At 39.2% G+C, this 144,179-nt stretch overlaps 1 pseudogene; it reads left to right on the top strand.

The window, feature by feature from the left end:
- Nucleotides 1–29,310: 29,310 nt before the first annotated feature.
- LOC132426318 (ATP synthase F(0) complex subunit C1, mitochondrial pseudogene) lies at nt 29,311–94,225 on the top strand (annotated as a pseudogene).
- The last annotated feature ends 49,954 nt before the right edge of the window (nt 94,226–144,179 follow it).

Here is a 144,179-nt window from a genome sequence, read left to right as displayed (position 1 = left end):
TCGCCTCAACTAGAGAAAGCCCGCACACAGCAATAAAGACCCAACGCAGTCAAATATAATAAATAAATAAATAAATAAATAATAAAATAAAAATAAAAAAGAATAATAGTTAACTGGACATGGCCAAAAGAGAAAACAGCACAGGGATATTCTACAACATAGTCACTAGGATACAAAGGGACTATGGAGAGGAAGGAAAAACAAAAAACTAGGAATCAGTAGACCTTGATTCAAGACCGGGCTCTGCTACTAGTCAGTTGTGTGCCATCGGCCAAGTTGCCTCTGTGAGTCTCAATTAATATCCTCTATAAAAGAGTTAAAAACACCAACTCCCAGGGCTATGGTGAAAAGCACTTAAGATTACCTAGGAAAAGTACCTGGAACATGATAAGATCTCAAAAAATTAGACATTTAGTTATTCTTTGGAACAGTTTCTCTTACATTTTACATGATTTTTCTACTGCAAATGAAAATGAGTTCTTAGAGGAATTAAACAGCCTTTGGACAGGCACCTAACATTCAGAGCCAACAGAAATTTATACCAATAATTCCAGCTGTAATCTTAATTCTTCAGAGTTATAGAATTGGGAATTATTTACAAAAATGAATCCATTACATAATGCATTTCTTGAAGGCCACACAATATCCTAAAGCCCGACTATCAACTCATTGTAGGTGGTCTTACCATGTAGGTTGAAGTGGGAAAACCACATCACATTCTTGGATACATATTTTTACTTTAAAATCTGGGACTTCAAAGACTGAGGAACCAAGTTTCAAGACATCTTGAGGGAACAGGAAAGGAAATCCCAGAGCAGCAAGGTAAAATGAAGCTCTTTTCCTTTCTCCCAATGTGAAAGAAAACTATTTGGCAAGGATACTATGTTTGTATCTCCTTGTACTATGTTTAAAAGAAGAAGAAGAGGTGAGAAAGAATGGAGGGGGTGTGAATGTATTATAAACCACTAAATATTATTAGTTTAACATTTCCTAAGCCTATTTGTTTATTTCATCTTTTAAGTAGTCTTCCTTCATAGCATGGCTTGGCTAGATAGTCATGAGGCAAGATGCTAAAGAATTATGTGTTTTCACCTAACAGGCTATAAAAAAAGAAATCAATTTAAAATGGCACTCAACTAAGAAAACATCACAGTCCCACAGACCTCTGGAACCCTGAATCCTTGAAAAATGTAGATTTATCCAGCACTGGGTATCACTATATTGTGGGGCGATTGTGTTTCCTTAAACTCAAATAATTCATGGAATTACAGAACTCATGCAATTACTCCCTATGGATTTAGTAATTCCCTAACAGCTGGGATGTGAAATAAAGACCATAAACTCAGTTCTTTTCAAGGATAAATTAAAACATAAACCTATTTTATCATGACATGCTTTACTAATAAAGAAAGTATCATGGTGTACTTTCATTTCTCACATTAATTTTGTAAAGTAGAAATAATTGGTCATTTTTAAAAAGGAAAAAAAAGAACAAAATCAGGAACCCAGCAAAAAATGGGGGAAAAAGGAAAGATCTTTAAAAAATAATGATATCCTGAAAACCTACAGTATGACATCTAAAATACAATTGAGATAAGTGTTTATTCTATTCTATTCAGTGTAGCTCTGCAGAATTATGGGCTCCACTGCACCTAGAAGAATGAAAATAGGCCATGTAGAGCGTACATCTCTAAACGTGCATAATAGCCTGTATGTCGTACTCTATTATAGAAGCAACATCATGCATCACTCACCCCAAAGAGAAAAGTCAATATCTCCCATAAAAGAGATGATTAATAGTAGCCATAGTGTTTCAGTGAATTTAAAGTTAATCTTTTTGAATGAGAACGTCAAGAGAAATAGCACTCATAGAATTCAGGAACTGTAACAGAAATAGTTTCTATTTAACAAGCTTAAAAAAGCTGGAAAATTTTGTTATTTTAAGGAAACCTGCATAAATTGAGATTTTAAGGAGAGGAGAAATGTCATTTACAGGAGAGTTAGGAATTGCAATTCACATTTTTGTGACACCACTTGATGTATGTTAGTTGATAAATCTGTATCAGTCAAAGGGACCAAATATAATGTGGGGTTTATGCCCTGATTTCTTTTCTGCATCACTATTAACAAGCCTTCCAGAAAACCCACCAGAGTCAATAAGGTTCAGTGTACTGGGGTCAGCATTCTGAATCATCCCCTTCTTTGTTTGGCTATCCTGACATGATACTTGTTGGTACCACAACAAGGACAGCTGACAACTGCTTTTCCTATTTGAAAAGACTTTGCCATTCAACTTGAACCAAAAACATTTGTCATGTTGTAGGCAGTGGATTAACTATAATCGGACCAAGCCAGTGGTAGTGCCAGTGCCAGGTTGAAAGAATCTTGGGGAACAAAGCCTGGATTTATCTCTTTGAGCATTGTTAGTTTGTTTCTTTTTGGGGGGGTGGAAGGGTGAAAGGTTAGAAAACAGGCAGAACTCCCCTTTCTGTAAAGTAGAAAGAAAATATCAAAATTAAAATTATTTAGAGCTGTTTACCTTGCTAAAGTTTTCCCCAAAAAATACGTTTTGATATTGAGTATTTATCTTAATTATATTTTAAAATGTAAACATCTGTTTATTTTCAGAATGCAAAAAAAAAATCTTCCTTGTGTATTTTTTTTTTGTATTTTTATTTGAAAAAAGTAATTTTCCAAAATATCAATTTATCCTGACTGTGAACTACTCTCTTTAACTTTCTGGAATTAATTTTTCATCACCTCTAGTGATTAGATGAATCTCTAGGGTCCATTTTGGCTTGGGAATGTGATGACACTAAACATTCTGTTAACCACCATGTTTTATATAACTAGCAATTCCCCATCAACTGATTATTTTTAACTTGTGAGTCGTTATCAAAGGGAGCATAAAATTACTGTCAGTATGATATGTATAAATAGCAAATAAAATCTTCAGCTGAAACCATCTTGAAAGAAACTAACAAATAAAGGAAAAGACTACTTATCTTAATTTTTGTTAAAATATAGATTTTAGTTAATAGGACTTACATGCAACTATCATTTCTGAGAAAAATTATTTGGAAACTCTGAAGGCTTTTCTTGATACACTTAACTGATTTAAAATAAATTATCATGAAATGCTAAAATGTGTACCATATTTACCAAAGTTTGGACAAATACCAGTCGATGTAAGAAATTTAATAAATATTTATTGAGCATTTACGATGTGACACAAATTGTTGAAAATACTGGGGATACAAACAAAGTCTCTATTCTCAAGGAGCTTACATTCTAGTGGAGAAGATAGACATAAATAAATTTATATTCAACGTTCTAGGATAAAAACAATAAGCAATTACTTTTCCCATTAATACAAAGGGAATGAAGACTAATCACTTTAGCCTACTAATTTTTGGAAAACTCTACGAAAACTCATGATTCATGATAACATTGAGGAAGATTTTCCACTCATACACATATGTACCTAAGTAAACACAAAAATTTCAGAAAGTAAATATTTTTAAAATGGGAAAAAAGAACAGAACACATACATCTTTTACTCATATATTCAAAAATAATTTTTGAGTGCTTACTATATGACTTTAGTGGGTAAATACATTAGTGACTAAAAAGATAAGGAAATACAATCTCTGATTTCAACCAAGAAAATAAAATATGCATGGAGGTAACTATAATATACTATAATATAATATAATATAATTAGGTACCATGGAAGAGGCATAAATCAGTGAGAAGTCAAAAGAGAAATAAATTATTTCAAGTTGGAGGAATTCAGGGAAGCTTCTTGAAATTTTCCTACCATTTAAATAGAATCTTGAAGGATGTATTAAATATTAACTTTAAAAATGGGAAAAGGCACTACAGGTTTTTTTGTGGGATGGCAATATCTGGGTCATCCCAGGTACACATTCTATTGACTGCATTTATTTCTTGATCATGGGTCTCATTCGGCTTTCCCACATGACCAGTAATTTCTTTTCAATGTCTAGTGAACACTGTTGGTGATAAATTGTAGGAAGTCTGGATTATGTCATCTTCCTGTAAAGTATGTTGAGCTTTTTTCTGGAAGGCAGTTAAATTACTCAGACACTTTTAGTCCCATCAGAATCAGTTTTGCATTCTTTGTTAGGGCAAGTCTACTTTGAACTTAAACTTAAGGCATAGCTCTTATCCCTACTCCACACACTCGCTGAAGTGTGGTCTTTAGGGAATCTCAACTGAACACTTAAGGTGCCCAATGTGGTGTCTCCATTCTTGCTGGACCAGAACTTGAACATCTCCCAGCATAGTACAAGCTCTGTATCACATTCACCTCTCAACCCTACACCAGGCAATTTCTGCTGGGCCTCCTGGAGCCTTGCCTTATATATATATATGCAGGTCTGCCTTTGGCCAAGGATGAACAGTAAGTCCCCAAGAAGACTTCCATGACTCTCCTCTTCTCCAGGGCCCTGCCCTACAAAGCCCAGCTACTTCAGCAGGCTCAAACTCTGATCCCGGCCTCCTCAGCCCAATGAGACTGTGCTTCATTTGGGCTCCACCTCCATGTGTCATGGCAGGAAAGTGTTCCCAGGAAGAAGTTAGGGCCACCTCGTCCCTATCTCTTTAGATATCCAAAATATATTATCTCAGGAAAAACTAAATGCCTTAACTCAGTAAGGGATACATGAATACCAATACAGACAGAAAGCTTTATTGTTACTGTTGTTAGTTTTTTAATAAAGCGGAGACTTGAGCATGATTATGAACACGGAGGGAAGTCAATGGAGAAAGATTAAATAAAGATGGAGAAATAAAAGGATATTTGAGACCAAAGACCCAAATCAAAATGCTTTCAAACTTAATGAAAGAATAATAAATATTGTATTTTGATAGCAAACATGTCAATCTATTAAGTATTTATCCTTCTATGTGCTCAGTACTATGCTGAGGGGAATTAGAGGGAGGATAATACATGATCTCTGATCCTAGAAATTATACTCAAAAGAATCAAAGCTCACGGATCTGGAATAATAAAGGACTAATTCACACTAATCATAGGAAAGAGAGCGAAGGTACTTAAAAGAATTTGAAAGCAAGGGAGGTACCTGAGAGAAGCTGGGAAAGTTATGAGGAAAGGCAGAGGAATTAAGCTAATTCTGGATTAGAAGACACAAAGAAGCTATTCCAGGCAATAAAAAATGTGAGCAAAAGAATGTGTCAGCAAATATGAATACAACGTGTTTCTGTTTTACTGAAACATCCTGATTAGGTCATGAAAAGGCAACGTTGGATAACTTGAATGAGGGATAGATCAGGGGTTGGCACACGAGGGTCCAAGGGCCAAGTCCAGCCTACCATGTGTTTTTTTCAACAGTCTGTGGGCTAAAAATGGTTTTTATATTTTTAAATGGTTGGGGGAGAATCTGAAGGAGAATAACATATCATGACATGTGAAAATTATATGAAATCCAGATTTCAGTGCCCATAAAGTTTTATTGGAGCACAACCACACTGACTCATTTACATGTTGTCTACGGCTGCTTTGGGTACAAGAGTAGAATTGAGTAGTAACCATATAATCCACAAAGCCAAAAATATTTACTATCTGGTCCTTTACCAGAAAAGTTGCAACCCCCGATCTACAAAAATGAAACTCCTAATTTATTCTATTACCCACAGACCAACAAGTTTAATAATTTAAGTCAAAATAGGTCAGTTCTTTTCATTTTTGTGATAAGACAACTAGAGAGAATTTTAAAGATTACAAATTTATATTGTTGTCGATCACTGTTTCTAAAACGAAATTCGTTTTCCTATAATTACTTACCAAAAGTACTGATGAGTCTAAGTCACATTTTCATTGTCACTCAGGGGAATTTATGAAATGAGACCAAATTTGGTTGAACCATTACTGAATCTTTTTTTTTTTAAATCTCTATTGAAAATCACTCACAGTGTTAAGTCCACTCTCTTATCTCCTTATCTAGAGCAAATCAGGTCCAGGTGTTGACTGATAAGTTGAAAAAGTTAGAACGGAGAATTAGTTTAAAAGATGTATACGTAACTTAAATATTTTATTTTAACTTAATTAAAAGTGCATTTAGGGCTTCCCTGGTGGCGCAGTGGTTGAGAGTCCGCCTGCCGATGCAGAGGACATGGGTTCGTGCCCCGGTCCGGGAAGATCCCACATGCCGCGGAGCGGCTGGGCCCGTGAGCCATGGCAGCTGAGCCTGCGCGTCCAGAGCCGGTGCTCCACAACGGGAGAGGCCACAACAGTGAGAGGCCCGTGTACCGCAAAAAAAAAAAAAAAAAAAGTGCATTTATTCACCATTTATTGCAAAGGGACAAAAACCCTTGTTTAATTTCATATCTACAATACGGAGTTCCAAGTCTTCTTCCTTGCAATTAAACCACATCCTCAGTGGATATTCTCCACTTCAAATTTCAGTTTCTTTAAGTGGAGGGAAAATGTCAAGCCAAATGTGAGGCAATCTGAATATAGACCCTTCATGATTTATATTTATATAAAAGGAAATTCTCTCTAATCTTTTACAGTTTTCTGGCCCACCTTGACTCACTTTTGTGGTTTTTTTTTTTTTTTTTTTTTGCTGTACGTGGGCCTCTCACTGTTGTGGCCTCTCCCGTTGCGGAGCACAGGCTCCGGACGCGCAGGCTCGGCGGCCATGGCTCACGGGCCCAGCCGCTCTGCGGCATGTGGGATCTTCCCGGACCGGGGCACAAACCCCTGTCCCCTGCATCGGCAGGCGGACTCTCAACCACTGCGCCACCAGGGAAGCCCTTGACTCACTTTTATCATCTTTCCAAAGCATTCCATTTTTCATACAAATAACATTTATTTCAAATATGTTTCATCTACAATGTAACATTTAATCAGTTTGCATAACTATAATAACAAATACAAAGAGACAGAAACACAAGGGACTATGGGTACGCACACAACTCCCAGGCAAACCAGAAAGTCGTCACTCGCCACATGCATTCAGCACATCACGGCCAAATTCAGCATATTCTCCAGGGGAAAGGAGTATATAGGTTAATCCAGCTTGATGACTTTGTGAACACTTACTGTATTCTGTTAAAAGCTAATAAAGTTTTGTATCCTTTGTACAAGACTTATTTTCATGGAATTTGTCTAGAAATATTTTTCATATTCTCAGAATTCCTAAAAAAATTAAGTATTTTCTGCTTATATTAAGTGATGAAATCAACAGAACCTAGGGATTTTTGCTTTGTTTTGTTTTTTAATCTTTCAATTATTGATGCATTAGAGCTGGTATTCTTGCTTAATGCTAATTTGGATAATTCCATGTTGCTTACATAAATTTTCCCAAAGTTTCAATTAGATACAGCATCCTTTGATTCTGATCCTAAACCAACATTCTTATTGTTCTGAACCATCGATCAGCTGCCAGATTCCATTTCCCAGATCAGGTTTCCAACCATTTCAATTAGTAAACATCATTCAGAATTTGAGATGGAAAATACATTTTAAACTACTAATGAATATTTCAGCAACTTAAAAAAAATTAATATTTTCTTCTTTTCTAACTGAGCTGGCAATATTGACCCTAACATTGCTGGCAATTACTTCTGTATATTTTTCCCTACATGTGGGACTATAAAAACAATTCAAGGGTCAAAAGCTTAGAGAAAAAAATATCTTTATTCACAGCAGCTGATATATTCAAACTTCATTAAATAACAGTATATGTTAGCTATTTTAAATTGTGCTATAGAACATATTTGATAACATAATAATTCACGATACAGTAAGTAAATAACACTTAAAATGTGTGGTATATTTTCATTGTTATAAAGAAGAATGAGAATTCTGTTTATACTAAAATATAAAAGTTAATAAAACTGTAATTGGGGCTTCTCTGGTGGCACAGTGGTTGAGAATCTGCCTGCCAATGCAGGGGACACGGGTTCGAGTTCTGGTCTGGGAGGATCCCGCATGCCACGGAGCAACTGGGCCCGTGAGCCACAATTACTGAGCCTGCGCGTCTGGAGCCTGTGCTCCACAACAAGAGAGGCCGCGATAGTGAGAGGCCCACGCACCGCGATGAAGAGTGGCCCTCACTTGCCACAACTAGAGAAAGCCCTCACACAGAAACGAAGACCCAACACAGCCATAAATAAATAAATAAATAAATAAATAAACAAAGCAAACTGTCAACAAGTAAAAATAAATAAACACTATTAAAAAAACTGTAATTGTAAAAAACTACATATATGTAGTTATTTCTATATGTTAGGCATAGTCATAACTTTTACTTTCTTTTTTTAGCTTATCTGTACATCTGATTTGAGGCTATTCTCCAAGAAACAAACAATTGGAGCTATTCTCCAGAAAAAGACTGTATTAATTCATGAATTCTAATCTGATCCTAATTCATCAATCTCTTTGAGGAATTTATAGGGAAGTTACCAACCTCTGGTCTAATCAAATACAGAAAAGAGAAGAAGGAAAGAGGATCAGAGGATACAGATAGGGGATGCTCTGATCAAATTTTTATGTGATAATTAAATGGAAACAGCAAGTTTTGTTTTTCTTCTACCTCAATCAAAAACTACAAATCTCTTTCAACCTATAAAGCTAACTTTTCTAATTACAGTCAGAAGCTAGTTTCCTGGAGGAAGATGATGCTTTGCTGTTGGCATTTCACACTCTGCTCAATGGTGTAAACTTACTATATCTCAACCGATCTGGCAAACAGATCTCTAAAACCCAAGAGCCATCTCATCACAACTGTCAATAGATAGAATTGTTTCCCTGCACTATTAGGTTCCAATGCTCACTGACCTTGTAAACAACTAGTATATTAACTACAACAAAATAAAATGGGGTATTCTTTACCAGACTTACACAAGCACTTTCCAATAGAACTTTCTGTAATGATGGAAATGTTCTATAATTTGCCCAAAGAAGTATAATTTGTACAAAGTAGTTTGGAGAAGAAGGAGGTGACGTGAGAGGAAGAGGTTTGGAGGAAACTTTTAAGCATAATGGATATTCACTATCTTGACTGTGGTGATGTTTTCAAATTTATGTTAAATTTATCAAAGTGTATGCTTTCAATATGTACAGCTTATTATATTTTAATTATACCTCTATAAAGTTGTGTGTGTGTGTGTCCCACTGTGCTAGTAATATGTAGGGGATATCACTTTTGTTAAAGAGCTGCTTTAGGGTATACAGCTGGAGCTTCAATTCAAGAAGCTGATCTTTGTTGATCCTGGAATTCCAAAATGTCAGAACATAGATGAAAGTCCAGGGGAACCAGCACTAAGTATCTCCTGGCTGGAGACGCTGAAGAGGGAAGTGGAACCAGATCACATAGACTGGGTAAGTGCAAGGAATTCGAAATGTAATGAGAAACCATTGGGGGATTTAGGGAGGAATTTAATTTTCAGAGCTCCCTTTGTAGTTGCCCTTGCTGTGTTTGTTTATACATATAATACACTCCCATGGTTCAAGAGTTCAATACCTATAAAAATGTATACAACAAAAAGCCTTCTGCATTAGTTTTCTATCGCCATGTAACAAATTACTCTCAAACTTAATAGCTTAGAACAATAAACATTTATTATTTCACAGTTCCTGTGGCTCAGGGATTTGAGAGTGGCTTGGCTGGGTGGTTCCGTCTCAGGGTCCCTCACAAAATTGCGTCAAAACTCAGGCCAGGACTCCAAGGATCTGAAGGTTTGCCTGGGGAAGAGGATCTGCCTCCAAGAAAAGACACACATATGGCTGTTGTCCGGAGGCCTCAGTGCCTCAACAGATGAACCCCTCTACAGGTGTGGAGCTGTTTGAGTGCCCTACACCAAGGCAGGTGGCTTGCTCTATAGGTACTGATCCAACAGAACAAGATAGAAGCTGCATATCTTTTTCTTTTTAAGAATTTTATTTACTTATTTATTTTTATTTTTATTTTTATAAAAGATATGTGGCTTGGGACTTCCCTGGTGGTCCAGTGGTTAAGGCAAAAACCTCAATTTAAAAATGAGTACATCTCTCCAAAGAAGACTAAAAATAACCAATAAGCATATGAAAAGATGTTCAACCTCACAAACACAATGAGTTACCACTTCATACCCACTAGGGCAGCTCTAATCAAAAAGTCCTGGGACTTCCCTGGTGGTCCAGTGGTTAAGAATCCGCCTTCCAATGCAGGGGATGTGGGTTTGATCCCTGGTCAGGGAACTAAGGTCCCACATGCTGTGGGGCAACTAAGCCCGAGGCACACCACAACTACTGAGCCCGCACGTTCTGGACCCTACACGCCACAACTAGAGAAGCCCAAACACCACAACTAGAGAAGCCCACACACCACAACAAAGATCCCGCATGCCGCAACCAAGAACCGATGCAGTCAAATAATAAAATTTTTAAAGTCCAATAATAACAAGAGTTAATGAAGATATAGAAAAATCAAAACCCTCATACTCTGCCAGTGAAAATGCAGTCTCTTTGGAAAACAATCTTGCAATCTCTCAAATGATTAAACCTAGAGTTACCATGTGGCCTAGCAATTCCACTCCTAGGTAGAACCAACAGAAATGAAAACATATCCATGTGAAAACTTGTACATGAATGTTTATAGTAGCATTATTAATAATAGCGAAAAAGTGGAAACAATCCAAATATGTGTCAACTGATGAATGAATAAACAAAGTGTGGTGTATGTATACAGTAGAATATTACTCAGCCATAAAAAGGAATGGAGGACTGATACATGACAACATGGATGAATCTTGTAAGCATTATTCTAAGTGAAGCCAGACACAAAAGGTCATATAATATACTGGGTTGGCCAAAAAGTTCCTTCAGTTTTTAAGTAAAAATAAAAGACACATTTTTTTATTTTCACCAAGAACTTTATTGAACAATGTTTCACCATTTTGTTCTACTACCTTCTGACATTTTTCAGGCAACTTCATATTTCCATCTTCCCAAAACATTTTATCTCTGAGCAAAGAACTGTTCCAGATACCTTTTACAGTCTTCCAGGGAATTGAAATCTTTTCCATCAAGAGAATTTTGTAAAGACTGAAATAAATGTAAATCCAAAGGTGCATTGTCTGGTGAATATCGTAGATGAATCAGAACTTCCCAGTCAAGCTATAACAGTTTTTGCCTGGTCATCAAAGAAACACGGGGTCTTGCATTAACCTGATGGAAGATTATGCATTTTCTGTTGACTAATTCCGGATGCTTTTCATCGGGTGCTGCTTTGTTGGTCTAACTGGGAGCAGTACTTGTTGGAATTAATTGTTTGGTTTTCCGGAAGGAACTCATAATAGGGGACTCCCTTTCAATCCCACCATATACACAACATCATCTTCTTTGGATGAAGTCCGGCCTTTGGTGGTTGGTGGTGGTTCATTTCTCTTGCCCCAGGATTTCTTCCATTCCACATTATTGTACAGTATCCACTTTTCATCACCCGTTACAATTTGTTTTAAAAACGGAACGTTTTCGTTATGTTTCAGTGGAGAATCGCATGCAGAAATATGGTCAAAAAGGTTTTTTTCACTTAACTTAGGTGGAATCCAAACATCAAAGCGACTAACATAACCAAGCTGGTGCAAATTATTTTCAACGCTTGATTTGGATATTTTGAGTATGTCAGCTATCTTCCGTGTGGAATAACGTTGACTGTTCTCAATTTATGCCTCGATTTCATCATTATCAATTTCAACTGGTCTACCCAACCGTGGAGCATCATCCAGCTTGAGAAATCTCCAGCATGAAACTTGGCAAACCACTTTTGACACATTCAATCAGTCACAGCACCTTCTCCATACAATGCACAAAGCTTTTTTTGCATTTCAGTTGTGCTTTTACCTTTCTTGAAATAATAGAGCATAACATGCTGAAAAATGTGGCTTTTTTCTTCCAACATTAAAATGGCTATACAAAAATTCACCAGTTTTGATGAATTTTTTTTAAATGCATGTTGATATGACACCTGCCACAGTACAATCTAACAAAATTGTTTCGAATCAAGTTAAAGACAACTAAGCGCTACTAGAGCCATCTTATGGGAAAAAAATGAACGAACCTTTTGGCCAATATGATTCCATTTATATAAAACATCCAGAATAAGCAAACCCACAGACACAGAAAGTTTATTAGTGGTTGCCAGGGACTGGGGGGAAGTGGGAATGGGGAGTGACTGCTAACAGGTACAGAGTTTCTTTTTGGGGTGATGAAAATATTATGGAATTAAATAGTGGTGTTAGTTGCACAACTGTGAATATGCTAAAAAAAACCACTGAATTGTAGCCTATACAATGGTGAATTTTATGGTATATGTATCATACCTCAATTTTTTTAAATAGTATTTATACAAAAAAATGCAAAACTGAAGAAAAACAGAAGAAATAAATAACAAATTAAGAGTATTCACCTGAAAAATGCTCCCAAAGACACATAAAATTTAATCAAGTATATATTAATACTATTTTTCTTAAACTTTTAAAAGTAATTACCTTTATAAAATAAGAGCACAAAGTAGAAATACAAGTACTTAGGGAAGATAGGGAAATACTTTCAAAGGAGATAAAACATGAACTGGTAGAGTTCAGAAAAAAAATGGAAGAAAAAAATTAAAAGACCTCAGGAGTTCCCTGGTGGCCTGTGGTTAGGATTCCAGGCTTTCACTGCCAGGTCCCAGGTTCAATCCCTGGTTGAGGAACTGAGAGACCGCAAGCCATGTGGCATGCCCCCCCCCCCCAACACACACAATTAAAAGCCCTCAAAAAACGAAGTTATTATGAAAGCAGAAAAGAAGTACATTACAAACAAAAGATCTTTTGGAGTATATTAAAGGAGAACTTAGAAATCCAGTATAGCATGAATCTAGAAAATAGCTAGATCTATAGAAATACAAATAATTTTTTAGTGTATGAAAAGTAAATTTGAATTGCAGAAACTTAGATTTATTTACAATTTATGTAATTTTAGTTACAAGGAAGTAACTATTCTGACATAGACCAAGACTGATAAACCACCACAAAAGATTATCAGCAGACAATGTAGAATTGCGAGGGAAAAAGAAAAGACTATAGTTTTCCTTTAGATATATTTAACTTTTAAGAAAAAGTTAAGAATTTAACATTGGGACCACAGCACAAAGCTCCCATCTCTTTAAAAAATAATAATAAACATGAGGAAAAACACATTAAAAGTTTACACCAGTGTTAACATCAAAAATTAACTGTTGGGGCTTCCCAGGTGGCGCAGTGGTTGAGAGTCCGCCTGCCGATGCAGAGGACACGGGTTCAGGCCCCCGGTCCGGGAAGATCCCACATGCCACGGAGCGGCTGGGCCCGTGAGCCATGGCCGCTGAGTCTGCACGTCCGGAGCCTGTGCTCCGCAACGGGAGAGGCCACGACAGTGAGAGGCCCGCGTACCACAAAAAAATATAGAAAAGAAAATAACAGGGTACTTAATTGCTTTAAAACTTCGAGCAACAACTTTTTTTTGGAATTAATATGTAAGAAACCTAGTAGACTATTCCTACCAATAATAGATTTTTTTTTTTTTTTTTTTTGCACAGGCTCCGGACGCGCAGGCCCAGCGGCCATGGCTCACAGGCCCAGCCGCTCCGCGGTATGCGCGATCCTCCCAGACTGGGCACGAACCCGAGTCCCCTGCATCGGCAGGCACACTCCCAACCACTGTGCCACCAGGGAAGCCCCAATAATAGATCTTTTTAAAGGTGCAAGGAAATTTGTGAAACTCATCCATCTTCAGTGTTTCAAGTATATATGTCAGGAAATAAATCTTAGGTAAATGACAATATATTTTTTAAGGTTATGGTGTAAAATTAAATTAGATTCCTTGTAGTATTTTCTATGAATTCTAACTGCAGCAAAAATTCGTTCAAGTAACTCATGTTTCCCATCTCCATATCCCCACACCACATTTTGTTTTGTCCTCACCACTCTGTAAGTAGTTTATTCATCTATTTTTCATGGGTGAAACTGGCAGTGGAGTGAGATTACTGCAGCAAAGTACATCCTTTTTACGTGGCACAGAAATGCTTTTCATATACCCAGAAATCTTTTAAAAAGTGATTTTTAAACCATTTTTTAAATTGAAGTATAGTTAATTTACAACACTGTGTTAGCTTCAGGTATACAGCAAAGTGATTCAGTTTTTTTATATATATATATATATATATATATATATATATATATATCCCTTTGCAGATTCTAAAAAGATTTTTGTTTTTAACATGAGTTAAAAACAATACACAAGCATTCTCAGTGAGACCTTCTACAGTTGTGAGTTTGGTATAAACCAAAATTCATTGTAACTACAAGTAACAGAGCTTTCAAAAAGTTTTGAGAAAATGAAAGATGGGAAGGTTAATTTCTTTACTGCAATTTTTAAACTCTCCACATTAAGTTTCAAGACTGTATACAGTCCTTTGGGGAGATTATGACTTAAAATGCTGAGCCAGAGTTCTCCCCATTACTTTGGCAGCAGCTGAAGTAACCTGTACCATTGGGTGGATCAGTCATCATAATGCACAGGTCTTAGCTAATGCCATTTCTAAGGCTAACGAATCCCTAGTTTCTACTTCTAACTGTCACCAAAATTAAAGTGCCACCAGCATAGCACCTAGTTGTTTTTATATGGTTTCAAACTACAGCATTAGTTCATCACTTTTGACAAAGTAAACATTAAAGAAAAAATATCTTGGAGGTGTGGGCTCAAACCCTAATAAAAGATATTGCCTGTTTTTTGTTTTTGTTTTGTTTTTTGTTTTGTTTTTTGTATTACAGGCAGTATATAATGTCAACAGTCACAAGTAAGAAATCTGATCTCCTCAAAGAATTAACATATAAAATCAGTCCATAGTGCAAAGTCATCTTAAAGAGGCAGAGTAGCAGAAGTTAAAATAAAGGGAATGTCATACCTGCCACTCCCCTGCCCTGATCAGCGCCTGCTACACAATAAGGATCTCAACAAATATTCATTGAATGAATGAATGGCAGTCTCTGATATCATTAACACTCTGAGATCTCATTTACTATATGAACATATCCAAAGTAAGAATGTACTATTTCGAATTAGAATTCATCAGTAGCAGAGGAACACAAAAGGAAAGTCGTCAATGCAGATGTTGGCAATGTCCATCTAAAAAAAAAAATTTTTTTTAATTCTTATCAATGTGTTAATTAACTAGATGGGGGGTGGGATTCCTTTCACAATGTATACATATATCAGATCACCAAGATGTACATTTTAAACATCTTACAATTTTGTATGTCAATTGTACCTCAATAAAGCCTAAGTTTTAAAAAAAATCCCTACCATTTAATGAAAATGTTACTGGTCCTTCCCAAAATGTCACAATGATGAGATGGCACTGAGAATCAGTGATATATCTGGTTAAGGGATATCTTGATCCCACCTGGAACAAAATCTTTGTTGAATGCTAAATGAATGTTAATATTCATTTATTAACCAGAACCCTTATTTTAGTCCTTCCCTATTATTTTGAATCTGTTTTCTTCCTTCTACAAGTAATTTTTGGCTCTTCTCCATAATACCCTATCTAATCCCTGTTTCTTCTTCTCATGACCTCTACATTTAGATAGTTTTTCTGGTTGCATGTATACCTACATAAATGTAAGGCCCTTGGGGACCCCTGAGTATACTGTCATTTACCTTTTATTAATTCCTTTAATAACAGTATTTTATCATATAATATTTGACCTTCCTTTGTTTACGAATATTTTATTATTTTCCTTGTAATATTACAAGATGGAGTTGCTCAGTTATAGTCATCACCAAATCAAATACATATAAAGATACTCTAAAGTTAGATATTTTCCCCAAAATTACATAGGAGTAAAAAATAAAAAACAGGGGCTTCCCTGGTGGTGCAGTGATTGAGAGTCCACCTGCCAATGCAGAGGACACAGGTTCGTGCCCCGGTCTGGGAAGATTCCCACATGCCGCGGAGCGGCTGGGCCCGTGAGCCATGGCTGCTGAGCCTGTGCGTCCAAAGCCTGTGCTCCACACAGTGAGAGGCCCGCATACCACAAAAATAAATAAATAAAATAAAAAACAAGATTTTTAAAAATTTATTTACTTTATTTATTTTTGGCTGCATTGGGTCTTCATTGCTGCACACAGGCTTTCTCTAGTTGCGGCAAGCGGGGGCTACTCTCTTCATTGCAGTGCACGGGCTTCTCACTGCAGTGGCTTCTCTTGTTGTGGAGCACAGGCTCTAGGCATGCAGCCTTCAGTAGTTGTGGCACGTGGGCTCAGTAGTTGTGGCTCACACGCTCTACAGTGCAGGCTCAGTAGTTGTGGCACACAGGCTTAGCTGCTCTGCGGCATGTGGGATCTTCCGGGACCAGGGCTCGAACCCGTGTGCCATGCATTGGCAGGCAGATTCTTAACCACTGCACCACCAGGGAAGCCCAAAACAAGATTTTTTTAACCTTTAAGATAATGCTGAAAGCTCAGGCTATTGAATTTATTACATCTTACATAAAATTAGAAATTATGACTTTTTAATTTGGGAGTAATATATGATCATTCATTTTTTTTAATGAGACTATTTGAAAGATAAAAACTCTAAATCACCAATGTTTCCACTACCCACACATAGACACTCTTCCTCCTAGCCTTTTTCTCTATTGAAAGACACCTTGGATTTTTTTTTTTTTTTTTTTGCGGTACGCAGGCCTCTCACTGCTGTGGCCTCTCCCGCTGCGGAGCACAGGCTCCGGACGCGCAGGCCCAGCGGCCACGGCTCACGGGCCCAGCCGCTCCGCGGCACGTGGGATCTTCCCGGACCTGGGCACGAACCCGCGTCCCCTGCATCGGCAGGCGGACTCTCAACCACTGCACCACCAGGGAAGCCCCGACCCCTTGGATTTTTATAGTTAATCACACTAACTATGTATAAATTAATATCCCTTAAAATCATTTTTTTAATGAAATAGCATATTTGGTGGGGGAACATAGCTTACTAACCTTTTGTTCTAGGGAAAAAAACATAAACATGGATTAGAAGAAATTATAAAATGGCAAGGCATTTAATAAATTCCAAAATCTTTACTTCATCACTAAAGGTACATGTGATCATTTATGTATACAAACTGTATTTACAGGAAAATTCAAATTCTGGAATTGCCTGCATCCTCTAGAGTAAATGGTTTTCATTTAATTTTTTATTCATAGGAAAAACATTTATCTCATGCCTTAAGAATGTTTTCCAAATCAAATATGTAAAATAACTGAAAAGAAAACAACTAGTTAATCAAACAATACGATTAGGTCATAAGACTTCACATTTGAGTATTTGACTGACTAATTTCATTGCCTTCTAATTGGAGGAGAAATAACCCTTCTCAATGGAATTAGACTCAAATCAGAGTCCATAAACATTTCCTCCACTAGTTTTGTTTCTGAGCTTTTTTTAAAATCCCATAAAAAACCACTGGGACTCTGGAATACAGCTGCCCTTGTTAGCATTCCAAAAATTAAAGCTCTCATGTGCCTCGGCCAGGAACACTCCAGAAATAATGAAGCCCAGCTTTCACATGGAAGATAAGCATGTTTAAAAATGTAGCTTAGAAGTGCTCTCATGGAAGAAACCATCTCTATCTCTTTATGAAATCAAAAAGTAATAATTGGATGCTAAAAATAATGAGATGAATTTATTCCAAGAGGAAGCATCATTCCTTAAGCCTGTCAAATACCACCATATAAAATCTCTTTGTTCCTATTTTTGATATTGAGTGCTCAGCAGTTTAATGCCAGTGGTGGAAGTAACGATGATCCTTAACTTCTACTAGGTGTTGGGCAAATGCCAGATATTTTCTTTCCATTCTTTATTTCCTTTCATCTTCACAACCACCCCCAGTGAAACCAGGACCCCCTAAAACTGAGCTCCTCTGGTGAGTTTATGATCAACCTCTCCACCCAAAACTTAATTCCCTTTCTTGTCCCACACCTGTTCCCCCTCAAAATTGAGGAGTATCAAAGAAAATGGGGACTGAAACTGAGCAGGTTTCTTTGAGGTCTTCCCAGGTACAAACGCCCCTATGTGCCCCCCTCTTTCTTGTTTGTAGCAAAAAAAAGAAAAAAGGCTTTAGTCTCCTAGGCCTCCCCTGAGTTCCAAAGAGCAGGCTTAAGCAGTTAATAGTTAGGACAATAAAGTCACAGGACTTAGTTCCTCCTGAAGGGATATACATCTGATGATGAGTTGTTCTACAGAAACTGAGACTCCCACCCAGGTGGAGGACGGTGACTACATGCTAACCACAAACACTAGACCCCAGACTGGTTGGAGCCAGAAGGTTGAGATTCTAGAAACTTCACCCTGTTACCTCAACACCTACCAGTCAGAAGAAGGTCCATGAGCCGATCATACAACCTATGACCCTCTCCCTTAACACTATCGTTGAAAACCCTCACCTGAAAGCCAGAAAGTTTGGATCTTTGAGCATGAGCTGCCCATTCTCCTTGCTTGGCCCTGCAATAAATCTTTCTCTGCTCCAAACTCCGATGTTTCAGTTTGTTTAACCTCACTGTTCATCAGGAACCTGACCTTGGGTTTGACAACACTAACTATTTTAGATGAGGAAATTGAAGCAGAGAAGCTAAATAACTTGCCCCAGTCACTTAGTAAGTGGCACACTCTAGATCAGAATCTAGATTTGAACTCAGTGCCAAGTTCTTGATGCTCTTATATTATAGAATAAGGAAAATTTTTCTTTATGTTCTCCACATAACTCTGAATACCACCCCCTATTCTTCCCCCGTTTTCTCTCACCACCTTTTGTTTGCTTGTTTTTAACAAAGAATTATCTCAATGCACATTTATGATAAAATGTTGCACCCTGAAAGAGCTACATTTTAAAACATCATACCAAGTAAGGATTAGAAGCACTATCAGGTCCCTTGGGACACAGACCATGTCATTAAATTTTATTTAATCCTCTCAATAACGCTTTACATATCCCATTTTATACAAAAACTCAAGTAATTCAAGTAACTCCCCTCAAAGCAAATAGCTATTTATAAAGCTGAAATTTTTGTACAGCCAAATTTGAAACCCACATATTGTTTACTCCAGAGACCATGCTCTTTAATAGGCTAAAATATGTGCACTGCCATGCCTGCAATAAACAGGGTATTTAAACAACCCTCAGTAAATCAGAGTAACCACATGTTTAGTTTGGGTCTCAATCTAAATCCTCGTTAGTCAAATATGATCAGCCTTTGGGAGAATCCTAAATTCCTCAGAAATGGATTTAGAAGTTCCAAATTTCAAGGAATTCCAACTTATTTAGTAGTCCATATGCAATTTCAACCTTTCCTTTCCCTAAGAAGACAAAGCGTGTAGCCCAGCTAATTAGGTCTTTGTCAAACAATAGTTCTTTTCTTTAAATCTGTGGCTTCTCACCCAGATGATAAAAAGCTATTTCAGCTCAAGACTCTTACTTAATTGGTTTGCACCCTACCAGGGACCTCCTGGGCTCCTGCATATCCCCACATCAGAGTGCAGGGAGAATTCTCTGCCTGCCAGCAAAGCACAGTTCTAAGATTTATGCCTGGCTTTCATGTTCACCCAATGAATTAACTGGAAAGGCTTTGCTCCTATTGCTGCAACTACGTTCCCTAAGGAAAGCACTGCTTCGGAAGCTTGTGCATGTCAAAGGAAGTTTGTTTACCATTAGAAAAGTCCACCAGAATTAACAGTGAAGCGATTCTTTTGCAGCCTTTGGCAGCCCACATAGCTAAGGACCCCAAATCCCAGTGGCCTCAGTCACCCAAGCTTGGAAAGCAAAACTCACATCCAAAAACTAGCCATTATAAAATCTTTCCACTTTAAAATGCTAACTTTTTAAATATCCTACTGGTACTTTTTAAACCCACATATTTAAACAAGCTCCTAATTTAGCAAGTATTGCCTTATGTTGTAACTATATGGTGATACAAGTTTAGACCTAAAGATACCAGTAATCGTTTTTTCTAACCACTTCATTTTTCCAGATACTTAAGGACCAGAGGGTTCAAATATCTTTTCCAGTTAGTAGCAAGGGGTGGGGGGTGGTCCAGAACCCAGATCTTCTCAATTATTTCTTAGTGTTCAAATAAAAACTTTTTTTTAAAAAAAAAAGGAAGAAAAAAACCTCTGTTAAAAACTTGGGTCACAATACATGGTAAATTTGACTCCAAGAGACTGTGGGAGGAGAGAGTGACTGGGAAAGGAAGCACAGTCAATGGCACTTAATCAAATAAATGTTTTATTCTCTGAGTGATAGGATGCTGTAATAATGAAACACTGACATGAATCTTCCTTTCACTACAGCTATTTTCCCCCACAGAATGGATCAGATTTGCTGGGATATACCACCCACCCAATGTAGAGAATGGTATTCTGTATTCTGTAGAGAATGGCTGTTCCATGATTGGCAGATCAGCCAGTGAATTCACATCTGTTAGGGAGCAAACAAACATCATGGAAACCAGGGCAAATTTAGTAAGCAACTAAAATTTCATCTTTTCATTATTATTTTTTTTCAAGCAATGAAGGTTATCAGTTCAGGAGAGTGCTAGCTCTCTTAACCATCTAACCGGAAGTCAGTCAGGTGAGAGGGAGCCCCAGAAAGGGCTTGTGGCCAGGCAGGGTGGTCACAGATGAGCAGGGATGCAGCTGCCCCCATGCCGATTGCACACACACTTGCTGCTCAGCAGAGACTTTATGAAGGAGACTTCAGGCAGCAGAACAAAAATCTCTGGCTTCCTGCCATATATGCTGGCAGCAAATAAGAGACAACAGAAGAGCACAAGCTTAGGCACAGCACCGCTGAGGGTTGGAGCCTTCCTGGATGTGGGGAGGAGGAACCTGCTGAGGCCAGACAACTCAGGAAGACTGACATCTATCTGGGCCCACCAGCACTTACCCTTTCCCAAATGCAGAAAGCACAAAAGAAGAGTACCAGGAGTCTAAAAGGCATGGTATTTTAATGTAGATATTGAAACAAATGATCATAATTACCTTATTTAAAACTATAGCCCTTTGAGAGAGTATGGCTAAGAAAACCCCCAAGTTCTCTCTTTTTGCTTTGCCCAGGAACTATTTAGCCCAGTGACTACATAGCCCTTGGCCCAGACATACTTGTCTGTCATTTACTTCAAAGACTTCAGGGTAGGCAGCGGGATAATGTGGTTGTACACGGATTTTAATCCACACTCTGAGGGCAGCTAAATCACGTTTCCTAGGGGGTGGTTTTTGGCACTGGACAAACCCTCACCAAGAGTCCAAATTCCCAAGGTTGCTTGGGCAAACACTTCAGTCATCTCCCTCTGAATCTGTGCAAGAGGGGTCATTAATGAACACAAGGGCCTTAGATATAATCTATTAATGGTGAACTGAGTGGTGCTCAGGCAATGGGGACTGGCTGGAAATGATGGATGGAAAGCTCTGCCCTGCAGGGTCGAGCACCTGTCCAGCCCAGCAGCATAACAATTTTAAGACAGCTCTTATGACAAAAACTTCATTTGTTCCTGTGTCTGTCACATAACAGAAAATTCTGCCACCTGATCCAAATACAGTTAGGAACCCTGCTGCCAGACTATCATAACATTGCCTCAGATGGACCTCCCATATGTTGGTGATTTCAGGAAAGTATGAAAGGGTGGAGACCAGAAGTTGCATTCCAGGTTGTATGACTGCTTTTGTGCTAGCTCGCTATTAAATGTATGTTCATGGAACACAATTTGGTCCAACACGTGCTTTTATTGTATTATGTCACATGGTAGTTAGGTTGTAGATGGGAGAGAAGATGACTCTCACTCACTTCCTCTACTCATAGCACCTACTATGTGCACGAAAAGAACCTGAGAACTGTGAATGCCCACACTCTGAAGAGAGACCAGTGGTGGGCGCCACTCATCCCACCACTACCCACCTCTGCTTGTGTTCTTCCTGAACAAAGAGGGAATTAAAAGGGAAATTTCCCACACGTAAGTCCCCCTCTAGAACAAGGTATTACTATAAAAGTTGTGAAGTTACATTTACTTCTATAATCTCCAAGTTTGTTAGCAAAATGATAAAACAGTACAGACAAGAATGCTATATATACGGGTGACGTGTGAGGTTGGTGGCTGAACTTTGATTGATCCCACTAACTGCTGACAAGATGAGCACTGTGGGATTCTAGGATGACTAGAGGCACGGCCTCTGAAGGTTAAGTAAGCTGTGAAATGCAGGTCCATTTCAGTAAATAGGATCAGTCAGGCCCTTTGCTTTGGGTTTTGTTTTTAAACGTTGTCAGATTATATATCAAGTTTTTTTAAAAAATATATACAGCAGGTTCTTATTAGTTATCCATTTTATACATATTAGCTTATATGTCAAGTTTTGTTGTTTTTCACCAAAAATTATGCAGCGGACTTTGCTGCCAGCGTAGCAATTTACTGAAAATACCTGTGTGTGTGTGTTAATTCATTGATTAGCATTTGTAGTATATAATCATGAATCAATACTCCAGGTCAAGAAAAGAGAAACTTTCATGGAAGACAATAAGAGGGTAAATATTCTCTAAATCATCTTTGTCCTCAAAGATATTACATACAGCCATAGTCCTAAAGAAAATCATTAAGCCAAGCTGGTCTTTTTTTCTAATTTTCCCTTTGTTTCAGTCAATACAAGAACTAAGATAGAGTGTAAAGAATAGAATCCTCCTGGAAAAATAAGAGACCTTGACATCATTCCCGTTACCAACCCCAAAATTGCTCTTATAGATCAGAAACAACTTAAAAGTCAAGCAGGGCTTCTCTGGTGGTGCAGTGGTTAAGAATCCACCTGCCAATGCAGGGGACACGGGTTCGAGCCCTGGTCCGGGAAGATCCCACATGCCGTGGAGCAACTAAGCCGTGCGCCACAACTACTGAGCCTGTGCTCTAAAGCCCGTGAGCCACAACTACTGAAGCCCACATGCCACAACTACCGAAGCCCACATGCCACAACTACCAAAGCCCACGTGCCTAGAGCCCGTGCTCTGCAGCAAAGAGAAGCCGCAGCAATGAGAAGCCCACCCACTGCAACGAAGGGTAGCCCCGCTCGCCGCAACTAGAGAAAGCCCACGCGCAGCAACAAAGACCCAATGCAGCCAAAAATAAATAAATAAAATAAATTTAAAAAAAAAAGTCTAGCAGATCTAAGTTCAAATTTCCCTTCTTTCATTGCAGATACCTAACTTCTCTGAACTATGATTTCTTCATCCATCAACAAAACATATTTAATAATATCTACTTTGCAATGTTGTTGTAAGGACTAATACAGATAACAGAAAAAGAGCACCTGAAAGAATGCCTAACACATAATCTGTGCTCAATATATGACAGTGTTATTATTTTTCTTACTGACCTTATTTCTGTGAGTAATAATATTGTCATTCATTAGCAGCTTGCCTAGAATGAAGGAAGCAGTAATATCTATAAATAATTCATGACATTCCATGAAATAACAGTCATCTTCATTGCCTGGAAGCAATAAATAAATTAAAATTCTGATTTTCTTCATGATGTGACAAGAATGTGAATGGGATCAAAATATCTGCCCCCAAATATGCCACTTTGGCATAAAAATTGTTTTGACCTGAAGGCAATTAAAAAGCAGCGAATGTAGAATGTAGAAAGAGATCTCTGCTCTCACCCTATCTGCCTAAAAGTGAAACATAAATTTCCCTTTTTGAAGTTGTTCTCCCTTTCCTCTCCAAAACCAGGAAAAGGAAAACAACCATTATTACTGGAGACAGAAAGATGACACCAAAATCAGTCTGCACAAACAAACCTTACTAAAATAAATTTTATCTTTCATAACTTTCCCCCATATACTTACTTTCCCCCAATATACTTTCCCTAGGAGCCCAAACCCTTTTTCCTTTGTCTAATCACTTCTCCACAATTTATCACTCTTTGTTTAAACGGTATATGAGATCTCAAGGCTAACTGCTTCTTTAGATCTTCGTTTCCTTTCTATGAAGGGCTCTGTACCCTAAAATTAAACTATTAACGTCAAATAAAATGTGTGTGCCTTTTCTCCTGTTAACCTTTTTGTCAGTTCCAGTCTAATTTGAACATCTCAATAACAGAAGGTAAACGGTAGATTAAAAGTTTTTTTTTCTTCCCCTACAAATTTGTATATGTTTTGAAACTAAGAACTACTCATCTTAATTTTAGGGGAGACAAGTAAATAAACAGTTTGAAAGAGCACTTAGTGCTATTCCTTTTGAGTTAGATCTTTGCTACACATCCAAGGACCGGCAGAATCAGCATCACCTGGGAGCTTTATAGAAATGCAAAATTTGAAGGCCTATCCCAGACCTACGGAATCAGAACCTGCATCTTAACAACCTCCAGGGGATTTGTATGCACTTTAAAGTTTGAGGAACACTGGACCCTTACTGTCCATATTCCTCCACTTGCCAGCCAACTCAGAGTGGTGACATTCTATTATTCTGTTTCTAATCAGTAGGAGGTGACTAAGTAAATTATTACAGCATAGAAACTTGTTATTTCTTTTTTAAAAACCCAGCTAGAGCCTTGTACAATGTGTAAAAGGCTCGGAATACCCATGGTGCCAAATTCTGGACAAATACATTCTTGTGAATTTAAACATGGTGGAAGAATATTTCCTAATGATTTTTCAAGCTGCCTAAGCCTAACCATGAGCACCTGCCCTTTGTGCTATGGCCAGTGTAGCACAGATACATTTTACATAATATGTTATGGTGAGCTCAAAAAGCAGACTGTCTTACATACACTGCTGATTTGATATTTCCTGACTTTTTGAAATACGAATGCTCAGTAAGTCTGAGGAATACCTTCCTCCATTTCTTAGAAGACTAATTTCATCCACATCACATGTCTATTGTTCACAGTCTCTTAAAAATATTTTCTTTTTTTTTTTGCTCTAATTGACAAAGACTCGCTTTACCAAAATTTAGTTAGGTTCCTTTGAGCCCTCAACTAAGCCTCAATCTTGACCCCCATCCTTGCTGGGACTGGAGAGCCCAACTTTAGCAAGAATCCTGTTAAGTCAGTTTAGAAAGAATCTCCCACCCAGGATATCTGAGCAAATTCTTCATCTCCCATTCTTGATATCTAGTCACCCTGGCTTGCCTTCAGCAAGAATCCTAAGTCAGTTCAGCAAGAATCCTCCTCCTCTGGATGCCTCCTCTTATTATTTTCCATCCACTGGCCCCCTCACTCTGCTCACTAGTTCTAAATCCCCAGCTCTCTTCGCTATATTGAGAGTTGAGCCTGATCTCTCACTTCTATTACTGTAGTCTTGACATCTTCCATAATAGTTCCAAGTAGTCTTCCTTACCATTTTAACAAGTGTCAGAATAATTTTGTCTTTAACAATACCCTTTTTAAAACTTCTTATTAAGAAGCAGCCAGGAAAAAAAAAGCGACAGCCAGAGCACAGAAACATTGGCAAGAACTGTAGCTTACTCCCTGAGAACTGTAAAGCACTGGGAACAGTGTGTTTGAACCAAGTTTATTTTATTAAAAGTATATTTGAGACTATTTAGCTCAAAACAAAACAAGTTAAGTTATTCAAGGCTGTGATTTTACCCAGAATGCTAGATAGAGATAGTCTAAATAAAATCAAACATCTAAACGATGGTCCAAAGATGTGAAGCCCCCAAATATTAATGATCTATTTCTGTTGGGAGTATAAATAGAAATGAGCCAGCTGAACAGAGGTCCAGTGATCCCGCATTAACTTACCTCTTGGGCAAGTACCCACATCTAAGTTTCACTCATACTACTCAATTGAAGTCCCAGAAACGAGACAACAGGAGACTCTTCTCACATCCCTCCAAAGGCCATCAAAATGACAACAGGGTGGTCAATTTCCAAAGGTCCGGGCACTCTACATAATACTGCCCCCATCACATCAAGCATTCCCACTGGGGATAATTTTTATTTTTAAAAAAATATTTATTTATGTATTTATTTAGGCTGTGCCAGGTCTTAGTTGTAGCATGCAGGATCTTTAATTATGGCATGCGGGTCCTTTATTTTATTCTACTTTTATAGTTGCAGCATGTGGACTCTTAGTTGCAGCATGCATGTGGGATCTAGTTCCCCAACCAGGGATCAAACCCAGGCCCCCTGCATTGGGAGCACGGAGTCTTACCCACTGGACCACCAGGGAAGTCCCCCACAGGGGATATTTTTTAAAAGACCTCTAAATACTCTCAAGTCTAAAAATTAACAAAATAGGTCAAAGTAGATGTAGTTACTAAAATGTGGATAGACGATAAGACAATTTCAGGCCACTTTTACAGGCATCTCCTTGGTTGAGTGCTTCATTATCCATACCTGTGTTTCCCAAGGCTGCGTTCTATAGAACACTAGCCGATGAGATGTTTTCAAAAAAAAAAAAAAGGTTCCTTGATCAAATTAACTTGGAAAAGAATGAATGCTCTATCCTCCCTGAAAAGAATCATATGTTCATTAGCATACAAAAGATTCTAAATCATATTAGCATGTAAGGTTCTGAAAAGTTCCGAAGGAAAGGAGCCTGTATAACTTTCTTTAATCCAGGGTCTTCCCAAATGCAATTGCCACAGAACTTTTTTTTTTAAATCCCACACTGTGTGGGAATTCCCTGGTGGTCCCGTGGTTAGGAGTCGGCGCTTTCACTGCTGAGGGCCTGGGTTCAGTCCCTGGTCGGATCTGCAAGCCGCGTGGCCCAGCCAAAAAATAAAAAGTTTATTTTAAAAATCTCACAATGTGAATTACTCACTGAAAATCGCTGAACCTTATGGTGAGGACTTCATCTTCTTGGGGAAAGAAAAGGAGGAGGGGATGGGAGGGACAGGTGTCTTATATTATCAGTGAAGCTTATTTTACAAAAAAGGATTAAGGTATGGCATTCACAATACTCGCAGACACACAAATACACTACCATCATTACTTCTCATCTCTCCCAAAGTATAGAATAATGGGGAAATTTTGCTTTTCCTTTAAAGGTGGAGAGCCTAGAGGTAGAGTGCAGTCATCCAGAAGAACCCCTACTGGTAACAGAGTTAGAAAGTGAGGACAGGCATGGAGGGTGAGAGGCGTTCTGTATGGGGCTGGGACGAGACACCTGCACCTGACAAATCATTCCCATTTATTCAGAAAGATGAAACACAATCACTGAGGGCACTAGAAGACTGGGAGGAGGGCTGGAGAAAGCAAAGAATGAGGAGGGTAACAGAGGGATCGCTGCACCCATTGTTATTCACCATTTGCTGTTTCCTTGAAGAGATGGGTAACTTGGTGGTCAAGCTCAGGGACTCTGAGTCTGAACCCTGGCTCTGTCACTCTCCAGGTGTGAGGTGTCGGATAAGTCACTTAACCTTCCTGTGCCTCTAGTTTTCTTGCATATAATCATACTTACCTCATAGGGTCGTTGTGAAGTTAGTATGTGTAATTCGATTATGGCAATGCCTGGCACACAGTAAGTACTAGAGACATATTAGCTATAATCGTTACAGGTATTTCTGCTATAGCTTGATGTATACATCCTGAAAAAAAATTCTATATTCTACAAAACTGTGCTCTAAAAACACAGTCTATGGAGGGCAAAAGAGGAATAGAGGTACTTCTTAAAACCTATGCAACCTGTCATCAGGGCACTACCAAAAACTATAACTGGTATTGCTTGGACTTCCTGGCCAGGCAACTTAGCTGAAAGTTGCCTCAGCAGGTGTTCAAAATGCACAAAGACAATCGAGTAGAAATGTGGACAATACTTCAGTCTGAGCAGGCTGGTAGGTACCAAGAGAATGCAGATGGACACAGGACTCTGGGCCAGAGGGGCTGGCACCGAGGAGATCCCAGGAGGGCAATGCAACCCACCAGGAGTCGTAAGAGGCGTGCAGCCAGGGGTGTGTCCATCTGGGAAGGTAGCCCTTGGTCCAGACACTCGTTTTTAATTTTCACAAAATCCAGCAGAAAGTATCCCTGGTAACAGTGCAATTTATCTATTCCAGGGTCTCCACTGAGAGAAAGAGACAATTAGGAAGCTCACTGTTCCCACACATCTAAGCCACATCCTTTCACCCAGCTTTTTCAGTACTACAGTTAGTTGTTTGCTGTCTGTTTGCCTGAATCCTTTGTCATTCTCAGTTAATTTTCAAGTCATGGAGAAAAGAGGAGTAATTATATATTAGCCCCCTGCTTAATACATTTTCCCATTTTAAGATGAGGAAACTGAGGAAAAAAATCATTAACTTGCCCAACGTCAGGCAGCCGTGCAGAGAGCAAGTTCACGGGCTATGCCCAGAGCGTGGGTAGCCTGTCTTATTCAATGTATTTGTGGGATTAAGAAACTGAACTGCAAAAACAACACTTGTGTCATTCGGAGCTTAATGTTTAGAAACAAACTAAAATCTTTTTTGAGGTTTGTCTATATACCTTCAACCTAACTCTTCAACACCCAATCAGAAACACAAGTAATATTATACAAAGACGCAAATAATCAAAATCAAGCCAGAGCACCTCACCCCCCATGCTACCCCATTCCTCCCACACCGAGCCCCTTCTCAGCACCCGGGCCTCCCATTCTTTTTCCTCACCCGAGCCCCCACCTCTGCACAATTGGTCCTAAACTGAATCCTCCATCACAAGCTCATTATGAACCCATTATCCATCTCTATCAGGTGTTGCTCCTGAATCCACTCTTCCACCTGTAACTCCAATCTTGGTCAATCATTTCTCACTCTCTCTTAGGCTAGAACTCTTCAGCACCTTCTTGAAATACTACTTCCAGACAGCTGAACTGCTGAATCATGTGGATCTAACCTCTCATTCCTACAGTACTGGCCCTTATCGTCTGTCCCCTGGAGTCTACAACACGCTCCCAACTATCTCCTGCCTCCCTGCCACCACTTATGGGGTCTTCTACCAATGTGACCGTGCGGGAGCACAACGCTACCCCGCCACCACAGCACGGCAGGCCATACATCATCTGGACAGCCAGTGGACAGGCCGTCCACTGTCTACGGGTTCCTCTCCTACCGCGTGCCTTAAAATTCCTTAAACATGCCAGATTGGCTCTTAAATTTTTGGTCCTTCAATCATGTGTTTCTGCCTGAAAGACCCCTCCTCGACTCCCAGGCCCCACCTCCTCCAGTTCTACAATCTATATAACCTACTTCCTACTAAACGCCCCCCCACCCCAAGTTTATAAGACTCCATTTAAGAATCATTTCCAGAGGAGTTTCAAGATGGCGGAAGGGTAAGACGCGGAGATCACCTTCCTCCCCACAAATACATCAGAAATACAGCTACATGTGGAACAACTCCTACAGAACACCTACTGAACACTGGCAGAAAACCTCAGACCTCCCAAAAGGCAAGAAACTCCCCACGTACCTGGAGACAAAAGAATAGGGACGGGACCTGCACCAGTGGGAGGGAGCCGTGAAGGAGGAAACGTTTCCACACACTAGGAAGCCCCTTCGCTGCGGAGACTGCGGGTGGCGGAGGGGGGAAGCTTCGGAGCCGCGGAGGAGAGCGCAGCCACAGGGGTGCGGAGGGCAAAGCAGAGAGATTCCCGCACAGAGGACCGGTTCCGACCAGCACTCACCAGCCCGAGGGGCTTGTCTGCTCACCGCCGGGGTGGGCGGGGCTGGGAGCAGGCTCGGGCTTCCGGTGGAGCGCGGGGAGAGGACTGGCAGCGTGAACATAGCCTGAAGGGGTTAGTGCGCCACGGCTGGCCGGGAGGGATTCGGGGGGAAAAGCCTGAACCTGCCGAAGAGGCAAGAGACGTTTTCTTCCCTCTTTGTTTCTTGGTGCGCGAGGAGACGGGATTAAGAGCGCTGCTTAAAGGAGCTCCAGAGACGGTCGCGAGACGCGGCTAATAGGGCGGACCCCAGAGACGGGAATGAGACGCTAAGGCCGCTGCTGCCGCCACCAACAAGCCTGTGTGCGAGCACAGGTCACTATCCACAACCCCCTTACAGGGACCCTGTGCAGCCCGCCGCTGCCAGGGTCCCGGGATCCAGGGACAACTTCCCCGGGAGAACGCACGGCGCGCCTCAGGCTGGTGCAACGTCACGCCGGCCTCTGCCACCGCAGGCTTGCCCCGCATCCGTGCCCCTCCCTCCCCGCAGCCTGAGTGAGCCAGAGCCCCCGGATCAGCTGCTCCTTTAGCCCTGTCCAGTCTGGGCGGGAACAGACACCGTCAGGCGACCTACATGCAAAGACAGGTCCAAATCCAAATCTGAACCCGAGGAGCTGTGAGAACAAAGAAAAGAAAGGGAAATCTCTCCCAGCAGCCTCAGGAGCAGTGGATTAAAGCTCCACAATCAACTTGATGGACCCTGCATCTGTGGAATACTTGAATAGACAACGAAATCATCCCAAATTGAGGAGATGTACTTTGGGAGCAAAGATACATTTTTTTCCCTTTTTCTCTTTTTGTGAGTGTGTATGTGTATGCTTCTGTGTGTGATTTCGTCTGTATAGCTTTGCTTTGACCGTTTGTCCTAGGGTTCTGCCTGTCCATATATATATATATATATATATATATATATATATATATATATATTTTAGTATAGTTTTTAGCACTTGTTATCATTGGTGGATTTGTTTTTTGGTTTGGTTGCTCTTTTCTTTCTTTCTTTCTTTTTTTCTCCCTTTTATTCGGAACCATGTGGATGACAGGGTCTTGGTGCTCTGGATGGGTGTCAGGGCTGTGACTCTGAGGTGGGAGAGCCAACTTCAGGACACTGGTCCACCAAAGACTTCCCAGCTCCATGTAATATCAAACAGCGAAAATCTCCCAGAGATCTCCATCTCAAAACGAAGACCCAGCTCCACTCCATGACCAGCAAGCTACAGTGCTGGACACCCTATGCCAAACAACTAGCAAGACAGTAACACAACACCACCCATTACCAGAGAGGCTGCCTAAAATCATAATAAGGTCACAGACACCCCAAAACACAACACCACACGCGGTCCTGCCCACCAGAAAGACAAGATCCAGCCTCATCCACCAGAACACAGGCACCAGTCCCCTCCACCAGGAAGCCTACACAACCCACTGAACCAATATTAGCCACTGGGGAAAGACACCAAAAACAACAGGAACTACAAACCAGCAGCCTGCGAAAAGGAGACCCCAAACACAGTAAGTTAAGCAAAATGAGAAGACAGAGAAACACACAGCAGATGAAGGAGCAAGGTAAAAACCCACCAGAACTAACAAACAAAGAGGAAATAGGCAGTCTACCTGAAAAAGAATTCAGAATAATGATAGTAAAGATGATACAAAATCTTGAAAATAGAATGGAGAAAATACAAGAAATGTTTAACAAGAACTAAAGAGCAAACAAACAACAATGAACAACACAATAAATGAAATTTAAAATTCTCTAGAAGGAATCAATAGCAGAATAACTGAGGCAGAAGAACGGATAAGTGACCTGGAAGATAAAATAGTGGATATAACTACTGCAGAGCAGAATAAAGAAAAAACTGAAAAGAGTTGAGGACAGTCTCAGAGACCTCTGGGACAACATTAAATGCACCAACATTCGAGTCATAGGGGTCCAGAAGAAGAAGAGAAAAACAAAGGGACTGAGAAAATATTTGAAGACATTATAGTTGAAAACTTCCCTAATATGGGAAAGGAAATAGTTAATCAAGTGCAGGAAGGGCAGAGAGTTCCATACAGGATAAATCAAAGGAGAAACATGCCAAGACACATATTAATCAAACCATCAAAAATTAGATACAAAAAAAAATATTAAAAGCAGCAAGGGAAAAACAATAAAAAACATACAAGGGAATCCCCATAAGGTTAACAGCTGATCTTTCAGCAGAAACTCTGCAAGCCAGAAGGGAGTGGCAGGACACATTTAAAGTGATGTAAGGAAAAAACCTACAACCAAGATTACTCTATCCAGCAAGGATCTCATTCAGATTTGACAGAGAAATTAAAATTTTTCCAGACAAGCAAAAGCTAAGAGAATTCAGCAACACCAAACCAGCTTTACAACAAATGCTAAAGAAACTCCTCTAGGCAAGAAACACAAGAGAAGGAAAAGCCCTACAAAAACAAACCCAAAACAATTAACAAAATGGTGATAGGAAAATACATATCGATAATTACCTTAAATATAAATGGATTAAATGCTCCAACCAAAAGACACAGACTGGCTGAATGCATACAAAAACAAGACCCGTGCATAGGCTGTCTAAAAGAAACCCACTTCAGAGCTAGGAACACATAAGACTGAAAGTGAGGGGATGGAAAAAGATATTCCATGTAAAAGGAAATCAAAAGAAGGCTGGAGTAGCAATTCTCATATCAGACAAAATAGAATTTAAAATAAAGACTATTACACAAAGAAGGACACTACATAATGATCAAGGGATCAATCCAAGAAGAAGATATAACAATTGTAAATATTTATGAGCCAAAAACAGGAGCACCTCAATACGTAAAGCAAATGCTAACAGCCATAAAAGGGGAAATCAACAGTAACATAATCATAGTAGGGGACTTTAACACCCCATTTCACCAATGGACAGATCATCCAACATGAAAATAAATAAGGAAACACAAGCTTTAAATGATACATTAAACAAGATGGACTTAACTGATATTTATAGGACATTCCATCCAAAAACAACAGAATACACTTTCTTCTCAAGTGCTCATGGAATATTCTGCAGGATAGATCATATATTGGGTCACATATAAAGCTTTGGTAAATTTAAGAAAATTGAAATCGTATCAAGTATCTTTTTCGACCGCAACGCTATGAGACTAGGCATCAATTATAGGAAAAAAAATCTGTAAAAAATACAAATACATGGAGGCTAAACAATACACTACTTAATAACCAGGAGATCACTGAGGAAATCAAAAAATACCTAGAAACAAATGACAATGAAAACACAATGACCCAAAACCTACAGGATGCAGCAAAAGCAGTTCTAAGAGGGAAGTTTATAGCAATACAAAAAAATCCTACCTTAAGAAACAAGAAACATCTCAAATAAACAACCTAACCTTACACCTAAAGCAATTAGAGAAAGAAGAACCTTACACCTAAAGCAATTAGAGAAAGAAGAACACAAAATTAGCAGAAGGAAAGAAATCATAAAGATCAGATCAGAAATAAATGAAGAAAAATGAAGGAAACAATAGCAAAGAAAAATAAAACTAAAAGCTGGTTCTTTGAGATGACAAACAAAATTGATAAACCACTAGCCAGACTCATCCAGAAAAAAAGGGAGAAGACTCAAATCAATAGAATTAGAAATGAAAAAGGAGAAGTAACAACTGACACTGTAGAAATACAAAGAATCATGAGACATTACTACAAGCAACTATATGCCAATAAAATGCACAGCCTGGAAAAAATGGACAATTCTAAGAAAAGCACAAGCTTCCGAGACTGAACCGGGAAGAAACAGAAAATATAAACAGACCAATCACAAGCACTGAAATTGAAACTGTGATTAAAAATCTTCCAACAAACAAAAGCCCAGGACCAGATGGCTTCACAGGTGAATTCTATCAAACATTTAGAGACGAGCTAACACCTATCCTTCTCAAACTCTTCCAAAATATAGGGGAGGGAGGAATACTCTCAAACTCATTCTATGAGGCCACCATCACCCTGATACCAAAACCAGACAAAGATGTCACAAAGAAAGAAAACTACAGACCAATACCACTGATGAACACAGATGCAAAAATCCTCAACAAAATACTAGCAAACAGAATCCAACAGCACATTAAAAGGATCATAACACCACGATCAAGTGGGGTTTATCCCAGGAATACTATGATTCTTTAATATAGGCAAATCAATCAATGTGATACACCATATTAACAAACTGAAGAATAAAAACCATATGATCATCTCAATAGATGCAGAAAAAGCTTTTGATCATCTCAATAGATGCAGAAAAAGCTTTTGACAAAATTCAACACCAATTTATGGTAAAAACCCTCCAGAAAGTAGACAGAGAGGGAACTTACCTCAACATAATAAATGCCATATATGACAAACCCACAGCCAACATCGTTCTTAATGGTGAAATACTGAAAGCATTTCCACTAAGATCAGGCACAAGACAAGGTTGCCCACTCTCACCACTGTTACTCAACATTGTTTTGGAAGTTTTAGCCACAACAATCAGAGAAGAAAAAGAAATAAAGGAATCCAAACCAGAAAAGAAGTAAACCTGTCACTGTTTGCAGATGACATGATACAATACATAGAGAATCCTAAAGATGCTACCAGAAAACTACTAGAGCTAATCAATGAATTTGGTAAAGTAGCAGGATACAAAATCAATGCACAGAAATCTCTTGCATTCCTATACACTAATGATGAAAAATCTGAAATTGAAATTAAGGAAACACTCCCATTTACCATTGCAACAAAAAGAATAAAATGCCTAGGAATAAACCTACCTAAGGAGACAAAAGACCTGTATGCAGGAAACTGTAAGACACTGATGAAAGAAATTAAAGATGATACAAACAGATGGAGAGATATACCATGTTCTTGGATTGGAAGAATCAACATTGTGAAAACGACTCTACTACCCAAAGCAATCTACAGATTCAATGCAATCCCTATCAAACTAACACTGGCATTTTTCACAGAACTAGAACAAAAAATTTCACAATTTGTATGGAAACACAAAAGACCCCAAATAGCCAAAGCAATCTTGAGGAAGAAAAACGGAGCTGGAGGAATCAGGCTCCCTGACTTCAGACTATACTACAAAGCTACAGTAATCAAGACAGCATGGTACTAGCACAAAAACAGAAATATAGATCAATGGAACCGGATAGAAAGCCCAGAGATAAACCCACCCAATTATGGTCATCTTATCTTTGATAAAGGAGGCAAGAATATACAGTGGAGAAAAGACAGCCTCTTCAATAAGTGGTGCTGGGAAAACTGAACAGCTACATGTAAAAGAATGAAATTAGAACACTCCCTAACACTATACACAAAAATAAACTCAAAATGGATTAAAGACCTAAATGTAAGGCCAGACACTATCACATTCTTAGAGGAAAACACAGGCAGAACACTCTATGACATAAATCACAGCAAGATCCTTTTTGACCCACCTCCTAGAGAAATGGAAATAAAAATAAACAAATGAGACCTAATGAAACTCAAAAGCAAAGGAAACCATAAAGAAGATGAAAAGACAACCCTCAGAATGGGAGAAAACATTTGCAAATGAAGCAACTGACAAAGGATTAAATGCCAAAATTTACAAGTAGCTCATGCAGCTCAATATCAATAAAACAAACAACCCAATCCAAAAATGGGCAGAAGACCTAAACAGACATTTCTCCAAAGAAGATATACAGATTGCCAACAAACACATGAAAGAATGCTCAACATCATTAATCATTAGAGAACTGCATATCAAAACTACAATGAGATATCATCTCACACTGGTCAGAATGGCCATCATCAAAAAATCTACAAACAATAAATGCTGGAGAGGGTGTGGAGAAAAGGGAACCCTCTTGCACTGTTGGTGGGAATGTAAATTGATACAGCCACTATGGAGAACAGTATGGAGGTTCCTTAAAAAACTAAAAATAGATCTACCATACAACCCAGCAATCCCATTTCTGGGCATACACCCTGAGAAAACCATAATTCTAAAAGAGTCATGCATGTATACACTACCAAACGTAAAACAGATAGCTAGTGGAAAGCAGCCACGTAGCACAGGGAGATCAGCTCGGTGCTTTGTGACCACCTAGAGGGATGAGATAGGGAGGGTGGGAGGGAGGGAGATGCAAGAGGGAGGGGTTATGGGGACATATGTGTATGTATAACTGATTCACTTGTTATAAAGCAGAAACTAACACACCATTGTAAAACAATTATACTCCAATAACGATGTTTAAAAAACAACAACAGGGCTTTCCTGGTGGCGCAGTGGTTGAGAGTCCGCCTGCCGATGCAGGGGACACAGGTTCGTGCTCCGCTCCAGGAGGATCCCACGTGCCGCGGAGCGGCTGGGCCTGTGAGCCATGGCCACTGAGCCTGCGCGTCCAGAGCCCGTGCTCCGCAATGGGAGAGGCCACAACAGTGAGAGGCCCGCGTACCGCAAAAAATAAAAAAAAAAAAAGAGTCATGTACCACAATGTTCACTGCAGCTCTATTTACAAGAGCCAGGACATGGAAGCAACCTAAGTGTCCATTAAGAGCTGAATGAATAAAGAAGATGTGGCACATACATACAATGGAATATTACTCAGCCATAAATAGAAACGAAACTGAGTTATTTGGAGTGAGGTGGATGGACCTAGACTCTATCATACAGAGTGAAGTAAGTCAGAAAGAGAAAAACAAATACTGTATGCTAACACATGTATATAGAATCTTAAAAAAAAAAAAAAGTCATGAAGAATGTAGAGGCAGGACGGGAATAAGGACGCAGACCTATTAGAGAATGGACTTGGGGACATGGGGAGGGGGAAGGGTAAGCTGGGACAAAGTGAGAGAGCGGCATGGACATATATACACTACCAAATGTAAAATAGCTAGCTAGTGGGAAGCAGCCGCATAGCACAGGGAGATCAGCTTGGTGCTTTGTGACCACCTAGAAGGGTGGGATAGGGTGGGAGGGAGGGAGACGCAAGAGGGAAGAGATATGGGAACATATGTATAACTGATTCACTTTGTTATAAAGCAGAAACTAACACACCATTGTAAAGCAATTATACTCCAATAAAGATGTTTAAAAAAAAATCATTTCCATTGTTGTGCCTTTACAAACCCACATTCCCTCCTCCATCCCCGAACTTCTGTAAAAGTGTCCATCCCTTCTTTTTGGTCCCCATTTTTTGTCATATAAAGTTCCACCTTAGTCCTTATAACACTCTTATTGCCCTTATTTCCTTACAGGTACATCTTGGTCTGCTACACTCTAGGCTCCTTGAGGACACGTACTGTATCTAAATTGTTTCAGTTTCTCTGGTGCCTAACATTATTCCTGGCATGTAGCTGTGGACTATTAAATGCTTGTTTACTGAATGAATGAATGACACGTATGTTTAAGGTATTTATTTCTACACCACTTTGTGGACATTCCTAGACATGGCACCTTCTCCAGGATCCTGAAATCCTGTGAATTAAGAAACATTCCCAATTTCTCCAAGATTTCCTCCTATTCTTAACAGTTCAAAATATTCATAAAAGATGGAAGACTCAATTGATTAGCTAACTTGTAATAGTTGTTCTACTGTTAAAAGGAAGACTTTTTTAACAAATGAAAGTCAAGAACAATAAAAGCTCAAAGAGTCAACCTCTCAAATTGTTCTGTATTTATTAGAAAAAACAACTATGTGGATGTAAGTAAGACAAAACTTCTGCTTTTAATATTTTCCTTTAGTAAATTAAGTTCCAGTAGATACTTCTAGAGCATCCTTTGGCCTTTCCATCACATATTTTATGCTGTTGTACAAAGTCAATTCAAATTTACCACTATACATCAGAGAGAAACCAGAGTCATTATAAATAAATAACTTATTTTCTAAGATGAAGGGTCCAGAAAGTGGCTTTAAATATTAAATGTACCCAAATGTTTTCTTTTAAAATCAATAAGCCCAGATGACAACATGTCTTTTCTCCAAATTCCTGCTTAATTCCTTCTGATGCTTTCTTGATTGAGGCCATGTGTTATCTTGAGAGCTTTTTTTTTTCCTGTCAGTATTCCATTCCAATACTCTCACTTAGGATTCAGCAAAGAAAAGGGTCTTATATTCCAACAAGGAATGCATCAGAAGAACTCTAAATTGGATACTTATAAATGCCATGTCATTTACAGAAGTTCTTAACTAGGAAATGGAGAAATTTTTTGTTGTTTAATATGTAAAGACTCACATCTTAGCCTGGAAATTTAACCTCAAACATATTAAATAACTCATGTTATTCTAACTTTCTTGACTAATCAGTTCCACTGATTTTTATGTTGTGTTTATCCCATACTAGACATGTAGGGAAAGGGAGGGCAGACATAAGAAGTAAAGGAAATCTTCTTGACCTCAATAAAATTAGTTGAAAAAATAAAACAAAAAATAAATAAGTTGAGAATTATAAAATAATAATTTTTAAGTACAATAGCAGAGATGCCAACTAGAGGTACACAAAAAGCCATCTAGGAGAGGTGGACAGTGAATTGGAAATTTAAGAATATAAAGGGTTAAGGGGCTGTCCTTCAAGCAGAAATGTCCACTTGGGCAAAGATGCAATAGGAATGAGCATGGAATGTTCCGAGAACATTATCTTTCTAAAGTGCTGTTTGTAAGCTGGAGTATGTTGTAAAAGAATGTCATGCATTAGGGCAATGAAGAGACACTCGAATGCCAATGTGCATCTAATCCAAAATACCTTGGATTTATAAACATTCTTCTTTAGGAAGCAAACCAGAAGTGAAGGAGAACACTTACAGATTGGACAAATCCATTCGAGGGTGCTAAGGGTCCGTCCTAAGTTAATGGTAGCGATACTGGAGAATGATCAAATTACCGAAGCATTTTAAAGAAAAGGAATGTTACTAAAATACTCAACTTTGTGGCATATGAGAGAAGTCAAGTTAAAGGTGGTGAAAAGTTCTAGTGTAACAAGAGCAGTCGGGGAGGAGAGCTGTCTTTGAGGGGAATATGATGAACATGGATGCAGGATGAGAGTGGGAGAGCAGGAAGGAGACTTGTGTGTCAGGGGAGGAGGAGAAATGTTCCTCCCACTCCCAATGTTTCCTCCATGTGGACAGATGTCCAGTAGTGCAACCCCCTCGGCCTTGCTCCATCTCCTCACTCACTTCTCCCCACAGGAGGCTGACTGAGGACCTTGAGAGCAAAAGCTGGACATGTACAGCATCTCTCCTTTTTCTCTTTATCTTTGGGCAGCAATCGCCAGTAGGAAGTGCATCCTGCTGTACACTACCTGTTTAAGTTTTAAAGTGGACTAATTTTAGGTCCAGCATTAGGAACTCTATTTCTCCCAAGTATAAGCCACCTTCTCCAGTTGCAACTTTGTTAATAATAAAGATGGTATTTTGGTTTCATTTGTCTTACTCCTAGTCTATCCCTTAACTGGCTCATATCTTGGGTGTGGAGGATGAGTGCTAGTCATTGGTCCCCTAAAACCTCAGTAACATCCTTGAGGCAATGAGATCATACACAGCGATGCTAACTTAAGAAATATCAACCTATAGGTCAAGGTTAAAGATGAATTCCCTAGGAGCAAGTATAGAGAAATAAGAGCGGAAGATGGCAGACAGAGAGATGAATGACCAAACGAGGGTCACCAGCACATGCTAATGCATTCCAAGTTAAAAGACCAGCACGGGCAAAGTCAGGAAACTATGGGGCAACACAAGGAAAAGGCGATTCACCTTGTTTAACTAAACTATAAAGTCTGTGTAGGGAATGGGAGAAAGGAACAAAGGATAGGCTGTAAAGGTAAGTCAGAGCCAGATTTTAGAAAAATTTAGACACTTCTGCACAGCAATGGGGAAACTTTAAGTATTCTAAACAGATCTATAACTAGACATATGCTTCTTTAAGAAGCATAAACTGGAGGCAGTATATTGACAAGCCTGGAAAGGGGAGAGATGTCATATAAAGAGGAGAGAGAAATCCATACAGGAGTGATAAACCATGTGTGCAGTGGAATGGAGACAGAGAGAGAGAATGGATATAAGAACTATTACCGAATTGAGTGGTCTTAGGCAACTCTTCATTATAGGGGACTAGAAAGAGATATTTCAAGACTTCAGAGCTGTATAACACAAAGACCGGTAATGTCATTGAAAGAAATAAAAAAGTTGGGTAGGACACCAAAACTACAGGCAACAAAAGCAAAAATAAGTGGGACTACATCACACTTAAAATCTTCTGCACATCAAAGGAAACAATCAATAGTGTGAAAAAGCAATCTACATAACGGAAGAAAAAAATTGCAAAGCATATATCTGATAAGGGGTTAATATCCAAAATACATAAGGAAATTTCACAACTCAGCAACAACAAGGACAAGAGCAACATCCAATATTTTAAAAATGGGCAAAGGACTTGAACAGACATTTCTCCAAAGAAGATATTCAACATCACTAATCATTAGGGAAATGCAAATCAAAATCATATGAGATGGGCTTCCCTGGTGGCGCAGTGGTTGAGAGTCCGCCTGGCGATGCAGGAGACACGGGTTCGTGCCCCAGTCCGGGAAGATCCCACATGCCGCGGAGCGGCTGGGCCCGTGAGCCATGGCCGCTGAGCCTGCGCATCCGGAGCCTGTGCTCCGCAACGGGAGAGGCCACAACAGTGAGAGGCCCGCGTACCGCAAAAACAAAAAACAAAAAACCATATGAGATAGCACCTCACTCTAATCAGGATGGCCACTATCAAAAAAATGGAAAATAACAGGGATGGTGAGAATGGAGAGAAATTGAAATGCTTGTGCACTGCTGGTGGGAGTGTAAAATGGTACAGCCATTACGGAAAAGAACATGGAGATTCCTTAAAAGATGAAAAATAGAATTACCATATTATCCACCCATCCTACTTCTGGGTATTTATCCAAAAGATTTCAAAAGAGAATCTCAAAGATATCTGCACACCCATGTTCATCACAGCATTAACACAATAGCCAAAAGATGGAAATAATCCAAATGTCCACTGACAGATGAATGGATAAAGAAAATGTGGAATATAAAAATAACAGAATGTTATGAAGCCTTAAAAAGAAGGAAATCTTGTCATGTGCTACCACATGGATGAACCTGAAGAACATTATAAGTGAAATAAGCCAGTGACGAAAGGACAAATGCTCTATGATTCCACTCATGTTAAGTATTTCAAGTACTCAAAATCAGAAATAGAAAGTAAAAGGGTGGTGCCCAGGGCAGGGAGAAGGCAAGAGGAAGAATTAGTGTTCAGTGGGTGCAGAATTTCACTGTAACAAGATGAAAAAGTCCTAGAGATCTGTTGCACAATAATGTTAATATACACTACTAAATTATACACTTAAGAATGGTTATTATGGTAAATTTTATTATGTTTTTTACCACATTAAAATAAAAAGAAATAGAGAAGTAAAGAAGAGGAACTTGTTTATTTGTTTGGTAGGGGGGAGTTGATATTAAGCCTGATTTTGTCACATATATATACACCCTGCACCTAGTGCCAAAATTTCCTCTATAAAAATAGCAGATTATGTTGTCAACTCTGCATGCTTGAACACATCAATTTGTTTTACATGTCACTTTTTTGGGACTGTGCCCCACTTCAACTTTGGCCTCCATACAGATGCTCCTGTAAATCCCTTACATGGTTCAATAAACATGGACTATGAAACAACATTCTACCCTACTGATGCCAAAACAAAACACTCCAGGATAAATGCAATTTTGCAAATTGTTTCACAGTCCAGCAGTTGCTATTTCATGTTCAGAATCAGAAGTCTGCTCCTTTTTATTGCAAAACAGCATATGCACATCCGTCAAACTCTTGTTCCATTCCTTATGAGAAGGGTAAGTCAGAGCCAGAAAAACTGATTGACCTTTTTTTTTTTCTACTACAACTCCATTTCAATACAGTTCAATGCACTTCAGTTTAAAAGACATTTATTTTATGTCTATTTTTGCCTGGCACCAAAGATCAAAGGTGAGTCAGTCAAGACTCCTATCTTCAAAGAGCTCAAAATCCAACAGGTGAGACAACTACATACATAAATAAATATAATAATAAAAGTTCTCTTACAGAAGCATTATCAAATGCTATAAAAACAGATTGGGGAAACCAACTTCTTCCTGCAGTATTCACACACACACACACACACACACACACACACACACACACAAAATACGGAAGTGACATTTAAGAAGGAGAGAGAAGGAAAGGAAGTGGCATTTTGAGGTTCTCCTATGGACTGGGTACTTTACATACATTCTCTTATTAAACCCATGCAATGAGGAAACCAAGGCTCAGATGAGGCTCTTCAGAGGCTCTCCAAGTCTGCCTAGCTCCAAAGCTCATGCCCTTTCAGGTGAGTAACGGTGTGGCCAGCGTACAACAAGGAGGCACCGCTCAGGACTGAAGGAACGGGAGCAAACACAGACCCACAAGGGCCTGAAGTGTGTGAGAGGGGTGATGAATGCCATGCGACTAGAGCAGAGAAGATGATGGAAATACTGGCTAGAGGTAAGTTTGGGAAGGTCAGCTGGGCCTCAATTGTGAGGGTCTTCTATTTACCAGCAAGTAATCTGAATTAAAATCCTAAGGCCAGTAATTTTCAAATGACACTCTAAGGACAATGCCCATATAAGAAGTTCTGAATATTTTTTTATATGGGGAATTTGGGGTAGGATTTATTTTAAGAAAAAAAAAAGTGTTCTATTTCTAAAAATCATATTTAAAGAAAACCCACAGGAGCAAATGGAGGGTCACTACAGACTTTTAATCATCCATATGTACTTTAGAAAGATAAATATGGTGGCTGTGTGGGGAGGACAGTCATCTAAGGAAACAACTTTTGGACTGGAGACCAGTCAGGGGGCTTCAGAAATAATATAAGATAAAGCTTTTTAGGGCCTGGATAGACACAGACAGTGGTAGAAGGATGGATTCAATAATTAAAATATATAGAACTTGGTGGCAAATTTGCTGTGGGGAATAAAAAAATCAAGAATGACTAAGTTTTCTAGTTCAAACAACATAGTAATAACCACTAACTAAGACTGAGAAAGTTTGGTAAGAGGAGTCAACTTGGAGAAAACAATTAGTTCACGCTTGTTTCGTTTTGACATGTTGAGTTTGAGGTGTCTTTAGGACATGCAGAAGAAGACATCACATGTGTGAATTAATTAAATGGGGAAATTCTTTCACAGTGTATATCAAACCACCACAATGTACACTTTAAATATCTTATAATTTTATATGTCAATTATACCTCAATGAAGCTGAAATTTTTTTAAAAGAACTAATGAACCATAAAAAAAAAAGCATCACAAAGTAGACAGATCTGTGAATGTGGAACATGAGAGAATGGGGCTGACCCACTCATTTAGCAGGGACCACTCATTTTGCCTTCTCCCCTTCTTCCTCATAGTTATTAAACTCACCGTTTTCACAGAGCACATGGCCACTCATTTCCCAGCCCCTCTTTTTTTTTTTTAATATCTTTATTGGAGTATAATTGCTTTACAATGGTGTGTTAGTTTCTGCTTTACAACAAAATGAATCAGTTATATATATACATATGTTCCCATATCTCTTCCCTCTTGCGTCTCCCTCCCTCCCACCCTCCCTATCCCACCCCTCCAGGCGGTCACAAAGCACTGAACTGATCTCCCTGTGCTATGCGGCTGCTTCCTACTAGCTATCTACGTTTGGTAGTGTATATATGTCCATGCCTCTCTCTCTCGCTTTGTCACAGCTTACCCTTCCCCCTCCCAGCCCCTCTTGACGCTACAGGTGGTCAGGAGACTATAACCTCATCAATGCAATTTCAGCAGAAACACTGTGTACAATTTCTTTATCACTTCCTTTGGAAATTCTTGACCTTCACTTCCTGGGTGTTGGAACATAGACATGGTGCCACTGGGCTACTGCAGATGTTGCAGATAAAGACAGCACCTTAGGGGATGGTGGAGCAACAAGAGATAAGAAAACTGAGATCCTGGGTGACCAGATGGAGCATAATCACGCACCTACCTCTTTGTTACAGCAGCTTAGCCTCACTCTGACTAATGCATGGGGCATCAGCATATAGTTCAAACCTCAGGATGAATGAGATCACCAGAAAAAAAGAGAGAAAACTTAAAGGAACACAAAGATGAACAACAATCTCTAAAAAGTGAAGAAAGGCCCTTTTACAAGACCAAAAAAACAGCCACAGGGGTAGGAGAAGGTCAAGAGAGAGGAGGGTACTTCGGACAGGAAGAAGACTGGTTTAGAGATATACAATGGGGAGAGGAAAACTAAGATGGAGATTTAAAAGAGGCTAATCAATTTGGTGAAGAACAAAATTGATCTTTGTTCTTTGCCAGAACAAAGTCAGTGAAGCAGTAGGGGTGGTGGCCTATTAAAAGTTAATAGGAAGGACGGAAGCAGCTAGAGTTGCGGAAGACTACTGTTTCAAGAAGTAAAGAGGGGGCTTCCCTGGTGGCGCAGTAGTTAAGAATCCGCCTGCCAATTCAGGGGACACGGGTTTGAGCCCTGGTCCGGGAAGATCCCACATGCCGCGGAGCAACTAAGCCCGTGTGCCACAACTACTGAGCCTGCCTGTCACAACTACTGAAGCCCGCATGCCTAGAGCCCGTGCTCCACAACAAGAGAAGCCACCGCAATGAGAAGCCTGCGCACCACAACGAAGAGTAGCCCCTGCTCGCCACAACGAGAGAAAGCCCGTGCGCAGCAATGAAGACCCAACGCAGCCAAATATAAATAAATAAATAAATATTTTTAAAAAAAAAAAAAAGGAAAGGGAAGAGAGATGGAAAAAAGTATTTTGACGGTCATTTTATATAGGCTTAAAACTCCTAAATGTATGGTGACTCAAAGGAATTAGAAACCAAATAAGAAGGCTTATTTTCTATTCTATCGATAGATCTGATGGGTTCCCCTTGCCAGTACCAACGCTGTAAGTCAGAAGTAAGGGAGGAGGCCAGGGTAAGGTTTTATCCTAACCTTAGAACTTCCAGTAGTTAGACAACATCCCAAGAAAATCTCTAAGACTTAACAATAACTTTTGGAAATTCACAGTTTCGTAAACTCTTCAGTAAATTTTTGCATGTTGACAAATATCTCCAAACTGCCATTGGTGGTGCCTCTGTTACAAGATGGCAACATAAAATCCACACGGGTGCATGTGGAAGCTAGACGGGAAGCTAGTGATGGTTAATTTCCCAAAAGACATGCTATTTCCATCTATCACATCCCTGCAGTTACAACACTCCCATCCAACTTTCCCATCACCAAGAGAGGGCTCCAGGTGCATGCTCTTCTTTAATCGGTTTCTCCTCTCACCTTCCTTTTAAGTCATCATTTTCTGGGATAATTGGTATCTGTGAATTCTCACTAGAGTCTGTTTCCTTCTACTGAAAAGGAACTTAAATTACAACCTAAGGAAGAAATATATTCTGTGTTTAACTGAATTTTCCCTGTTGTTTAACAACTAGTTCCATTTGCTGCATTCTGTAGTTATACATAGAGAGAAAAGTTAAAAACAAAAGAGTAAATTATGTTCATCAATATTTGAGCCCCATCTTCAGATAAGTGATTCTATTAATTGATTTCAATTTTATTCTAATAACTAGGCAATAGATTTTACATTATTCCACATTTGCTTCTGCTAAGGAAATTTTATATGTACATTAATTGCTAAGTACAGGTTTTGCAAAAACTCTTTGAAAGCTATCTTGCAGTTTCCTTTGAATCACAGGATTTCATGAACCACTGTTTATCCCTTTCAAAAGCTGTACTGTTCATATAGGTTATGGTGGGGATGCTATCAGTATAAACCAAGGGTAATATAAGAAATTTCTCTTTGAAATGCATCGCTGTGTTTAAAGATAAGCTGAATACATTATTCTTTATATTACACAGTAAACTCCTTCTGTTATACCATAGGAAGAGTTTCTCTCTGGTCCTAATTCCAGGAATAACTGTTTCATGTGAGCAACTGACGTCATAATTTTCTAGATATTGAAAATCAAATAACCAACTGCTTCTTTCATAGGCTTCCAGTAAGCTTAGCACCAAATTACTATTCTCCCCTTACAAATGCATAAGATTTTGTGGTATATATTTTTCAGAACTAGGCTCAGTCCTAAATCCATTTTACTTTCCAGCCCTTATCTTTCCTTTGCTTTAATTGTCTTACCTAATTTTAATTTAGCTTTTTCCTTATTCTCTCTCTATATATTTGGGAGTTTCCTCAAATTTTAAGTAGGGAAGGATATAAATGGGGATCAACTGATGGATTATTGACATACACACTTGATATTGCTAGGATTTCCATCCTAAATTAATGCATTCATTCATTCATTGAGCCATTCATTTGACAAACACTGGTCCAGTTCCTGCTAAGGGAAAAGCATTGAAACAGGCACACAACAGATATATTGATGGCTCCTACCCTCAGGAACTTTACTGTGTGCAGGCAAGCCATAATATACAACTAATAATATATGATTAAAAAGTGATTGGTGTCATAAGAAAGTGCAATGAAAGTCTTATCTGACAAAGATCGCATTGCCAACCTATGCTAAGGACCATCTTTCCATGAACCCAGAAGAGGAAGCTAAAGCTCTCTTCACACCACTGTTGGAAGCTTCAGGTGAATCAACCTAAGTTATCAGTTACCGTTCTGGACTCCTTCAGAGGAACTGTCTTCTCAAAATAGGGAAAAGATTAATATAATTTTTAAACGAATGGATTCCAGTCCAGCGATTCAGAAATAGTATTCACAGTAGTAAATTTTTCTACATGCCTTGAAAAACATCAAGACATTATCTTGCTTTTCAAAACAATTTTGTTTGTGTTGTCATAGTCACAAAATGTTTTATGCATGTAATATTATTCTAAATATTTATTAACAGAAACTTAAGTTATTCTTAATATCAGGTTTTTAATTTAAATTATGAAAGTTGGTTGCTTTACAGTCTAAATAAACTAAGTTCCACATAAGTAGTAGAGACAGAATTAAATAGGAAAAATGTCATTTAGGAGATATTTAGAGTCAGCTCCACTATGCCCTTTTTATTTTATTTATCTTTTCAGGGCAATATAGTTAGTTAACTTTTAGAATGAAAGACCGCATTAAGAACAACAGTTCCTGAACATGATACACTGGTATCCCTGAGAAGGTCATTAATGAGCATTCTTTTTAAATATATATATATATAAAGAGAAAAAATATTTCATTGTAAAATACATTTGGAATCACAGACAACAGCAAGAATTCTCAGTAGCTTTCCCATGTGCTAATGTGTATTAAAGAGGAAGGTGAGTGGGAATGTATAATAGATAGCTAGTGGGAAGCAGCCACATAGCACAGGGAGATCAGCTCGGTGCTTTGTGACCACCTAGAGGGGTGGGATAGGGAGGGTGGGAGGGACGGAGACGCAAGAGGGAAGAGATATGGGAACATATATATATGTATAACTGATTCACTTTGTTATAAAGCAGAAACTAACACACCATTGTAAAGCAATTATACTCCAATAAAGATGTTAAAAAAAAAACAAAAACAAGAGGAAGCTGAGTGGGTAAGAGCACACAATGTATTGAATATTTCAAGCTTATTTGACTCAGAACACTTTTTTTTTTTTTTTTTTTTTGGCTGCATCAAGTAGCTTGCAGGATCTTAGTTCCCAGACTAGGGATGGAACGGAACCTCGGGCCACGGCAGTGAAAGCACGGAGTTGTAACCACCGGACCTCCAGGGAACTCCCTCAGAACACTTTTTAACGCAGAACATCTTTAACATTTCATGGGCCACTAGAGCGCCAGTTTGGTAAATGTTGCTCTAGGGCCCACTTCACATCACTGTCAGGTGTTCTCAGATAAATCAAATGTGAGACCTTAATGGAGCTTCTGGTATTTGGATGAAAACAGAAAGAAGAGTTGAGGGAGAAGTGCTAATTTAATATGAGTTTCTCCCACACAAAATCCCTGAGCAAATCAGTCATATGTCTCTGTGGTAGCTAAGTAAGGCCTCCACCACAAGATGTCCACGCCCTAATCCCTATAACCTGTGAGTGTCACCACAGATGGCAAAAGGGACCTTGCAGGTGGGATGAAGCTAGGGATTTTGAGATGAGAGATTATCCAGATGGACCCAGTGTAACCCCAAGGATCCTTATGAGGGAGGCAAGTGGATCAACAAGGGAGAAGGTGATGTGATGACAGAACCGGAGGCTGGAGTGATGTTTTTTGAATATGGAGGATGGGGTCAGGAGCCAAGAAATGCAGGCAGCCTCTAGAATGGGGACAAGGCAGGGAAACAGATTCTCCCCTAGAGCCTTCAGAGGAATCACAGCCCTGCCAACACCTTGGTTTCAACCCAGTGAAACCCACTTGGGACGGCTGATCTCCAGACTATAAGGTAATACATTTGTGTTGTTTTAAGCCAGTAAATTTGTGGAAATTTATTACAGCAGCAATAGGAAATTAATATAGTCTCTTAGTAGTCAAAAATTTAAAAATAACTCTTATGAATCATAACTCTAGCTTTCAGCGGTTTAAACTATTGTTTTCTTTGGTGGAAAAATGGTTTTAAGAGAAGCACCAGATATCTTTGAACCCTGAAAATAATTGGGGGTTGAGGGTCACTCACCTTTTGCTTTAAATATTTCTTCTATTGAATTTTTTATAAGAAACACTTATTGGGACGTCTCTGGTGGCGCAGTGGTTAAGAATCCGCCTGCCAATGCAGGGGTCACGGGTTCGAGCCCTGGTCCAGGAAGATCCCACATGCCGCGGAGCAACTAAGCCCGTGTGCCACAACTGCTGAGCCCGCGCTCTAGAGCCTGCAAGCCACAACTACTGAGCCCGTGTGCCACAACTACTGAAGCCTGTGTGCCTAGAGCCCGTGCTCCGCAACAAGAGAAGCCACCGCAGTGAGAAGCCCGCGCACCGCAACGAAGAGTAGCCCCCGCTCGCCGCAACTACAGGAAGCCCATGTGCAGCAAAAAAAGACCCAACGCAGCCAAATAAATAAATAAATAAAAGAAGCACTTATTATTTTAATGGAAAACAATTAGTTGAAATTAATAAAATAATTTGGGTTTGGATATTCAGTGGGGTCTATCAGAAGTTCATGCATCTTTTCATAGTCAGAAATAACCATGCCCTTCTGTAAAGCTGCAAGAGCTGACCCAGTTAGGCAAGGGTATTGATGAGTGCAGGAATAAGTGTTTATGCAGCAAACCTACACCTAAGAATGATTGGGTCAGTGTTAGATAATGTTTTGTTGGTGTAATTCTTCCAGCAAGGAGGCCAGGAAGGTGTCTACGTTGCCAGACTACTGGGCAAAATTTCCAAGAAACGGCAGGCCTCTTGCTCCTACTCCTACAGAGAGAAAGAGAGCCACTCAATTCACCAGTTTCCTTCTGATTCAAGATAACTCCAGATCTGTTTGTAAGCCAGGTCTCTGTCAGCTGGCACAATATGTAAAAATGTTAAATAGCTCCTGAGTAAGAACTCAGGTCAAATAACTCTCCATGTCAGAAGCTCAGAGTTCAAAAGTGTTTTTCCTTGTTAACATGTTTTAAACTTGTTAATAATTAGCCATGTTACTGAACACACAACATGAAAGCTTTTAGATACTCAATCTGATATTAAAATCAAATAAAAGAAGCTAAAAAAAATAAGAGAAACTGAAAGGTTGTTCAGCCTTCTAAACATGCACTGTGAGTTTGGGGGTGTTTTGTTTGGTTGGTTTTGTTTTGTTTTGTATCACACACTTGCTTAAAGACTAAGATGTTGGGGCCTTAATCTCTAAAAAGAGTGCATCCAGTCTTCACTCAGGCAGTGAAGTGAAGGACCACATCTTCTGTAACAGGGATTTTCACTGCATCTAGATTGTAAAGTAACAACAAAAAGAAGCATGTAATTTCTTCTCTAAAACCGAAGCCAGTCCTAAAGGCGTTTAAGAGGGCAGCTGTCAGGGCTTCCAGAAGTGCTCTTTGTGTGGCCCATGGAGGAGGGAGGATATTACTTGGTGAAAAGCTGAAGAAATCAATGCTCAAGTAGAACAGTATGAAAGGTGTGCACTTCCGCTTTACCATTTTACATGATGCTGCTTCTAAGAGACAGCTGACTGCAGTGGTAATGAGCTAACCTTCTGTACTACACTTATCTGTGTTGGAATCCTGTGTCTTCTAGGGGACTCTGAGCACTGCTTAACCTTCCTGTTTCTTCATTTGTAAAATGAGGACAATAGTACTAACACAGTTACTCATAAGGCTGTTGGGATTGAATGAATTAATGTATGTAAAGTGCTTCTAAGCACCTAGGTATAACAAGACATTGCATATGTACTAGCCCTTATGCTTTTACCTCTACATTTTTCTGTCCCTAAATGAATGTTCAGAATATTAGCTGCCAGCTATATTCTCCCCTTGAACAGTCCAGGGACTAAATTATGGACCCTCTAGGGGTACAAGCCCTTAACCCCACCACCACCACCCCTGACCCAACCCAGAATCTGCCCCTCGATCCAGAACTAAGAATTTCTGGAGGACAGAACTCATACCATTCCCAGAAACCTTTACACCAGCACTCAGCCTACCTCTTCCAAGGGAAGCTCCTTCAAGCCAGGCAAGGTGTTCCCCTTCTGTGGAGCCTCCCAGAAATATTAATGCTGAGTGGAAAGAAAGCCCTCTCTGAGGGATGTGCTGCACTGCATGCTGGCTGGTACTCTCCCCCTTAACCACCTTATTCCTACTATGCTCTGGACCAATGCATGAGAATCATCTGATGAAAATTCAGATTCCTCAGTCTATCCTGAGATTCTGACTTGGTAGCTGAGGTAGGGCCCCAGGAGAGGCCACAGACCACACTCTGGGAAACCCTGCCTGTTCCAGGCAGAGATGCTTAACCTAGTGGCAGCTGTTAGAGCAGGACCACATCTTATTTGTCTTTGTACCACCAGATCTAGCACTTAGTAGTTGCTTAATAAAATTACTGTTGCATGAATGAGTGAGAGCAGGAGGAATAACACTTGTCCTTCATAGATGGGAGAAACAATCTATTGCCCAACGCATAGAGGAGTGCAAACCTAGCAGAGAAAGATCACAAGTTGACGTTTTTAAGAGGTTTTCCTCTTTAGGAGTTCCAGGTACAGAGAATGTACAAGACAAAATTTCAACTTCTACATATAATTTTTTAAGTCATCCTTCATCCTAGGTATAGAATTTTTTTTTTTTTTTTTTGCGGTACGCAGGCCTCTCACTGTTGTGGCCTCTCCTGTTGCGGAGCACAGGCTCCGGACGTGCAGGCTCAGCGGCCCTGGCTCACGGGCCCAGCCGCTCCGCGACACGCAGGATCCTCCCGGACCGGGGCACGAACCTGTGCTCCCGGCATTGGCAGGCCGACTCTCAACCACTGCGCCACCAGGGAAGCCCCCTAGAAATTTTTTGATTGAAGAACAGACATGGGTCATTCCTGCTTAAAATTGATCACTGACATCTGAACTAACTTGTCATGGATTAATCATAAAGTGACTGAAAAAATAAGCGGCCTCTGTGTTCTTGACTTTCTTTCCTCTGCTTTATACTTTATTTTTCATTTAAGTAGCAAAGCAATTCTATGAGAGTTTGTGATACTCCAAATCTCAATTAAAATACCAAATGGCACTCATCTTAACCAAAACCACACCTTAATACTTAAAAGTCATTCAAATTTGGCAAAATATTTAGCCTCACTACTCTTTAAAGACTCAGCACACATTCATGGTATCTTTCTGTCAAAGTAGAGTATCACTAGAATTGCCAAAAGTACCTCTTGTTTTCCAGACTGTTACTAAAATATTTGTGTGCTCCTTCAGCAGATTTCATTGAAAATAGAATGATCCTGGCATCAGGGAGCCAACCATCCTCATCCAGTCTGCAGGGCTGACTCCGTTATTATCTTCCGCATATCATTTCAAATCACTTAACCTTTCTGCATTCTGTATATCCAAGAAACCTGGGACCAGTGAAAGAAAAGTGCTTGTCAGCTATTCTATAGGAACATGGGAAAAAGAAATGAGGTAATGCTGAGAAGGGCCAGTTTTATCCAATCACATGAACAAAGGAATTGTGCAAAATGTCTCCTTACTTCCTGGACAGATGGTGCTTCTGAGAATTGAAAGATTAGAGCAGAAAGTAAGGAGAGGAGGTGCTAGAAGCCTTAAACCCTAGGAGAAAGAGGGAAGAGTGGCCATGATTTGATAGGGGGAAGTAGAGGAATAAAGCTAAGATGAAAACCTCACTAAGATGAGGAATACATGGGAAAGAGGAATGCCAAGAGCACAGGAGAAATAGTCATTCTCATGAGTTGCTAGCAAAAATAATTTAGCGTATCAACTTTCAGGCAAATTGCATTTATTCTAGAGTAATGTTTGATGGGAATGTTAATTGGTCATGGTTCTATTTGGGCAGGGAGGGCAAGGCAGAGGAGAGGAACACTCTATTTCTACTGGTCATGGTTAGAACTTAGTGTTGTTTGCATTCTACCTATTCTTTTTTTGGACTGAGACAACCTGAAAAGCAGTTTCTCCGTATGTAGCCAGGCCTCCGCGACAGGAAGCTGCGGCCCCAGAACCTCCATGTGAGTCTCCACCAAGGCTAATACTAGAGTGACAGAATGGTCTCTCAGCAAAAGGCTCAGAGGAGCTAAGACTTTTTGGGTTTTATTTTTTCATTCCTGAAAACAGGTGGAAAAAGAACAATCATTACTGCTCAGATTGGGGGCAAAAGTGAAGAAAGGGAGAAAAGTAGCACTACGTATTGAGCATCTATTTGCCCGGGGCTGTCCAATGGACTTTGCATGTGCTATTTCATTTAACCCTCAAATGTTAACCAAGTTCATCTTACTGAGCACTTACTATGTAGTAAGCACTGTACCAAGCATTTTGATAGATTGTTTCAAAGATGAAATAAAATCAGGAATTGGATATTACTGTTATTCCCAATATATGAATGAAGAGAATGAGGCTTAGAAAGGATAAATAAGTTGCTCAAGGTCACATGATTAATAAGGGATCCAGGGTTAAAATACTTGTCTGTGTGACTCTAACTCTTGCGTTTATACTAAACTAACACTCAGAAAGTAAAAAATCCAATAATTATTTTTCTATTAAAATATAAATATCTTAAAATTCTATAGTTTTCTCATATGCTTATGTATGTATAATGAATAGTAAATACAGTATAAAAAAATATTTAATCCAAGAAATAGCAAAAGAAACACTCTAAATATCCATAAATAGGGACCCGTTAAATTATGGTACAGTAAAATGCTATATGGTCTTTAAAAGAATAAGCCAACTGTACTTAGACTAATCAAAAAGTTGATGAGGGGAACTTCTTTATTTTGCAATAAATGCAAAAATGAATGGAGAACTAGAAAATTATTTTGCAACCCCTAATGGAATAATGGACTGAGGCAGTAATAAACACTGGATGTCAAAAACATTAGACAAAATGTAGATGGGAAGCTTTACAATAGGCAGATCAGATTGACACCACCCAAATCCTCTGCTCAATCTTTGAATCACTCAAAATCAAACGTGAGACATATGAGCTTCTTAAGGTGATGCAGCAAGAGCACAGCAGGCACCATCTAGGAAGGATTCTTGCCAAAAATATTCAATCTGAATCCAATCAAGTCTCAAATACAAGGGACAGAGGAACAAGTTGAACACCACATGGACGGAACAGTCAAATCCAGAAGGTGTGGTCTTCTGCAAGATAAATAACTTAAGTTTCTTAAATGAATGGATGCCTTTTTTTAAGGAAGAGAATTATTAAAGTTTAAAAGTGTCAATAGATGCCATATGTGGACCTATTTGACTTTTAATTTAAACAAAACAACTTTAAAAAGATATTTTTGAGAAAATTAGGGAAATTGAAAAATAGATTGGATTTTAGATTATTAAAAAATATTGGGCTTCCCTGGTGGCACAAGGGTTGAGAGTCCGCCTGCCGATGCAGGGGACACGGGTTTGTGCCCCGGTCTGGGAAGATCCCACATGCCGCAGAGCGGCTGGGCCCGTGAGCCATGGCCGCTGAGCCTGCGCGTCGGGAGCTTGTGCTCCGCAACGGGAGAGGCCACGTAACGGGAGAGGCCACAACAGTGAAAGGCCCGCGAACCGCAAAAAAATAATAATAAATTAATTTTCTGAGACGTGATAATGGCATTGTAGTAGGTTTTTGTTCAGTATGTCTTAGGAATACATACTAAAGTATTTATGGGTGAAATTACATGATATCTTGGATTTATTTTAAAACACTCCTGAGAAAAAAGGAGAGCTATAGTTGAAACCAGATTAGCAAAGGTATTCTTACGGAAATCGTCCAACATATACAATAGCAGAGAAATAATACAATGAATCTGCATTCATCCAACTTCAACATTTTGCCTATCTTGATTCAAGTTATTCCTCCCACACGTATCTTTTCTTATATATTTTAAAGTAAATCTCAAACATCAGACAACATATCATTTCACTCATAAATATATCAACATGTATCACTAATCAATAAGGAGTTTTTCTTTTTCACATAACAACTAGGCCAATATCACATGGAACAAAATTAATGATAATCTCTTGATATTTTCTAACATACAGTAAGATTGTCAAAATATTGATATGTATGTTGAAGCTGGATAATAGATATCTGGGAGGGGTCATTATACATGCTAATCTTGTGTATGTTTGAAATTTTTCATAATAAAACACTTGCTTAAAAAATAAGCAACTTTGTATGTACTGATATGGAAAAATGCTCAAGACATATTAAGTGAAAAAAGACACAGAATAGTGTACGTACTATGCCACAATTTGTGTTTAACAAGATATAGAGATACGTGTGTGTACATATATACATCTATATAGATAGATAGATAGAGAGAGAGAAAGTCATGAAATACAATCGGAAAATACACATGGAACTAAAAACAGTGATTGTCTCTGAGGAGGGGAACTAGAGCACAGGGGAAGGAAGAAGATATGTTTATCCTTTTGTGTCTTTTGAATTTAGGGTTGTATATTATATATACAAAAACATAAATCATTCATAAATTAAAAGAAAAAAACAATGTATAGACACCTGGTGTATCATGTATCATCAAAACTAATCATTAACTGTGATTATCAGTCACAGCTTAAACTAATCTAACTTTGGTATCCTACCAGATTTATGTTGGAAAATTGCTCTGATATCTCTAAAATCAGAAATCTCCAGCCATCTGTTTAATCCAATGTTCTGTTCTGGGTTTTCAAGCTACTATGGTCTAAAAGATTGCCACTTCAGCTTATTGTTATCTCCCTTACTTACTACCTCATGTTTGGCTTATTCTGGTTCAAACCTTTTTATATTTCTATGTTCCAGCGTTTCCTCAGTAGAGCAAAGCCTCTCTGTTTATTTCTCTGGTGGTTAAGCTGAAAGCAAGACCACCTTTCAAAACTGTCCCACATCCAAATGAGACCTGTATTACAATCCAGCTGCTACAGATCATTTTCTGCCCTTCCAACCTAGCTAAGTGTTGATCAACTAACATATACCAGTCTAGCTGTCATTACGGGGGATTTGCCTTTTTTCCAAATTAAATTTTAAATAATTTAAACAGATTAGTGCCTAAACACAAAAATATATAGTTGTCTCTTTACAGCAACAATTTAGGTTTAACTGAGGCAGCATATTGGGAGCTTATAAAGCACCAAGGCATCTCCTTTTTAAATATTTTTTTTTTCTAAATTTCTTCTTTTCAATCCCAAATGGAAAATGAAGCCAGAGTACATAACAAATAGAAAATCATGGAATGTTATTCCCTGTGTGAAACTTTAGAACAACAATTATTTTTAGTAACATCTGGGCCAAATGTTCTTACAGGATTCAGTTTATTCTGAAATTAAATACCATACAATATCAGGATGAGGAGTTTAAAATTCTGCCGTATTACTCCACAAGTAACTTTACAACTAGAAAGAATATGCTTTTATATATACCAACAGTTTTAGTAAGCATAAAATGTACAACATGGAGTAATAATAGTCTTTTCTGGACAAAACATAGTAATTGTGTGACTGTGAAATCATGCAAAATCTACTTTGTAAATCAGCTTCATTCTTCATTAGGGATGGCTTAATGTTTCTTTTATTATAAAACCCAATAATATTGAGTTATGAGGAAAAGTTATTGAATGGCAGAGTTGATGTTTCAACACCAAGATGAGAAAAAAGATCTAATATGTAAACCTTTCTGGAACCTATTTTTCATTAACACTTGAATAGCACATTTAAGGGTATACTTTCAAGTGTCACAAACAAAACCTGCAACAATGGGTAGGTATTCTGAATGGCTAGCATGAAAGGATTTGTCAAATTGCTTTGCTAAAAACCAAGGCACAAGCAGTTCAGTTTGGATTACTTAGATATTTTCTGTTTTTCTACAATTTATTCTCTTAAGAAGTCAAAGAAATCCTGCTTTGAAGTTTCAACCACTAAGCTTACACCTTTAGAGAGCTGGCCTCTGAGTGGTTGGCAATTTTGTGAACAAGCAACATCCTGTACCAGCTACTGTGCCCAGCTGAGAAGGCAAAGGTAAAAGTCGGCCTCTCTCTCGAGGAACTTAAAGAAATCTAAGCTATGAGGGCAACTGACTACCCAAGTTCGGGGACGTGAACTAATATACAAAAGGAGGAAAATATAACAAATATGATAATGTGCTTTTTTAGATTTTTAGTAATATCATTCTGTGAAATAACTGTATTAGTGCATTAAATAACATTGATTACCTTTAGGAAATCTTAATCATTGCAAAACTTTATAGTAAAAGTCTACCCTGTTTTGGATAAAGCTAAAAGAGCTACCCTTTTAATAATAAGGACCTGTAATGCAAAATTTTGTTAAATTACATTTTCATTAGGAACTTGCTACGGGGACTGTCTTCTAGATACTGAAAGTAGAACTAACAAGCAGGTAAGTATTACTTCTAAGCATTCCCTGTACCTTTCAACCATATCACACCACGATTCATTAACACAACGAAATCTTACCTAAAATAAAGGCATTCCCTCCTCATCTGTAAATCAACATCCCCCCCATCACCAAATCTGTGTTGTATGTAGATAAAAAAGGCTTTGTCACAACCTTTTAGTTTGTGTACAAAACTCGATAGAAATCTATAGTTGAAACAATAAGCATACGTTATAAGAGAAAGCGCTTTAGACTTCGAAAGACCCGGTTGGAATCTCAGCTAACAAGTCATGTGCTTTGGGGCAAGTTTACCTTACTGTCTGTGAAATGTCCATAAATAAATGAAATGTTGGTACCGGGTATAGCATATGGGAAGTGCTGAACACGTGGTAATGGCTATTGCTATTATTATTATTGCTTATGATACTTCCTCAAAATATGATAAAAAGGCACAAATCAAATGGGGTAAGATTAAAACAAAGGATCTAACTGAGTCAGTAAAACCCAATACTGAGTCTTGAATGATAGAATTGTCTTTACAACGGAGGACAGTAGATAGTCTTTTTCTAAATCAGTATACACAGAACGGCTTTTCTACCCAGTCTTCTCAAAGGCTGTGATGTAGTGGTGCTTTCAAATGTAGTGTTGTGCAATAGATCTTCATGCCTTCTTTTCCATGCTCAAGACAAAGGACAAAAATATGCTGAAGACCTACACCAAACCCAAAGCCCAAAAGACAATAAACAGTTTTCACAAGGAAGCCCTCCATCTAAACAGTTTAGAGAGTTGGGTGTAAATTAGGCTTACGAGATTGTTCTAAAAAGCAGCATTCATTAAACCAGACTGGAGTGTAGAAGCTTGAATTCATGATCAGAAAAATCAATCTATAACTTCCATTGACCCCAAACTGCAATCTCAGATTTCACGTTGAAGCTGGCAGAGTTACTAGCACAGTAAACAGTAGCATCTGGCTCTCATGTGGGATGGTGTATACAATGGACTGATCCATAACTTTAGTCTACTTTAGACATTTAGATGGATGGGCTAAGAGCCCAGTGTGTTATAATAACCCTGAAAAGCTTTTGGCTCTGCCTGTGAACACATTAGCATTAACTTAAATCTGTTGCTTTGTTTACCACAAGAGGTATTTTCTTGTGCTTTCAGCCTAAATGGAACCAGTTAAAGGCACCCAAGACCTGAGAGTGAAATTTACAACCAGGACAGCAGCTATTCACTGTATTGAGACTCCGGTGAACATCCTTTTTTTTTTTGGATTTCCTCTTAAGTTACATCTTTTTAAAATAAGTGGTACCTTTATTTGGAGTCTCTGTCTCTCCACAGTAGGAACATTAATGCCTAATTTCCCTTTTCTGTTTTTTGGCCCTCTCCATAACCTGAAGCTGAAAATAAAAAATCAGAGGGTTCCTTGACTATGTCACCATTCAGAAATGTCACACATGCAGCCATTTGTTTCTAAGCTAGAGAGTGCAGGCTCTTTAGAACAGTGTTCCAATTATTCTTGTTGAAACCACTCAAAGCTACCAGAACTAATTTCTCCCAATATATCACTAGAGTTTAACGTCTAGAATGAAAAGATGCCCTCACTGGACCAGTAGAAACTGATGATTGCACACTAAGGATATAATCAGAGGGTCTCTGTATTGTAGTCAAGGTTTCCAAAAAATGTAATTAAACAACACCCAACATAATTATGTGTTTATTGCTTTTACAAATAGCATTAACATAGACAAATTACATGTGACATTTATTCATAATTATATTGATTTCAAAGAAATATGTGAATCTCACCCTGACTAAAATTAGACTGAATAATTTACAGATGGGCATTCTAATACCATTAAGGAACAGCATAACATTGTGTTACATTTTAAATTGCATTATACTCATAAGCAGGCATTGTAGTATTCTTTATATTCTATCCCTCAATCAGTAAGTATTTTTTGAAATCTCTTTGGGGTCTAGCAGTAATCTAAGGAGAGGAGGTCAAGCTGAAACTTTATTTTAAATTAAACATCCCTTATACACGGTTTTAAATATGTCACCATAAATAGGGCCTGCATAAACAAAGAACATTAATATGACTCCGAAAACTACCCAACGGGGAAGAAGCTTCTAAATGATCTTGTGGTATTTGATTTGCCAAAACTGAACAATAATCCCTTTATTAATTAGGGTGGTCCTCATTTCTGGTACGGCAAGATTGGAAAACTAATGATCAGGTATTTGAAATCTCATCACATGACCTGCAAAGAATATATACATGCCATGCCCCTAAGAAAAAGAAACTTAATTTTCTCTTTAAGGACTTTCCAACCTATTCCAAGATATTCTTAGGCAAGTGAAATGGCAGTGGTTTTATTATTCCAGCAATACCATAGCTAAAGAAAAAGAAAAAGAACCTGAAATTGAAAGAACACCTAAGTTTGTAGGAAAATACTCTTTCCTTAAGTTATGTGACTGCAGAGGTGCACTGAGATCTAGGTTCTGGTCCTGATTCTGTCACTCATCACATGTATAACTCTGGCCAGTTTCCCCCTCTGTAAAATAAGGGGGTGAACTGTCAGTCCTTAAGGTTTGTTCAGCTCTAAGTTCCTAACTGCGCATGTCTTCCCTGAAAAGTAGTATGGGGTATAGATGGCCTCTCTGCATTAATCATAACCTGCCCAAAGTAATGATTAAGACAAGGGAACACAAAGACAGTAAATGGAGCTTGTGCGAGTGAGATGGGGAAATGGGTAACTTTTCTTCCATTTCTTTTCATAGCAGTGTATTAATTTTTGAAGAAAAGAAATTCTAAAACTCCCATAAATGGGCATCTCTACCCTGAGAAGCAGGAATTGTTTGCTTACAGAGAGATGAGGGCTCCTCAAGTTTCTATCCAAGGAATCAACACGCCCAAGCATGGACATCACTTCATCAGGCTTCCCCTCAGAGAGAGATGGTGTTTGGCACATGGCCAGAAAAGGGGGTGTGGTCTCAGGCTGGTCAGAGAAGGCAGAGAGAGAGCGCTGGGTCAGTAATACCTCTGAAAACATTCCTCACACTGGGCTCACCTACTCTCCGCCGAGCACCAGCTGCATTTCCTCTGCCCTTTGTCAGCGTCTCTGGAATAACTCACAAATTTACAGGCAGTGATAGGGCCCTTTCCAGCATAAATCTGCCTTCACTCAACAATATGGAAGGAGGACAAGGTAGGGTGGGGCAGGACAGGGGGAAGCTCATTTTTCTATGCTTCATTTGATTTGGTTTGTACTCTATTCCACAGAGTCACAGGATGAATTGGAACCCTTTCTGCACTGAGTGCTCATGCGAGTTAGTGGAATAAAATGGCAAGTGAATAATCCATGTTCACAACACTATGGGTGGGGCAAGCTCTTGTCTGTTGTTTGATGTTCTGTGACTTAAACCATCTATTGCAAAAGGCTATAAAAAAGAATAGACCTCATCTCAGCTTACTTTCTTTGCTCCCATCTCACCATCTTTCCCACCCAAAAGTTTCTTCAATGGCTACATGTTTCTGGAACCAGTCTTTGGCCCCAAAGCCTACAGTTTGTGCAGAGACTCACAGAAAAGACTAGGGTTATCCCTCAAAATAAAACAAAAAAAGAATAAATATTTTACAATGCTTAAAGATATAGCCTAATTATTTATTTGCTATTGTCTTTCAAGTGGACATCCTATACCTTGACCTAAAACTCTGTCAAGTTTTCATAGAAAAGTACTAAGGCAAAGAAACGATTTGTTCTCCTAAATTTCCCTTTAAAGTCCCTTCCAACCACACACACTTATTTTTACTTATCTCTAAAACAAATGTAGTGTCATATGCCCAGAAGAAACAGTAAGATGTTATTGAATTTATTCCCTTGCTCTCCAAAAAGCCCACACCTAAACATTGCCAAGGTGAGGATCTCTTCTGATGCATGAGTGTGGGAATGTGATGCTTGTTACCAGCAAAAAACCAAAAAGCAGTGCTTAGAAATCTGTGCTCTAGCACTTCTCACTGCTCTTTAATTCGGCTTTTGAAGCAGGCAACAATTTGCTTGCTGGGAAAAAGGGCAGAGAACTCCATCATTCTTCCACTACCGGCACCTGTTCTGCCAGCTGACCCCACCTAATATAAATTAGACCATTAAAAATCGCAATTTACCAGTAACTACCTAAATCTACATGCTCCTCACTGCTGGTTCACCCTCCTTCCCCTCTCACCAGCCACTCACCCAAAACAGAAAAGAGGCGGCAACCACTAAATATTTATCCAGCACAGACACAGCCAATATCTTAACAGAAGCAGTGATTCTGACCAAGAGAGCCACCACCCTCTTTCCCCTCTCCCTGCTTACCATACAGAGAATACCAAGTCCACTCATGGGTCTGTGAATCTGAAATCAATTCGCTTTAACCAGCTCTAACAAATCTACCCTAGAATTACAAAAATAGAAAATGAAATTCAGAAAGACACATCCTGTGGAGAACAAACAGAAATCAGGGCTGGGGGACATTTGCACATCAGTGCTGCCTATGAACTCCAGGATGGCACAGAAAGCAATGCTGCCCAGCCCAGATCCGGGAGAGTGTTTTACAAAGGGCTTCCAGAAACCCCCATCAACACCAGTGCTTCCTTTCCGCTTCCAAAATGCTCTGAATAAAGACCTTCTTTAAGCACTTACTGGGAGCAGCAGCTTCTCTCAGCAATGCGCCCGTGAGTCACGCAGCAGGAGGGGTCCCTGAGCAGGGCAAATCGGAGAGCCCCCAGCTTCCCAGCAAGCTGATGTCTAGCAGACAGTAGCCCAGGAGCCGACTTTCCCATTACAGCCTCAGACTGTAATCCATGTGCTTTCGGCGGGCCAGTCCCAGCTGCCCACAGAGCACCACATGATCTGCTCTGACATCAGATCAGCCAGACGTGACAGCCCATCGGCCAGCCTCTTCCACACTCATGGGTTGCATCATTTGGGTGCCTTTAGCTTGCCTTTAAGCAGGTGGTACAGAGTAAGGAACTGTTGTTTTCTCACAAAGTGTTTTTTTATTTGTTGCCTGATTCCTTCTGTTTCTAACAGAAGGAAAAAATAAGAAAGAAAGCACTTGGATTCGTTTGCAGCCAGAATTTATCAGCTGTATGGGAAGTAACTGGACTTCCACACCTGGTTCAGGGAAGGTGAGGAATGAGCCACTGTCAAGATGCCAATACCAGAGGGGTGATTTCATCTGCAAATCACCACCACCTCCCCCATGTTTCTGTAGATCATCATGTATATAATATATGATATTATATATATCATAAAATAGCAGCGGGTTTTGTGTAGATTTTATAAGCTAGGCACCACTGATGTTAGTTCATGGAAGATCTCAGGGAGGTAACCACTAGACTCAGTGCCAATTACAATAATCCCACCGTGAGGGCACTCATATACAGTCCAACAGAAAAAGACTTGTAGATCTAGACGGACAGAGGTAAGTAGGTAGAAAGTCAGGATGATCTATTCTTGCTTGTGTTCATTCATTCAGTAACCATTTATTGATCACATGTTAGGTACCCAGCACAAGGGGGGAATATTAAATTGGGGGGGGGGTGAATATTTGAACAATATGCATAGTTGCAAGTTTATTTTTTAATTTGGCACAGGGTTTCTAATTCTATTTCTGTAATATGCAGTGGAAGTAATAGCTTTATGAAGGCTTTTTACGATATGTTCTGTGTCAAACACTGAATCTGAAGGCTGATAACAAAACCATGTTCTACCCTAATTTCATTATGATAAATGGGGATAAATGTAACCTTTAAGGAAAGAATAACCAAAATTATTAAGCTTTTATGAAGCAAAATCATAGCCAAGCTAGGCAGCAAGGACCAGAAATGTATTCTTCCCTAATCAAGAGAAGAATTCACTCTGTGTGCTTTAACTATATTACTTCCTGTGAATTTGGTTAATCAACTGCATTTCAGATATTTACGTGGAAACAGGAGCTCCCTAACCAGCTTAGAAACCCATTGAATGCCATGTACCTCGGTATTATTTACAGTGATTTAAACATAATAGGTGTTCAATAAGTAGTAAGAATAAATGAATTGACTCAAACAGTTTTATTCTTTATGTAGCTTATTCCCAATAGAGATCAAATGGAAATTAGTTGCCTCATGGAATCTCATGTTGAATTCCATAGTCACAAGCAACCAGGTAATCTTCTCAGCGGTAAACATCACAAGTTTGATGCAAAACAAATAGATGACTTAAATATTACATATAAAATAACAAATAGATTATTAGATTAATAATTATATAGATAATAGATTGCTATTAGATTAGATTGCTTCCATAACAGAGGATATGTAGATACTATCTAATCACTGATATTATAGCTTTAATAAATGTATAAGAAAACAATACAGTCCACTTTAAATATAAAGAACAAAGCTGAAAAGCTGCTCAACATCACTAATTATTAGAGAAATGCAAATCAAAACTACAATGAGGTATCACCTCACAGCGGTTAGAATGGGCATCATCAGAAAATCTACAAACAACAAATGCTGGAGAGGGTGTGGAGAAAAGGGAACCCTCCTGCACTGTTGGTGGGAACGTAAATTGATACAGTCACTATGGAGAACAGTATGGAGGTTCCTTAAAGAACTAAAAATAGAATTACCATATGATCCAGCAATCCCACTACTGGGCATATACCCTGAGAAAACCATAATTCAAAAACAGTCATGTACCATAATGTTCATTGCAGCTCCATTTTCAATAGCCAGGACGTGGAAGCAACCTAAGTGTCCATCGACAGATGAATGGATAAAGAAGATGTGGCACATATATACAGTGGAATATTAGCCATAAAAAGGAACAAAATTGGGTCATTTGTAGAGACCTAGAGACTGTCATACAGAGTGAAGTCAGAAAGAGAGAAAAAAATATCATATATTAATGCATATATGTGGAATCTAGAAAAATGGTACAGATGAACTGGTTTGCAGGGCAGAAATAGAGACACAGATGTAGAGAACAAACGTATGGACACGAAGGGGGGAAGTGATGGGTGGTGGGGGTGGGGAGATGGATTGGGAGATTGGGATTCACATATGTACACCAATATGTATAAAACAGATAACTAATAAGAACCTGCTATATTTAAATAAATTAATTAAATTTAATTTAAAAAAAACAAAGCTAAAATGTTTTTGGTTATTCTGTAGGAAAAAGCATATTAATAAACTAAGATACAAGAAAATGAAAATGATATATTTTTCTACTTAAGAAGTGTCCTTTAGTTTCTTGGCATTTTGCTCACCTTTAACTTTATAAACATAATTAACTTGAACATTTCAAAATAATACTTCCCAGGGCTTCCCTGGTGGCGCAGTGGTTGAGAGTCTGCCTGCCGATGCAGGGGACACGGGTTCGGGACACGGGTTCGTGCCCCGGTCCGGGAGGATCCCACATGCCGCGGAGCGGCTGGGCCCGGAAGCCATGGCCGCTGAGCCTGCGTGTCCGGAGCCTGTGCTCCGCAACGGGAGAGGCCACAACAGTGAGGGGCCCACGTACCGAAAAAAAATAATAATAATTCCCAGATATGTGTCTGTACCAACACTCCACTTAGTGAATTTTGCCATTATCTCTTACTATATGGGCTAAGTGAGAAATTTGGCCTCACAGACAAAATGCTACTTCCAAATCTATACAGCTAATAAAAATTTAATATTCAAAAGACTATCACTAAAGATGTTAAAAAAAAATCTTCCAACAAACAAACAAACAAAAAAAGACTATCACTGCTACTGCTAAAACCCTAGTTCAATCTGCATCATCATTTGTCTCCTAGACTATGGCAACCGCCTCCACTCTGTCCTCCATTCGGGAAGCAGAATGTTCTTCTTGAGCAAATTGAATCACTCTTTTACTTAAAACCTTCCACCAGTTTCCCATCTCATTTAACTCCTTACCATGGCCCTTAAAACCCTTCAATAATAGTGCATAGATGTTTCTCAAGAGCCTTTCCTCTCTAGTAAGTAACATACTGAACATTACTCTCCTTGACTGAATTATTGTTCTTTAAGGAATTAATACATTTTCTATGATTGATTTATTTCATTAGGGTAGACTATCAGAAAATGGAATTATTGCATCAAAGCATATGGTCTTCTTCCAAAGTAATAATGTTTAAGCTAGATACATAGTTGACTGTCCAAAGACTAGAGCTCCCAACCTCCCTTGCAGCTGGGTGTGGCCTTGTAAGCAGAATTCTACCTCTCTTGCTTAAAAGAAAATTGCTTCTCTTAGAGTTCTTTTTTTCCCCTTCATGCAAACTGGAACACAGACTTGCCTGTGACCGAGCTTCAACCACACAGCTTTAACACTTTGGAAATGGCAGGGCAAGAGAATGGAAGGAAAAGTGGCCCCTGAATAACGACAGAAAGCAGAGCTGTTCTTCCAACCCAGACCGCTCACTATGGACTGTTACATGAGAGAAAAATAAATTTGTTTTTTTAAGACACTTTATTTGGTACCTCTTTGTCACAAAATCTTAGGCTCTGTCCTAACTAGTATAAGTGGTCATAACTTTCTTTTTTTTTTTTTGGATCACAACTTTTTAATATTGCAACTTAATTCATATTGCACAATTACTTAGCAGAAAGCCAAAAATCAAGTGACATTTCCACCAATGTGTACAAGATTAGTTTTACTGCATTCTTGTCAACACTGAAGCTTATTTCTTTTAAAGAAAATCTACTAAATTGATAAAGGAAAATAATAGTATATGTCCTCTCTTTTATTATTAGGAAGTTAAACATGATTTAGCGTTCATTTGTATTCCATCTTTTGAGAATTGCTTATTCATGTTGTTTTTCATTTTTATTGGATTTTTAGTATTCTTGTCCATTCTGTTGAGCTTCGTAGTTTGTCTTTTAATTCTGCTTTTGGAAAACATGCTGAAATGTTTTATTGTCATCAAATTTGTAATTTTTCTACTACAACTTGTTCCATGGAAAGCATTCCTAATGCCCAGATTTTGAAACCTAAATACCATTACCTCACTAAAAAGAGTCAGGGTTTTTAAGGGAAAAGGCTGATTTCAGATCTGAGGCAGAGAAGGTACAAGGTAAACTTGGGACATTCTCTTACGCCAGAAAGCAAGGAAATTATTGAAGAGCATTGGCGTCGTGTCAAAGGACATAGGAATCAATTTGGGGAGGCTCCCAAAAGCCAACTTCATCAAAGCATCTGTTCTAGTTACTATGGACATGTAAGAGCCACACCAAACTTAACTTAAAACAACATTTATTTTTGCTAAAATCTTTAGTGTCGGCAAGGCTCAGTGGGTCAGCTGGTGTCTACTCTACTCAGTATCAACTGAGCATCTCAAAAGCTGGAGGCTGGGGACTTCCCTGATGGTGCAGTGCTTAAGAATCCACCTGCCAATGCAGGGGTCACGGGTTTGATCCCTGGTCTGGGAAGATCCCACACGCTGCGGAGCAACTGAGACTGTGCTCCACAACTACTGAGCCTGCGCTCTAGAGCCTGCACCCTGCAACTACTGACCCAGCGTGCTGCAACTACTGAAGACCACGCACCTAGAGCCCATGTTCTGCAACAAGAGAAGCCACCGCAATGAGAAGCCCGTGCACCACAACAAAGAGTAGCCCCCGCTCCCCGCACCTAGAGAAAGCCTGCACACAACAAAGACCCAACGCAGCCAAAAAAGAAAAAAAAAAGCTAGAGGCTGAAATCTACTGAGAGCTTGTTCACTTGCATGTCTGTTGTTGCCTGGACGTGAACAGCTAAGGAATGGAACAATCTGGACTTCTTAGTTAACTCTCTTTGTCTCTATGGTGTCTTTTGATGTGCTCTTTTCAGTGCGATGTCTTCAAGGTGATCGAATTTCACTAAACACACATGTCCCAAGAGAGTGCCCGGCAGAAGTGATGGAGAAGTGTCAATATCACATTATAAGAAGAACATGTGAGACCAAATATATTGGTGTAGCCTTCTTCGGTAAATGTAATCACAGCATAATAAAGAATCCTATAATTGACTGATGTATTTGAATATATAAAAATCCTAATGACACTCAACACAGGGAAAAAACCCACATTTGCCACTAATTGAGATGACAGTTATACCAATTCCTTACTCAAAAAGAGAGAGAAATTTAAGTATTAATTCTTTCTTTTCTACGTAGGACTCTATTTCAGAGTAAAAATTAGTTCCAGTGGATGAGGGGAAGCTCTTCTTGACAGAAGAATTCCAATTAATGAATGCAAAAGGACAGAAGGAAGTGGAAAAAAACACCATTTTTCAACTTGTAATGGGATAAGTGGTTCAGGCAAGAATCAGCAACGGATACTGAAAGCATTCAATATGAGGTTGACAAGGGACTGGATACTAATCTGCCACAAAGTTAACAACACACAGAATATTTACTTGTCTCAAGGGGAAAAATCATAACTTTACAATGGAGTAATGTTGTGATTACATTACAATGGAGCAATTTTCACGTTAACCATTAATCCAGTGATGGAGCTTAGATTATTAAAAAGTAAAACAACTAGGTATTATGCAACCCCTAAAATAAACAATATAATATGCACAGCACCAGGTCTTCCCTGGTGATCCAGTGAGTAAGACTCGGTGCTCCCAATGCAGGGGACTGGGTTCAATCCCTGGTCAGGAAACTAGATCCCACATGCATGCCACAACTAAAAGCCCACATGCCACAACTAAAGATCCCGCATGCTGCAACTAAAGATCTCGCATGCCACAGTGAAGACCCGGGGCAGCCTAAAAAATAAATTAATTAATTAAAAAATATATATATTCACAGCATCACCCATGAAATATTCTTGACAAGAATGTTTTACCTGACTTTAGTCATAACGTGAGATCAAAATTTCGTGTTTACAGAAAATACAGTGGAGAGTTAATAAAAAGTTAAATGAAACCAGAAGGAAACAATCATGTGAGTCCAGAGGGTGGAATTCTACCAGAAAATTGACGCAGTCTCTTCAACGAGTAAATATAATTTTTAAAAAGGGGGAAATAGAGAAGGGTGGAACTTTCCTGAACTAACAGAGAAATAAGATCTACAATAGCCAAACGGTAAGAGCCATGTAGGTCATTGATTAGATCCTGGTTTGGGCAAATTAGTTAAAAACAAACAAAACAAACAAAAAAACAAACCACACCCTTTGGGGACAACTGAGGAATGTGTATTGGGTATTACAAGATATCAGGGAATTTTTGCTAATTTTTTAGATGTGATAAATAATAGTATCATGCTTAGGAAAAATATCCTTATTTTAGAGATGTATACCATAGAATGTAGAGACAAAACATGACCGTAATTTGTTTCCAAATGTTTAAAAAGAAAATTAAGTAAATACGGCAAAATGTTAATAATTAGTAACTCTTATATAGGAGTATGTGGGTATTTGTCACGCTATTCACCCTATTTATTTTCATGTTTGATAGGTTTTATAGTAAAACATAATAACACAGAAAAGTACTTCCCAAGTCCAGGAGTTTTCTAAATATTTACTTCTAATTTTTATGGTTTGATTTTTTTTTTAACCATTTAACAATTTGTTACCTGGACTGTTTTTTGCAGTATTTTGTCTTTCCCCAATTATGAAAGCAATTGCCCTAAAAAATGATTAAATAATCCTTCTATTTCTCCTCAATTGTTATACTTCTTTTGTCTTTTATTAAATATTGATATATTAGTCTATTTCTAAGATAACTATTCCATTGATATATCTATACCAGTGTCATTTTAATTTAATTATTATAGCTTTCTGCAATGATAAAACAACCTTCTCTTTTCAATTTTTAAAGCCATTATTGCCCATTTGTTTTTCTGTTGTTATTACATTCACAAGTTTGGTTTATTTTTTATATTCCACATATAAGTGATATCATACAGTATTTATCTTTGTTCATTTGTTTTTGGGGGTAATTTTTGAAATTTGCCCCCAACCTCCAAAAAAATCCTATTTTTGTTTGTTTGTTTTCTATTGGGGTTTGATTAAAGTTGAATTGGAAAGGATTATCATCTCTATATTACTGACAATTAATACTTAATCTCACTCAAATTTTAAGAGCTCTAGTTTTAATTCCTCCTCATATTGAATTATTAGGTGCTTTCTTCAAATTCCTCAACCCCACAGTTTTAGTTCTGCTCTCTGGAGTGACATAAAATTTGTGAACTCCTTCTACATAATTGAAGAGAGCAATTAAGTTCCCAGTTTATTCAGCCGTTTCCTGTTTGACATGATCTTTCACTCTCTTCATTGTCCTGCTTACCCACTTCGAAATATGCTCCACTTTGTCAGTGTTTCCTCTTGAAATGTGAAGCCCAGATCTAAGGACTCAAGACTCCAAATATATGTGATCTGAGAAGCACAAAGAAGGGATTATTATTTACTTTATCCTGAACACTCAGCTGTTATTAATGCAGTCTAGATTTGTATCCAGTTTTCTTGGCAGTCCTCTACACTATTGGCTCAGAATGAGCTTGCAGTCAACTAAAATCATTAGAACTTTTCCACTGAATTGTTCTTAAAATAGATCTACATTTTCTTGAATATAAGCAGATGAATGCTGAATCTATTTGTATATATATTACTATATGTACCCTTGTGAAATTTCATCTTTTCAACATTGGTCCATCATTTCAGCCTGACTATAAATCCTAATTTTACTTTTCAAGCAATTAAAACTTAGTCATCAGCAAATTTAATAAACATGTCTGACAAAGAGTAAAGAACCAAGTCCAATGACAAAATAACCAAATGCTTCATTCTGGGGGATTGCCCAAGGCTGAGTTGAAATAGTGGATCTTCAGCATTTCCTTACCAACTAGGAGACCTATGAAAAAAAGGAGCAAGGTTAGTTTTGATCTCACCTGCTCATCGTAAACCCATACCGATTCCTAATGATTATCTCCCCCCAATCTGAATGCTCACACACCTCCTATTTTAAAATTCATTCTAAATTTTGCTGAGGACCAACATCGAACACAATTATACATCAAAATCCAAAGTTTATCCCCTTTCTGAAAATATGAATAAAAATCACCCATCACCTAGAATCTCTGCCATTCTCCAGCTCTCCTCAAAGAATAGTGACTGTGAATTGCACTTACATATTTTTCATTGCTCTGCTATACCATTCCTTAAGTCCTAGAGCCATGAACTTATTATGGTACCTGCATGTACTTCTGTGAAGGTGTTTGCATACACATTTGTCTCCTCAATCAGATTTTAAGTTACTTAAACAATACTGAGTAACATTCAGTTCAATTCAACCTACACTTCATGAATGTCAGGTATTTTAACAGCAACTGTGAGAGTTTACAGGGAGGCAACAGAGAAAACAACAGAAACAGAGATGCAGAACAGCACAGTGTGTACAGGGACTAGAAACAGTTCTGCACTGCTGGACTGAGAGTTATGGAGTAGCAGGAAATAAGGATGGAAGGTACCTTTTAAGTAACATCCTTTAAGGACCTTTTAAAGACCTCAGTCAGAGAGTCCCTTGGAAACCATGCTAAGAAACTTCAACTTTATCCTTTAGGAGAAAGTTGGAAACAGGCCACCCAAGAGCCAGGTTCCTCTGCAGTCTCATTTTGTTTGCCCCACACAATCTCAAAAAAAAAGATACAAAAATCCACAGACCTATCTACTTTGTCACAGTCCCTACATCCTTGTGGTCTTAAACTGCAACCAGAATATTGGCTATTGGTACACTGGACCTTTGTCTGGATCCTTTATAATGGGCTCCTCGATGCCTAGGTCAGTGCCTGAGGCATACAAAGCATCGAAAGACTATGTTGCTGGTGGTGGGAATGTAAAGTGATACAGCCGATATGGAGAACAGTATGGAGGTTCCTTAAAGAACTAAAAACAGAACTACCATACGACCCAGCAATCCCACTACTGGGCATATACCCTGAGAAAACCATAATTCAAAAAGAGTCATGTACCACAATGTTCATTGCAGCTCTATTTACTATAGCCAGGACATGGAAGCAACCTAAGTGTCCATCAACAGATGAATGGATAAAGAAGATGTGGCATATATATACAATGGGATATTACTCAGCCATAAAAAGAAACGAAATTGAGTTATTTGTAGTGAGGTGGATGGACCTAGAGTCTGTCATACAGAATAAATTAAGTCAGAAAGAGAAAAACAAATACCGTATGCTAACACATATATATGGAATCTAAAACAAACAAACAAAAAAATGGTTCTGAATAACCTAGGGGCAGGACAGGAATAAAGATGCAGATGTAGAGAATGGACTTGAGGACATGGGGAGGGGGAAGGGTAAGCTGGGACAAAGTGAGAGAGCAGCATGAACATATATACACTATCAAATGTAAAATAGATAGCTACTGGGAAGCAGCTGCATAGCACAGGGAGATCAGCTCAGTGCTTTGTGACCACCTAGAGGGGTGGGATAAGGAGGGTGGGAGGGAGATGCAAGAGGGGGGGATATGGGGATATATGTATAGGTATATGTATAGCTGATTCACTTTGTTATAAAGCAGAAACTAACACACCATTGTAAAGCAATTATACTCCAATGAAGATGTTAAAAAAAAAAAGACTATGTTGGTTTCATCCCAATAGATGCAAAAAAATCATCTGACAAAATTCAACATCCTTTCATGATAAAACCCTCAACAAATTGGGTATAGAAGGAATGTACTTCAATATAAGATAGGTTATATATGACAACGCCATATCCAACATTGTACTCAACAGTAAAAAGCTGAAAGCATTTCCTCTAAGGTCAGGAACAAGACAAGGATGCCCACTTTTGCACTTCTATTCAACACAGTACTGGAAGTTTTAGCCAGAGTAACAAGGCAACAAAAATAAAAAACAAAAGGCAACCAAATAGAAAAAGAAGAACTAAAATTGTCTCCGTTTGCATATGACATGCTCTTATATATAGAAAACCCTAGAGACACCCCCCATAAAAAAAAACTATTAGAATTAATAAACAAATTCAGTAAAATTGCAGAATACAAAAATCAATGTACAAAAATAAGTTGTGTTTCTATACACTAACAACGAAGTATCAGAAAGAGAATTTTTTTTAAAAAATCCCACTCACAATAGCATCAAAAAGAATAAAATACTTAGGAATAAATTGAACCATGGAGGTAAAAGAGCTGTACACTGAAAACCATAACATACTGATGAAAGAAACTGAAGATGACACAAATAAATGGAAAGATACCCTATGTTCATGAATTGGAAGAATTAATATTGTTAAAATATTCATACTCCCAAGGCAATCTATAGATTCAATGCAACGCCTATCAAAATTCCAATGGCATTTTTCACAGAAATAGAAGAAAAAAAAGAAAACTTCTACAATTCATATGGAACCACAAAAGACCCTGAATACCAAACAAATTCTGAGAAAGAAGAACAAAACTGAAAGCAACATGCTCCCTGATTTCAAACTATATTATATAACTATAGTATTCAAAACAGTATATTACTGGCAGAAAACACACACATAGATCAATGGAACAGAATAGAGAGCCCAGAAATAAACCCATGCACATACATTCAACTAATCTTTGACAAGGGCACCAAGAATACACAATAGGTAAAGGATAATCTTTTCAAAAAATAGTGTTGGGGAAATTGGACAGCTACATGTAAAAGACTGAAATTGGACTCTTTATCTTACACCATACCCAAAAATTAACTCAAAATGGATTAAAGACTTAAATGTAAGACCTGGAACTGTAAAAGTCCTAGAAGAAAACATAGGGAAACAACTTCTTGGCAATGATTTTTTGGATAGGACACCAAAAGGACAAGCAACAAGAGCAATACTAAACAAGTGGGACTATATCAAACTAATAAACTTCTGTACAGCAAAGAAAACAAACAACAAAATGAAAGAGTGACCTACAGAATTAGGTTGCTCACATATCCAATAAGAGGTTAATATCCAAAACATATAAGGAACACACACAACTTAGTAGCAAAAAATATCTGATTAAAACATGGGCAGAGGACATAAATAGACTTTTTTTCAAAGAAGACATACAAATGGCCAACAAGTACATTTTAAAATGCTCATTGCTAGATTGTTTCAAGATGGTGGAGTAGAACGACATGCTCTCACTCCCTCTTTCGAGAACACCGGAAGCACAATTAACTGCTGAACAATCATCAACAGGAAGACACTGGAACTGACCAAAAAAGATACCCCACATGCAAAGACAAAGGAGAAGCTGCAATGAGATGGTAGGAGGGGCGCTATCACAAAAATCAAATCCCATAACTGCTGGGTGGGTGACTCACAGACTGGAGAACACTTATACCACAGAAGTCCATCCACTGGAGTGAAGGTTCTGAGCCACAGGTCAGGCTTCCCAACCTGGGGGTCCAGCAACGGGAGGAGGAATTCCTAGAGAATCAGACTTTGAAGGCTAGCGGGATTTGATTGCAGGGCTTTGGCAGGACTGGGGGAAACAGAGACTCCACTCTTGGAGGGCACACACAAAGTAGTCTGTATATCAGGACCCAGAGGAAGCAGCAGTGACCCCATAGGAGACTGAACCTGACCTACCTGCTAGTGTTGGAGGGTCTCCAGCAGAGGTGGGGGGCAGCAGTGGCTCATCAAAGGACAAGGACACTGGCAGCAGAAGTTCTGGGAAATACTCCTTGCTGTGAGCCCTCCCAGAGTCTGCCATTATCCCCACCAAAGAGCCCGGGTAGGCTCAAGTGTGGGTCCCCTCAGGCCAAACAACCAACAGGGAGGGAGGCCAGGACCACCCACCAGCAGAGAAGCGGATTAAAGTTTTACTGAGCTCTGCCCACCAGGCCAACAGCCAGCTCTACCCACCATCAGTCCCTCCTATTAGGAAACTTCCTCAAGCCTCTTAGATAGCCTCATCCACCAGAGGGCAGACAGCAGAAGCAAGAAGAACTACAATCCTGCAGCATGTGGAACAAAAACCACATTCACAGAAAGATAGGCAAGATGAAGAGGCAGAGGGCTATGTACCAGAGGAAGGAACAAGATAAAACCCCAGAAAAACAACTAAATGAAATAGAGATAGGCGAACTTTCAGAAAAGGAATTCAGAATAATGATGTGAAGATAATCCAGGACCTCGGAAAAAGAATGGAGGCAAAGATTGAGATGATGCAAGAAATGTTTAATAAAGATCTAGAATAATTGAACAAACAAACAGAGATGAAGAATACAATAACTGAAATGAAGAATATACTAGAAGGAATCAATAGCAGAATAACTGACGCAGAAGAATGGATAAATGATCTCGAAGACAGAATGGTGGAATTCACTGCTGCAGAACAGACTAAAGAAGAAAGAAATGAAGACAGCCTAAGAGACCTCTGGGACAACATTAAATGCAAAAACATTCGCATTATAGGGGTCCCAGAAGGAGAAAAGAGAGAGAAAGGAACCAAGAAAATATTTGAAGAGATTATAGTCGAAAACTTCCCCAACATGGGAAAGGAAATAGCCACCCAAGTCCAGGAAGTGAAGAGAGTCCCATATGGGATAAACCCAAAGAGAAACACGCAGAGACACATAGTAATCAAATTGGCAAAAATTAAAGACACAGAAATATTATTGAAGGCAGCAAGGGAAAAATGACAACTTACAAGAGAACTTCCATAAGGTTAGCTGATTTCTCAACAGAAACTCTGCAAGCCAGAAGGGAGTGGCATGATGTACTTAAAGTGATGAAAGGGAAGAACCTACAACCAAGATTACTCTACCAGGCAAGGATCTCATTCAGATGGAGAACTCAAAAGCTTTACAGACAAGCAAACGCTAAGAAAATTCAGCACCACCAAACCAGCTCTACAACAAATGCTAAAGAAACTTCTCAAAGTGGGAAACACAAGAGAAAAAAAGGACCTACAAAAACAAACACAGAACAATTAAGAAAATGGTCATAGGAACATACATATCGATAATCACCTTAAACATGAATGGATTAAATGCTCCAACCAAAAGACACAGGCTTGCTGAATGGATACAAAAACAAGACCCATATATATGCTGTCTACAAGAGACCCACTTCAAACCTAGGGACACACACAGACTGAAAGTGAGGGGATGAAAAAGATATTCCATACAAATGGAAATGAAAATAAAGTTGGAGTAGCAATACTCACATCAGATAAAATAGACATTAAAATAAAGAATGTTACAAGAGACAAGGAAGGACACTACATAACGATCAAGGGATCAATCCAAGAAGAAGATATAACAATTATAAATATATATGCACCCAACATAAGAGCACCTCAATACATAAGGCAACTGCTAACAGCTATAAAAGAGGAAATCGACAGTAACACAATAATAGTGGGGGAATTTAGCACCTCACTTACACCAATGGACAGATCATCCAAAGAGAAAATTAATAAGGAAACAGAAGCTTTACATGACACAATACACCAGGTAGATTAAATTGATATTTATAGGACATTCCATCCAAAAACAGCTGATTATACTTTCTTCTCAAGTGCACATGGAACATTCTCCAGGATAGATCATATTTTGGGTCACAAATCAAGCCTCTATAAATTTAAGAAAATTGAAATCATATCAAGCATCTTTTCTGACCACAACAACACTATGAGATTAGAAATCAATTACAGGGAAAAAAACATAAAAAACACAAGCACATGGAGGCTAAACAATATGTTACTCAATAACCAAGCGATCACTGAAGAAATCAAAGAGGAAATCAAAAACTATCTAGAGACAAATGACAATGAAAACACGATCCAAAACCTATGGGATGCAGCAAAAGCTGTTCTAAGAGGGAAGTTTATAGCTATACAAGCCTACCTCAAGAAACAAGAGAAATCTCAAATAAACAATCTAACGTTACACCTAAAGGAACTAGAGAAAGAAGAACAAACAAAACCCAAATTTAGCAGAAGGAAAGAAATCATGAAGATCAGAGCAGAAATAAAAGAAATAGAAACAAAGAAAACAATGGCAAAGATCAATAAAACTAAAAGCTGGTTCTTTGAGAAGATAAACAAAATTGATAAACCATTAGCCATACTCATCAAGAAAAAGAGGGAGAGGACTCAAATCAATAAAATTAGTAATGAAAAAGGAGAAGTTACAACAGATGCCGCAGAAATACAAAGCATCCTAAGAGACTACTACAAGCAACTCTATGCCAATAAAATGGACAGCCTGGAAGAAATGGACAAATTCTGAGAAGGTATAACATTCCAAGACTGAACCAGGAAGAAACAGAAAATATGAACAGACCAATCACAAGTAATGAAATTGAAACTGTGATTAAAAATCTTCCCACAAACAAAAGTCCAGGACCAGATGGCTTCACAGGTGAATTCTATCAAATATTTAGAGAAGAGCTAACACCCATCATTCTCAAACTCTTCCAAAAATTGCAGGGGAAGGAACACTCCCAAACTCATTCTATGAGGCCACCATCACCCTGATACCAAAACCAGACAAAGACACTACTAAAAAACAAAATGACAGACCAATATCACTGATGAATACAGATGCAAAAATCCTCAACAAAATACTAGCAAACAGAATCCAACAGAACATTAAAAGGATCATACACCATGATCAAGTGGGATTTATCCCAGAGATGCAAGGATTCTTCAACATATGCAAATCAATGTGATACACCTTATTAACAAATTGAAGAATAAAAACCATATGATCATCTCAATAGATGCAAAACAAGCTTTTGACAAAATTCAACACCCATTTATGATAAAAACTCTCCACAAAGTGGGCATAGAGGGAACCTACTTCAACATAATAAAGCCCATATATGACAAATCCACAGCAAATATCATTCTCAATGGTGAAAAACTGAAAGCATTTCCTCTCAGATCAGGAATGAGACAAGGATGTCCACTATCACCACTATTATTCAATATAGTTTTGGAAGTCCTAGCCACGGCAATCAGAGAAGAAAAAGAAATAAAAGGAATATAAATTGGAAAAGAAGAAGTAAAACTGTCACTGTATGCAGATGACATGATACTCTACACAGAGAATCCTAAAGATGCCACCAGAAAACTACTAGAGCTAATCAATGAATCTGGTAAAGTTGCAGGATACAAAATGAATGCACAGAAATCTCTTGCATTCCTATACACTAATGATGAAAAATCTGAAAGAGAAATTAAGTAAACACTCCCATTTACCACTGCAGCGAAAAGAATAAGATATCTAGGAATAAACCTACCTAGGGAGACAAAAGACCTGTATGCAGAAAACTATAAGACACTGATGAAAGAAATTAAAGATGATACCAACAGATGGAGAGATATACCATGTTCTTGGATTGGAAGAATCAATATTGTGAAAATGAGTATACTACCTAAAGCAATCTACAGATTCAGAGCAATCCCTATCAAATTACCAATGGCATTTTTTTACAGAACTAGAACCAAAAATCTTAAAATTTGTATGGAGAAACAAAGGACCCCAAATAGCCAAAGCAGTCTTGAGGAAAAAAACGGAGCTGGAGGAATCAGACTCCCTGATTTTAGACAATACTACAAATCTACAGTAATCAAGAAAATATGGTACTGGCACAAAAAGAGAAATATAGATCAATGGAACAAGATAGAAAGCCCAGAGATAAACCCACACACCTATGGTCAACTAATCTATGACAAGGGAAGCAAGAATATACAATGGAGAAAAGACAGTCTCTTCAACAAGTGATGCTGGGAAAACTGGACAGCAACATGTAAAAGAATGAAATTAGAACACTCCCTAGCACCATACATAAAAATAAACTCAAAATGGATTAAAGACCTAAATGTAAGACCAGACACTATAAAACTCTTAGAGCGAAACATAGGAAGAACAGTCTTTGACATAAATCACAGCAAGATATTTTTTGATCCACTTCCTAGAGTAATGGTATTAAAAACAAAAATAAACAAATGTGACCTAATGAAACTTCGAAGCTTTTGCACAGCAAAGGAAACCATAACCAAGACCAAAAGACAACCCTCAGAATGGGAGAAACTATTTGCAAATGAATCATCGGACAAAGGATTAATCTCCAAAATATATAAACAGCTCATGCAGCTCAATATTAAAAAAAGAAACAACCCAATCCAAAAACGGGCAGAAGACCTAAATAGACATTTCTCCAAAGAAGACATACAGATGGCCACGAAGCACATGAAAAGCTGCTCAACATCACTAATTATTAGAGAAATGAAAATCAAAACTACAATGAGGTACCACCTCACACCAGTTAGAATGGGCATCATCAGAAAATCTACAAACAACAAATGCTGGAAAGGGTGTGGAGAAAAGGGAACCCTCTTGCACTGTTGGTGGGAATGTAAATTGATACAGCCACTATGGAGAACAGTATGGAGGTTCCTTAAAGAACTAAAATTAGAATTTTACCGTATGACCGAGAAATCCCACTACTGGGCATATACCCAGAGAAAACCATAATTCTAAACGACACATGCACCCCAATGTTCACTGCAGCACTATTTACAACAGGCAGGTCATGGAAGCAATCTAAATGCCCATTGACACAAATGGATAAAGAAGATGTGGTACATATATACAATGGAATATTACTCAGCCATAAAAAGAAACGGGGCTTCCCTGTTGGCGCAGTGGTTCAGAGTCCGCCTGCCGAGGCAGGGGACACGGGTTCGTGCCCCAGTCCGGGAAGATCCCACATGCCGCAGAGCGGCTGGGCCCGTGAGCCGTGGCCGCTGAGCCTGTGCGTCCGGAGCCTGTGCTCCGCAACGGGAGAGGCCACAACAGTGGGAGGCCCGCGTACCGCAAAGAAAAAAAAAAAAAGAACGAAACTGGGTCGTTTGTAGAGACGTTGATGGATCTAGACACTGCCATACAGAGTGAAGTAAGTCAGAAAGAGAAAAACAAATATTGTATATTAACACATATATGTGGAACCTAGAAAATGGTACAGATGAACCGGTTTCCAGAGCAGAAATTGAGACACAGATGTAAAGAACACACTTATGGACACCAAGGGGGGAAAGCGGTGGGGGGTGGGGGTTGTGTTGTGATGAATTGGGAGATTGAAAAAAATAATAAATTAATAAATAAATAAAAGACCATGGGTTCAAGGCCCAATCTGGGTTGTACAATATCAGTGGGAAACCCCATTTGTAGTCAGCTGAGCAGAAATGTGGGGTAGCCTGGGCAACCCATTTGTGGCTGGTGTCTGACGTAGGGTAGCCTGGTGGGACAGAGGGGTATGAGCTAACTTTGATAGTATCAGAGTTGAATTGCATTTTTGGATACCTAGATGATGCCAGAGAATTGGAGAATTGGCTGTTGATGTTGGAAAAGACACCATTTATTTGGTGTTAAGGAGGATACAAACTTCAAAACTGCCTACTGTGTGGAACTGGGCAAACCACAAAATTGTTCTTAACTGCAGTTTCCTCATTTATGAGCTGTGCATAATTCTTCCTTTGCAAGGTTATTGTACAACTCAGAAAAATTATACAGCAACCTCAAATAAACCTTGACTTTCACAGGTTAAAAAATAATAAAATAAAATAAAATGCCCATCGCTAATCATCAGGGAAATGCAAATCAAAGCCACAATTAGATATCACCTCACACATGTTAGCAAAAGAACAATAGATACCAAGTGTTGGTGAGAATGTGGAGAAAAGGGAACCCTCGTAGACTGTTCGTGGGAGTGTAAGTTAGTACAGCCATTATGGAAAACATCATGGAGATTCCCCCCAAAATTAAGAATATAATTACCATGCAATCCAGCAATCCCACTTCTAGGTATATATACAAAGGGCATGGGATCAGCATCTTGAAGAGATATCTGCACTCCCAAGTTATTGCAGCATTATTCACAGTGGCCAAGATATGGAAACAAGCTAAGTGTCAATGGATGAATGGATAAAAGAAAACGGGGTATATATATGCAATAAAATATTACTCAGGCATAAAAAAACATAATTCTGCCATTTGTGACAACATGGATGACCTTAGAGGCCATTGTCCTAAGTAAAATAAGCCAGACACCGAAAGACAAACACTGTATGATTTCAGTTATATGTGGAATCTAGAAAAGTGAAAACTCACAGAACCAGAGAATAGGGCAGTGGCTGCCAGGGGTTGGGGGTGAGGGGAATGGGGTGATGTTGGTCAAAAGGTGTAAACCTTCAGTTGTAAGATGATAAGTTCTGGGGATCTAATGTACAGCATTGTGACTATAGTTAATAATACTATATGGTATACTGGAAACGTACTAAGATAGTAAATTTTCAATGTTCTCATCACAAAAAAAAAACAAATCAAAAATTGGTAACTATGTGAGGTGATGGCTGTGTTAATTAATTTGATTTTGGTTATCCTTTCACAATACATACATAGAATAAATCATCACATTGTACAACCTTTAAAGAGGATTATAAATAGACTAAGGTTATTTTAATTATCATAAGAATTTTTGATTACTTAAGAAATATCCATTTACATACGATTATTGATTTCAAATTATTCCAATTTAGTGACATTTTCTTGTGCTTCGTTACTCTGTCTTGAAGTACTGCCAAAGAATGTATGTCAAAATAGAGAATGTAATTTTTTCAATCTTTCTTTAAATCAGATTTTAACTAATTCAGACATCTTTCCCGATTAGTTTAATTTGAGAGGGTGACATCTGTGATATCACATACAAGACCTGGGTTCTTCTACTGAATACTTCTCATCATAGACAGCAATCTTGGTAGAATAATTAGGGAATATTATATAACATTTATGATTCTAGACTCAAAACCCTATTCTGCTACTTACTAGCTAAAGGTAAGTTACTCTACCTCTTTGTGCCTCAGTTTCCGCAACTATAAAATGGAGATTAAAATAACATCTATTTTTAGAGGGTGTGGAGAGAATTACGTTAGTTAATGGGTATAATGTGTTTAGTATACTACCTAGCATGTAGCAATGGCTCTATAAAGGTTCATTGTTATAAGAATCAAAATTGAATCCCTAACTTTTTTAGATATATTTTCTCTATATTAAAGATATTTTTACATTACAATTACCAATAATTAATATACTAATAACTGGTATTTATATAAATAATACAACAATCTTTGAAGAAGGTATAAGAGAAAAGTGACCTTTCTAAGCCATGGTACTTGTGAATTTTACTTTTAAATTTTAAAGAATTTTCAGGTCCCAAAGGAATAAGTATCATTTTGAGGTGCACAGTGAAAGAACAACAATAAATGCTTATTGATTGACCTGTTAGCAAACAAATAATCTTTCTTCTCTGACACATTTTGTACATTTCTCTGACCTATTTTTCCTATTCATTTTTCTTTCCTCATTCTTGCGTCTTCATACACTTTTAATATATACAATTTTCTTTGTCAATTAAACCTCAATAAAGCTGGAAAAAGAAAAGGCTCTCTCGGCTGAGATGCTGGACTGGACCACTTCACTGGTTCACACCACCTGTTATGAGGATGGGCAACCAACAGCAGCTGCTACAGATGCCTGCTTTATTCTCCTCCCATAAAAATGTATGAAGCTTAACTGTAAAATTTTCTTTTTTAAAGAATTTTCTGTTCCTCTGGCACCTGCACATCATTCAACATCCTTATGATGCAATTAAACCTGAATTTTTGAAGCCTACTTTTCCTACAAACCATGGTCTAACTAAGCCCAGCCCTCCATTCCTTGGCAACTTCATATTCTGGGATGATATGACCACGTGGTCATGCCCTCCCTCAGTGCCAATCACGTCCACGTTTCCAACCTGCTCTTCCTTGGCATTCAGAATCAAGTTCTGGATGTCCATTCTCTTGACTGCTTCCTTGCTATTCTGAGAGGTGAAATTAGCAGCAAAGCTAGTTGAGGGTTTATGAACTGCTTTTTTAGCAGAACAAGACTACCAGAAGTCTCCGTGCCTATGTTTCAATTTATACTTGGAAAATATTGGCCACGTCTTCTATCTTACTCGGCGTTCTATAGCAAGCTCCTTTAATCGTAGGAGTCTCGTTTTGCTCTCCTGTCATTCATATACAAATGCTTATCATTCTCCACTTTCTGGATTCTTTTGGAAAGATACAGTATCTTGAAATTCAGTGCTATTACTACCACACCCCTCTTTTGCTGTACAAATGTACACATACTCATAAATATACACACACAAAACAAAACCACCAGAGCTGCTTATTTTAAACAAAGTATTGTTTTAAAAACTGTGAGATTAGCCATGCATTGATGATTGTGGAAGGTAGGTGATCCCTACATGGGGCTTCATTACACTATTCTCCCTACTTTTGAATATATTTGGAAATTTCAATAATAAAAATACTCTTTAACTATTTGTAAAATTATTAGGTTATTTATTTACTCACCAAACATCCATTTTACCAAATGCTGTTAAACAGTAATATGAAGATTAACGCAAGATCTCTATCTAGGGTTACCAAATAAAATACAGAATGCCTGCCCTGTTAAATTCGAATTTCAAATAAACAACAAACAATAGGTTTTCAGTATATTTAAGATATTTATTGTCTCCGACTTCTGGAGTTAAAGAGCATGAAATCAGTTTCGCTAGATCAAAATCAAGGCGTTAGTAGGGCTGCATTCCTTCCCAAGGCTCTAGGGGAGAATCTGTCCCTTACTTCTTTTAGCTTCTAGTGGCTTTCAGCATCCCTTGGCTTGTGGTCACATCACTCCAATCTACAAGGCCGACATCTTCAAATCTCTTACGGCTCCACCTTACATTGCCTTCTCTCCTGTGTATGTGTGTTAAATCTCTCTCTGCCTATCTCTTATAAGGACACTTGTAATGGCATTTACAGCCTGTCTGGATAACCCATCTCAAGATCTTAAACTTAATCACATCTACAAGGATCCTTTTTCCAAATAAGGTAACATTTGAGGGTTCCAGGAATTAGGACCAGATACCTTTGGGGGTCATTGTTCAGCCCACCACAGGAGCCATGATAGACATCTATCAGGGAACACTGGAAAAACAGAGAAGGAGTTGACAGTTCAACTTGAAAGGAGATGGAAAACAAGCAGATGCCAAGAAAGGTTTTCTAAATCAGTGATGCCAGAGAGTATAAATAACTAAAGCAGTAGTGATAATAACAACTAGTAATCAGACCAACCATAACAGACATTAGCTATAAATAACCACTATAGCCTACCAGGGAGTGCCGGTTGAGCATCAGTCTTGCTAACAGGTATAATGTTGGAGGCTTGCTACAGGAGAATAAATAAGCAGCAGCAACTGAATGACAAACATTCTTTACACATAGTTCCTGATATACCACTTAGGGAGGCAGGAAGGCAGAAACACCTGTTCCATGTAGTTTGTGGAGTATCCCCACACCTCCTATCTCACTTCCAGTCTTTTTTTTTTCTTTCTGGGTCTTCTGCATTGCCCTTCAAAACTTCCCCAACACTTTAACTACTTTTCTCAACTCAATGTACTCAAAATTTTTACTCAATTATTTACTAAATAATTTTCATTTTATTATTTTCATAAAAATAAAGTGCTTTGTGTAAAAAAAAGTTCTAGCAATATAGAGGTATATAAAGTAACATTTCCCTCTCCTCCAACTAAACCCACTTCCTAAAGATGAGCACATCAACAGATATATCAAGACCTTATCTATGTATATATAACCATGTATATATTTAAGTAAATAGGAAAGAGCAATCGTTTAGCTGTTGGCAGAAAGTGATAATCAAAACAGTGCTACCTCAGCCCATTATGCTCCCAAGAAGCTGCAAGTTATATGCTCCTGCTCGTTATATGCTTTGGATCCAATTCCACAGGAAATATCTCTAATTCACAAATTATTTATTTCATAGTGGCATCCTAAGAGAGGATTGGCAATAAGGGCAAGAATTAAAACATCAATAACAATAATTTCCCCTAATCTCCCCCTAAACTTTTCACCCCAAAAGCCTTCTTGCTTGTTGCACAGGCACCTCAAATATAAATTACCTAAAATTGAACTTACTGTCTTCCCTAGGAAATCTGATACTCATAGTGTTTTCCTTCTAATCCAGTGGCCAAGCCAGAAACCAGGGAGTCCACCTTTTCCCTCACATTGTATATCCAGAAAGCTACCAAAGTCCCAAAGAGGGATTATAATATCCTAGATTAGTGAGCTCCTGCTTATCTCTCTGGCTTCATCTCACACCCTCGCAATCTGGTCTCAAACCATCATGTTCACATTTTTTCATTTTCTTAAGAGTGTATGCTTACCCACGCTGGGACTTTGTATGTGCTGTTTCTTCTAAAAACAGTTTCCCCTCTCCTTGCTTAACTAACTCCTATTAAATTGATAGGTCTTAATTTAGCCATCAGTTTCCCCAGGAGGTCTTCCCCCTGATTCTTCTGGTCTGAGTTAGGGGTCTCTTTTCTGTTCTATCTCAGCATCCTGTGCTTTCTGTCACTTATTAATACTTAGCAATTGTAACAGCCTATTCATTTTTCTTTCACCACCGCTAGACCACAGGATCAGTTCACCTTTGTATTATCAAAGTATTATCAAATACTACCTAGCCTAATAATGGGGACACAGTAGGATCTCAATAAATACTTGTTAAATAAATGGAACTAAATAGGTAGAAAGAGCAATACTGATCCCAGTAGCAAAGGTACTGTACATTTTTGTTCAGGGAGGCAGTTCAATGCATGGCTTCCGTGTAACAAACAAAATGGCAGCATGATTGTTTACAGCATTTTGTTGACTTGGGCATAAGACAAATAAACCCAAACACCACCACCCCGCCCCCTCGCAAATAAGCCCATTCTCCTACAGGAAGAAAACCAGACTGTGATTCAGCTGCAAATTTGTTTCCACCTTATCTTTCTGAATTTATACAGAAAGTAAGAGCAGTAATGTAACAGCAGAGTTGACTGATTCCTGCATGTTTCGGCCATTATCATGGTCCAGTGAACAGTCCTCAGCTTTGCAGGCTAAGAAGCTCAATTTTATTATTTCACTCCAAAGTGGAAAGTCACTGAGGCAGACTTTCTCAACAGGGGTTCTTCATCTGAACACAGAATACAGAAAATTATTTGAGAGATTATTTCTCCATTCTCCCAAGGATGGCAAATAATTACTACCATTCTAGATGCAATGAGAAGTTAATTCATTACATGCAATGGATGCCTAATAACCATTAGGGCTTATTTCACTCCCAGAATTCCAGAGGGCTTGAATCCCATGAAGTAAATTATATGTATGTATGTATATATATATATATATATATATATATATATATACACACACAGTTTATACATATATATGTATACATGTGTGTAGGTATGTACATGTATGTATTATATTTACTAATTGGTAAAAGAAAATACATGTGTCACAAAAACTAGAATATAGTATCTAGTTATAATGTGGCTAATTATACTAATTATAATTATAATGTGGCTTAAAAAATATGGACTCTAGAGCCAAAAGGATTAGATGTTTTTAAGGATTCATTAATTAAGCTGTCATATTTTGGTGACTCAGCTTCCCTCCTTGGAGAGATAAGAGACTGTGAGCTCTTTGAGAGAAGGAACAACATTTGTCTTGGCTTCACTTTTTATTGAAATTTGGACTCCTAATAATTAACATAGTGCATGGTACACACTCCATTTCATTAATGGATAGATGGATAAGTTGTAATACTTCCTGGATTATATTCTAATGGTCTTTCATTTCATATATGAAATGCGAATTCTTGCCCATTCATTTAACAAGCACCTACTATGTGCTTGGAGCCTAGACAGGTTATGCATTATGCATCATTTCTTTAGGATTAACCTACCACTTCACATCCATTAGGATGACATTAACAACAACAACAACAAAAAACAGAAATAACAAGTGTTGGCAAGGGTATAGAAAAATTGGAACCCTTGTGCACTGCTGGTGGGAATGTAAAATGCTGCAATCACTATGGAAAATTTGGGGATTCCTCAAAATATTATAAATATAACTATCATTTGATCCAATAATTCCACTTCTTTTTTTTTTTTTTGGTACGCGGGCCTCTCACTGCTGTGCCCTCTCCCGTTGCGGAGCACAGGCTCGGGACGCACAGGCTCAGCGGCCATGGCTCACGGGCCCAGCCGCTCCGCGGCATGTGGGATCTTCCCGGACCGGGGCACGAACCCGTGTCCCCTGCATCGGCAGGCAGACTCTCAACCACTGCGCCACCAGGGAAGCCCCATTTGATTCTTATAACAAACATATTATTATACTCATTTCATAGATGGTCAAATTAAGGCTCAAAGCAATTAGTATTTCCTAAGTCTCAAAGCAATTAGTATTTCCCAAAGTCATTTGCCTGCAAGTCCTAGGACTAGGATTCAAACTTGATTATTTTCTAATTCTTATAGCCCAGGATCATTTTATTGTTCTGTCTCACAGTTGCCTATAGAGTCAATTTCTGCCATTGGCTCCTCCTTGGAAAGCACTATGTTACCCTGAAATAAAAAAACCTACACCCAGGGGCTTCCCTGGTGGCCATGGCCGCTGAGCCTGTGCGTCCGGAGCCTGTGCTCCGCAACGGGAAAGGCCACAACAGTGAGAGGCCCGCGTACCGCAAAAAAATAAAATCTATTCCCAAACTTTTATGCTGGCAGGCAAATAAGGCTCCTGGCAGCAAGTTCATTCTTTGATGAAAATACTTAAGAATTGATTCCCAGGGCTTCCCTGGTGGTGCAGTGGTTGAGAGTCCACCTGCTGATGCAGGGGACACGGGTTCGTGCCCCAGTCTGGGAGGATCCCACATGCTGCGGAGCGGCTAGGCCCGTGAGCCATGGCCGCTGAGCCTGCGCGTCCGGAGCCTGTGCTCCACAACGGGAGAGGCCACAGCAGTGAGAGGCCCGCGTACAGAAAAAAAAAAAAGAATTGATTCCCAGCTTGAATAATTAGAGGCAACAGAAGAAAGTGCTTCTTACCCCTGCATTCAGTACCTCCCTTGGCTCAAGAGGAAAACAGCCACCAACTCATATTGATGAAAGAAATTAAACCTGATGCCTGAAAATCACTAAGTTTAAATTCAGGCTTGGATATTGTACTCCCCTATAAGCATTCTAGGCACTTAATTATATTTAAATTGCATTTTCAGGAGTATTTCTTATGGGATTGATTTTACTTTATTGGCTAAGAATAAGCAAAGCAATAAACAAATAGGATAACTATATACTCTGTTTTTATTACTCATTTAAGTAATTGAATATCTTCCAACAAGTGACCTGATCCTCTTCCAGGCAACAGCAGACTTGTCTATCAAAATAGTGCATTAAATACATCAAATTCTTATAAATGAAATCTTACTACACAGCAATTGATTTTATGACTTCCAAGTTAGAAATCTACACAAATTAACTCTTAACTGCATGAAAACTTTCCAAAGGATTTTCATGACCTTCTATGGCTTGTCCTAAAATGAAATCCACTTTTGTCATGGAAGCACTTCAGAGTCTCCTGCATTGTTAATATATCTTCCAACACATTGGACTGCGGTGGGGGAAATCAACAATTCATTATTCCACAAACCCCACCAATGAAATGTGATGAAACCCGATGGGGTTGGGAAGGCAGGGGAGCTGCTAGTTACTCAATGGAGGAAATTATCTCATCTCCATCTGAGCTTCAGTTTTCTCATCTATGAAAGATGGAATTGAGTAAAATCATCTCTAATTATATTCCAGTCTTTGAGCTTCTATGATTTAGTTATTCAGCAATGTGATAAACCAAAATACAAAATAGTTCCTACCTAAGTTTTAATAACTAATGGCATGATGACATAAAACTCTTAACAGGGCTTCCCTGGTGGCGCAGTGGTTGAGAGTCCGCCTGCCGATGCAGGGGACACGGGTTCGTGCCCCGGTCCGGGAGGATCCCACATGCCACGGAGCGGCTGGACCCATGAGCCATGGCCGCTGGGCCTGCGCGTCCGGAGCCTGTGCTCCGCAACGGGAGAGGCCACAGCAGTGAGAGGCCCGCGTAACGCAAAAAAAAAAAAAAAAACTCTTAACAAAGGGTTTGCAGGGTAAATAATAATGATAAAAACTACATGTCATAACTACTTTTCTAAGTTATTACAGTATAACTAATATGCCTATAATATAATTAAATTCTTTGAACAAAATACAAATAATATTCCAAGCTTTCACATCAATAATCTTGATAGGAACGATCTTAACACCTTAACTTTTGGCTCGTTTGTGACTTGTTTTAATTTCTTGGGCAAAATAATTTAATAAATGGCACCAAAAGATAAAAAATTAATTTGAAGATTTTCTTATATTTTTAATGCTTTTAGGTTCTTAACTCTAAAAATTGAAGTTCTTTTTAAAGTAAACCACACTGTTGTGGTTTTATTTTATACTTTTGGATCAAAAGGGATGAGTTCAAGTTATCCAAAAAAAAAAATCTAGTTTTGAGGTAACAGATGGTAAGTTTAAAAAGAATGCACTCTTTTCCAAGTGTTCTATAATAAGCATGTATCAAATTTATAATAAAACAAAAACAAAAGAATAACATACCATGAAAATAAAATTCACATTCTTCTTTATATCAGGATAAAACTTTTCTATTTCTCTCTTTCCTTTTGGCCCTTCATTTCTCTACATTTGTAAAATAGTAGGAAATCAACTAAGCAGGGAAGGTAGAAAACTATATGATGTATAGCATCTATACGTTTCTAACATTTCTTGTCGCAAAACAAATATTTTTTTCTGCTGCAGTTAGCATAAAGTATAAATTTTTGTGTGACCCAAAGTAAATACCAAGTGCCTAAGATTGACCATCCACCTAGTAGCCAATCTATGGTCATCAACAACACTGAACAATGTAGACTATCATCTATTTTTCATGCTAAAAGGATTCAAATTCCAGTGCAATAAACCTGTATATAAGAATGTTTTCAAGGGCTTCCCTCGTGGCGCAGTGGTTAAGAATCCGCCTGCCAATGCAGGGGACATGGGTTCAAGCCCCGATCCGGGAAGATCCCACGTGCCACGGAGCAACTAAGCACATGCACCGCAACTACTGAGCCTGCACTCTAGAGCCCGCGAGCCACAACTACTGAGCCCAGGAGCCACAACTACTGAAGCCTGCACGCCTAGAGGCCATGCTCCGCAACAAGAGAAGCCACCACAAGGAAGAGTAGCCCCCGCTCACCGCAACTAGAGAAAGCCTGCGCACAGCAACGAAAACCCAACAGAGCCAAAAATAAATAAATAAATAAATAATGTTTTCAAGTCATTCAAATGTTGATTGTTATTAGGTCCAATTCCGATATCCTAACAGAAGCAAAATTTACCTCACTGCCTACTGAGAAAGGAACTCTGTCAGGACGTGCTGAAGAATAAAATGAAATGAGGTTTATGTTCTCAGAAAGTACTTATCAACATCCAATAATTACACAACATATTTATAATGTTATTATGAATTTGTCCTTTAAAGAACCAGCTACATGACAAATACATATGTATTCCCTTTATTTCTGTTATTTATGAAGATTAAGATATTTGGAAATTCTATCTAGGTAGATTCTAATGCTTTCAATTCTCATAGCTAACCAAGTACAGGCAGCTCTAGAGGTAAGAGGTTTTCTTTACTTCCACTTTGATTTTCCAACACCTATAATTTTGGTTCCTAACAAGTTTCCAGAATAAAATCAAACTTTATTTTTTCAAATGTGTGCTCCAATATATGCCTATCTTCAAAAATCTACAGCGTGACCTTGTTCCTTCAGATTTAAGAAAACTGAGATCATCTGGCCAAGCCTCTCCTAGTCTGAGGATGCCCTCTAAAACTTTCCGGACAGATGGCAACCAGTTTCTATTTAAACACTTCAAACACAGTGTTCTCCTGTTTTGTTTGTGTCCCCACAAAATTCCTATGCCAAAGCCCTAAGGCTGAGATGGAGCTGCTAAGGAAGCAATTAAAATCAAATGATGTCATAGGGGCCCTGATCTGACAGGAATTAGTGTCCTCATAAGAAGAGACACCAGAGCACTCACTCATTCTCTCTCTCCCTCCCCCTCCACATATGTACTGAGGAAAGACCATGTGAGGACATAACGAAAAGGCAGCCATCTGCAAGCCAGGAAAAGAGCTCTCCCTAGAAACTCAATCAGCCAGAACCTTGACCTTGGAGTTCTAGCCTCCAGAACTGTGAGAAAATAAATTTCTCTTGCTTAAGCCACCTAGGCTACGGAATTTTGTTTTAGCAGCAGACTAATACACCTTGCTTCACAAGGTGGCCAATTCCACTCTCAAACAACTCCAAGTGTTTGCAAAGTTCTTATTTTAAGCAGAAACCTGCTTTCTGCAGCTTCCACCCGATAATCCAAGGTCTGCCTTCTGAAGCTACAGGAAATAAATTTAACCCCTGTTCTCAATTTAAAAAAAGATTACGTGAAGAGTACCCAATATTTTAACAACTCTTCTCTATCCTTCAGCCTCTTACTTAAACATACTCTAATTTACCAAGACTCTATTTAAAATGTGGCAGCTTGGGGATTCCTTGGTGGCGCAGTTGTTGAGAGTCCACCTGCCGATGAGGGGACACGGGTTCGTGCCCCGGTCCGGGAAGATCCCACATGCGGCAGAGCGGCTGGGCCCGTGAGCCATGGCCGCTGAGCCTGCGCGTCCGGAGCCTGTGCTCTGCAACGGGAGAGGCCACAACAGTGAGAGGCCCGCGTACCACAAAAAAAAAAAGAAAAGTGGCAGCTAGAAAGACTCCTTAAGTACTCCATAAATATGAATAATAAGAGGCACGATACTTTGCTAAATTAGTCTTAAATTTTCCTGAGGAAAAGCTACTCTCTAAAAACCCCTCAAAACCCTTAAGAGGGGATTTCCCTGGTGGCCCAGTGGGTAAGACTCTGCGCTCCCAATGCAGGGGGCCCGGGTTTGATCCCTGTTCAGGGAACTAGATCCTGCATGCGTGCCGCAACTAAGAAATCCGCATGCCACAACAAAGATGCCACATGCCGCAACGAAGATACCACGTGCTGCAACTAAGACCCAGTGCTGCCTACATAAATAAATAAATAAATAAATAAATAAATAAAATATTAAAAAAAAAAACCCTTAAGAGGAAGGGAACTTCAGTCGATGAGACCACCTATCTATGACGAAAAACCTTCTGTAAGGTCCTCTTTGTTGGAAATCTAGTCAGCTGGCTCAGAAATCAACAAGATAGACTTCAAGATCAACTGGTTGGAGACCTGATACTTCATGAAAATAAATGAGTACATCATTGAGGACAGATTATTTCTATTTACCTCAAGGTCATTGTGGACAAAGAATCCATTCATTCCTTCTCACCAGTAAAATTCATTTATTTTTTATCACCTTTCTTATGTCCAAAATGTCTACATTAGTCTTCTCTTATTTATTCTCTTTTTTTCCATAGGGAAAAACTAGTTAGTCCAATGCACATGTAAACTACTATATTAGAAGAGCAAATAAGCCTAGTCCTTTGGTGCCTGGGGTACTCCTCAGTGAATCCCTTGCTGTCACCATCTTGGGTAACTCTCTGGTGCTGCTTCCAAGGACCAAAGAGAGGGAGATTTTTTTTTTTTTTTTTTTTTTTTGGCTGCGTTGGGTCTTCGTTGCTGCGTGCAGGCTTTCTCTAGTTGCAGTGAGTGGGGGGTTACTCTTCGTTGTGGTGCATGGGCTTCTCATTGTGGTGGCTCCTCTTGTTTTGGAGCACAGGCTCTAAGCACGCAGGCTTCAGTAGTTGTGGCTTGCAGGCTCTAGAGCACAGGCTCAGTAGTTGTGGCACACGGGCTTAGTTGCTCCATGGCATGTGGGATCTTCCCAGACCAGGGCTCGAACCCATGTCCCCTGCATTGGTAGGCGGGTTCTTAACCACTGCGCCACCAGGGAAGTGCCGAGAGGGAGATTTTTGCCTTCAAGTCCTGCACCTTTTGGTTCATGTCCTCTCGCATCCCTTTTTTCTTTTTCTCTAGCTTATTCCAACTGCTGTGCTTTTCTTGTAAATATGTCATATCTGAATTGTCAAAAAATTACTTTGAATACTAACTGCTGTGGTCCACAACACAGAGATCAAAAGCACAGATTTACTAATGCCATTTGCAGCAATGTGGTTGGACCTAGAGATTATCACACTAAGTGATGTAAGTCAGACAGAGAAAGACGAATACCATATGATATCACTTATAAGTGGAATCTAAAAAACAGTACAAATGAACTTATTTACAAAACAAAAACAGACTCACAGACAGAAAACAAACTTATGGTTACCAAAGGGGAAGGAGGGAAGGGATAAATTGGGAGTATGGGATTAGTAGATACAAACTACCATATAAAATAAACAACAAGAATTTGCTGTAGAGCACAGGGAATCGTATTCCATATCTTATAATAAACTATAATGTAAAAAATAAAAAAGAATATAAATATATACATATATATGTATAACCAAACTGCTTTGCTGTACACTTGAAACTAACACAATATTGTAAAGCAACTATACTTTAATTAAAAAATAAACAAAAGAGCACAGATTTACTAGAGTATAAAGGAGATAGGGTACGTAAACCACATACACCAGAGTAAATCATTGGCGCGATCTAAAGAATTCAGTAATCTTTGTTGTCCGTGTTAGTGCATGTTGCTTCTCCCCGCACCTCCAAGCCCAGAATAAATTCAACTCCAAATTTAATAAATATTTTTATTTTTGCATTCTTACAGACTGTTGAAAAAGTCATTCCTCTCTAGGCCCTTCACTTCCTTGGTCTCAAATCATCACTGTGCTCTGTGATGATCCGCTAAAAACTCAAAGATGGAAGATATCAGTAGACTGCAATATTTGGGGCAGGCTTTGCCTACCTAATCATTAATATTTCAGCTTGGTAAAATCAGAATATGTGTAAATTCATAGGGAACGCCCTATGGATAAGAGAGTAAGTGTCAACAAAGGCAGAGAGGTAGAAACACCTTAGACACGTCTTGGACATAGCAGTCCCAGGGTCACACAGAAAATCTCATTCTTCTCACTGAAACTGCCTACCCATGACAGTGGTGCTACTTTTTCTTTACTCAGAAATGGCCACTGAGTAAACCAGAGTGGGCCTGACCCAAGGGCAGCAACTCCACAGTCTTGACTCATGGGGTGGCCCAATTCAAAGGACTCTTCCTACTGGAGCAGTGGATATTAGTCCAATCCGACTATCTCCCTCCAGAATTTTTTTGTGTGTGTGTGGTACGTGGGCTTCTCACCGTTGTGGCCTCTCCCGTTGCAGAGCACAGGCTCTGGACGCGCAGGCTCAGCAGCCATGGCTCACGGGCCCAGGCGCTCCACGGCATGTGGGATCTTCCCGGACCGGGGCACGAACCCGTGTTCCCTGCATCCGCAGGCGGACTCTCAACCACTGCGCCACCAGGGAAGCCCTCCCTCCAGAATTTATACTGGAGAATGCAGAGAAGATTGAACAGGGGGGAGAAAAATAGAGAGCAATCACCCAGAAAGACATCAGAAAACAAAGTCTAGGTCCTTGGTATTTACAATAAACCCCTTTTATCTTACGATTACCTGAATGAATCTCCTCCTTACAACAACAAAAAGCCTAGTGCAATATATTTTAGGAACAGGCAATACACAGGTCTACCCTGATGAAGGGTTTATCCAGGGGACAGCAAAAGGTAAATTCAGGACAGTAGATTAAGATCTTCACTTGTGAAGAACTTTGAATACTAGCTATATTTTTCTTTCTTTTTTATGTAATCTTACTTTCACTTTGCCATTGCACATTCGGCAAAACTTTAAAAAAAAAACAGAAGAGTGCCTACCAGTCGAGACTGAAATAAATTAATTTGCAAGAGATATATGTGACTTGAGGAGTCAGTCACCTCAAGCCGGGCGAGCACTGTGGGCCGAGCAGGGGCAGCGGGGCAGTGGGAGTGCAGACTGAACAAACGCAGACCACCGGGGCACTACTCACTCCTCCTGCTCTGATCTGCTCTTGTACTAGGGGTCTGATCAGGCCTGTGTCTGCCTCCTTCCTGAGGAGGCCAGAGGTCCCGTCTGAACAGCCTTCCTACAGCAGAGTCCCACTCCCCGTGGCCAGGCGGGAGTTCCGGATCAGTGTTGTCTCCCGGGACCCTGACACAGAGGCCAAGTTTATCGGCGCTGGAGCCGCCGCAGTTGGTGTGTCTGGTTCAGGGGCCGGCATTGGCACAGTGTTTGGCAGCTAGATCATTGGCTATGCCAGGAACCCATCTCTGAAGCAGCAGCTCTTCTCCTACGCCATTCTGGGCTTTGCCCTGTCTGAGTCTATGGGGCTCTTCTGTTTGATGGTCACCTTCCTCATCCTCTTTGCCATGTGAGGCTCCATGAAGGTCACCTACCCACACCTGATGCTTCGACTCCAGGCCATGCCCAGTGCTAGAGTGTGCTAAGAGAGAGATGTGACTTGAATAGCATAAATAACAATGTTTGATTTTATATCTATTTGTCACAGATAACCAAAGGTATTTAAAAATCTAGTAGTGTGTTGACATAATAAGATGCTCTCTAAATCTTTTTTTCACACACAAAAAAGATGTACATCTCCCACTAAGATCAGGTATATGGAAAGGACATTCCCCTCTCACCACTTCTTTGCAGCATTATAATGGAAGTCCTTGTTAATGCAGTAAGGCAAGAAAAGGAAATAGAAGGTACACAGGCAGATTGGGAAGGAAGACATAAAACTGTCTTTGTTTGCAGATGACATGATCATCTATGTGAAAAACCAAAAGGATCAAACAAACTCCTAAAGCTAATAAGTAATTATAGCAAGGTTGCAGGATACAAAGTTAATATATAAAAGTCAATTGTTTTCTACGTACTAACAATGAACAAGTAGAATTTGAAATTCAAAACACAATAACATTTGCATTGTTATTGCAAACAATAACAATCCTGCATTGGCAATGGAATGTCAAAAAAAAATACTTAGGTATAATTCTAACAAAATAAGATCTATAAGAGCAAACCTCTGATTAATGAAATAAAAGAACTAAATCAATGGGGAGATACTGCATCTTCATGGATAGGGAGACTCAATATTGTCAAGATGTCAGTTCTTCCCAACTTGATCAACTGATTCAATGCAATCCCAGTCAAGATCCTAGCAAGTTATTTTATGGATACAGACAAGCTGATTCTAAAGTTTGAGGACTTCCTTGGCGGTCCAGTGGTTAAGACTTCACCTTCCAATGCAGAGGGTGTCGGTTTGATTCCTGTTCAAGGAGCTAAGATCCCACATGCCTTGCAACAAAAGAAACTAAAAATATAGAAAACAAACGCAATATGGTAACAAAGTCAATAAAGACTTTAAAAATGGTCCACATCAAAAAAATCTTTTAAAAAAATAATAAATAAAGTTTGTACACAGAGGCAAAAGACCCAGAGTAGCCAACACAATATTGAAGTAGAATAACAAAGTTGGAGGACTGATGCTACTCAACTTCAAGACTTACTATAAAATGGCAGTGATCAAGACAGTATGGTATTGGTGAAAGAACAGATAAATAGATCAATGGAACAGAACAGAGGTCACAGAAATAAACTCGCATAAATATAGTCAACTGATCTTTGACAAAGGAGCAAAGGCAATACAATGGAACAAAGGTAGTCTCTTCAACAAATGGTGCTGCAATAACTGGACATCCATGTGCAAAAAAACGAATCTAGACATAGACCTTACACCTTCACAAAAGTTAACTAAAAATGGATCATAGGCCTAAATGTAAAATGCAAGAACTAAAAAGCTCCAAGAAGATAAACTCCCAGATAACCTTGGGAACAACACCACCAAAGGCATGATCCATGAAAGAAATAATTGATAAGCTAGACTTCATTAAAATTAAAGCATCTGCTCTGCAAAAGACAATGTCAAGAGAATTAGAAGACAAGCCACAGACTGGAAAAAAATATTTGTAAAAGACACATCTGAAAAAGGATTGTTATCCAAAATATACAAAGAACTTTTAAAACTCAATAATAAGAAAACAACCATATTAAAAAATAGGCCAAAGGCCTTAACAGACATCTCACCAAAGAAGATATACAGATGGCAAATAAGCATGTGAAAATATGCTCTACAACATACGTCACCAGGGAATGCAAATTAAAACAATGGGATACCACAACACACCTATCAGATTGGCCAACATCAAACACTGGCAAGGATGTATAGCAACAGCAACTCTCATTCATTTCTGACAGAAATGTGAAATGGTACAGCCACTTTGGAAGACAGTTTGGCAACTGTCTTAAAAAATTAAACATATTCTTATCTTACAATCCAGTAATCGTGCTCCTTTGTATTTACCCAAAGGAGTTGAAAACATGTCCACACAAAAACGTGCACACAGATGTTTATAGAACCTTTATTCATAATTGCCAAAACTTAGAAGCAACCAATATGTCCTTCAGTTGAGGAATGGATAAACTCTGGTACATCCAGACAATGGAATGTTACTTAGCACTAAAAAGAAATGAGTTATCAAGCTATGAAAAGACATGGAGGAAACTTAAATGCATATTTCTAAGTAAAAGAAGCCAATCTGAGAAAGCTACATGTTGTATGATTCCAACTATATGATATTCTGGAAAAGGCAGAAATATGGAAACAATGAAAAGATCAACAGTTGCTAGAAATGGGGGTGGGGGTGAAGAGACAGAGCATAGAAGGGTTTTAGAACAGTGAAAATACTCTGTATGATATTATAATGACATATTATTATATGTCATTATACATTTGTACAAACTCATAGAATTAGAACATATAACACAGTGAACCCTAAAGTAAGCTATGGACTTTAGGTAATAACGATGTGTCAATGGAAATTCATCCTTGGTAACAAATGTACCAATCTGGTGAGTGATGTTAATTATGGGGGAGGTGGGAATTCTCTGGTTGGCCAGTGGTTAGGACTCGGTGCTCTCACTGCCGAGGGCCCAGATTCAATCCCTGGTCGGGGAACTAAGATCCCACAAGACACACGGTGTAGTCAAAAAAAAAAAAAAAAAATTATGGGGGAGGCTATGCACATGTTGAGGCAAAGGGTATATGGAAAACCTCTGTACCTTCCTATCAATTTTGTTGTGAATCCAAAACTGCTCTAAAAAATAAACCTTTAAAAAAAAGATGTACATCTACATCCAAATCTCATATTGCCATATTTTCTTACACACAGTGAAGAATGGATTTTGCAAGCCAAAATATTTTGGTCAACATTGTAAAAAATTTATAGGCTATCTCAAAATAAGATTGATTTTTCTTGTAGTTGAATTTAAATATTAAAGGCTTTATGGTTCCAATTGGTAATGCATAATAACTGGGTCTGCTTTATAACGATTTTTTAAAGCAAAGCATAAATAGCAAGAAAGTTTAAAGGAGTAAGATGCTAAAATGTTCTTTCCTGTGTCTAGTAGTATGCTTTAAAAATTTTTTTAACCATAATTCTTTAATTGAAATATCTTCTTTGACTCTGTCTGAAGTGAAGGCAGCTGAAACCTTTAATATTCAGAGGGAAAAAAAAGCAAGTATCCAGTTTTCCAAGATAATCTCAACTAAGAATCTACCTACAGTGCAGGAACATTGACTACTAAGTATTGCTAACGTGGGAAAAAGAGAAAAGCTTACAGTTAAAAAACAACACCGACTGGTAATGATTTATTTTCCAAAGTCATTCCAGCACCTCTTACCTCTTTCTACAAATGTGTGTACCAAGAGCACAAGGGCCACGGCAGCCTGGCAAAGAAGATTCACCTTGGTATGCTCAGTGTTCATTATTGAAGCTCAGGCTTCCCTGTATCTTTTCAGGTTTTATGTAAGAAAGGGTCACTAATTCCAAGGGCCTCAAAAGGTCACCAGAAAGGCTAAAGATATATTAGGTATCAAGGAGAGGTAGCAAAATAATCGTGAGAGAGTGGGCAGTAAAAATGGATAAATACTCCCACCAACGATCCAGATGTACAAACTCTTCCATCATTTACATCCACAGCCCACCATAGACTCTTTCTTTCTTCTTTCTTTATGGCTGCACTGGGTCTTCGTTGCTGCGCAATGGCTTTCTCTAGTTGCGGTGAGCAGCGGGCTACTCTTTGTTGCAGTGCGCGGGCTCCTCATTGCAGTGGCGTCTCTTGTTGCGGAGTACGGGTTCTAGGCATACCGGCTTCAGTAGTTGGGGCACACAGGCTCAGTAGTTGTGGCTCGCGGGCTCTAGAGCGCAGGCTCAGTAGTTGTGGCGCACGGGCTTAGTTGCCCCACAACATGCGGGATCTTCCCAGACCAGGGCTCGAACCCGAGTCCCCTGCATTGGCAAGCAGATTCTTTAACCACTGCGCCACCAGAAAAGTCCCCCACAACCCATAGACTCTTGAAGATGGAGTTCTCTCAAGAGCAAGCAGCTGTTTCACCAAAGCTACACTGGGGTTATTTCTATAAGATAATATATTATTTTGTGAAGACTCCCTCTCTCCTATTTCTGGTTCTTTCCCTCTTTTTTATGTTATTGGCCACAGTATCAAACTGAGTAAAATTTTCCAGCTCAACCACATTATCTGCTTTGTCTATCCACACACTCTTAAAGTTGCTCTTAAGGGGGGCTATATTTTTCTGTGAGAACAGATGAAATACAGCCTGTCATGACAATCAGTGCGAACCATCTGGAATATTTTCAGGAAAGACCAAATAAAATCCAATCAAATACGTTTGAGAAGCAACAGAAGTTTAAGGTGGTGTTTTTATCCACTAACTGTAAAATTTATAAATTGCCGTTGTTGATAGGTGTTTATCCTTTGAACACACTCATACGACTATGCCCTATATATTTGTAGGAGAGTGCTTGTCATAACAAAAGGCTAGAAACAGCCTAAATGTCTATCAGTAGGGAGCTGGTTAAATAATTAGTCTACCCAATACAATGAATGGATACTATGCAGCTAATGAAAAGGAATGAGGTAGCCCAATATTTGTGAGATAGAAAGCCCACCAAAGAATAATAAGTGACACTGAAAACAAGTTAAAATGAAAAGTTTAGCTTTAGTCCATGTATTTTGTTTTTGTTTTTGTTTTTTGCGGTACAGGGGCCTCTCACTGTTGTGGCCTCTCCCGTTGCGGAGCACAGGCTCCGGACGCGCAGGCTCAGCGGCCATGACTCACGGGCCCAGTCGCTCAGGCGGCATGTGGGATCTTCCTGGACCGGGGCATGAACCCGTGTCCCCTGCATCGGCAGGCGGACTCTCAACCACTGCGCCACCAGGGAAGCCCAAGTTCATGTATTTTCAATTGTGTACTATGCCAGAGTATGAGTATACCACAATATATTTATAAAACATATCAACATAAATGTATCTCATAAACATAAATTGAGGGCAAAATGCAAATTGCTAAAATACTAACAATATTATATCATTTATATGACATTTTAAAACATGAGAAACAATTCTACCTACTGTTAGGGACACATATATATGAATTAAGAGTACAAAGAAATGCATGGGGATTAGGAGGGACAATATAATTGGGACAAGGTATTGGGTTAAACCACATGATAGTGCCAATGTTCCACCATTTTTGACCTACAAAGACAACAATGTCATATATCGTTCAACCTCACCTGTAAGTGGTCTTTGACTATGTTAAGTAGGTTTTACTTTTTAAGCTAAGAGGAAGATACACATGGGTTCATAGGAACCCATGTGGATCCACCATTATTTAGCTCTATGACCCAAGACAAGTTATTTAACCTAATTTCTTTATCTGTAAAATGGGGATAATAATGAAACATATCTCACAGGGGTACCATGAAAATCAAATAAGTGAATATATATTAAGCACTTAAACAGTACCTGGCACATGGGTAAGCACTATTTGATTCAGCTACTATTATATTCTATAGCCTTTTGTACAGTTATAATATTTCATGAAAATATTTTTCACTTATTTTTTTCACTTATTATTATGGAAAACTGTAAATATAAACAAAAACAAGGAGACTAGTATAATAAGCGCAAATGTGCCAATCACTTTGCTTTAATAATTAGCAAAGCATGGCCAATGTTTCACTTCTACCCCCATTCCCAGAAACGCACATTAGATTATTTTGAAGGGAATCCTAGATTTCATCCATAGATACATTTTTATGTCTTTAAAACATAAGGATTTCTAGAAACATAACCAAAAATACCATTACATTTTAAGAATTAACGATTCCTTAATATTATCAAATATCTAGTTGCTGCTTCAATTTCCTTGCTTGTCTCATAAATACTTAAGTAAATTTTGTTTTGCAGTATTTATAAGTACACAGCTTGCTGAATTTTTACAAAGTGAACATTCCCATGTAACCAGCCAGCACTTGGAAGAAGAAATAGAATGTTGAGTTTTCCATCTTTTTGTGTGTTTTTTACAAATGTTTTCAAATCAGGATCCAAATAGGGTTATATCTTACAAATGGTTGACAGTCTCTTTCACAGTAATTTTTCTTTTTAAATTAACATTACAGTGATGAATGATATGAGCCTATTTCTACTTTTTAGACAATTTAGGTGCTTTTCATTATTTCTAAAAGAAAATATAAAATACTGTTTGTTACCACTGGCAGTGAGAATGGAAGTCAGAAATATGCCAGGGTAGTCTTTCAAGGCATTACCAACAAACAGCATTTTTAGAAAGGAAATACCACTGAAAATTAAAAACAGATTCAACTATGGTCATTAAAGTATAGCAAACAGCCAGAGATCTATTCTCCAGCTAACTCAATATAGAGATTCGCTTTTAGAATTTACTTGTATTTTTCATTATTATAATTGTATTCTACCTTAACTACTGTGCTTCCTTACTTGGGTTTCCAGCCCTGAGTCGAAATGAAATGAAAGTGTCTCAATGGTGCGCCGGTAATAGAATTTGAAAATCTTTATTCTGAGATATTGTAGTTTTGCAACCCTTAATGGCATTGTCCTTGACTGGAGATGCACAAGCAAATTCATTTCCTGCCAGCCTCTCTGAGGCTAATGGGCCTTCCAACTGCAGAGTTTTCACTGACTTCTAATGACTGGGTGCAGCAGAGAGGGGCCTCTGGGAGCAGGATGCTGTCTTCTGGCAGAGTTCCTGGGAGAAAGAAAACCTTGAAAGATGCACTGCAATAAATCCCTTTTTCTGGGAAAACAGAAAGTCAAGCTCTACCATAAATTTTTTATTTTCCTCCATAATCCGATTTTAAGATTATGTTCAGGTGAAAGCAAGAGAAGATTGTCTGATAAAATAATTGTGAAAAGGTCTGAAATTAAAATATGTATAAATGCTTATGTAAAACAGTCATGTAGAGTATTTCACTCTCCAAGACTTTGAGAAAAATGCTAAATCTGGTGATAAAATCTGAGACTGTCTCTCATACATTTGTAAAATTAAGATAATTATGTGAGTAAATGAGAAGAAAATGAGAAATCTATATACTACTATACTGCATTGTCAGTAAGAATAAGGTGACTGATTTTTAAAGAAAATGCAGAATTATCAAAAAAAAAAATCACTTACTTATTCCACATTTATATTATAAGATGTGTGTAGCTATTGAAAATACACCAGAACCTCACCCAGAGAGTGTTTCCACAGTCCGAGAAGACAGCATTGATAAATGGAAGTTGCATATCACACAAACTGAATGGTGATGTAGAAACCTTGCACAGAAGCAGGCTTTCATTTCTGACCACTTTGGTACAAACTAGATTTCCCTAGAGGTTCAATTTGATGTAAAGAACAGGCAATTTAAGCTAACTCAGCAAGTCAGAAATCAGTGGTAATAATAAGTGGTAAGTGCCGGGAAAAAGGTGATGAGAAGTTGGAAGCTGTTATAAATTCAATTTCCCCATACAAAAGAAAAATTAGCAAAGCAACAAATGCAGCTCCAGGCAATGGTGTGTGGGTTGGTTATCTGATAGTCAAGCCACTCTCTCATCATGCTCCCACCCCCCAAACACAAATAAGAATAATTTAGCTAGCCAATCCCATTGCAGTCTGGCATCAGTTCTCAAAGATTTGGTTCCATGACATAGTTATTGCAAGGGGGTAAGCAAGGTACAGGGACCTGCTTTCAGAGGAAAGGAACCTACCGACCTCTCAAGGAAAGGAACTGTGTGTTCTATTTACCCTTGTCTTCCCAGACCTTAGCACTACCAGGTCTCATTGTATCCTCCACAGATGTTTGTTGACATTGCAGTTGGTTGGAAGTCATAATATTTCAGGATTTGTGTTCAGCCAGACCTTGAAGTAGCATAGTAAAGAAGAAATCAGCTATGTGTATGAAACTGCTTTTAAAAGGATACATTATTTCATGAATAAGTTAAATTTTGTCAGCACCCTGCTACTTCAAGGTCTGGCTAGAATAATTATTATCCTGATTTACAAAAGCTGTTTAAGACTACCTGGGACTTCACTAAAAAAACCAAGATAGGTAACAAAGATGGGGCTCAAACTCTGGTATACTATATCCAGTGTGATTTTCTCCATACCTCATCTGTTGAGCTATCAAATACCAACAACCACAGAAAAGAGAAGGGCGGGTGACAGCCACCCTGATTGGCTCTTCAAAGTCTTACTGTTATTATCAGCAGGACCCTGGTCTTGTTTGTAGCCAGCACAGAGATCAACTGTCTTGACAATCCCAGAATCAGCTGTAGCTGTAGCCCCAGGGCCAGCATAGACTGTTTTCACTACATTCTGATGAGTGTTGGAGATTGGGAATATTCGTCTGGAAGTAATAAGCAAGATCAGAAGTGACTGGAGGCAGGTAGAGCAGTTAAAGGACCACAAGAATAGCCCTAGAATAAGAGACTCTCTTAAGTAATATAAAAGGAAAAGAAATATACATCAAAAGCTGAAACACAGATAGATAATAGGTGGGTAGATATATATCTGATAGATATCAGATACATACATATAAATTAGAATGTCTTAATTCTGAACTATATATCTTTACACATCTAATGTTTCTGAAATAGGGATGCATTTTATAATCAACGTGCATATTTAACACAACGGTCTTTTTTTCCTAACACTACAGAAGGGAAGAAATGTACATGTAATTTCTACTGCCTAACGACTTCTTTCCTTTCATTTGGAACTGTAGATCAGAGAGTGGTTGATCAATAAACTAAATTTGATTACCATTTATACTCTTTTTATATTTTTGCCTTACTACATATGATCTCTCTGAGACCAGAGGCCCCATTTTACTTATCTCTATAATTTCCCATAACACCTAATATTTCTTGATACACAGAGTTTAATACATATTTGCTAATGGGTATTGTTAAAAGTTACACAATACAATTAGCAAAAAAATGTCTCAAGCAGGTGATTCATGTCAACAAAATGAAAGAAGTTGAGGAAAATAAAACTGATGAGCGTATTTAAGCACTAGATACATCCATTAACTCAGATGAGATATCATCTAAATATCTAAACAGCAAGGAGAATGTTGCCAAAAATTAATTTGTTTATGACATTTTAGTAGAAATTCTCTATCATACAAAAAAGAACATTAATTTTTACCTCACTTTATTTTGATTAGAATAAATTTTAAAAAGGAAACAACTGGAGGCAATAGTTAAATTATAATACAACCATAAACTAGAATGCAGTGCTGCCAATAAAAAATGAGGTTTCCAAAAGATACTTAATGACCACATTATAATATTTAGTGGAAAAAAGCATGATATAAAATTAAATCAATTATTTGATTTAAGTTTTTAAAATACTGATGGAGTTCAGAGCATGCTGCCCCCAAATATGGCTCCATGACATATTGAATACTTTAAGCTAAAGGAATTTGAGAAATGACAGATACGGAAAGGACTCTCAGACCTACCCCATCTCCCCTGAAACAGGTGATAAGACCATCACGTGAGAGGTGCCATCCTTATACCTGGAAGAAAGTAGCGTCCTTATCTCTGAAGACAGAGGAGCACCAAGAAGAATCCCAATAAACAGGGCTTGCTAAGTTTCCCCCAGTTTACTACCCTTAGCTCATACTTCTTTGTCCATAACTATCCACTCTTCATCAAATCTAGAATAAAAACACTCAGGTTTAAACTGTTTCTTCAGGTCTTCATTCCCTTATGAAGGCTCCCAAGTCACATAAAACTTAAATAAATGTGGTTGCTTTCCTCTTGGTAATTTATCTTCTGTCAGTCCAATTTATAGGGCCCCAGCCAGAGAACCTAAGAGTGTAGTAAAAAGAAAAAAAAAGAAATTTTCTTCCCCTACAAAATATATAAGACTAGAAAGAAATATACCTAAATCTTCATAGTGGTTTTATTTCTCAAATATGAAACTACAGATATTTTTAAAAACTAATTTCTATAATTTCCAATATTTTTATCAGCAGGGCTTTTAAAACGTTTACCTTAATGAGCAAGTTCCCCACAGTGTGATTTTGTTCATTTGAGTCTTCTATGTGCATATTGCTGGCCAGTTGTAGCTTACCCCTCAGAACAAGACTGTGTATAGAAACGACTCAAGCCAATTAACAAAAATATACTACCCCAACCTTTACTGAGTTATTGTCACCAATATTATTTTTATTTTCCTCCTAATAAGAAAATTAAAATCTATTTCAATTTTTAGAAGCAACTCACATGAAATCTCAGATTATAAACTGGGTCTGACTTTTCTATTCCAGGAATGGGTTAAACCGATCAGTTAATGAAAGGACTAGCTACTGAGACCTGTAGGAAATGGATGACACCCAAATGAAAGCCATTCAGGGATTAGAGTGAGAGGGATCCCTCAAAAAAGACCAGATTTCTGGGATTCACAGTATCCTCTCTTTCTCCAGGTTCTCCTCTGATCCTTCTTATCTAACTGTATACCTGAAATGTGCATATTTTATGTGCAAATATATGTGCGTAATGTACACATGTAATGTACAGTTATTTTTCTTACTAAGCAAGGGAACACTAAGACATATCTATAAGTAGCTCTCACTAGCTCCTCTTCCTTCACTTCCTCCTTAAGCTGGGCACTGCCCCAATTCCCACCCTCAGACCTCTTCTTTCACTACATGTTTCTTTAGGCTGATGCTTCTCCAAGTGTGCTTCCAGACCAGCAGCATAAGCACGACCTGGGCGTTTGTTAGAGCTGCAAATTACTGGGCCTATCCCAGACTGAATCAGAAACTCCAGGCATGAGGCCCTGCGGTGAGTTTTAACAAGGCCTCCAGGTGATTTTGATGTGTGTTGAAAACCACTGCCTCCAGGCAATCTCATCTGCCTCGTAGGTCTGTGGCTATAAACCTGTACTGCCTGGCTCTGACCTCTCTTATGAGCTCCAGACCTGAGTTACCATCTGCCTGCTAAATCTCTCTATCTGAATATCCCCAGTGTAACTCAAACTCAGCAAAGTAATAAGCTTCGACCTTCCTACCCCTCTCCCTGACCACCTCTACCCTAAAACCTGCTCCTTTTCCGGCTCTCCCATCTCAATGAATGATACCTAATATTCACCTGGTCCCTTAGCCTAGAAATCTTAAAAATCATCTATTTTAGTTTTCTTCCGGTCTCAAGTCCTGACTCTACCTTAGCGATGTCTCTCATGTCCTACTCTCCTTTCTTACTTTCACTACCGTACTGCAGTAACAGGTCTATTCACCACTGGTTGATCCCCACCCAAATCCATCCCTCACACTTCTGCTGGACAAAAAAAATAAGAGGGAGAAAGACCATGTTGTACATCAATATAATCCCATTGCTGGTTGCTCCAAAATATTCTTTTTCTGGGACTTAATTCTCTCTGTGACCCTGTTGCTCATAAATATTAATAGTATTGCGTTATTTTTCCAAAACATCAGTCTTTTCCTGTTAAACCTCTTCTCAAAAACTTTCAGGAGGAGGGGAAGAAAAAAAAAAAAAAACTTTCAAAACTTCCCATTGTCGAGACTTCCCTGGCAGTCCAGTGGTTAAGACTCCGCGCTTCCACTGCACGGGGCACAGGTTCAATCCCTGTTTGGGGAAGATCCCACATGCCATAAGGCCAAAAAAAAAAAAAGAAAAAGTTCCCACTGTCTATTTAAAAATCTCAACTCTTTAAAATGATGTTTTTAAACCCCTGCCCCCTGCCATGACAGCGTGGTCCCACCCCACACTTTCACTCATGCTCCTCCTTGGATCTGGATTTCACCTCCCATTTCCATCCCTCTTTCTTTCTTTCTTTCTTTCTTTTTGCGGTACACAGGCCTCTCACTGTTGCGGCCTCTCCCATTGCGGAGCACAGGCTCCGGACGCGCAGGCTCAGCGGCCATGGCTCACGGGCGGAGCCACTCCGTGGCATGTGGGATCTTCCCGGACCGGGGCACGAACCCGTGTCCCCTGCATCGGCAGGCGGACTCTCAACCACTGCGCCACCAGGGAAGGCCCCCATCCCTCTTTATTTACCATTTTACTTTTTATCCTTCAAAGACCAGTTTGAATGCTACTTGCCTATCAGAACTCACAAATCAGTTATCTTTGTGCCGCCCATGGCACATTTCTGTTTTTCATAATGTATTTATTTATTTACTTTTTGGCTGCGCTGGGTCTTTGTTGCTTCACGCAGGCTTTCTCTAGTTGCAGTGAGCAGGGGCTACTCTTCGTTGTGGTGCCTGTCAGGCTTCTCATTGCGGTGGCTTCTCTTGTTTCGGAGCACAGGCTCTAAGCACGTGGGCTTCCATAGTTGTGGCTTGCAGGCTTTAGAGCGCAGGCTTAGTAGTTGTGGCGCATGGGCTTAGTTGCTCCGCAGCATGTGGGATCTTCCTGGACCAGGGCTCTAACCGTGTCCCCTGTATTGGCAGGCGGACTCTTAACCACACTGCACTAACAGGGAAGTTTCCCAGGGCACATTTCTTACACCTCCGTGAGAGCTTCCTTTCTTCCAGGCATAGTAGTTATTTGCTTATCTGATAACACATGCCCTAAAGGGCATGATGGAGACCTTAATTCATTTCTATCTCTTAAACTACTTAGCCTACTTTGAAAGCATTATGCTATGGTCTGAATGTTTGTGTCCTCCCAAAATTCATATTTTGAAATTCTAATGCCTAATGTTTATAGCATTAGGAGGCAGAGCCTTGGTAAGATGATTAGATCGTGAGGGTGGAGTTTGCCAATGGATTAGTGCTCTTATAAAAAGGCTCACAGAGCTCCCTAGCCCCTTCGGCCATGTCAGGATACAATGAGAAGATGGCAACAGGGAAGAGGATCCTCACCAACCATGCTGACATCCTGATCTTGGACTTCCCAGAGTCCAGAACTGCGAGAAATAAATTTCTGTTGTTTATAAGCTACCTAGTCCATGGTATGTTGTTACAGCAGCCCAAACAGACTAAGACACACTCAATAAACACTAACTGAGCGGAAATACATATTGTATCAATTACCACACAAAGGTTAAGTCAAACCAACCTATCTTGGCACAAATTAAATGCTTGAATGGGTCTCTCCTAGTTTCTCCAGAACAGGGGCTGTCACACCTGGGTGATGGTGAAAGAAGAGGGCTGAGGATGGATTTTGCAGCGTGCCCAATTTAAGAAGGAAATGAGGGAAAAGGAGCTAGTGAGGGATACTTATAGATATGTTGTAGTGTTCTCCTCACATTGTAATAAAAATAGTTCTACATTCAGTATGTACATTTCTTCCCCAAAAAGTAGATTCCCAGAATATTATCTAGATAAAAACAGGGAAAAGCAATGAGTGATTACTTTTTAGTAAAGGAACTAAGGAGAAGAGGATGGAGGGAAGGTTTTACTATATTAATGTTCCAATATGTTCATTTTTCTATTCTTAATGCCAATATAGGTTATCTGAGTAGAGGAATATGGGCCAATGTTATGGGGTTTTATTTTTTATTTTTTTTATAACTTTTTTAAAAATTTATTTTATTTATTTATTTTTGGCTGTGTTGGGTCTTTGTTGCTGTGCACGGGCTTTCCCTAGTTGCAGTGAGTGGGGGCTACTCTTCATTGTGGTGTGCGGGCTTCTCATTGCGGTGGCTTCTCTTGTTGCAGAGTACGGGCTCTAGGTGCCCGGGCTTCAGGAGTTGTAGCTTACGGGCTCTGGAGCACAAGCTCAGTAGTTGTGGCGCACGGGCTTGGTTGCTCCATGGCATGTGGGATCTTCCCGGACCAGGGATTGAACCTGTGTCCCCTGCATTGGCAGGCGGATTCTTAACCACTGTGCCACCAGGGGAGCCCCTCTTATGGGTTTTTAAAAAATAGTTTTCTGTATTTTTTTAAGACCTAATACACTGTATTAAAATTAAATTAAAATACAGATTCTAAGGTCTCATTCTGGAGGTTCTCAGCTGGTAAGTCTACAGTAGGAATCTGCATTTTTTTCCAATCTCCCCACATGATTCTGGTACATCCCCCAGGACACATGTTCCCCAGTACAATAACCTCCTACCTCTGGTGGTAAGTGGGTGGGGCAACTTCTGTTAAAAGTGTAACAGAAGAAGAAAGCAACTTCACCAGCAGATAATAAAATGGACTTGAAGGTGTGACCTGGCTACAAAATCCATCACACCAAGGGTACCAAACAGACTAAACAGCAAGGGTCTTGGCCCTCTCCCTCTTGAACACACATTTCTTTCCTGAGGTTATGCTGTACTATTTAGTGAAGCTACACTTGCCTTAACTGCCTTCTTTTCCCCTCAAAACAGTCCTTCACACTCTTTTAAGCCAGATTTTAGGGGAATAAAATATTGCCTAGCCAAAAGGGGAGGGTAATCCAGGTGTGACACACCAGAGAGGGGATGGTGCTCTTGGCATTGTCGCCTCTCCGAGGTAGAATTCCCCATCTTCACATCTGAGCTCAAGTTATGGAGGTCCTTGTTAACGGTGCTGAGGAGTTGGGACTTTATTCAGAGATAAAGTACCTTTCAAAGTGCAATTACCAGACCATCAGTATCAACAGGGTGCTAGGAACCTGTTAGGAAATGCAATTCTTGGGCATCACCCTAGATCTACTGAACCAGAAATCCTGGAGGTGGGGCTTAGAAATCTGTGGTTTATAAAGCCCTCCAGGTGATCCTAATGTACATGAATCTGAGAACTACTGATGTAAAGGAAAGGTAGTGACTGGTGGTTTAAAACAAAGAAATGATGTATTGAATACTTTTATCTGTGTTTTAGAAAGGTAACTCTGATTGTATAAATTAAAGCAAAGAGAAACACAATAAATCAAATATTTATACTGCACCTACAATGTATCAAGTACCAGGTACTTTACAGATATTTATGTCTTGTTTGGACTGAAAGCCAGTGAGGCTGTCTCTGTCCAGACTCCCAGAGAGCCTTCAGTGCAGTTCTCCCAGTAAGGGTCCCCTCAAACTGCCCATGCCTGCTGCCCTACTGCCCCCTGTGCCCACTCTCTGTTCATTCTGTCCTATGTCCTTCTTAGATGCTGACCTTTGAGTCCCCCACTTCCTGTCTAATGGCCAGAACTGGTTTGCATGGACCTCAGTGAGGCACAAGAGATAATGCAGTGTCTGCTGGGCCCGTGTACCTTTTGGGCCTCTGCCACAAAGCTCTAGAGCTCCTCGGATCAGAATGGTAAGTCAGCACCAAACTTTTCAGTATGGAATCCCTCCTCCGACCCCTGTGTCCTAGGGCCATAAACAAAAAAGAGACACTGGTGCCAGATCTGGATGAGACACTTGCTAACTTCTACCACGATAGTCTTAGGGTCACAGTCCTCCCCAAACACTTCCTCTCTTCATCCTTGTAGTAGAAATACTCCAATATACCACCCAGCTTTTTAGCCAAAAGAAATTTTAGATTTTCTTCTAGAAATGTCGAGCCTACGGCACCAGCTGCTGTTCTTGTAGAAAGTATGAAGATTTAAGGCTCTGAAAGGCATCAGCAGAGGCATGCCCAAGAAGATACCACAGAGAGACACTGGCATCCCAACCAAGATCTGCTTTTAGTGACCTCCTGTGACCCCAGCGTTAGAGGCCTCCAGAATCTGTTTCCAATGCTGATGCATCCAGTTCTCTGCGATGAGTGTGCTATGGAGACCTGGAATCTTCATCAGCATTAGCTACAGTAAAAACTGCTCTCCTGGGCTTCCCTGGTGGCGCAGTGGTTGAGAGTCCACCTGCCGACGCAGGGGACGCGGGTTCGTGCCCCGGTCCGGAAAGATCCCACAATGCCGCGGAGCGGCTGGGCCTGTGAACCATGGCCGCTGAGCCTGCGCGTCCGGAGCCTGTGCTCCGCAACGGGAGAGGCCACAACAGTGAGAGGCCCGCATAACGCCAAAAAAAAACCAAACTGCTCTCCTCCCATTTAACCAGGGATGGTACCGATGAATGGAGCATGAGTCCTTGGGATGCCTTCTGATACCCTATCGGTAACCGATCAGGACCCTATGGGGCCTACCCGGACAGACCCCTCCCCCATATCCTCTGCTTTAGCTCCTCTCTTAAGTACCCAGATAATACTATCTCATGCATATTTCCTGAATTTTTCAGATGCTAAAAACCACCACCAAATGGAAGAAATTACCTACCTGATGATCATGAGCATGTAGCCCTCAGACCTACTGGTGCCCAAGGATTGATAATGTTAACCACCCTGTCACCTCAACATCAACCAATCAGAGAATTGTGCACGTGCTGATCACATACCCTGCAACCCCACTCCCTTACCTGGCCTTTAAAAATGCTTTGCTGAAACCCTTCGGTGGATTGGGGTTTTGGGGGGCATGAACCACCTGCCTCCATGGATGGTCCTACAATAAACCTTTCTCTGCTCCGAACTGTGACATTTCAGTATCGTTCGGCCTTACTTGTGTCAGGCACACAAACTTGCGTTCAGTAACGTACCCCATGCTGGATGAACAAACAGCACAGAATCTGCAGCAGGCTCACCCAAACCATATGTCCACACTCCCTGGAGCTCCTGACTGTGGCACAGGACTAGGAGGGCTAAAACATCTCTGGGGCTGTGAGTCAGAACTTCCAGAAAAGGGAAACCAAACTGACGGGGATCTGCAGGGTTCATGGAGAAATGAACCAGTTTTGTTTTGATCTGATGTAGAACTTGATAAAATGGGGTGGGGTTGGGGAAGCCTACCAGTGCAAAGACTATTAGAGTAATTCAGGAGAGTGATGGTTAAGGTCTTAAATCAATCAGCATTAGTGGGCACTGATGAGGAGAAACAGCTGATTCAATTCAAAGGAAGAATGAAGACAGGATCAAAACTCTTAGAGGAAAACATAGGCAGAACACTCTTTGACATAAATTGCAGCAATATCTTTTTGGAACCACCTCTTAGAGTAATGAAAATAAAAACAAAAATGAACAAATGGTACCTAATTAAAAGTAAAAGCTTTTGCACAGCAAAGGAAACCATAAACAAAACAAAAAGACAACCCACAGAATGGAAGAACATATTTACAAATGAAGCAACCGACAAGGGATTAATCTCCAAAATATACAAAGACCTCATATAGCTCAATATCAAAAATACAAACAACCCAATCAAAACATGGGCAGAAGATCTAAATAGACATTTCTCCAAAGAAGACATACATATGGCCAATAGGCACATGAAAAGATGCTCAACAACACTAATTATTAGAGAAATGCAAATCAAAACTACAGTGAGGTACCACCTCACACAGGTCAGAAAGGCCAACATTAAATATTCTACAAGTAACAAATGCTGGAGAGGGTGTGGAGAAAAGGGAACCCTCTTGCACTGTTGGTGGGAATATAAATTGGTACAACCACTATGGAGAACAGTATGGAGGTTCCTTAAAAAGCTAAAACTAGAACTACCATACGACCTAGCAATCCCACTACTGGGCATATACCCTGAGAAAACCATAATTCAAAAAGAGTACCACAGTGTTCACTGCAGCTCTATTTACAATAGCCAGGACATGGAAGCAACCTAAGAGTCCATGGACAGATGAATGGATAAAGAAGATGTGGCACATATATACAATGGAATATTACTCAGCCATAAAAAGAAACGAAATTGAGTTATTTGTAGTGAGGGGGATAGACCTAGAGTCTGTCGTACAGAGTGAATTAAGTCAGAAAGAGAAAAACAAATACTGTATGCTAACACATATATATGGAATCTAAAAAAAAAATGGTTTTGATGAACCTAGGAACAGGACAGGAATAAACATGCAGATGTAGAGAATGGACTTGAGGACACAGGGAGGGGGAAGGGTAAGCAGGGACAAAGCAAGAGAGCAGCATGGGCATGTATACACTATCAAATGTAAAACAGATAACTAGTGGGAAGCAGCCACATAGCACAGGGAGATCAGCTCGGTGCTTTGTGACCACCTAGAGGGGTGGGATAAGGAGGGTGGGAAGGAGACACAAGAGTGAGGGGATATGGTGATATATGTATACATATAGCTGATTCACTTTGTTATACAACAGAAAGTAACACAACACTGTAAAGCAATTATACTCCAATAAAGATGTTAAAAAAATAATACCTGAAAAAAAAAATAAGAGAGAGAGATGAAAAAAGTAAAAGGAATTCATAATCCTATGTGTGATAAGAGGTGAAGGGGAATGAGGGACACGTGATTAGAAGGGTAAACTGCGATGGACTTTTAACACAAAGGACTCAGATGCAACCCAGGTGATCCATGAGAAGGCTCGCATGCCCAGCGTTCAGCTGAGGGAACCATGATTGACGGACCTGGCTGGGGTCCAGGGAGAAGACATGGGAACGATGCTGAGGAAGACCATACCTCTGCAGAGAAGCAAAAAGGGCTTCATACACCAGGGATGGGAAGAGCAGGCAAAGCAAAGCTTCCAGCCAACACTCAGCTAATAACAGACATGTGAGGGAGCCAGGCCAAGCCAAGAACTAACCAGCTGATCCAGAGATGCACAAGCAACAACCTGTGCTTGTTATTTTCAGCACCCAGTTCGGGGAGGGTGGGCTGTTTTGCAGCAGTAGCTAAGGGATGCATCAGACTCAGCAACGCTGAGGCAACCAGAGGTAACTTCAGTACAATCTCCATTTGAACCAAGTATTTTCTTTGCTGTCCGCCCTTTTTGTGTTGCTTATAAAACCTCAAAAGTATATAATTCACCTCAACATAATAAAGGCTATATATTCTATATGACAAGCCCATTAAAAAAAATACTATATAGATCATTCCTGGAATGTGACAAATTCAAATTTTGCTTTCTGGAACTTTCTGGAATTGTTTGGTTTTTTCCTGAATATTTTTGATCCATGGTTGGTTGAACCTATGGAGGTAGAACTTACAGATACAGAGGGCTGACTGTATTTATATCTTGTTATATTTTTTAACCACGATAAAAATTAAAATCACTGAAATAAAAAAGACATGGAAGCAACCTAAATGTCCATCAACAGATGAATGCATAAAGGCGATGTGGTACATATATACAACAGAATATTACTCAGCCTTAAAATAGAATGAAATAATGCCATGTGCAGCAACATGGATGGACCCAGAGATTATCATACCAAGTGAAGTAAGTCAGACAGAGAAAGACAAATATTATATGATATCACTTATACTTGGAATCTAAAAAAAAAAAAAAAAAGGATACAGGGACTTCCCTGTCGGTCCAGTGGTTAAGAATCCGCCTTCCAGTGCAGGGGATGCAGGTTCTATCCCTGGTCAGAGAAATAAGATCCCACATGCTGCAGGGCAACTAAGCCCGCGCATCACAACTACTAAGCCCGCGCATCACAACTACTGAGCCCACACACTCTAGAGACCCTGCACCACAACTAGAGAGAAGTCCGCGCGCCACAACGAAAGATCCCATGTGCCGTGACTATTTTTTTAATAAAAAATTTAAAAATTAAATTAAATTTAAAAAAAGGATACAAATGAACTTATTTACAAAAGGGGAACAGACTCAGATTTTGAAAACAAACTTATGGTTACTAAAGGGGAAACGTCGTGGGGAGGGATAAATTAGGAGTTTGGAATTAATATGTACACACTACTATATATAAAATAATTAACAACGAACTACTGTATAGCACAGGGAAATCTACTCAGTATTCTGTAATAACCTATATGGAAAAAGAAACTAAAAAAATGGATATATATGTATAACTGAATCACTTAGCTGTACACATGAAACTAACACACCATTGTAAATCAACTACACTCCAATATAAAATAAAAATTAAATTAAAAGAAAGAAGACATGATCAACTAACTGCATGGCAAGTAAAGGGAATAGAGAAACCAAGGATAACTCTGAGTCAAACTTAGAAAAGTGCAGTAAATTGATTCCATTTAATGGCCCCAATTAAAGGGACTCCCATATCTAGACCCTTTACCCTATATTTAGTTCCCTCTTACTCTGACTCTGGGCTGGGCTATACTACATGCTTTCACCAGTGGGACAATATCAAGCTTGAAGCAAGCAGTGACTTGAAAAAGCTTTTAAGAACTTCTACCTTCTTTTGCTTCTCTGTGATCGCTCTGTGTATATTCTCCAAGCTTGCTTGAAAACATGCTCCGGCTAGCCTACTACAAGGACATGAGAAACGTGCATATGAGAGACACTTGAAGAAGAGCCCAGTTATCCGACTAAGGTCATGTTAGACCAGCCTATAGCCAGCTGCTCCTCAAACATGTGAAAGCCTCATCAGGCTCACCAGAACCACGCAACCGAAGGGCAGCTGACTTCACACTACATGCGCAAAACCAGCTGAGACCTGTAAGCCATAATAATGACAGTATTTTAAGCCACTGAGCTTTCAAAGTGAACTGTTACACAGCATTTTTATAGCAACAGGTAAAGGTAACTGAGAGAGTCAAGAAACCCAGTGGGGGCTTCCCTGGTGGTGCAGTGGTTGAGAGTCCACCTGCCGATGCAGGGGACACGGGTTCGTGCCCCGGTCCGGGAGGATCCCACATGCCGCGGAGCGGCTGGGCCCGTGAGCCATGGCCACTGAGCCTGCGCGTCCCGAACCTGTGCTCCGCAATGGGAGAGGCCACAGCAGTGAGAAGCCCGCGTACCGCAAAAAAAAAAAAAAAAAAAAAAAAAAGAAACCCAGTGGTTCTCTTTGCAGACTTTGAAACAGACGCAGAGCATGTGAGTAGAGAAAGAAAAATTCAAGTCTAGACATCATGAATTTAAGATCATTATAGGACAACTAGGTAAAAACATGCAAAAGTAACATAGAAACACAAGTCTAGAACCCAAACAAAATTTTGAGCTGACGACATAAATTTCCTCCTTCAGCATAAACTGATCTCAGAGAGCACAAACAGTAAGATTTCTTTTTTAACAGCAAAATATAAAAGTAATAATAATAAAAATTTTTTAAAAACAGCAAAATAAGAAATTTGGGGAACACCGTTTAAAAGGTAGTCAGTAAAACAGGTATTCTCTCCTGCTACAGACGAAAATAATACCGCAAAATATAAACAAACAGAATTTCAAGAAGGCAAGCATGAACAATAGTACCAAGTGCTTCTGATTTCAGTTCAGATGAGGTCTGAAAATGTATATGCCTACTGATTATGGAGTAATGTCAATGCAGATAGAAGGACAGCATATAAAGTTAAACATCCCTTACATCCATATGCCTTACTCCCATTCACCAGTAGCCATTCAAGAAATCTTGCACATCAACGTTGTCTTCCCGGGTTTCTTCCTCCTTGCCCTCTCCCAGTCTCCTGCCCCTTTTGTGCCTCTCTGGCCCTATTCCTTTCTTCCTCTGATTGTTTTCAGCTAAAAGGCAAAGGGAGTATTTCAGACCTTGATATGGGAATGAGGAGATGGGAAAGGTATTCCTATAATAGGAGTATTTGATTGCCTGGGTCAAAACCCCAGCCTTTTTGAGCATTAGTTCCTTCTTTCTTTTTTCTTTTTTGAATTGTATTTTATTTATTTTTTTATACAGCAGGTCCTTATTAGTCATCGATGTTATACACATCAGTGTATAGATGTCAATCCCAATCTCCCAATTCATCACACCACCACCACCACCACCCTGCTTTCCCCCCTTGGTGTCCATATGTTTGTTCTCTACATCTGTGTCTCTATTTCTGCCCTGCAAACCAGTTCATCTGTACCATTTTTCTAGGTTCCACATATATGCGTTAATATACGATATTTGTTTTTCTCTTTCTGACTCAAAAGTCCAGCATTAGTTCCTTTTAAAGTTGAAAAAAAATGTTACTTCTAACATCTGCTAAGGTAACAACAATGGCCAAAAATGCAACCAATGAGGGACTTCCCTGGTGGTCCAGTGATTAAGACCCCGAGCTTCTATTGCACGGGGCACAGGTTTGATCCCTGGTTGGGGAACTAAGATCCTGCATGCCGCATGGCAAAAAAAAAAAAAAAATGCTACCAAGGAATAGACATTTAATTTTTAACAATAGCACCTACATATTCAAGACATATCCAAAAAGAAAATTTAGTCTATAAATAATATTTGCCTGCTGTCCATTCCCTTTGCCCCAGAGGTGAAAGCTAAGAATATATGGACTAAACTATATTTTTAGAAATTAAATTTAGCATTTTAACTCATACTACCTTGAAGTGTTCTTCAATTATTTTACTAGAAATTTTGTTACCAAGGCTGTTGCCCCAGAATCATATCCCTGCCCCTCCCTTGAATAGAAACCAACTAATCTAAGTTTCAGGAAGAAGCTGCAAACAGAAAAAAAACAAAACACAAAAAAAACCCATAAACTGGTTAGAATCAATTAGGCCCAAGATGGGGGAGGATTTGCCTTCCAGTAGACCTGGAACTTCATTATAGCTAATTGTAATGCACTAGATTGCTAAATGACACACCCACCAGAGCCATGACAGCTGATGATTGCCATGACAACAACTGGAAAGCCCAAACAAGGAATGAAAAGGAGAGTTGCATCAATTCCAGGTCCAAACCACACCCCTGTTCTTGGATAACTCATGAACATTCCTCCTACTCTTTCCAATTTCCTCCCTTTTACCTCCACCCTCCTATATATTTGGTGTCTCTGCCTGAATTGAGAGGATGATTTGTGAACTAGGTTCCGGCTTCTCCATTCTTTGGCCATTGAGTAAAGCCTGTGCTATTCTAGTCTCAGCATCAGTTTCATTATTGGCTGCACAAATCCTATCAGAAAAAGAACCTCCCTGGCCGAAACCTCCTATCTCTCTGAGGCTAGGACCCAGACACCGGTCTGGTCGACCAATTCAGTACAATGTGACACTACAAGTAGGCCTCAAGAAATATTTGTAGAATCGAATTAAACACTTCAGTTCTATTTGGGAATTCCCTGGTGGTCCAATGGTTAGGACTTCCAGCTCTCACTGCCTAAGGGCCCAGGTTCAACCCCTGGTTGGGGAACTAAGATCCCACAAGCCATGCAGTGCAGCCAAAAAGAAAAGAAAAGAAAAAAAAAACTTCAGTTCTATTGGAAATATTCCTTTAGTTTCTAGTTTCATGGTAAGACAGGGATGATGTTTTACATCACAAGATATTCAAAATACACAAATAATATTTACTATTTAGTGTTGTGTAATAATGTTAAAATTACACTGTATAATTTCGTTTTTAAAATCTGTCCCTGGTTCAGATGATGATGACTGAGTGAATATTTGATTGGTGTTCTGTACTGAGTGATGGGTTAGAGCAGTGGAAATGCATGTTGTTTTGCTGTTTCCTGCTCAGCATCCATCCCCTCTTCTTTGGATAAAAGCATCTGGTGCAGATGGGCTAACTTCAGTGCCTGCCTTGAGTGAAGGAAAAGAAACAATCTTGCCGGACCTGTTAATGTACCCCATCTCCTCTGGCCACAGTGATTGGCTTAGGTATGAGCAGGTGATGCAAATGACTCTAGTAAGATGAAAGTGTGGGTTGGAACTGTTAGGACAAGGAAATTCTCCTTTCTCCTGGACTTCGGGGTAAGGGATATAAACCTTGAGCTGCTGGGCACTCTCTTGAGGAAAGAGCCCATCAGAAAGTGAAGCCAATATTCAGAGTAGAAAGCCAAAAGTTAAAGGAGATCGAGTGCCAATAATACAATTTACGGCCATGGATCTGGCAATTTCTGAAGGCAGGTTCCCCTGAACTTTTCAATTACATAATCCAGTGTGAACTGAGTTTTTCTCACTTGTAATTAAAGGAGTTTTAACAAAATAATTTTGTGTAATGTGTGTGTGTGTGTGTGTGTGTGTGTGTGTGTGTGTGGCAAAACAGTCTGCTTTAAAAGGTCAAATTTCAAAACTCATTCATTCAACAAATATGTACTGAACACCTACTATGTGCTGGTGTAGTGTTTTCCAACATGGGCACTATTATAACTTTAGGCAAGATAATTCTTAGTTGCTCTGGATTATTCTAAGTAGGGAAGAACATTTAGCATCCCTGGCCTTTGTCCAATATACATGCCAGTAAGCCCCCAGTCACTGTGACAATTGAAATTGTCACACATTTCCAGAAATTCCCCTAGAGGGCAGTACTACTCCTGATAGAGAATGACTGAGGGGCGAGGAGCGGAGAGACCCTGATAATGACATCATAGAACTAAGGATTTTACAGCTGTCAGGCATGTCCAGTATAAAGGACATATCAGAAGTACTCATCGAGGAAAAAAAATATATATATAGAATAGGAAAAGTTGTTCAAGAAGTCAGAACAGAGTGATATCTACTATTAGAAGGTAAAAGACAAATAAGGGTTTCAATGAATAGAAAGAGATATGAAATAGCAAATGATTAAGGATGTAAAGAAAAAAAATGCTTGAGGTCGCCAGCAGCCAGGGGCAAGACAAAACAAGTTAATAATAAAATAGAGCTTCATTCTGACAAGTTCAAAACGGAGACATTCTGCAGTCAGTTGGCCCTCCCTCTCAGCAAGGCAAGGTCAAAACCAAGTTGGGGCTTGGGGGCAGTTAGAACTATTCTAGATTAAAAGAAACCTAAGAAACAGAACAAGCTAATGTGATAAGTATGCTGAGCGTGCTTGAATCCCGATTTGAACAAATTCGCTGTAAAAGACATTTGGGGGACAACTGGGAAAATCTGAACACAGACTGGATCTTCGATGATATTAAGAAGTTGTTGTCCAGTTTGTTTGATGTAGTTATATAGAAAAATCTTCATGTTTTTAGAGATGTATAATTAAATATTCAGGGGTAGACAATCATCATGTTTGTTAGTATGTTAAAATATTTCAGATGAAGCAAATACGGCAGAATCTTAATAACTGTTAAATCTAGGATACTGTGTTAGAGATTCATTTAGCATTTTAATTCTCTCTTTAACTGCTTTTTAATTATTTTGTTAAAATACTGCTGGATATATAGATTTTCACTAGCGTATTCTCTCTACTTTTCTCTATATTAGAAGAATTTTCATAATAGAATGTCAATTAAAAATTATAACTTTATCATAGTTAATTGAAGAAATAATACATATGCATCCTTCCTACGGTTTTCTATTTCTTGTCCTACATAGTTCCTATGTACTGATACTATTTAAAGATTCGTTTAAACAATTTCCAATTTTTTAAATAAATAACTGTTTATTTAAGAAAACACTGAAGGCTATGAACTGTGCTATAATATTTTGGTCTCCCCACTCCTTTTAATTTTAAAGCTGAAGAAGAACTAGAGAAACAGCTTAGAGTACACACTTAGAACATCACTTCGAAACTACTTGAATCCAAAACATGGGCAAGTTGCTTAAAATCTCAACACCTCAATTTCTTCATCAGTAAAATAGAGATAATACTTATTTTATATGTGGTTGAGATTAAATGAATGAATACTTGTAAAGTGCTTCAAACAATACCTGGCACATATTAAACTGCATATAAATTCTTTTTAAAAAGATCATTTCAGTTTAATAAGTGACAATTTGCAAGGAAAAAGCAAACTCCTCATGAGACATTCTAAAACAATGGTTCTCAATTATAATTGTACGTTACAACAACCTGGGTACTGGAGAGTATTTTGAACTTCTTTGTAGCCCCTTCCCTAGACAAATTAAATCAGAAACTTTGGGAGTAGAAACTGGGCATCAGCAGTTTTTAAAGCTCCTCTGGTCCTGTGGGCTGCCAAGTTGATAAGCACTGACCCAAATTTTACTCTGCATTCATTCATGTGTGGGTCCCCCATCCTATCTGGGTGATGCCCTATCAAATTCCTGATACCAACCTGCAGTTCGGAATTTATACTGACTTGAGGCAAGAAGGGGTTTTTAATAACCCTGACCCTGCCTTTCAGCATTTGGCTACTCTTTCTTCTAGGGCCATTCTCACTTTATGACCCAGTTCTGAAATCTGAGATAAACCGACTGGGTATCAATATCCCCATTACTATAAGAAGACACTGGAATGTAAATATATGAAAGATCTTCATAACTGAAAAAGTTTCTGATCCAGATAAGAACTCAATATCATGATTATTAATATTATTTATTATCATCCCATTTTGCAGACATGGCTCAAAGATATTAAGGACTTGTCCAAGTTCACAGAGCTCGCAAACAATGCAGGCAAATCATAATCAGAGGCCTCTGCCTCCATGTTCAATGCACTTGAAAAAAATGAAACCAGGGCTTCCCTGGTGGCGCAGTGGTTGGGAGTCCACCTGCCGATGCAGGGGACACGGGTTCGTGCCCCGGTCCGGGAGGATCCCATATGCCGCAGAGCAGCTGGGCCCATGAGCCATGGCCACTGAGCCTGCGCGTCCGGAGCCTGTGCTCCGCAGCAGGAGAGAACACAACAGTGAGAGGCCCGCGTACCGCAAAAAAAAAAAAAAAAAAAAAAAAAGTGAAACCACAGGTTAGCCCTGGCCTGTGCTTGAAGAATATAACTTTAGCAAGTGTATGCAGAATGAATTAGACCAGAGTCTTAAACTACAAATTCCTGAGCCCCATCAAAAGTCTAGTAAAAAAATCTAGTAAAACGTAATCTCAGGTCCAGGAATCACTCTAGCTAATTCTCATCCTTTGGGGAAAACTGAATTGGACTCATTGGTTCTTTGTAGATTGTAGAAGGAAGAGAAAACAAAGTATATTGTTGAGGGTCTGATATAGCCCGGGTGGTTTGAGAGGAGCAGAATAGAAAGCTCTCTAGGTGATCTTTTTTTTTTTTCTTTAGGTGATCTTGATTCATGATGACCACCTGTGTCAGCCCTACCAGTCAAGACCGTAAATTAGAGGGGATTTATGGTGAGGTCAAGGAGACCAATTAGAAGACACAAGGGGAAAAAATCAATGAGAAATATTTTAAAAAACACGAAAGTGACTGGAATAGAAGGAGCCATAGATTAGAGAGCTACAATAGAAAAGAGATCGATGGGACCAAGAGCCATCTGATTGGATATGCAGAGTAAGTAAAGTCAAAGATGATGCCAATATTTAGCGGCTGTATAATGGGAGGATGGTGGGGGGAAAATAATCATGAGACCCAGAAGGAATAAACGTGGGAGTTACGTTAAATTTTAAGTGTAAGTGAGATATCCAGGGAAAGCTATAGGACAACCAGGTGGCACCAATCACCAAGTAGGCCAATGGAAATGTTATCTATGCATCTCTGGAGATATGTACCTAGAAACACAGATTTAGGACTACTCTGAACGAAAACAGTGATTAAAGCATTGGCAGTAAGTGAGATCAGTAAGTGTACAATAAGAATGTTGAATATAAACGCACAAATCTTGACATAGAAGAAGCCCTTAGGGCTAGCTCCCCATGGCCTTTAAAGATAGATTCCAAGTGTGCACACAGACATGGAACGCCCTCCAAGATATTCCCCTCACGCATCTCCCTAGTTTAGCTGCAAACTGTGTGGACATTTAGCCACACTGAACTTTCATGTCACTAAGGCCAAAACTAGACTCATCACCTTTCCCTACAGCAAGACCTGCTCTCACATTTTCTATTTTACGGTCTGATCTATCTTTAATGACCGTGTCAGAAGTGTGGAAGACTTCCTCAACCCCGCACTCTCTGGCTGACGTCCAATCAACACCTTGTCCTGAGAAATCTATCTCCTGAAGCCATCCTGTCTTCCTATCACCAAGGCAGCCAGCAAAGCCAGGCCTTCAACTCCAACGTCTCTCCTGTCTCACCACCCTTTTAACTGGGAGCCTGGCTTTCAGTCCAGCCCCTGCAGCCACAGAGAGAGAACCTCCCTCAACCACAAATCTAATCCTTTCACTTGCCAGTGAAAAAATTGCCTTTGGGATAAAATCCTAAGCAATTAACATGACCATTACGGTTTGGCCTCAGCTTGCAGGCTAATGTCTATTCATTTATTTTAGATCTCAACTTTAATATCACCATGTTCTTTCTTGGTAGTAGTTAACTCATCACACCTTAAACTGACTGCTTAACTGTCAACCTCATATGCTACACTAGAGAGTAAACTCATTGAGAGTAGAGACTGAGTTTGTCATTTCTAGCATAGTACCTAAGCATAGGTACTCAAAATCTATCAGGTGGTTGGAAGGCTATGGAGTCTTCCAAACTTGGCAAACTCTTTTTATGGTTTTCTTGTTTGTTTGTTTTTGCAGGATCTCGCTTCGCTAACCAGGAATTGAACCCAAGCCATGGCAATGAAAGTGCCGAATCCTAACCACTAGACTACCAGGGAAATCCCCATGGTTTTTTGTGGTTTTTTTGCGGGGGCTGCGTTGGGTCTTTGTTGCTGTGCATGGGCTTTCTCTGGTTGCAGTGAGCAGGGGATACTCTTCATTGTGGTGCTCAGGCTTCTCATTGCAGTGGCTTTTCTCGTGAGCACAGGCTCTAGGCGCATGGGCTTCAGTGGTTGCAGCATGAGGGCTCAGTAGTTGTGCCGCATGGGCTTAGTTGCTCCACGGCATGCGGGATCTTCCCGAATCAGGGCTCAAACCCGTGTCCCTTGCATTGGCAGGTGGATTCTTAACCACCGCACCACCAGGGAAACCCAATCCCCATGTTTTAAATGTATGTTTTACGTGCAGTAACCTCTGCCCAAAAGGTGCTTACACCCCGTCTTAATTAAATCTTCTTCAAACTCTTTGACTTTATTAAACATTTTTTTAACTTTCAACTCTGGCATCACTACTTCAGTTCTCACTGCTCAGTCTGTAATTTCCTAGGACCCCAAGTATCATAACCCATATCAGAATAATGCCATAGCAATGCAACCACACTGTACTGTAATGGTGTGTGTCTTTCCCATACTAGACCTTAAACTCCTCCTCATTGTACTTACTTGGTTTTAAATGTTTTGCTGAAGACTAATAAAGTGCACAAATCATGATGTACGGCTTTATGAATTTTCACAAAGTAAACACATCCATATAATAAGTAATCAAGTTAAGGAATAAAACACCACAGAACCATTTTCCAATGTCCAATGATTAGTACAGTGACTCTCATCTTCTCTCATACATTCACACACACACTAAATGAATGAATGCCTAAATAAATGAATTTGGAGAAGGACCAGTCAGATTGATGTGTCACAGAAAACAAAAGAAAGAGCTTCAAGAGAGAGGAAGGACTTAACAATGCCAAGAGTAAGTGGAGGTTAAAAAAAGAAAGAAAGAAAATATGTTAGAAAACTGGTGATTGCTGATCTTAAAAAAAAAGCTTTGATCAAGAGCCAGAATGCAGGGAGTGGAAGAGTAAGCAGTTGATAAGGGAATAGAGATAGTGGGTTGATTTTGGTGATGAAAGGAAAGGAACATGTTGACAAGATCAGTGAAGGATTTTAAGCCAAGAAAGAAAAAAGAAAGAAACAAAATGCCTGCATAGCACTGTGGCTGACAGCAAGAACTCTGGAGTCACACTTCTCGATTCACATCTTCACATCACCAAACGCTAGGTGTGAGACTTTGGACCTCTTACTTCACTTCTGCGTGTTTCATCCAGTTCCTCATTTGTAATACAAGGTTCATAGTTTGTACAACACAGGGAATTTAGCCAATGCTTTATAATAACTATAAATAGAGTACAAACTTTAAAAGTTGTGAATCACTATATTGTACACCTGTAACTTATATCACATTGTACATCAACTATACTTCAATTTTTAAAAAAACTAAAAAAAAAATTTCATAGTAATACCTCCCCCATAAGATCATGAGGATTAAACGAGAGGCTGCTAGAAAATACTGAAGTACTAAACACCCAACATTCGTCCTTGAAAAATCTCAGTAGGTGGACAGGTATTTGAAAAAAAGAGAAGAGGTCAGAGGTCAAGAAGATAAAAGGGAGACAGTAATTCAGTGGCTAGAACACTGCACCAGGATCTTGGAGATGTAAAATCTTGTCTTGGTTCTGCCATTATCTAGTGAACACTATCCCCCCAAATATGACACCTTGGCATACTGAATGTTTTAAGCCGAAGGAATTTGAGAAATTTGAGGAATTTGAGAAGAAATTCTTCTGCAGATGCAGGAAGGACTCTCTGACCTCCCCTGTTTCTCCTGAAACAAGTCTTAAGACCCTCATGTGAGAGGTGCCTTCCCTATACCTGGAGGAAAGGAAGATTCTTATCTCCAGAGATAGAGGGACACAGAGAGGAACAGGCCTTGCTAAGTTCCCCCCAGTTTATTACCCTTAGCTCATACCCTTTTGTCCTATCACATTTTTCCGTGACTCTTCACTCTTCATCAAACCTAATTCAAAAACCCTCAAGATTAACAGTTTCTTCGGGTCTTAGGAAGGCTCCCAAGTCACATAAAACTTATGTTAAATAAACTTGTATGCTTTGCTCTTGTTAATCTGTCTTTCATCAGATCACTTTTTAGGGCCCCAGCCCGAGAAAAAAGAATTTTTTCAGTAGGAAAAAGAATTTTTGTTCCCCTACGCTAGCAACTCATTAAATGTTTCTGAACCACATCTGTAAAATGGGATCACTATAACCTATCCCATAAGGATAGTGTAAGATCAAATGAAACAATGGGTGTGTACAGATGTACCTCCATTGTTCATATATGGATGGTAAGTAGTCTAAGTAGAAAGGAGCACAGAAACAGCTGATTGAAAGAGATGGCCTAACCAACCAACTCACTACAAAAGCAATTATGTCAGAACTAGGTGGAGGGCTTCCCTGGTGGCGCAGTGGTTGAGAATCTGCCTGCTAATGCAGGGGACACGGGTTCGAGCCCTGGTCTGGGAGGATCCCACATGCCGCGGAGCAACTAGGCCCGTGAGCCACAACTACTGAGCCTGCACTTCTGGAGCCTGTGCTCCGCAACAAGAGAGGCCATGATAGTGAGAGGCCCGCGCACCGCGATGAAGAGTGGCCCCCACTTGCCACAACAAGAGAAAGCCCTCGCACAGAAACGAAGGCCCAACACAGCAAAAATAAATAAATAAATTTTAAAAAAAAAAGAACTAGGTGGAAATGATTTGGTAGACCCTATAGGGAGGCTACATATCAATGACAAAGGAGAGCCTTGAAGAACAAAGTCTGTACCAGAATCCAAGAGAGGTAGCCACTGGGGGTATTGTTGCCTCTTCACTATAGTTTCAATTTAGAACTAAAATAGAAACCCTGGGCCCAGACATGAGGCCAGAGCACAGTCTCAGCATTCCTAGTAAAAAGAGAGGCTGGAAAATCCTAGGGGGCATAGGGAGTGCGAAAAAAGGTGATTTCCAGTGAAAGAAAAGACGACAAGATATGTTGAGAAGCTTTGCCCTAGAAATGTTTGCAACTGTCATTGCTTTAAGTTATTTTAATACTGTGACACAAGCTAGGTTCCTCTGGCTTACTTAACAGTCAAGATTCCCTGGAATTCCTGAAATTAGCTTCAGCAGTTGTATATGGGTTCTCCATTGATTGGGACTATGAACTACTGAGTTAGAGGGAGGAGAGAGTGCAGTCAGGAGACCAGTTAGAAGATACAGGGAAACACCTCAGTGGAAGAAAAGTGTGTGGATTCCAAGGGAATGATTTCTTTGGGGGAAAACTTCCTGTTTGCCAGATGGTAGGTTTAGTCAAAGTCTAGAATGAACCCTTAGGTGAGTGAACCTTGCATTCCAGAAGCCACCTTGGAGTCTGACAGTGTTAACTCCCACAGGCAGATTCCAATGGGGAAAAGCAGTGTTTTTTTCATGGGGCCCGGATCTTAATGGCTGTATCCTAAATAAAGTGGTAATTGATATTAAATGTGTTTTGAAAAGTTTCAAGGACAATTCATAAATTTGAATGGAAACACCCCAGAGTCCCCCAACAAAGACCCAAATGAAGCCCTAACAGTTAAATAGTAAAAAGAGAAAGGTGCACAATAAACACTATTCACAGATCCAGAGAGAAATGTCTAGTCCCATTCCCTCGGGAGACTAATTCTACATGCCTTTATTGACCTTTCAGGCCTAGCCTCCTATATGCATTATAGTTTTTTTTTTTTTTTTCGGTACGCGAGCCTCTCACTGCTGTGGCCTCTCCCGTTGCGGAGCACAGGCTCCGGACGCGCAGGCTCAGCGGCTCACGGACCCAGCCGCTCCGCGGCATGTGGGATCTTCCCGGACCGGGGCACGAATCCCTGTCTCCTGCATCGGCAGACGGACTCTCAACCACTGCGCCACCAGGGGAGCCCTATGCATTATTAGTTTTGAACTCAGAGACTGGCAAAATTTTCAGAATGTCTTAGCAGTTGCCAAAAGCCTGGTTGAAATATCCCTTTTGAATGGCCCTCCATCTCTCTCTGTCTCCTCATGCTCTGCCTAGTAACAATAGTAACAATTCCTAGCAACAAAAATAACCTAAATTTTAGGGACTTCCCTGGCAGTTCAGTGGTTAAGACTCCGTGATCCCAATGCAGGGGACACAGATTTGATCCCTGGTGGGAACTAAGATCTGTATGCCGCAAGGCATGGCCTAAAACATTAAAAAATAATAATAATACAAAACAAGAAAAACCCCTAATTTTTAGAGTTGTTCTAAAATTAGCAAGTGCTTTATCTACACATTTCATTTAAGACACAAAATCAAACCAATAAACATTGATATTACAATTTCCACTTTACAGATGAGAAAACTGAAGCCCAGCAAGGATAAAGGGCAACAGCCAGTCGGAGTTGAAGCAAGTGTCCAAACTCAGTCTTCTCCAGACTCTGGATCTTGAGCCCACCATTGGGGTGATGGCAAACAGGGTATTTTAAATATCGTGGGCACCACCCTCCCACTGGTGAGGTGACTGATCTTGAACTAGAAGCAAGGTCTTTTAGTAAAGTTTTCAGCTGCATGATTCTGCCTTGAGTTTTTCAAAAGAAACATGACAGGTTATCTGATACTTTGTACCTCTATAATCTGATTTCTGGGATCAGGGAAAATTCCACTGCACTTAGTTATCTTTTGAATACAGCAGACTACTGCCTCCCGGGGGCAAAATTCCCTAATTATTGAAGACCTATAGATGAAAGAAACTATGTAAATTACCACTCCACTTTGTATGTTCTTGATTTCCTCTTGATTTGATATACTTAGCTTCCTAGATAAGTGTATCAGCTACAAACTACTAACTGTAACACTTTTTGAGAACTGTAGCCCACTGATTCTTTTTTTTCTTAAATGAAATTAATATTCATCAAATGTTAGAACAATGTTTCTAGGAGTTATTACTTTATGTTAATCCAAATTAGTACTTCTTTCCCATTAGTTGTAAGCCTAATTTTCTCCTAATGAAATGTTGAATATGCATAAAATTAACTATATCGAGTAGTAGTGAGCATTTTCAAAACACTAAATTAAGGATTTAATAGTTCATTCCTGCCACTAGAGGGCACGAGAAGCTCAGAAGCTCAAGCATTTAAAAAATACCATAGTTTTCAAGTTGCTAAAAATTCAATTTTGAAGTATTTAAAAAATAGAGTACAGGTTAGAGCGTCAAAATATTTAGAAAATCTAACTCATGGCTTAATTTTATGCTTTTCCATTAAATATTTTTAAACTGATTTTTAAAAACTGACACAATATTTGAAACACTTACAAAAGTAAAAAATTATCAGAATTATATTATCGAGCTTATTGCTATTTTAAATTAGAAGGTATTCTGCTTAAACCAATAAATTACCTCACTTTATTAAGGGTACAGATTTGAGCTTAGTAATTTTCACCTTAGCTAACATATTTCCTTGCCTACTCTTATATTCCAATGATTTATTTAATCAAAAGTTAAGAAAACTTTTTTTTTTATCTCGTTTATTCCAAAGAAACAGACTAGCCCTCAGAGGTCTATGTTTCAATCTTTCAATGCACTGATCAACTGGGGCAACAAGTCACACCTAAAATGCTGGAACTCTCCCTACCTTGGTGATATGATTCCTTTTACCTGAAACATCTTTCCCCCAGCCCAATAAATTCAAGGACCGGCTCAAATATTGGTCCAGCTGCCTTTCACACTATGTCACCTGTAGAAAAATGAATCACTCCTTCCTCTGTGCTTTTCTGTACTCCTACAACACTTGGTATTTCCAGTGTCATTAGATGAAGGAAATATTTCTTAAAAGCCTACTATATGCCGTGCATCAGAGGCTTAGCTTTTTCCCTCAAGGAGTTTATATCATGGGGTTCAGAACACGCTTCCCTAAAATACGCCATCTTGGTATATTTAATATTTTAAGGTGAAGGAATTTGAGAAATGGCAGGTGGAGGAAGGACTTTTTGACCTTCCTCTAAAGCAGATCATGAAACCCTCCCTACACTCAGACAAAAGGATCATCCCTATCTCCAAAGAGAAAGAAACACAGAGATAAACCTGAATGAACAGGCGTTACTAAGTTTTCACCCAGTTTACTGCACTTCATACCCTTTGTCCCATCACTGGGACCTTTCCCAAACTTTTCACTCTGCAGCAAATCTAGCATGGAAACACTCAGGTTTAACCATTTTGTTTCATTAGGTCTTCATTTCCTTATAAAGGCCCTGATATCACATAAAAAATATTAAATAAACTTGCATGCTTTTCTCTTCTTAATCTGTCTTTTGTTGAAGGGGTTGCAGTCCAGAACTAAAAAAAATAGAGAAAAAAGATATTTTTTTCTCCCCTACAATAGGTAACAGAGTGACACGAGGAAAAAAAATACAATTACATGCAAAAATAGGTATATGATAATGGAAGAAGCACAGTAGAGGAAGACTAGCAAACATTAAGTAAGCATTCATTAGTGAAAGAAATATTTCCAAGTACTATCTTTGCACTCAACTTGGTAGAGAACTTTATTTGTATTAATTGAGATCCAGCTCAGAACACCGTATTAAACACTGTGAAGAAGCCTACAAAAGAAATAAATGGCACAGTTCCAAACTTTAGATATTTTAAGCATACACACCCCAAACTTCAGTACATTACAAAAGTAATATACATTCAACTGTAATATATTTACTATAAAGACAGTGCACACATGTTCAAGAAAAAAAGGAATAGTTTATAAAGAAGGTACACATAATTAACCCTCCTAAAGCACTTTTGATTTCATATATCAGAAAATAAGTCCCATTATGTCTAGAGGAGAAAACTCAGCTTTAAGAAAATGGAATTTGAAAAATATTTTCAAAAAAAAAAAAAAATTTTCCTCCTAACTCTACAGAACGAACTGGAGCTGGGGTGAGAATGAGGATGGGGGTGGGGACTAAGCAGTCAAACTGTGATTTATGGCCTGGAAGGCAGTGGTCCAGAGACCTGCAGGGGGCAGGGGCGGGCAGTGGACCTATAATCTTGCCAAAGTTACATATCTCAGTTTCTTCATTTAACAGATGATGTGTTCATATTAAATGGTCTCTAAGGATTCTTCCAGCCCCACCACGCTGTGATTTTTATGGTATCAGCTACTGGAATGGATGGGTTGAATCTAAAACACATAATAGTCAGGGAATCAATAGGAACTTAACAAAAATTGGGTAGAGAGAAGATGAAGGGGAAAACGAGTGAAATACATCATGGATGCAGAAGCCCTCTGAAAAGCATAAAGTCCTCTACAATGTATGAAACTCTAATAATCACTAATTATCAAATAAAGGTTCCAAGTCTGGATGACAGGAAAATGCTGGAGGGATACCACTGAAACCAATCAAAGCCACAGAAGTTAAGGATGAGAGAGAAAATGGACTTTCCTTTCATATGCTAATTTACTCGCCACTACCACCCACTTCTCTACAGTATTGAGATGGAATTTACCACCAAGAAATGGACCAGAGGGAATCCTCTTATTTTTATGCAACTTCCACCTTTGTTCTTATTGTCTGATACCAATTCCTAGGAAGATAAAAGAAAATAGCAATTCAAGTTTGGTAATTAGAAAGATCTGCTGCCTTGTAAAGACTGTTCCGACAGTTTAGTAGATCTGATCCTTAGTATTGTTTCCTGAAAATCATAAATAGAAAAACTAATTTGGAAGGAATGACATTCAAAACTGATCAGAGAATTAAAATATATTTAGGTTTGCATTTCAAATCCAAAATAGACAATAAACAGAAAAAAAATTCTATTTTTCTAACTTAATGTTCAAACTTGTACATAATCATACACCTAAAACACTGCATCTTTGGAAAGATTACGACAGGGTTCATAATCAGGACATACTACCCAAAACATGGTGCTTTGGCATATTAAACGTTTTAAGCTGAAGGAATGTGAGAAACAGCCGGTGCAGGAAGAACTTTCTTACCTACCTCTGAAGCAGGTCTTAACTTCCTCATGTGAGAGATGCCATCTCTATACTGGAGGAAATGAGCATCCTATCTCTTAAGAGAAAGGGACACAGAGAGGAATCTGAATGGAGAGGCCTTGCTAAGTTTCCCCCAGTTTACTCCACTGACCTCATACTCTTTGTTCCACCATATCTTTCCATGACCTTCCACTCGCTGACAACCAAGCATAAAAAACACTCAGGTTTAACTTCTTCTTCAGATCTTTCCTTATAAGAGCTCACATGTCTTATAACACTTATATCACATAAATTTGTATGCCAAAAAAAAATTTTATATGCTTTCTCCGATTAATCTGTCTTTGTCTCATTTTCAGACCCAGTCAGGAAACCTAAGAGGGTCAAGAAAAACGTTTTCTGCTCCTACAATTAACAACTCCAAATTATGAAGCCCTTGATATTTCTGTCTTTTACCACACACACCATTTCTCAACCCACAGACTTTATTCCTGTGTTAGGATGGGATGGCTACAGACACAAAAAGAAGATTCACCCTAAAACCTAGCAGGCAAAATGTTGAAAAGTGTAAGACGTTCATGCTTGAGAAACTCTATGACTTCAATTTTGTAAACTGTGGATTACTTATTAAGTGACGAACTGCTCAGAAGTAATCTACCATAGACTAACTCTCTGTACTTCCAATACCTCATCTATAAAACCAGAGAATATAGTAGATCCCGTCTCACAGGATTATTGTGAGACTTAAATAAATTAATACACGGGAAATGCCTGACACGTGGGGTGCCATCAAGGTAGACTCATTAATACTGTTAGACAATTACTAATAAGAAATGTCACTGTCATTAAGAGACCACAGGAAATGCCAAGTTAACTGTCAACAATGAAATTGTAACATGGGAATTGTAGGATGATGTAATCACAAATGGAAAAGGTGAAATCACAAGAAGGCAGGGATTGACTTTAAAACACTATAGCAACAAAAATAAAGGAAAGGGGCTTCCCTGATGGAGCAGTGGTTAAGAATCCGCCTGCCCATGCAGGGGACACGGGTTCAAGCCCTGGTCCGGGAAGATCCCACATGCTGCGGAGCAAATAAGCCCATGCTCCACAACTTCTGAGCCTGCGCTCTAGAGCCCGTGAGCCACAACTACGGAGCCTGCGTACCACAACTACTGAAGCCTGCAGTCTAGAGCCTGTGAGCCACAGCTACTGAAGCCCGCGTGCCTAGAGCCTGTGCTCCGCAACAAAAGAAGCCACAGCAATGAGAACCCTGAGTACCGCAACAAAGAGTAGCCTCCACTCACCTCAACTAGAGAGAGCCCGTGTGCAGCAGAAGATCCAATGCAGCTAGAAATAAATTAATTTTTAAAAAAATAGGGTTCAGATGAAGAGCAAATATTAATAACTGTTGAGTCAGAGTGATGGTTATAGAGGATTATTAAACTATTCTCTCTACTTCTCTACAGGATTGAAAACTTTCATAATAAGAAAAGTAATTTTGTGGGCTTTTTGTTGTTGTTGTTGTTTTTTGGCTGTGCCACGCAGCATGTGAGATCTTAGTTACCCGACCGGGACTGAACCTGTGCTCCCTGCATTGGGAACGTGGAGTCTTAACCACTGGGCCACAAGGAAAGTCCCAGGAAAAGTAATTTTAAAAATCAGAAGAGCATTAAGAAATACACAACTCTTAAAACAATATAATTGCTATTATTTATTGTTGAACTTATTGAGAGCTCAAAAGGTTTTTTTTGTTTGTTTGTTTTTCAAAAGGTTTTAATCAACTCAGTTTTATTTTTGCTGGTTTGTTCTTCTTTGGTCCTACTGCTGCTAATAAACTTGGCTTTTAAGTCAACTTCCTAAATAAATCAAAACTGAACTTCTTCAATGTCAAATGAAGGCAAGTTTCTTCTCTGCTTTCCTCTTGTGCAGTCTCTCCACACACTGGAATTTAAGGTTTTTAGAAGAATGATGTGGCTGCATGATGTGATGAAAGATACCCTCACCTGGGATCCAGGCCACATTCTGTTCTCAACCAGCTGTGTGGCTCACCTTTCAGAATCCAACTTACTCACTTCTAAAATGAGGGATTTGAACTCCACCTTTTAGGTTCCTTCCAGATATAAAATATTTTGACTTCTAATTGCAAGAAGAGGGATTTCCTCAATTACTGATACACTATTTATCACCTGCATTTCATAAGGATAAGGGATAAAAAGGACTAGATTTGCCGACAAGGAATAACCTGTCTTTCTCGAGAATGAGATGGGGATTTGTTGATTTTTTCAGACATTTAGTATAACTGAAACTCCACACATTTATGTATGGCCTGTTTTTCCTTTTAAAAGTTAGATGCATAGGGGAAAAAAACAAAAGCATACAACAACACGTTAACAATGATCATTTTCAAGTGAATACTATCAGGGGTTTTTACTTTTTTTCTTTTTATCTGTTTTCTTATTTTTATTTTTCTACATCTATAAGATATCACTAAAACTATTTTAATTACTACATTCAAATATTTTAAGATTCAAAAGTATTCTTCCCCTCTCCCAATATAATCTCCTATCCCCACAGGGAACAAATAATACCAGCTTCATTAGAACCCCACGAAATATGGTCTCTCTGTTTACAAGAAAATACTTGGACATTGCTTTGCAATATGGCAAAAGAGTGTTTTAAAGCAATAAATAAATAAACCACCAATGCTTACTTTCTATTCTAGCCCCTCTTTGCACTGGCCTAACACTGGATCCCGTTTTTCACTTGGTAAAGGCTCTAGTAACCAAAAGTCAATCCTGTATTCCTGCTTCATTCAGGGGCTAGCTGAGCTCCCAGCAAGGAAGGCCCTTTATTAGAGGAACTGAGGGGTCTTTCTGCCTGAAATACATTTTCCACTCATAGTCATTAAGGAGTACAGGATATTTTCTTCCCTTTTTAAAAATTATTCAGACACATAGTGACTCACTTTAATAATAATTTCAAATAAAGAAGATGATGTTACACAGATTATAAATAATGTCGAAAACTTATGAACACAATGGTTAGGAAATAATAATAAAACCATTACCCTATTTATAAGGATTGGCAAGGTTAGCCAAGGTTGCAAATCAAATACGGGGGAAAAGCAATGCTAATTAAGTGCCATCTAAGTAATTGTTGTTTTACTTTTGCAACGTCTTCACTTTTTGCCTTCACTTTCTTGATTTAATATGGCCATCCCCTCCCCCTACATCACACTGCCAATCTTTGTTCACACCTCTTCCCTACCTCCCCAGTCTGTCAGCAGTCAAGGGGTAGGAGGTTCCTTACACATCATGTACCTTCTCACACACACAGCAAGAACTTAATGTCATTAATTGAGCTATATAATATAAATTGAGGTCAATAAAGATATATCAGAGAGAAACTTTTGGAGTCTCAATTTGTTTTCTATAAACTATATACAAGTTTATCCACTCTCAACAGTCTATCATTTTATGACGGCTAGTGATATACTGGTACTTTTCCAACAAAACTTCATGCAAGGGCAACAATATACTTTGGCTCAAAATTAAAATAGACATTTATTCTGAAAATTAGAAAAGGAAGATCTACAGAATAAACTAGATGACCTTCCTGAAAAAAAATCGTAAATAGTACATTTGATTTGCACATTTGGTGGTGTGAGATTTAAAAGTGTATGTTTTATGTGGGGTTTTTTTGTTTGTTTGTTTGTTTGTTTTTTGCCTGTATCGGGTCTTTGTTGCTGCACGCGGGCTTTCTCTAGTTGCAGCGAGCGGGGGCTACTCTTCATTGCGCTGCATGGGCTTCTCATTGCAGTGGCTTCTCTTGTTGCAAAGCATGGGTTCTAGGCACCCGGGCTTCATTAGTTGTGGCATGCGGGCTCAGTAGTTGTGGTGCACGGGCTTAGTTGCTCCACAGCATGTGGAATCTTCCAGGACCAGGGCTCAAACCCATGTCCCCTGCACTGGCAAGCAGATTCCCAACCACTGCGCCACCAGGGAAGCCCTGTTTTATGTTTTTAACAAGGTTGGGAAGTCCAGATAGACCTGAACAGAGCTTGCAGGGTTAGATTATTAAGGCTCTGATTTCCTACTGTTCTCTGTAGCAGTAACATCCCTGAATAATAGCACTGATAAGGTAACTGCAGAAGGAGCATAGTCTTCTATTGAACAAATATTTAGGAAGAACATTCCACCTGACCTTAGAGAATCTAGTCTTGCCTTTTTAAACTGTAGAAACCAGTCCCTATAGTTTACAGGGCAGGACCAAAGTCACATGACGTGCTGACATGCTGGAGCCCAACGACCTCCCTTGGGACCCATTTAGTAAACATCCTCCAGTGCATGGTGAGACCAGATGCTGACAAATTCATGGTCAGGTATACTGGAACCATTATCCCAACAGATTCAAATCACATCGGTAAACCTCAGCCAGCCAAGAATAGCCCAAAGGATCCTAGGAACCAACTATGAGAAATACTGAAATATATGCTTGTCTCGAGTATACAAAGCAATAATCTTAAGATTAATAGTTCTCTTATTTCAATGCAATAATCATTTATTCTGCACCAATATCACTCTGCAGGGCTTATAGGCTAGTTAAAAGAATGAACAAGAGTTGTTCCTGCCACAAGGTATATACATTGGTCCACCACCAGACTTAAAATCTTGACAGAGTAAATATTAGTTACTTTTAAGTTTTTGATGTGCCTGAAAGTTTTCATCTTGGATTTTCCCCACTTGTAAATTGTCAGGACACAGAGCTTAAGGTAGAAAGTAAAAGGTTCCTGTCCACGCCTCCTCCTCTGTCTCTGTTTACAGGGGTGACCACTGTCAGGTTAGAATTTGTCATTCAGTATTCATCCCCCTCAATCTCCACTCCTGTTTTTTTTTGCGGAGCGCAGGCTCCGGACGTGCAGGCTCAGCGGCCATGGCTCACGGGCCCAGCCACTCCACGCATGTGGGATCCTCACGGACCAGGGCACGAACCCGCGTCCCCCGCATCGGCAGGCGGACTCTCAACCACTGCACAACCAGGGAAGCCCCACTCCTGGTTTTTCTTTACATGATCCCTCACTCTCCCTTTTACCACTTTCCTTTCTAGCAAATTGTCCTGGGCAGTTTTAGGGCAGCGACTCAGATACAGTACACACAGTGGTTAGGAAATAACATGAAAAGTTGAAACAGGCTTGTGGACCTGGGAACTGGTGAACTTTATCCAGTCTGCAGGTGGTGGCCACAAGAAATGGCTCCAGCGGATATCTATCTTAAGGAAATCAAGTTTTTTCAAAAGAAGCTGGAAATCCATACTTTTATATGAAGGCTTTTAACCATTGGATACTAAAAATTTTTGAAATAATTCAGCCCACACATGCAACAAAAACATAACATGGACCCAACTCAGCCCACAGGTTGACAGCTACCTATGCTTTTAATTTACAAGAAGCTTTAGCTTGCTTATAGAAATTTAGAACTGAAAAAGATTTTAGAAATCAGGAAGTGCAAAAAACTTTGTTTTACGGCAGAAAGGAAACTGGGGCCCAGAGAGGGACCACGGCTTCAGTGCAGGTGAACCAGTGTTAACTGGCGTTGAATTACCATGCCAGACAGAGGACACGGATGCCCTCAAGGAACTGTCCTCAAGCTGCTCAGTCTAGTGGAAGAGGGGAACCTGTGAACTCTTGGAAATCCGTGTCATCAAGGCCCAAGCAATAGGAGAAGATCGTTCAAGGCCCAGAAATAGAACAAAGGAGTAAAGTACTCGACTCTCTGATAGCCAGCTGATGTCTGTCCTCCCAAACCTGGTCTCTTGTTCCAGTCTCAATCTCCTCCAGGTATACCAGACTGCCTCCTGCCTCCTACGAACAACCCCAAGCCCTCACTCCAAGGAAACGGAGCAGTATAAAATGTGGCCGTGCTTGCCAATACAGAGAAAAGCTGCCAGTACTTAGAACGCCATGTACCAGAATCAGGCAACCTGTGAAAGAGAAGAAACACTTGGGCTTTAATTTTTAAAATACGATGGTGCAGCTAACACAGCCCTGGGTATGAGAAAACAGAGGTCTAGTCCTGGCTCAGCCATTAACTAGCTCAAGGATTAGGCAAATACCTAAACCAATGAGGTTAGACTGGAAGGCGACTTAAGGAGCTGCCAGTTCAGTCATCCTAAGACTTTTTATGACAGACTTCATTGAAATTCAAAGAGGAAAGATACCATTGTGGGCAGGAAACATTGGAAGCAGAGGAAACCTTGCAGAGGAGTTATGGATTAGATTAGGTCCTAAAGGATGAGAAGGTTTAAGTAGTGGGGGGGCGGGGAAGGGATGGAATTAGAAGTGGGGGGGGGGAGTTGAAGGAAACAACTTTAGCAAAACTGTAGGGAATGGAATGCATCCTGAGATATGCTAAGGTGTGGAGGGAGTTTACACCAGATGGCAGAGATCTTATCTCTAAAGTAGGAAGTGAGGTCTATCTGCATAAGGAATCCCAAGGGAGCTGTTAAGGACTTAAGAAGTGGGGCAAATTTTTTGACCTTTTCTTGTGGGGATGTGCTGAGGTCTCAAGAAGTGATGTTGCAGCAGAGCTGAGAAGCCTGTTAGTGAAGATGATGACATCTCAGGGAGCTGCTTGTACTATCAGTACAATGATAGGGGGAATATAGTTTGGGGCATGCTCTGGTGTTTTTGCTACAATTCTTAGGACATAGTACCTGAAGATAAAAGACGATGGAAGCCAAGACTTCTTATATACATGGCACAACCTGATCCCCGCTCCCAGGAACTCTAGTTTCTTCAGGAGACGGAAAATCGAGGGGAAAAAAACCCCAATCCGGGCTTCCCTGGTGGCGCAGTCGTTGAGAGTCCGCCTGCTGATGCAGGGAACACGGGTTCGTGCCCCGGTCCGGGAAGATCCCACATGCCACGGAGCGGCTGGGCCTGTGAGCCATAGCCGCTGAGCCTGTGTGTCCAGAGCCTGTGCTCCGCAACAGGAGAGGCCACAACAGTGAGAGGCCCGCGTACTGCAAAAAAAAAAAAAAAAACCAATCCTTTATTCATCCATCAGTCATCCACTGAGTTCTATACGACACCCTGTTAGGAACCTGACTCTGTTACTTGTCCTCATTAGACTACTAACATCGTTCTCTGCTCTTTACCATCTGTTTCAACCCCACCAAACCTTCTTGAGTGACATGCATTGGTGTGTGCACGGTAAGCACTCCACTCACACCTGGGACACAAGGACGAAGCAAGAGAGATGCTTGCTCTTTGGGTGATTAAATTTTGGGCAATTGGTGCCTGTTGCTTCATTCTAGGCCCGGCCTTGTAGTGTACACACAGCCTTTCTTTCCCTCTCTTCTAAGCAATACTCTCTTGGTCGGGTTTGTCTCTTTTCTTCACTTCCTTCATTTCATAGCAATGTTCTCAGCAGCCTTCCAATGAGCCTGGTCCCTCTCTTTCCACAGGCCTCTGTTCCAGGTTCTTTTCTGTAGCCCCAGGCCCTTTCCTTCATAGAGTACCTCATTGCCTCTCAAGCCCTCACCTGGGGGCTTCTCCTGGGCTCAGAGCACAGGACATGCTTCATCTACTGAGATTTGAAGGATTGCACTGGCAGGAGGTAGAAAGAGTTTAGGAGAAATCTCCACCTCCACAGATATATATACAATAGATACAAATAGTTATATTGTAGTAAATAGTAATATTAGATAGCAACATTGAATCTGGTTAAAAGGCAGTGTGCTGAGATTCTTGTCTGCCCTTATAATTCAACCAGATCTAAATACATAAAAGTCTGAAGGGTGATTTTTCTGAAAAAGAGGTAGATATTTCCTACTTAACGAGCTTCCGTCTCAAGGGCTTCCATTTCTCTTTATTTCCTTGATGTGCTGAATCACAAATTTGTTGGAATGGGGCAGGGGATCCTGGGGCTTTCTAAAAGCACTGACTCCTCCTATTAATTACACTTGAGTTAACCTGAGATTCACCCCTTCACTATCTGCTTCCTGTAAGAGAAGGTGAATGTCCTTACAGATCAAATAAAGCCTAATAATATCCATACTCCAATGCATGGAAATAAACAGGTGCTTACTTACTGTTGATCTGTTTAAATTTTTCTCATTCATGAACACTAGGGTAATCAAAAAAGTGGGGTTGGAGGTATCTTTCTTGAGTTTCCAAGTAAAAAATTACGGAAGTAAGAAAATAATGTTAGAAGGTGCCTAGAGCTGAATAATAGTAAAACGAACACGTTTTATTACTATGATAAATCTCGTTGTCAAAAATTTGCTTCCTTATTATCCAGCACCATCGAGAACATCATGGTGCAATCTTAGAAAATACTGCTGTGATTGTTTTCAATCCAGCGACATTATTCAGCAGCCAACCATCTACCTTACAAGCACTGCAGGGTTGGAACAGCTGACTTTGGGAAGTTTTAGAGTGAACAACCCATGCTTTTCCATACTTTATCTGAATGTAACATTTTTTTCCCCGAATTTCAAGGTTTATTTATTTAGGTCCATAAGCAAATGCTTGCCATTAGTATCTATGGATCTAGTTTAACACCTAAGTGCAAAGTTAACCAAGACATTTTCCCACTAGAAATTTGAAATCCTCACATATATGTTACCAGTGACAACACTTTATAGATGGCGATAATTGCTGAAATGTGCAGGGGTCATAAAAGAGTTGATTAAAAGTGACTTAGAATCATGAATCAGTCCAATGCCTTTATTTTAAAGAACCACCTCTACTTTTACCTGTTATTTACTAAGTTGATTATCTGCAATTTTTGCTTCCAATAGTTTCAAGCACTTTAAAAGCATGATTGTGTTTCATAATGTTCTCCAACAAAGTGGTTTTCAACTGCCTTGCTTCAGGGGACCATAAAGCATGTATATGAGAATCTTGTTTTCATCCATTCTCAGAACACATGCAGGAAAAAATCATCTTGTAAGAAACTTCAGGCCCAACAGCACTAGACTTAGAGGAAAGGAAATAAGATTAAACAGGAATGTGTTTTCTGTGTATGAAATTAGCACACCCTTATAGGTTAACCGTAAGACAAAGATAGAGCCAACTAAAAAAAAAGACAGATTTAAGGAAAGAAGAATTTATCACTGTGAACTAGTCCTCTCTCCAGGAATTAAAGACACTAGGGTTACTCACTTTCCTAAAAGTAAGTGCTTCAGGTTTGTTATGAAGATGTTCTCAACCTTTCCATAGGAGGTTCAGTTGTAGCAAGTCTGAATTAGATCTACCACACTTGGGGACCTTGAATTTTATTTCTGACTTGTGCCTCCATATTTACTCTATGAAATTCACAATGACCATTTTAATTTGCTATCTAACAATTATGACATGGGAAACATGTTTGTGTAAAAACGCAAATTTCGTGGTTTAGCTCCTGATTAAAAACTGATTTTTGCCTCAGGCATCCCTTGTGAATTGGTACAGAAATTCAGGAACAAGAGAGTGTTCCAGAAGGGCTTTTAGTGTTCTACATCATACAATATTAATCACTACATTTTCTTGATGTCCTGAAGATATTGAATCACTTGGAGGATACCTTACCAAAAAATGTATGTATGAAAACAGATTTTACTATATCTCAATAGCAAATGTAAAACTCATTATATTCTAGGATGATAGACAGATCTTTTCATCAATGGAAAACAAAAAAGTAAACATACATATGATGACATCTTTGGGAATCTCTACAATAAAGAACTATTAGCTCCTTGTGCCAGGATTATCCTGATAACATCAGCAGATGATGTTAGATTTAGGAATACTTATCAATTTCTACCTTTTATCTCTTAATTAATATTTCTCCTTTTCAACCCTAGGATACTGAAGGGTTAAAGTATTATTTAAAGTCTATTGTTACTTCTGTCCTATCACTCTTCATACTTCTCCCACCTTCTTTTAATTCTCAATATTAAGAGGGCAGCTGAATTCCAATAAGGAGAACCGGAAATTAGAGAACCACCATTTTAAAAAAATCACTTCAGAGCAAAGTCAACTTGCTTAACTGTCAGCACTTAATATTTAACTTTTGATTTGCAAAATAAATCTACTTTTAAATTTAGTGCTTTCATGTAAAACTGTGCTTCCCCTACTGCCTCCACCCCAAAAGAACAGCCACCTTCCAACTCCCCTACAAAAGGTATTCACCCAACCAATTTGCGCATAAACCACTCATTTTCACATGCAAATATCCTTGTACATTACCATTTAGCACCTTTAAATGTGATTTTTTCCATTTAAAGTCCAGTGGCAAGGCTTTAGAGATCCCAGCCTGTGGTCTCTGGATTAAGATTTCATTTCTAATTATCATTTCCTTTAGGTGCTAATGTGTTTGTTCCTTATTAGTGCCACTCACTGGCCTGGATGTAAATCAGATTAAAAGAAATTCCTTTGATTGTCCTGGTTTCAAAGATACAAAAGAATTTCTCACTTTGAAAATCCCCACAGAGTTTTGGGTGAAGAATGTATCACCTCAGGATGTTGATACCCTTCATTATAACTTACATTCTTAGGAATTCCTCAACCTCAAAAGACCTGGTTATTGTTGCTCCTTTCTTTTGGGGAAATTGGAGTCTGAAACTATTAATTGTACTCAATTCCTGAAATAATATAATACATATTGAAGTTCATTTCAGAAATAAGTGAATACAGTTATAGAACTAGTTACTGCTTAAAATTGAATATTTGAATGCATTTGAAGTATTTACAGAAAAATAAAATCATGTCTTTTTTGGTCACCAAATAATAGGAATAACTTTAATAAGCTTCATCAGGCATTCCCTGCTATGCATAGTTAACATTTAAAATAATAAATCAAAAAAAATCATTTACACCTATTTTAAAGTAATAAAAATTAAATTCTTTTAGATTAATATGTATTAAGTATTTGTTCCTATTTTACAAATGTTCAGATAAAACTAAATATTATTTAACAGTAAAGCATGTGCAAAACATAAGGGGCTCATCATCTGCATCTTTCCAATACAAGAAAAATAATGATATTTTTCTTTATCCAGAAAATTATGCACGTTAGAAAGAGGTAGGTATTTAAAGGCATTTTCTGGTCCCCAAGTTAACTGTTGCCACCTCCACAATCCAAATAACATTTTATTTGGACTCTCCTTTTATTTGCATCATACTTGAGATTAAAAAAAAAAAGGCAGTTTTAACTGATGTAAAACACACCAAAAAGTGCTCTTTAAATATACTTAGGAAACGACTCTTAAGATTAATATAATTTTTCAATTTTCTTAATTCTTGTACATTTTAATGATCAACAAAACCTGGCCATACATGCTAATGTATTTGTCATCCCAAATATGTGTAATCTTATCTAATAACTTCCAAAATATCTTAGCAACTGTATAATTGAAAATTCAGCAGATTTCTTTCCATGGATGAAGTGAGGAGCAGGGGTGGGTTAGAGGAAAGACTCAATGCTGTGTTGCAAAAAAAAAAAAAAAAATGTTATTATAGTTCTTATGTATGAATTCATATTTGATACTTATGTGTTGGTACCTGTACAATAGGCGTATATGTAATTTTTCTTTCTAAGTATTAGAGAAGTATATAATGAAGGAAAAAAGAGTGGTAAATATGACTGCCTGCTTATGAATATAATAAAGGAAAACTATGATAAATGGAATCCAAGGATTCCAATCCAACTGCAAAAAAAATTAGTTGAGGGTTTCCCTGGTGGCGCAGTGGTTGAGAGTCCGCCTGCTGATGCAGGGGACACGGGTTCGTTCCCCGGTCGGGGAAGATCCCACATGCCGCGGAGCGGCTGGGCCCGTGAGCCACAGCCGCTGAGCCTGCGCGTCCGGAGCCTGTGCTCCACAACCGGAGAGGCCACAACAGCGAGAGGTCCGTGTACCGGAAAAAAAATAAATAAATAAAAATTAGTTGATCACATATGACTTATACAAAAAGTCCTCACAAATCAATTAAAAAGAGACCAAAGCACGAATAGAAAATGACAAAGACTGTGAACTGACATTCACAAACAAGGACAATATAAACGGCTGATAAACTTATAAAAATATGTTTAACCTAATCACAAATGAAGAAATACGTGTTAATCCAACGAAATATGTTTTGACTGTCAGGTTGGCAGAGATAAAAAATGAGAGGAGGGCTTCCCTGGTGGCGCAGTGCTTAAGAATCCACCTGCCAATGCAGGGCACATGGGTTCAAGCCCTGGTCCGGGAAGATCCCACATGCCACGGAGCAACTCAGTCCGAGCGCCACAGCTACTGAGCCTGAGCGCTAGAGCCCACAAGCCACAACTATTGAAGCCCACGCGCCTAGAGCCCGTGCTCTGCAACAACAGAAGCCACTGCAATGAGAAGCCCTTGCACCTCAACGAAGAGTAGCCCCCACTCGCCGCAACTAGAGAAAGCCCCTACGCAGCAACGAAGACCCAACACAGCCAAAAATCAATAAATAAAATAAATAAACTTTAAAAAATGAGAGGAAAGATTTATCATTGGCAAGCATTTGCTGAAACAGGCACTCTCATATTCTATAAGCAGGAATGTAAATTTGTGCTGTAAGCATAGAGGACAATTTGGCAATATACTCTAAAATTCAAAATACACTGAAATTTGACTTCTAGGATCTCATCCTAAGGAAATATGATAGGTAACATGAAAACTGGAAACAATGGAAATGTCCTTAGAGTAGAATTACCCATTAAATGTAATACTCTGCAGCCATTAAGTAAATGTATTTATGCTATTTTATCCAAAATGTTCAGTGAGAAATGTAAACTACAGAATAATATACATCTACATGTGTTGGTTTAAACAACAGACACGTGAAAAAGTTGAAAGACTGTACTAGGGAAGTTATCTTTAGGGAAGAGACTTGTATTTTCCTTTAATATATTTCTATAATGTTTCAAGTTTTTACAAGCAAATACTATGCTGTAACCAGAAAAATGCATTATTTTAAAATAAAATTCAATATGTAAAACTGAAACAAAATATGTAAATAACAATTTAGTAAATAAACAAAGTGACTCACAGGATTCTACTCTAATGGACTTGTCAGATGTCGACTATCGACTGCCTGTAGTTTCAGTTTCTGTCCCAAATGGAAAGGAAAGATCACAGAAAACCATTAAAATGGCGAGACTGGGGAAGAAGCCAGTTTCCTAATGACCGTGTTGTTGACCTAGCAATGCAGTGAGCTGATGTGGGGAAAAATTTGCTTTCACAGCCTAAGGAAGATTAAAGTTCCATATTCTTCATGCAAAGTATCATAGAGTCAACATTTGGGCTTTGACCTGATTTGGTGGCCCCAGCAGAACTCAGAAGGACACATGGAATGAAGATGGAAATCTCCAAAATCTGTTTATGGATTCTTATAATGGAATTTTGGATCATCTGGCATTTCATTTTGGGGGACTTTTACCCAATTTTAGTTTTACTCTGTTTTAAGAAGAAACAAAGTAAATCTGATCATGTTACTTCTCTGCTTGCAAATCTATTACGGGGAACCATTGTTCAAAGGATAATTCCCAAACTCATCCTTATCAAGGCAAACAGGCCCTTAGCATTCTGGCCCCAACCTACCTTAACCAGTCATACCTAGGATCTCAGTTCGCCCAATTCCACACCCAACCTACACACACAC

This window comes from Delphinus delphis, chromosome 5 (genome assembly GCF_949987515.2).
Source record: "Delphinus delphis chromosome 5, mDelDel1.2, whole genome shotgun sequence".
Classification (NCBI taxonomy): Eukaryota; Metazoa; Chordata; class Mammalia; order Artiodactyla; family Delphinidae; genus Delphinus; species Delphinus delphis.
This window is presented reverse-complemented; position numbering and strand designations above follow the sequence as displayed.